The sequence below is a fragment of the Oncorhynchus masou genome, chromosome 30, assembly GCF_036934945.1.
Source record: "Oncorhynchus masou masou isolate Uvic2021 chromosome 30, UVic_Omas_1.1, whole genome shotgun sequence".
NCBI classification, from domain to species: domain Eukaryota; kingdom Metazoa; phylum Chordata; class Actinopteri; order Salmoniformes; family Salmonidae; genus Oncorhynchus; species Oncorhynchus masou.
Window position 1 is genome coordinate 42,544,737 of NC_088241.1, and position 144,179 is coordinate 42,688,915.

Sequence of the window (144,179 nt, forward strand, 5' to 3'; positions counted from 1 at the left end):
ACCCTCTCCCATTCCTCCCCTGGATCATCCAGGTGGTCATTGGCAAACTTCGGACGGGCCTGGACATGTGCTGGCTTGAGAAGGGGGATCCATGACGGCGTAGTGTGTTACTAATGGTTTTCTTTGAGACTGTGGTCCCAGCTCTCTTCAGGTCATTGACCAGGTCCTGCCGTGTAGATCTGGGCTGATCCCTCACCTTCCTCATGATCATTGATGCCCCACGAGGTGAGATCTTGCATGGAGCCCCAAACCGAGGGTGATTGACCGTCATCTTGACCTTCTTCAATTTTCTAGTAATTGCACCAACAGTTGTTGCCTTCTCCCCAAGCTGCTTGCCTATTGTCCTGTTGCCCATCCCAGCCTTGTGCAGGTCTACAATTTTATCCCTGATGTCCTTACACAGTTCTCTGGTCTTGGCCATTGTGGAGAGGTTGGAGTCTGTTTGATTGAGTGTGTGGACAGGTGTCTTTTATACAGGTAATGAGTGGAGAACAGGAGGGCTTCTTAAAGAAAAGGTCTGTGAGAGCCGGAATTATTACTGGTTGGTAGGTGATCAAATACTAATGTCATGCAAAAAAATGCAAATTAATTACTTAAAAATCATACAATGTGATTTTCTGGATTTTTGTTTTAGATTCTGTCTCTCACAGTTGAAGTGTGCCTATGATAAAAAATGACAGACCTCTACATGCTTTGTAAGTAGGAAAACCTGCAAAATCGGCACTGTATCAAATACTTGTTCTCCCCACTGTATCTGTGGCGCCGTGTTTTAGTATTGCGCCTGACGAAAGCCCTGGTGTAAGTGACATTGCCCAATTATGTGTTTGGGTCCTCTTCCGTCAAAACGAGTCATTCAGAGAGGAACTTTTATGTTTACTTTTATGTTTACTGCCCCTTCAGGGAACAACAAGAGGAGAGGATATTCTGAAAGCCCTTGTTACATTTTTTGCTGATGATAATATTGACTGGTCAAATTTGGCATCTGTGCGCACTGACGGCGCCCCAAACATCCGAGGGAAGGAGAAGGGTCTCATAGGCCTGATAAGAAAGAGAGGATATTCCCAAATTTGCTATGTTTCAATGTATCATTCATCAGGAGGGACTTGTGGCTAAACTCAAAGACTGTGACTTACAGAATGTGATGCAGCAAGTTGTGCATATGGGGAACATTAATATTGCGAGGACGCTGAATCACCGGCAATTCTACGAGTTGCTGTAGGAATACCAGACAGAATACGGCAACTTGATATATATATATATTTTTTTACCCATTTTTCTCCCCAATTTCATGGTATCCAATTATTAGTAGCTACTATCTTGTCTCATTGCTACAAGTCCCCTACGGGCTCGGGAGAGACGAAGGTTGAAGGTCATGAGTCCTCTGATACACACCCCAACCAAGCCGCACTGCTTCTTAACACAGCGCGCATCCAACCCAGAAGCCAGCCGCACCAATGTGTCGGAGGAAACACCGTGCACCTGGCAACCTTGGTTAGCATGCACTGCACCCGGCCCGCCACAGGAGTCGCTGGTGCGCGATGAGACAAGGATATCCCTACCGGCCAAACCCTCCCTAACCCGGACGACGCTAGGGCAATTGTGCATCGCCCCATGGACCTCCCGGTCGCGGCCGGTTACGACAGAGCCTGGGCGCAAACCCAGAGTCTCTGGTGGCACAGCTGGAGCTGCAGCACAGCGCCCTTTACCACTGCGTCACCCGGGAGGCGCGACTTGATATTTAACAATGAGGTGAGATGGCAGTCTCGTGGCAAAGTTTTGGAAAGATTTCTCTCTCTCCTCCCTCAACCCATGAATTTGTTGCAAGCAGGGGGCAAGAGGAGCCAGAGATGGATGATCCACAGTGGATATTAAGGCTGTTTTAACAGACATCACCTGCCACCTGAACACAGTGAATCTCCAGCTTAAACGCTGGGGGAAATACTACGTGTGGTCACAGTATTTCAAAATAAAATCCCCACACTGTTCATAACTGATAGAGAGTTTGTTAATTTCCCAAAACTCAGAGCAGTCACCACATCCAACCCAGACATACAGCAACATTTCAGCTATGATGCATTTGCACATGTGTTGGAAGAGTTGAAGTTGGAGTTTGAGTCAAGATTCAAGGATATCAAAATCAAATCAAATTACACATGGTTAGCAGATGTTATTGCGAGTGTAGCGAAATGCTTGTGCTTCTAGTTCCGACAGTGCAGTAATATCTAACAAGTAATCTAACAATTACACACACATCTAAGTCAAGGGATGAAATAAGAATATAGACATCTACATTTATGGATGAGCGATGACCGAGCAGCTTAGGCAAGATGCAGTAGGTAGTATAAAAATACAGTATATACAGTTGAAGTCGGATGTTTACATACACTTAGGTTGGAGTCATTAAAACAGATTTTTCATCCACCCCACAAATTTCTTGTTAACAAACTATAGTTTTGGCAAGTCGGTTAGGACATCTACTCTGTTCATGACACAAGTCTGGTTTATCATTGGGAGCAATTTCCGAATGCCTGAAGGTACCACTTTCATCTGAACAAACAATATGCAAGTATGCAAGTATAAACACCATGGGACCACGCAGCCATCATACCGCTCAGGAAGGAGACGCGTTCTGTCTCCTAGAGATGAACATACTTTGGTGCGAATGGTGCAAATTAATCTCTGAACAGCAGCAAAGGACCTTGTGAAGATGCTGGAGGAAACGGGTACAAAAGTATCTATATCCACAGTAAAACGAGTCCTATATCGACATAACCTGAAATGCCGCTCAGCAAGGAAGAAGGCACTGCTCCAAAACCGCCATAAAAAAGCCAGACTACATTTTGCAACTGCACATGGGGACGAAGATCATACTTTTTGGAGAAATGTCCTCTGGTCTGATGAAAAAAAAATAGAACTGTTTGGCAATAATGACCATCTTTATGTTTGGAGGGAAAAGGGGGAGGATTGTAACCGTGAAGCACAGGGGTGGCAGCATCATGTTGTGGTCGTGCTTTGCTGCTGTAGGGACTGGAGCACTTCACAAAATAGATGGCATCATGAGGGAGGAAAATTATGTGGATATATAGATGCAACATCTCAAGACATCAGTCAGGAAGTGAAAGCTTGTTCGCAAATGGGTCTTCCAAATGAACAATGACCCCAAGCATACTTCCAAAGTTGTGGCAAAATGGATTAAGGACAACAAAGTCAAGGTATTGGAGTGGCCATCACAAAGCCCTGACCTCAATCCTATAGAAAATATGTGGGCAGAACTGAAAAGGCGTGTGTGAGCAAGGAGGCCTACAAACCTGGCTCAGTTACACCAGCTCTGTCAGGAGGAATGGGCCAAAATTCACTTAACTTATTGTGGGAAGCTTGTGGAAGGCTACCGAAAACGTTTGACCCAAGTTAAACAATTTAAAGGCAATGCTACCAAATACTAATTGAGTGTATGTAAACTTCTGACCCATTGGGAATGTGATGAAAGAAATAAAAGCTGACATAAATCCTTCTCTCTACTATTATTCTGACATTTCACATTCTTAAAATAAAGTGGTGATTCTAACTGATCTAAGACTTGGAATTTTTACCAGGATTAAATGTCAGGAATTGTAAAAAAAAAAAAAAAAAAAAAAGAGGAAAGATGTATTTAAATGTATTTGGCTAAGGTGTATGTAAACTTCCGACTTCAACTGTACATATGAGTTGAGTAAGCAAGATATGTAAACATTATTAAAGTGGCATTATTAAAGTGACTAGTGATCAATTTATTAAAGTGGCCAATGATTTCAAGTCTGTTAGTAGGCACCAGCCTCTCTGTGTTAGTGACGGCTGTTTAACAGTCTGATGTCCTTGAGATAGAGACTGAAAAATAGAAGCTCAGTCCCAGCTTTGATGCACATGTACTGACCTCGCCTTCTGGACCCTCTGGAGAGCCCTGCTGTTGTGGGCAGTGCCGTTTCCCTACCAGGCAGTGATACAGGCCAACAGGATGCTCTCAATTGTGCATCTGTAAAAGTTTGTAAGGGTTGTAGGTGACAAGACAAATTTCTTCAGCCTCCTGAGGTTGAAGAGGCGCTGTTGCACTTCCTTCTTCACCACACTGTCTGTGTGGGTGGACCATTTCAGTTTGTCTGTAATGTGTACACCGAGGAACTTAAAACTTTCCACATTCTCCACTGCTGTCCCGTCAATGTGGATAGGTGGATGCTCCCTCTGCTGTTTCCTGAAGTCCACGATCATCTTCTTTGTTTTGTTGAGTGAGAGGTTGTTTTGCTGACACCCCACTCTGAGTGCCCTCACCTTCTCTTTATAGGCTGTGTCGTCATTGTTGGTGATCAAGCCTACTACTGTTGTGTCGTCTGCAAACTTGATGATTGAGTTGGAGGCGTGCATTGCCACGCAGTCATGGGTGAACAGGTAGGCCAGTAGGGGGCTGAGGACGCACCCTTGTGTTGCCCCAGTGTTGAGGATCAGTGAAGTGGAGATGTTGTTTCCTACCTTCACCATTTGGGGGTGGCTCGTCAGGAACTCCAGGAGTCATTTGCCCAGGGCAGGGTTGAGACCCAGAGCCTCAAGCTTAATGATGACCTTGGAGGGTACTATGGTGTTGAATGTTGAGCTGTAGTCAATGAACAGCGTCGGTGTCCGTGACGTTGCTGTCTTTCTTTTGGTAGTCCGTGATTTCCTGCAGACCCTGCCACATACGTCTTGTGTCTGAGCCTTTGAATTGCGACTCCACTTTGTCCCTATTCCGACATTTCGCTTGTTTGATTGACTTGCGGAGGGAATAACTACACTGTTTGAATTCATCCATATTCCCAGTCATCTTTCTATGGTTAAATGCGGTGGTTCGTGCTTTCAGTTTTGCGCGAATGCCGCCATCTATCCACTGTTTCTGGTTAGGGCAGGTTTTAATAGTTACAGTGGGAACAACATCTCCAATGCACTTCCTTATGGAGTACAAGTGAGACCCCAGCTGGCACTCTTAGAAAGGGGGTACTGTCACGCCTGCTCCCCCTCTCTGGTGCTCGAGGGCGCTAGGCTGTCCATCATTATACACACCTGTCACCGTCATTAACGCGCATCAGCGCTTCATTGGACTCACCTGGACTCCTTCACTTCTTTTGATTGCCCCCTCTATATCTGTTTGTTCCTCAGTTTGATCCCCATGTCAGCATTAATGTATGTGACCCCTTTTTCTTGGTATCCAATTGGTAGTAGTTACTGTCTTGTCACGTCGCTGTAACTCCCGTACGGAGAGGCGAAGGTCGAGATCCATGCGTCCTCCAAAACACAACCCAACAAAGCCACACTGCTTCTTGGCACAACGCACATCCAACCCGGAAGCCAGCCGCACCAATGTGTCGGAGGAAACACCATACACCTAGCGACCTGGTCAGAGTGCACTGCGCTCGGCCCGCCACAGGAGTCGGTAGTGCGCGATGAGACAAGGATATCCCTGCTGGCCAAACCCTCCCTAACCCGGACTACGCTGGGCCAATTGTGCGTCGCCCCATGAGCCTCCCGGTCGCGGCCGGCTGCTGCAGAGCCTGGGCTCAAACCCAGAATCTCTGGTGGCACAGCTAGCACTGTGATACAGTGCCTTAGACCACTGAGTCTCTGGTGGCACAGCTAGCACTTGTGATACAGTGCCTTAGACCACTGCGCCACCCGGAAGGCCCCACATTCATGTTTTGTTTACCCTGTCCAGATGCTGTCCGTATGTTGTTTCATGTCCGCTATTTATTAAATGTTCACTCCCAGTACTTGCTCCTCGTTTCCGAGCGTCTGTCCTTCTACCAATAAACCACAAACAATTTACAAACAAAACCATCACCTGCAGAAAGGAGCACAATAGTCAGTCAGTCCTTTAAGGGACAGGTGGTACAGATTCACCCCAGCTACAGGCAACCCCAGCTACAGGCAAACAAACACTGATACACCCCTGGCTGTACATTACCCAGGCTCATGGGTAGGCCTGTGCTGACAGGCAGCACCGTGGGAACCATATTGCTTCTCTGTGTCACCAGTTCATCAGGGACATTTAGGGATCCAAGGTGGCTCATCTATCACCAAAGTTAGATTGCATTTTACCGTCCCATTTCTTCTGCCAAGTACACTTCGCCAAGAGCTGCTCTTGTCTGTTGTCGTTCGGTATCATGTTATTTTGTATTTTATGTGGACCCCAGGAAGTGTAGCTGCTTCAGAGACAGCTAATGGAGATCCTAATAAAATAATAAATACTATTAAACCACAACTTGATACATTTTGGGCCATTTGCATTTTTCCCCAGGTAATACTGTATATCGATGTTCAACAGAGGAAGCGTGGAAAATAAAAAGGTAATACTGTGGGCCTTGGTAGTAAAAGTAGTACACGACATAGGGAATACTTTTCCAGACGCAGACCAAAATGAACCTCAGAAGAACCTGAGGCTCTGGAGTCTGGAGTTTTGTTTAGGGCTTCAGCAGTTGCACTGGCAGATAGAGGAGCAGACCAGGGACCTCAGAGGTGGGAAATACCCCGAAAGATCTTCCAAAAACAGCCTCTCCTCCCGTTTCATAAATCTTTTGATCTTTCAAAGAGAAAGGCAGCTTTGATTCATCTGCCTGTACTGTACCTGCGTTAGTATGTCCCTCGTGTTGCCGACTACGTCTCTTTTCTGAAATTAGATTCAGAAGAACCTCTGCTTTATTCACAGCGGGATTGACTTCAATGCCTCGCTATCTCTTCCCGTGGCAGCAAGTACAGAGAGAGCAAGAAAGGAGAGAGTGAGAGAGAGAGTAAGAGAGGGGAGAAGAGAGAGAAAGAGAGGGGAGAAGAGAGAGAAAGAGAGGGGAGAAGAGAGAGAGAGGGGAGAAGAGAGAGAGAGGAAGAGAGAGAGTAAGAGAGGGGAGAAGAGAGAGAGAGAGAGAGGGGGGAGAAGAGAGAGAGAGGGGGGGAGAGAGAGAGAGGGGAGAAGTGGAAGAGAGAGAGAGAGGGGAGAAGAGAGAGAGAGAGAGAGAAAGAGAGGGGAGAAGAGAGAGAGAGGGGAGAAGTGGAAGAGAGAGAGAGAGGGGAGAAGAGAGAGAGGAAGAGAGAGGAGGAGAGGAAGAGCAAGAGACGGAGGAAGAGGGGGAGAAGAGAGAGGAAGAGAGAGAGAGAGGGAAGAGAGAGAGAGGAAGAGGGGGGAGAAGAGAGAGGAAGAGAGAGAGAGAGGAAGAGAGGGAGAGAGAGAGAGAGAGAGAGGAGAAGAGAGAGAGAGGGGGAGAAGAGAGAGAGAGGGGGGGAGAGAGAGAGAGGGGAGAAGTGGAAGAGAGAGAGAGAGGGGAGAAGAGAGAGAGAGAGAGAGAAAGAGAGGGGAGAAGAGAGAGGAAGAGAGGGGAGGAGAGGAAGAGCAAGAGACGGAGGAAGAGGGGGAGAAGAGAGAGGAAGAGAGAGAGAGAGGGAAGAGAGAGAGAGGAAGAGGGGGGAGAAGAGAGAGGAAAAGAGAGAGAGAGGAAGAGAGGGAGAGAGAGAGAGAGAGAGAGAGAGGAGAAGAGAGAGAGAGGGGAGAGAGAGAGGGGAGAAGAGAGAGAAAGAGAGGGGAGAAGAGAGAGAGGAAGAGAGGGGAGGAGAGGAAGAGAGGGGAGGAGAGGAAGAGGGGGGAGAAGAGAGAGAGAGGAAGAGAGAGAGAGAGAGAGAGAGAGAGAGGAAGAGAGAAAGAGGCCTGGCTGCTGCTAAGGTGCCTTGCTCTACCTTCCCTGCATTTGTCTCAGTATCGTACCTTTCAATACTGCCAATGTCTGGCCTGTCAGAAAGGCCTTCCCTGGATGTTCATCTTATTTCCGTCACACTGGTAGCCTACTATTCCCCTGAGTGCCTGGGTGTTTGATGGGATTTCCTCAATGAAATGTATATTTTATTACGTCATCGTAAAGGGCTTTCATCATGACATAAGTATAATATGTTTCTATATCACACAAAGTTTGGGGGTTACAATATCACTCAATCAATTTGTTGCAGATTGGTTTATTTTATTGTACTGTACATCCATCTCCCAAATGGGAGAATATATCTGTGTTGGAGGTCTGTGCAGAGACCTCAAGGGATGCATCACAAACGGCACCCTATTCCACATATAGTGCACTACTTTTGACCAATGCCCTTTATAGGCCATTTGGGACACAACCAAGGTGCTGGTGATTGGAGATTATGGAGTGGAACCCTAAGGGGACATTTTGCATTTGTCTGCTGAAGGAGGTGAAGGAGGGATGGGGTGAAGGAGGTATGGAGGTCATGGAGGTCATGGAGGTGAAGGAGGGGATGGAGGGCTCCATCTTTTCTCCCCTCGCCTGATCAAATGGCCCTCGTCAGTCTGACAGCTCCTTGATTACTGCTCTTGATTCAAGCCTTTTGGGGAAAATTAGTGAGAGGGAGAGAGAGAGAGGGGGATGAGAGGAAAAAGAGGGATGAGAGCGAGAGGAGCGACAGAGTGGAAGGGTGGAGGGGACATGACACCTCTGTTGAATAATTCATAGCAGACCGCGAGCCGCAGGGAAGCGATGGCCTCTCACAAAACACTCCACTTTTCTGACGTCCCTCCCTTCCTTCATATAGCCCTCTCTTGCTCTCCTTCCTCCTCTCTCTCCGCTGGTGGAGAGGAGCGTGGTGAGGAGGAGGGGGTCAGAGTTCCGCCTGGGCGGTGTTTCTCAGGGGGACCGAAAGGACAGACACTCCTCAGAGAGAGAACAAGACGAGACACTATAACTTACTTAGCCGCCTGACAAAAAAAACTCTCCATCCCTCCTCTTCCCTCATCTCCTCTCAATACATCCATCCCTCTAATCTCCCCCTCCTCCTCTCAGGTGAAATTGATTAGGCAGGTCCTTAGTCACCGGCCCTTCAGCAACTTGTCCGTCTGCCAGCAGCTCACCATTCATCTACAGTCACTGCTGTAATTTGCCACTCACTCACCTCACCTTCCCTGTGATTCATAGTTGCACTGCTGCAGATGCTCAGTCCGGCTGTTTTGACTCTGGGGAGCAGGGGTATGTCATCAACATCATCAACATCATTATCACTGTTGTCATCATCATGATCATCATCCTCATCTTTGTCGTCATCGTCATTCCAGGATATGCTCTTGTTTGGCCTGTCAATGTGCCATATCTGCCCCTGGTTCACCATCCTGGTCACTGACTGTTGCTTTTCTTGAAGACTCTCAGCTTTAAAAAAAATGGCTCCTGTTTTTTTTTCTCATTCATGTGATACAGGTCATTGTTGCTTGACACTGATTGTTGCCCTGAGCAGGCTTTTGTAGAGGCAATAAGCTCCCAAACAGGCAGCAGAAAAGGAAAGCTAACCAGTGCCAATGTTACATATTCATAGCTGGCATTCAAATAGGAGAAGATGGCTGAGAAACCTAACAATACAGCTGGATACATTGACCTTGTCTTTGGAGTTGTTGAATGAGAACTCTGGGGTCGAGTTATTCATTCTGTATCTGATTGTGGAAGAGACTGGAAGTCGTTGGCTGCAGCGTGCTGCTGGTTGGTTCCATGTAGCAGCATACACACACCCGATCTGCTCACACACACACACACACACACACACACACACACACACACACCCGATCTGCTCACACACACACACACACACACGATCTGCTCACACACACGCACACATGATCTGCTCACACACACACACACACGATCTGCTCACACACACACACGCACGATCTGCTCACACACACACGATCTGCTCACACACACACACACACAATCTGCTCACATACACACGCACATGCAGGCACGCACAGCCTCCATCCATCTGTTGCCGCTTGTGAAAGAGAGCGATTGAAAACACATTTCTGTAATTTGGCATGTTCTTTCAAATGGAAATAATCTGCAGTCCTGTTTTTCTTTCCAAAGGGAGGCACCCACCTCTATCGCCGGGCGGCTTTCAAGGTAAGATTAAGAGTTTTCTATTGCTCAGGTTTAGCTATTTTCCTGAGGTAAATTTTTCTCCCCTCTCAACTTGATTTTGAAATGTTCGGGGCACAATGCATTTATAAACCTCCCTTCTGTCTGCTTAAGGCAACATTCATCGCGCAACGCAAGGAGGGTGGGAATTTGCAAAACACTTTTCTGTCAGCCCTCCAGAACAACAGGATTACAATAGGGTAGAACAAGGCCCTAATCAAACAATAAATAATACATTCCTCTACTCCTCCCCTCCCTCCATCCATTTAGTAGTCCTTCCCTCCTCCCCCTCTATAGACATAGAGGACGGTGTGATCCAACCTCTACTGTGTGTGCGTGTGCGTGCGTGCGAGTGAGTGAGTGAGTGAGAGACTGGATTTACATTTAGTTACTAGCCAACCACACCTCAGTGACTCAAGAAAGGACAATGTCATGTCATGAATATTACAGTGAGGACGTGACATCGCATTTGCTGACCCATAGCGTTGACAAATTGCAGAGGTCAAGATTTCCCTGAAGAGAACACACTGATGTAACTGTTTCCAGCAGTCTCTCCTCAATCAACCAATCAAATGTATTTATAAAGCCCTTTTTTTCTTTATCCGCAGATGTCAAAGTGCTATACAGAAACCCAATTTAAATCCTCAGTCTCTACTGAGGACGTGGATGTCTTTTTTTTAAATGCAAGACATTGCATTCCACTATGTGTTCAAGCCTCGTCTGGGACAGGCTGACATTTAGAAGCAAACATGGCCGCTCGTGCTGTTCAACGCAGGACTGTTCAAGTACACACAATGGCAGAACCAAACACACAGCTGGCTGAGAGCGAATATTAATGCCTCATATCATCTAACACAACTCCGTCACACACACACACACACACACACACACACACACACTGAACACATCATCATAAAAACGCACAGCTCAGACTGTAGGTTCTGGCAGAACCGTCCAAACTCACGCTAGAGTTGAGTTCTACCGAGGTCTGACTGGCAAAAGCGAGAGAGAACCCAGACTCCAGCCGGTACTAATCACAGTGGAACCGATGTGAAACTGACAGAATCGTGTTGCTCCTGCTCTGTTCTGTGTTCCCTCTCATAGTTGAGATGCGATGTCCACATCAGAAGATTGTAAATCCTCTCCTGTGTGTGTGGCACTCCGGACACTTGTGGGGGACATTTTGGCAGTTAACCGCTCTACTGTGACCGTGCTATCCTGGCAGGTTAGCTCGTTGTTTGAAGCCCTCCTCCTCTAAAGAGTGGACAGGGGGACTGGCAGTGTCAGGGGGATATCCACTGAACGTGATCATTTGGATAGCCACGCAAGCTTCACCCTCATGAGGGTCCTAGCAAGCTACCAATCATGCTAAGTACACTGCTAGGTATCAACAGCCAATCCAATAGGGTTTGGAAGCTATAGTGTGCTTCGATTGGTAAATCGGGATGCGATACCGCAGGGTGAAGTTTAGCTTTCCCCAACGTAGGTCCCGCCCTGTTCACGTCCCCCCGCCCACTTCGTTACCTTCCATTGAAAATTAATGGGCTACCATTGTTTCATCACCCTATGGGCCCTGGTCAAAAGTAGTGCACTATAGTGGACAGGTTGCCATTTGGGACAAACCCCTCGCTGTTATCCTGGCGGCTAGTCAGCCACGCAAAACGGCCAACACAGCAGAATTCTCCCTCACGTCTCTTCACATCATTTGGCCTGTAGTGCTGTCCGTTGGCTATCTGGGTTTTACAGCAGAAGCACTATTTTCTCATGTTCTCCCTGAGGCTGAAGTGTGCGTGCGAGTGTTCTCCGTGAGACTAAAGATGACAGACGGAGTCTCTTACGTAGTACTGCTCTGTGGTCCCAGCATGCTCGCTGAGAGCATGTCACCCTGGCTGTGAGAGTGTGTGTTTAGCACAGACAGCCCAGTGTGTGAATGTGTGTTTATTTGAGTCTGCAGGGCTCACGCCCATTGCTGTCCTGTGGTGAGCACAGACAGGCCAACACTCCCTCTCATCACTCTCCTCTGCTGAGTGTGGGCGCTGTGTGTGTGTGAGGCAGAGAGGGAAAAGGAGAGCAGAGAGGGCGAAAGAGAGGGAGCGAAGGAGAGGGAGAGAAGAGAGGGAGAGAGAGAGGAATAGAGAGAGGGAGAGAAGAGAGGGATAGAGAGAGGAATAGAGAGGGATAGAGAGAGGGAGAGAGGGAGCGAAGGAGAGGGAGAGAGAGAGAGTGCATGTTATAGCTAGCTGGCGGCATCTGAGTTTCTCTACTATGACACCGCCAACCCACACGGACATAGGAAACAAGTGACACACCAGGTAACGGCATTATACTGTGTAACAGTAACACAGTGGGTGGGAGCATTCTGGCATAGGTTAGCCCCTAGCTCGGTCTCCAGTCCTCGCCCACCGGAGACCTCTTACAGGGCAGTGTAAGAGGTCGTTGTAGTAAGATGACGTTGTAGTGCAGCATGGCACGAGAACAGGTTCTACTATATCCGTTTCTATGCCAGAGAAAACGGAATCCGTCTTTGTTGTAGGCCTATGCACTCGTACCTGTACACACGGGTTGCAAATGGCAGATTTAGGCAGAAGATGCCCCCATCCCTCCTGCTAATTGGGCACATTTGTTGTTGACGGAATGTTGTACATTACAAGGACTATGTATTTTGGAAGATGAGGTGTCGGGGATGATAATAAATACAGCTTTGATGTCATACAAGCCGAACAGCCGTGAGTCCAAATCTGCAAATTCCCATTTCCATATCATAAAACTCATGTCATACACAGTGTCAACGTGTATGATCACTGTGTGTGAGGTACATGGCGTCAGACCCCGGGTCGTTCAGAACAGAATGAGCCGGTTGGTTTACTGTGAAGTAAACGTGCATCACCCGAATGCACTCATGACTCCTTTCTATGTACACCACAAATGCGAAAGGGGCTAACACTAAAATATATTTTACAACTCAGCTAGTCAAGCTTTCAAATGATGCCCACCAAAACCCAGACTGCAATTTATAAGGGTCCGTTTTTGGATTGCGTAACAGTAATTTGTGTGACGGCGGGAATGCAAGGTTGTGTTCCAAACAACACAACTACAAGTGCGTTTGCTGTGGTTCCTCATCGGCACAGCTTAGAGAGCAAAAAAAAAGTATGTTATAGTTGACTCTTCTTTGAGTCTTAAAAGTGGATTGAAATGTGGGAAATGGGCACACTTTGGACAGGTGTGGTGCCGCATGGAAATACTAGTCAGTCCTCTCACTCAAACCCTTGTCATGTTTTTGTCTTATGTTTGAACCTACGGCACATTTCCCACCAGGAATATTCGTATCATGCTACTGAACGTATCCAGAGTATTTTCAGATTTCGTTCTCAACAAATGCAGCAAAAAAAGTACAGTACATGTAAAATGGACATACAATCAACAGTGTCGTGTTTTGGATTCAGTCTTCAATTGAATCGGTCTACTAATGTTCCCATCATCTCCAAACGGTCCCCTTTCAATTGTTACCACATGACGCATATGCTTTTGATACTTCTTCTGTGTAAGAAACATTTCAATTTAGCCTTATCCATAAAGGCCTACTCCCACGAGTGTAAAGGGTGAATACATTCCACATGCCTGTTTAGACCGATGACTAAAAACGCAGGCAACGTTTGAGATTACTTCGACAACTGAAATGATGCTTTGCGTCAATTCAGGTATGCTTTTTTTTACCGAAAACCACTGCTTTTTATAAAGCAATACATTTCCCCTGACTATTCACTGCTCCGTATTTATGGAAATTGACATATTTGTGGAAATGAATTCCCTTGACTACATATTTTAATAGTATTGCCGTCACAGTATTTAAATATATAACACTGAGAGTTCTCTCTTAATTCATGCATGATATATCTGTAATACGTGATTGCATTATAGCCTGAACAAACAATATTAGCAATATCAATTATTATGGGTGTTCTCATCTGTTGAATCGAAAGTATTCGAATGATATTAAGTTTTAAAAAATGACTGAGGACGGAAGAAAATGTTCTCCACATGACAAGAATCTTGTATATTTTGGCCAGAGGTGGACGGTAGAAGCACACCTGAGCCAGCACCAGTCTCTCCCAATGAACCATTCTGACACACACAGGCTTTATAACCTCAGTACCATCTGAACCAAAGAGGATCCGATTATTCTCCACTTTTTTCCACCATGGTTTTCATTTCCTAAAACTGCAAAGAAGAAAAGTCTGGACGAGACCATGGAACATCACATGTTTCTGGTTTACACAGGAAATCAGATGCAGTTGTGGGGAGGGTACAGATTTAGGAAAAATAGGTACTTTAATAATTTTTATGGGTAGTAGGAGTTTACTGCCTTTCTATATATTGATACTCTGGCCAGTGGTGTTGAGGATAAATCATACTGCTATCAGGATGGAGGGAAGAAGAGAGAGGGGATAGAGGCAAAGCCAGACTGCATAAGAACAGGCAAAGTAGGTTGCACAGTTAAGATAATGTTGGTAAAGTTTCATATTATCCTCAAATATTGACAAGAATGGGGACAAAAATAGGTCATCGTGATTTCCAGTATGATCACACTGCTAGCCCCCCCCCCCCTCCTCATCTTCCATTGGCTCATTTCATTTAAGAAACAAGACCAGGCTGTTTTGAAGGTACGTCCTCGTCACCTTCCTTATTAGAGACTAATTAAGCATCAGACAGAGACCATCTGTTTAGCACTCCACTATGTGTGTGTGTGTGTGTGTGTGTGAGCTTTGGGGGGGAAAACAAGGCTTTCGTCACCTGGAGGTGAACTAGGCCAAAACAGCAGTGGCAAATGTTAGCGGCTTGAAGGGGTTTTCCTCAATGCTTTTTACAACCAAATATTGAATCACTCACCTCATGGTGTGTTGACCGCCAATGGAACAGAATAACAGGCATCAGTTTGAACCTCGGGTTTTAAAATAAACAGCAGTGGTCGGTTGGACCTTAGGATCTAAAGTTGGGATAACATTTTGTTTCCTTGGCTCTGGGCTGTGTGAGAGAGAGGAGGGAGAAAGAGACAGGAAGAGCGAGAGGAGGATGAGGAATGATCTGGGCTGAGTCACTCTCTCCATGGTAACATAGCTCTGTGATTTAGTTTCTCCCTGTGCGTCCCAAATTGTGCACCTGACTCCCTCTCCCTTCCTGAAAACACACCAAGAAACCTGTATTGTCAAGTGAATTTACTTAGTTTACACTGGTGAAATGATCAAGTTGTTCCTCCTCCTCTATGACCGACTGGCATATCTTCGAAGAAAAACACATTTGTCCAACTCAGAGATCATTCAACCTCTCCCCAGCCATCCATTAACATTAAGGTCCGTTTGTTGTTGTTAATAAAAAAGAAATACATGTATCGTCCCACACACAGGATAGGTACAGTGGAATGTGTTGAGTTTCAGGGTCAGTCGTAGTGGTATGCCACAGGAGCAAATATGGATTAGGTGCCTTGCTCAAGCGCACTTCAATAGAGTTTTCAATTTGTCGGCACGGGTATTAGAACCAGCAACCTTTAGGTTAATGGTCTAACACGCTAAATGCTGGAAGCAGGGTCTGTAATGATGCCAGGTGGCCGGCAGTGGGAGGGCAAATGCTCTTGACTCAGGTCCAACTACTGAATTTACATCTCTGTGTGGCACAACACACACACACACACACACACAGTGTAGGAAGGAGTTGATTGAGTAAATGATCAGATGGAGATCTTAGTACTGTCTTTCGTTGTGCCTGTGATGTACGTTGACTGACCTGTAGTCACAACGTATACCTGCTAATTAGCCTAAGACCTACAAAACAAAACAAAAGACAAGGGTGTTGTCCCAACAACAGGGCCCCAGGCCAAGAAGTAGTGCACTACTTAGGGAATAGGGTGCCATTTCAAATGCAGCCCGAGCGCACTGTTCTGTTGGCCATGAAGGGAACTACAACAAGCAGGAAGGAGGCTCGTCTACACATCAGTCTCCATCCATTTGGCATAAATCCAGGTCAGGCTTTATGTACTCCTCTAGGATAGAGACTACATCTGGGTGAATAAGGACAGCTCTCCACAAGGACTGACTGAGGACTAAGCTAGTTCCCATAAATCATTTTAGCTTTTCACCTCAAGGGTCTTTGATGTTGTTTTTCTTCAGTTGCACCCCAAATGGCACCCTTTTCCATATATAATGCATTACTTTTTACCAGAGCCCGTGGCACTATATAGGGAATAGGGTGCCATTTGAGACACACTTTTCAGTCCCTGGACAGGAAACTCTGGCTCCAAGAAACATTTTCTTCCCAACCAGAGAGTGAAGGAATGAGAGACACGAAACGCAGGAGGAGAAAAGGAGAAGAGACAGGAGAGAAACACAGCTATTTTGTGATGCGCGGACGAGCTCTGGAATAATCCCAAACATAAATAGAAACTTGAAGAACAAAACCGAAACAGAAGCACAGAAGAATACATGCTAAGCCTTATTACGCTTGTCATTGTTCTGAGTTTGTGGTCTTCTATGGATTCTGGAGAGAGGGATGCCATGAAGAGAGGGAGGAGAGGCAAGGAGTGTAAGAGAGAGAGGGAAGAAAGGGAAGAGGGAGAAGGAGGAGGCACCAGAAGGACAGGAGAGAGGAGGCACCACGCCAAATGCAAATATTGTGAAACAAAAGGTGCTAAACCTCAACGGTGCCACTTCGCACCTTAAGCTTGCTGTTGAATTAACACTTATCGTAAACATGATGTTCCTGTGGAAAGGGCCTAAGCAACGACAGATGGTTGAGAGCATTAGGGAGATACCTTCCAAATCCTGGCTACGTCTCAAATGGCACCCTATTCCCAAAATACTGCACTACTTTTGACCAGAGCTCTATGGGGCCGCGGTCAAAAGCAGTGGACTATAAAGGGAATTGGGTGCCATTTGGAACACAGCCCTTGTATGCCCAGTCTGATAGACATGCTTTGAGATAGAGATATACATACTTTGTAGCTTAGCCTACAGTATATACAATCACTGTACAGAGTATCCAGTGTCAATTCCACACATACAGTTTTCTGTATTAGTCCTCAACTGGCTATGCCATCAATAGCAGCCACCGTGAGAACATGAACGGGCGTGAACACATCATATGGCACTTTCTTTGGTAACACTTTTTTGGATAGTCTGCAGAGCTACAGACTATGAGTAACATTTCAACTATCGACTAACCCTTATTTTAACCATAACCGTAGCAAGCAGTACCTGTCCGGACTATCCAAATAAAGTGTGACCTGTACGTAGGACCTTTTCTTCCTTATCTATTTGACCAGGGAATGTAGAAACATTCCCTTTTCACATACAGTACGGTATGTAGACACTGGTGTGGTGCTGGAGACAAATATAACGTTAAAAAGTGGTGGAATTTCAAAAGAGGATGCAAAGAGTGGAATCATTTGATCAACTTGAGGTAACGATAACGTGCATTGCAGCCAGTTACTCGGTTTTGTTCCATTCTACTGGTCTGATGTATAATTCATTCCAATCCCCTTACCCCGAGACAGACTCTTACCCCGAGACAGACTCTTACCCCGAGACAGACTCTTACCCCCGAGACAGTGTCTTACCCCCGAGACAGACTCTTACCCCGAGACAGACTCTTACCCCGAGACAGACTCTTACCCCGAGACAGACTCTTACCCCGAGACAGACTCTTACCCCCGAGACAGTGTCTTACCCCCGAGACAGACTCTTACCCCCGAGACAGACTCTTACCCCGAGACAGTGTCTTACCCCGAGACAGACTCTTACCCCGAGACAGACTCTTACCCCGAGACAGACTCTTACCCCGAGACAGTGTCTTACCCCGAGACAGACTCTTACCCCGAGACAGACTCTTACCCCGAGACAGACTCTTACCCCCGAGACAGTGTCTTACCCCGAGACAGACTCTTACCCCGAGACAGACTCTTACCCCCGAGACAGACTCTTACCCCCGAGACAGACTCTTACCCCCGAGACAGACTCTTACCCCCGAGACAGACTCTTACCCCGAGACAGACTCTTACCCCGAGACAGTGTCTTGCCCCGAGACAGTGTCTTGCCCCGAGACAGACTCTTGCCCCGAGACAGACTCTTGCCCCGAGACAGACTCTTGCCCCGAGACAGACTCTTGCCCCGAGACAGACTCTTACCCCGAGACAGACTCTTGCCCCGAGACAGACTCTTACCCCGAGACAGACTCTTACCCCCGAGACAGACTCTTACCCCGAGACAGACTCTTACCCCGAGACAGACTCTTACCCCGAGACAGACTCTTACCCCGAGACAGTGTCTTACCCCGAGACAGACTCTTACCCCGAGACAGACTCTTACCCCGAGACAGACTCTTACCCCGAGACAGACTCTTACCCCGAGACAGACTCTTACCCCCGAGACAGTGTCTTACCCCGAGACAGACTCTTACCCCCGAGACAGACTCTTACCCCGAGACAGACTCTTACCCCCGAGACAGTGTCTTACCCCGAGACAGACTCTTACCCCGAGACAGACTCTTACCCCGAGACAGTGTCTTACCCCGAGACAGACTCTTACCCCGAGACAGACTCTTACCCCGTGTCAGACTCTTACCCCGAGACAGTGTCTTACCCCGAGACAGACTCTTACCCCGAGACAGACTCTTACCCCCGAGACAGACTCTTACCCCCGAGACAGTGTCTTACCCCGAGACAGACTCTTACCCCGAGACAGACTCTTACCCCCGAGACAGACTCTTACCCCGAGACAGACTCTTACCCCCGAGACAGACTCTTACCCCGAGACAGACTCTTACCCCGAGACAGACTCTTACCCCGAGACAGTGTCTTGCCCCGAGACAGTGTCTTGCCCCGAGACAGACTCTTGCCCCGAGACAGACTCTTGCCCCGAGACAGACTCTTGCCCCGAGACAGACTCTTGCCCCGAGACAGACTCTTGCCCCGAGACAGACTCTTACCCCGAGACAGACTCTTGCCCCGAGACAGACTCTTACCCCGAGACAGACTCTTACCCCGAGACAGACTCTTACCCCGAGACAGACTCTTACCCCGAGACAGACTCTTACCCCGAGACAGACTCTTACCCCGAGACAGACTCTTACCCCGAGACAGACTCTTACCCCGAGACAGACTCTTACCCCGAGACAGACTCTTACCCCGAGACAGTGTCTTACCCCGAGACAGTGTCTTGCCCCCGAGACAGTGTCTTGCCCCGAGACAGACTCTTGCCCCGAGACAGACTCTTGCCCCGAGACAGACTCTTGCCCCGAGACAGACTCTTACCCCGAGACAGACTCTTACCCCGAGACAGACGAGACAGACTCTTACCCCGAGACAAACTCTTACCCCCGAGACAGACTCTTACCCCGAGACAGACTCTTACCCCGAGACAGACTCTTACCCCGAGACAGACTCTTACCCCCGAGACAGACTCTTACCCCCGAGACAGACTCTTACCCCGAGACAGTGTCTTACCCCGAGACAGTGTCTTACCCCGAGCAGCTTGACATGACGTGAGCCTTGATACCAAGACAGACTCTCTGGCTATGATACAAAAAGTCACTAGTGCATAAGAGATCTGCATTAAGACGGATTGGATGAGCAATGATGCTACCCGCACCGGGGACTACCTACAGCTCTTTTTGTGCCCGTCTCTTTCTGTCTTTCGGCACAGTAGTGTGCATTATGGATGGTACACAGGTAAATAGAGAAGAGATGGAGGGAGGAGAGTTGGGAGGAGGAGAGAGGGGCGAAGAGGAAGAGAGGATAGAGAGAATCTTAGTGAGTGGGTGGTAGAGTGGGAGGTATGGCAAGTCGTGTATCAAAGCCCTTAGAAGGTAGACTGGGACAAGCTCAGTAGACTTCGCAAACAGACTGGAGATTTGGAGCTGCTACAGTTCATCTAACAATGTGTCAGGCTAGTAGACACACACAGTAGCGCAAACATGGTTGTATTCAGAACTGTGTGTGTGTGTTGGTGTTTGCCCGTGCATGCATGTTTGAAGAGACAGCGAACTGTGCCACTGAATACAACAATGCGAACTGAGGAGACATCGGTTTCTTTTTGGGGGCGTTTCAAAGACAGAGACGGAGAACGCATGAACAGAGAGATTTCCTGCCCTCCCAGTGAACACAACAATGTTGGATCCACGATGAGCTGAAATCGAGCCAGCAATACGAACAGGTTGTGGTGCATGTTGCACAAAGTGATCAAATAGTATAAATGCATTGTGTTTAGAAAATAGCAAAAATACAGTAAAGCATATCTGCAGTAAAAGATATCAAACATGTGATGACAGGCATTGAGAGGACGGTCACAGCCACGCGTTCACTGGTTAGGTAGGACACAAGATCTCTTTTAGATAGGAGCAACAGTAGTGATACATGCCCTCAATGTGAAGTGATATTCATCCATAAATACAAAGCACAACCCTTTTCATATACAACTTTTAAGGTAGTAAGAAAATAAACATTCACTTAATATTTCAATAAATCACCTGTTAGCAATAGCTAGCGTGACATTACTGACGGTGCTAGTTAGCTCGTCATTAACACGGCTAGCTAAACCAGCAAAAACTTGGTTAACTTGCCGAAATAGGCAACATAATAGTCATAGTCACATTCGCTATTGACTTTGGGATATGAACCAGTTGTGTTATGCAGTTTTAAACTTTTTTTTTCATGTCCAGAGGAAGGAGACACAAACCTGCTCTCAGAAAATCTCTCTCAGACTGAAGAGCAGGCACACCAACTTTCCAAATAGGGGAGAAGCACTCAAAACCCACAAGCTATTCTTTCAAGGAAAATAATACAAAAATGGTTTGAAGATCTGTCATATTGCCAACCTTACTAAAAATGGAAGCAAATATATTTTTTATGAATTCGACAATGTATAATAAAAGGAAACTTTATTTTTAATCACACCTTTTTCTTAAGTGAATGGCTTTACTCACTACTCTGCCTGCAAACTGCGGTGTTCTTTGATATCGACATTGAGCGCAGTGCGGGTGAGGTTGATGGAAACTCCACATTTTCACTTTGTCACAACTGCACCAAAACTTAATCTAATTGGCCCCCGTTTCTCTTCCAACATACATGCACCTTGGGTCGAGAAATGGTGACATGACAGTTCAGATCTTGACATCCAAAATAGAAACAAGCTTATTACATCATCCATTTTGACAAAACGGTCACTGTATTAACATTCAGCACCACTGACCTCACTAAACACAGCGGTGGTGTTCGAGTAACTGGTAGCTTTAAAAACATGGACCCGTTACAAGTAGAGCATTTCATGTGTGATAGGGAGAAGCAACCTGACCTTTAATATCCATTAAAAGGATACATACAAAAAAACCTACCTCACAGGGTAGTGGGTCTGAATCTGTGTGTCTGTAGAAAGCAGAGCTCTGGGACTGATAATGACAAGGCCATGCACGGCACTGTGAGTTTGAGTGATAAGACAATCATGATATACACGATACACTATATATACAAAAGTATGTGGACACCCCTTCAGATTAGTGGATTCGGCTATTTCAGCCACACCTGTTGCGGACAGGTGTGTAAAATCGAGCACAAAGCAATGCAATCTCCATAGACAAACATTGGCAGTAGAATGGCCTTTCCAACACGTCGGGATGCCACCTTTCCAACAAGTTAGTTCTCTAAATTTCTGCTCTGCTAGAGCTGCCCCGATCAGCTGAAAGTGCTGTTATTGTGAAGTAGAAATGTCTAGGAGTGGGAGGCTACACAAGCTCCCAGAACGGGACCGCTTAAAAATGTCCTCTGTTGCAACTCACACTAGAGTTCCAAACTCCCTCTGGAAGCAACATCAGCACAATAACTGTTGTTCAGGAGCTTCATGAAATGGGTTTCCATGGCCGAGCAGCCTCACACAAGCCTAAAATCACCATGCGCAATGCCAAGCATCGTCTGGAGTAGTGTAAAGCTTACCGCCATTGGACTCTCGAGTAGTGGAAACGCTTTCTCTGGTGTGATGAATCACGCTTCACCATCTGGCAGTCCAATGAGTTTGGCGTTTGCCAGGAGAATCTACCTTCCCCAATGCATAGTGCCAACAACACAGTTTGGTGGAGGAGGAATAATGGTCTGAGGCTGTTTTATATGGTTCGGGCTAGGCCCCTGAGTTCCAGTGAAGGGAAATCTTATCGCAACAGCATACAATGACATTCTAGACAATTCTGTGCTTCCAACTTTGTGGCAACAGTTTGGGGAAGGCCCGTTCCTGTTTCAGCATGACAACATCCCCGTGCACAAATAGAGGTCCATGTAGAAATGGTTTGTCGAGATCAGTGTGGAAGAACTTGACTGGCCTGCACAGAGCCCTGACCCCAACCCCATCAAACACCTTTGGGATGAATTGGAATGCCGACTGCAAGCCAGGCTTAATCGCCCATCATCAGTGTCCGACCTCACTAATGCTCGTGGCTGAATGGAATCAAGAACCCGCAGCAACGTTCCAACATGAATGAAAAGCCTTCCCAGAAGCGTGGAGGCTGTTATACCAGCAAGGAGGGGGGAGACAAACTCCATATTCATGACCATGATTTTGTAATGAGATGTTCGACAAGCTGGTACTTTTGGTCATGTAGTGTATGTAGTCTGGAATAATATTTAATACATAACATCAACTTCACAGTAGGTAATTGAGGGTGTACTCATCAGACCGCACTTTACTCAGTACCATCATTAGTTACATGGGCGAGCAAACTGATCACGACAAAAAGCGCAACATTTTCAGCACCCTGACTCAACAGCAACCCATGGATCCATCTGGGGGGTTTCAGTAACACCCTCTCCATTGTAGAGGTGACAGGAACAGAACTTCAGTCTTTCAGCGCCCTCTGATGGAGGAAATGTGCAACATACCCTTAAATAAAGCATATCAACATATACAGAACAGAAACAGACGCAACATGCACCAATTCCAAATATTTGACTGAGTTACAGTTCATATAAGGAAGTGAGTCAATTGAAATGAAATATTTAGGCCCTAATCTATGGATTTCACGTGACTGGGCAGGGTAGCAGTCATTGGTTTGGTGTGGGAGGGCATAGGCCCACCCACTGGGGAGCCAGGCTCAGCCAATCAAAATGAGTTTTCACCACAAAAGGACGTTATTACGCTATTACAGACAGAAATACTCCAGTTCCATCAGCTGTCAAGGAGGCTGGCCTCAGATGATCCCGCAGTTGAAGAAGCCAGATGTGGAGGTCCTGGGCTGGCGTGGTTACACGTGGTCTGCAGTTGTGAGACCGATTGGATGTACTGCCAAATTCTCTAAAACGTTGTTGGAGGCTGCTTCTAGTAGGGAGCATTAAATTCTCTGGAAACAGCTCTGTTGGACATTCCTGCAGTCAGCATGCCAATTGCACACTCCTTCAAAACTTGAGACATCTGTGGCATTGTGTTGCATGACAAAACTGCAAATTTTAGAGTGGCCTTCTGTCCCCAGCACAAGTTCACCTTTGTAATGATCATGCGGTTTAATCAGCTTCTTGATATGCCACACCTGTCAGGTGGATGGATTATCTTGGCAAAAGGAGAAATGCTCACTAACAGGGATGTAAACACATTTGTGCACAACATTTGAGAGAAATAAGCTTTTTGTGCAAATGGAACATTTGAGATATTTTATTTCAGCTCATGAAACCACCACTTTACAAGTTGCGTTTATATTTTTCTTCAGTATACATATCATACAGGTACTGGATATACACACGCATAAACATACACGTTATTTTATCTGAGAGAACAACGGACTGGACTTACCAGTTTGCTGCTGCATGTCATTTTCAGGGTTTAGGCACTGTATGGAAGCATGTCCCCCCCCCCCCCAAATGCTACCCTATTTTGTGCACTACTTTTGACCAAGGCCCACAGGGTTCTCTACTCAAAAGCAGTGCATTATGAAAGGGAAACAGTTACCATTTTGGGACATCCATTTAGACAAAATGTCCCATTTCAGGTGATAAAGAGGCGAAACAACTTCCTCAGATGTACTTTAAGTGTTTATTTCGCCAATATACTTTATATCACAAAGGGAGTCTTTATAACACAGACTACTGTCTTCCTGTGCATAAAGTGTACATCAAAGCAAGGCACTATACATTGTTGAATTCAAATAGAAAGATCCTTCTGCCTTTCTCTTTTTATTTCTGTCAATTCATGCCTGTTAAATATAACACTTTTCTTCAATCTGAGCACCTGACCGATGCAGGACATCCTCAAAGCAACAACAACAACAACAGATACAACAGAATGCACAAGATACAGGATTTCTTCAATGAAATGGCGACATGTACAGTCTCTGGGCGAAAGGAGCATTACTGTCCTACTACTTAACATATGACAACCTCAACATGAATAACACAACAATTTATTTCATTTCTTAGCTCACCGACTGAATACTCAAAAGGCTTTTTATTCCTATTATATATATGTCAATATAAATATAAATTATTTTTGGAAAGACAAACACACAAAAGAAACCGCTTACAGAAAGAGTCTGTTTGGAGTGTGTCGAGCAGAGTGGCTTTCCTGCTCCCAGAACAACTGACAGACCCTGTAAGGTTGATACTGTAAAGGCATGGTCACACACACACACACACACACACACACACACACACACACACACACACACACACACACACACAGTAGATTTAACAAGCCGGGTGCTGACATTACATAAACATCCACTCAAGACTCCACACACACACACATCTCTGAACTATCTCCATTTATAATACAAATCAACAATGGGAACCAACAATACAAATGAAAGAAAAAGACAAGACTACAAGAGGCTTGCACACCTTCGCTGATCTTTCACTCCCTCCACCCACTGCATCTCTCCTCCTTCCTCCCTCCCTCCCTCCATCGTAGAGAAGGGTACTCAGAAGAGCCTGTTTCCGAGCTCTCTCCAGTCCAGAAGTGAAGGCGTTCTTGGTCAACCTAAAGAGTTCTCAGTGGCGGGTCCTCGTTCCAATTCGGGCCACGATGCACCTCAGCGACCGACCATCACTTGCTGATGATGATGATGATGCTGCTGTCCGGTGGTCAAGCGTTCTGTCCAACGTACTAAAACAATCCTTTGGCTTTCTTCACATTCACCTGCTTCCAGCCTGGCAACAGCTCGTACTCATCCCTTGACATCTCCAGCCCTTTCTGTGAACATTGTGAGCACACAATAAAGACGAAATCTACCAACCACCATAACAACTCCTATGTGAGATCACTTCAATGTGTGAGCTGCAAAAAACAAACAAATCCATCATTCATAGGCCACACCATGATCAGTGATCCAGTTCCTCACTCCAGAAGCTTCCTGTATTGAAAATCCACACAGCTATTACATTGCGAGTGGAAACCGACCAAACCATGCAAGAGTGGTTCAGAGTGAGAGATTGTGTTGATCCACACACACAGTGAGGAGGGAGGTGAGACAGAAAGCAACACACAGGATTATGGGTGATCTAGTCCATCAGTCAAAGTGAGGATGCTGTGTACGTGTCTGGGACCAGCTGTGATCTCAATTCATAGAACTCACCTTCCCATAAGCCCCTACACCCTGGAAGGTGAAGTGAAGAGTTAAACACATGATGATGATGATGATAATAATAATAATAATAGTAATAGTAATAATAATAATAGAGAGAGCGAGAGTACAGAGAGAGAGGAAGGAGGACACATTTACATAAACAGACAAAGTTAAAGACTGAAAAAAAGTTGGACTTTTATGGATTTTAGAGAGGTCCGTTTCAGACTAGTTTCCCTTCACTACCATTGCACAATGCTCCATTGTGGGCCATCGTCACGCACACATTGGAGAGGCTTCATTATTGTCCGCAAACACAGAACCACAGACGAAGTGGACATATAACATGACGGAGCCAAGGCACACCTAGAGAGAGAGCCGTCATAATTCCCCAGGGAGTTAGTGGTAGGTGGTGGGAGTGGCCTCACCTCAAAGTCATCATTGTCTAGGTAGATCTCCAGGCGTAAGGGGTCCACTCCCTCGGGTAGGGGCCGCGCCAGAAGGTCTGCCAGGGGGTAGGTGGTCTTACACAACCGTGCCAACACGTCCTCTACCAGGATGATTTGGTTACACACCTCCGCCTCCTGCGACACACAGCGATATGAATAGAACGTCACGGTCGGTACACACACTTCCCAAAATCAATCCCATTGGGGTTGGCAGTAGCCTCGAGGCAGGCCAGTACCCCGATGGTTGCCAGGTTTGAAACATAGGGCTGACCAGGGGATGTCTGAAATGAGCCATCAACAGGAGGAGTTGGTGTCAATGTAGAATCTAGTTCTAATGGCCATTGAGGTTTATTGAAGGTGGGTGCAATAGGTATGGGATGGGCGACAGCCAGGTGACCTACCCTTTCAGTGATCTCAGCGATGTCCTCCCTGTGTTCCCAGCAGGGGAACATGTTGGTGAAGGTTAGAGGTTCAAGTCCCGCATGGATCAGATAGGACTTGGGAGGCTTCTTCTCATTCTTCTCTGTGTGTGTGTGTGGAGGGGGGGGTAAAAAATGTAATGGTTATTATCAATAAAACAATTCCACATTTCCCCCCTCTAGAGGACATGCCTAGAGCCACTAAGCCATCTGTAATACTATCTTATAAGGGTTTATTTGCTTTCTTTCGGCATCTTGTCCACCTTCCTCCATTGTGTTTTTTTTGAAAATGTGTCCATTAAGCAGTGTAACTAACTACCACCTGACAGCTGTAGTGCCCAATACCTGTGCAGTACTGCAGCACCGTCTCCATGGCACACTTCCTGTCCGCGTCCCAGCGGATACGGGCAGAGCCGGGGCTCTCGCCATCCTGGGGCCACCAGCCCTGCCACAGGTACACCTCGTGGTGGTTGTCTACCAGGAACAGGCCTTCATGAAGAGGAAGTGATGTCAAAACAGGGCTACAGGAAGTGACGCGGTGATGTACACACACGGACAGAGGTCAAACCTATGTGAATTGTAGCAGTACAGTTTCTAGTCATGCATTACCTATGTGTGTGTGTGTGTGTGTGTGTGTGTGTATGGTACCTGGTTGTGAGGCATTGTAGAGGTCCTCCTGTAGGAAGGGCAGTGAGTTGACCGCCTCTGTTACTCTGGCTGGGTAGAAGACCTCCACAGCTACAAACTCTCCAGAAGTGCTGCTCAGCTGGTAGAGACGAGGGGTGAAGTTGAACTTCCCTGGATCTGGGGGTCAAAAGTTCATCCAATCACAATACTTTCCCATTCTAGTAATGCTTTTTCCATGAGAGAATATACAACAGTCAAATTATTACAGTCTACTACCAAACAAGTACATTGCAATTACTCCATTGGAATTCAACATCGAAGACAGATTTATGAGTAAACAGAAAGAAGTCATAGGCTTTCCGGTGCGCGCAATTCCCACTAACCTTGTATCATGCAGTCGTAGGCCTTCCTATCTCTCCTCCCCAGAGCCTCCCAGAATCCCGTAGGCTCCGTCCCCTCGTCACACTCATGGATGGTCACCTTGCTGCTGCTGTGGAGCCCCGCCTCCAATGGGCACCTGCAGACACACAGGCACATGGACCGCTGCTACCATACTGTTCGAAACACTTGACACCATTCTGAACACTGACTCATACAGAACATTGTGAAACTTACTCAAATTGATCAGCAATAATACAATTCTATACACTTCGAAAAATTCCTGATCAATAATAGCTGCCCTTATATTGAGCCCTTTCACATCTCACATTGGCAGGGGATGACCCCTGACCCCGAAAATCAACTGGACAGCAAAATATCTAGGACATAAACATGTCTTCTTATGCCTGCTGCATCTAGTTATGAATGTGTCACTGCTCACTGCTCTTTGATCTTGTTGGCGGTGGTGCTCCCCACGTTGCGGGTGTGGAGCTGAGCCTTGCAGCCATGCCACAAGTACATGGTTGCCTTGGAGACACTGAGCAGTACCATAGAGGTGCGGGAGCGCAGGCTGCTGCAGTGACACGCTACCTCCAGCAGGTGGCCCTCCACAGGGACCTCACCGCGCACACAGTACAACCGCCAGTCATCTGATGGGGCAAGTGGGGTTAGAGGTCAGGTCAGACAGATACCATTTCTCTCTAGGATGAGAGAACAGCAGGAAACAAATGGGACATAAATCATGCATTTGGAGAAAAACATGTTTTCATGGGAACCATTGGCGTTCCACACCCAACATACTCTTTCATACATGTCAACAAACACACACACACAGAGAGAGAGAGAAAGAAGGAAAGAGTTGGATGATGGCAGGAGAAAGGAGGATAGTATTGATGAGAAGGAGGTAAGGATGGTGAGAAAGTGGATGGTAAATTGACCATCTTAATTTGACCCTGCTCATCACAGCAGGATTATAACAGAAAATGTTAATGATGTCCATTCAATATAATCCACATTTTTGCAGGGGTTGACACGTACTTCGTTAAGGCAAATCAAGTCAGCGATTTTAAAAGGGAAAATTAAAAACTTTAGAAGCCTTTTTAAATCAATTGAATACACTCCAATTAGCATTTCCCAGGGTCGCAGGAAAATCCTGCGACAACCGAGGGATTAAATGATAGCAGATCTGTACGTAATAAGTATGGACAGTGCAGCTTACTCTGAGAGTTCTCCTCCTCCTCTTCCCTCTTCCCTGCATGGACCACCATCCCTCCATTAAAGCACTGCAGGAAACATGGAGGCTCTTTCCCCTGCTGCACCTGGACCTGTAGGAGCAGAGGAGAGTGGTTACACGCGCACACACACACACAACACACAACACACAACACACAACACACAACACACAACACACAAACCTGTGCTCCTCTCTCTTCGTCCAGTTCGACAGTCATCAGAGCGGACGTTCCCTTCTCGTTGACGGTAGAATTCCGTCCCTGCCAGAAGAAATAGGAACACTTCTCCTTCCCAGCTCCTGCACTCCTCACCGCGTCCGGATTATGTCTCTTCCCAACTAAGGTCACACAGACACACACACACTGGATTCACAAAACGCCAATGAACAACTTCTCACATCATGAATAAACACCAGGGAGGACCCTATAAAAACAGCTGTGACACTTCTGTCAAACCAATAAATGACGGGGTTTTGAGAAGAAGAAAAAAAAGAGTAAAAAACAAAGCAGGGAGTTTTTGCAGTATTTCCTGTCTGTCTGCCTGTATCGGTGTCCTATGTACGGAAATGTGATACCCCATTGCTGTAGTCAGCTATCCTCTTTTGCAGCCCATACATAGACACTGTGCAGAAGAAAAGTAGCCGTAATGCTGCTAACCCGTAGAACTCATCCCAGCTTCTCATCTCCCCTTCTGTCCTACTAGAAATGACATTAATGGATTGTTTGTTTGAAGTCTGAAAGAACATGGATTCCTACAGCGAGCGAGGCTTTGGAACAGCACAGTCGGTGACTATGAGTTTAGTTAATGGTTAATTATTACCCTAACGTAGGGTGGGGGGGTGGAAGAGAAGCAGGAAGGAAGGGTGACGGGGGCTCTCTTTACATGGTCTTCACATGGAGAAGATGGGTGTTTAAAATCAAGGAGGATATGTCCCTCTGCTAAATAAGGTAAAATCCCTACCTGCACTGCTTTAGGTGTGTCATCAGAGAGGGAATAAGCACGATGGAAAGAGGGACAACAGCAAAAGAGAGCATGCCCTATGGTGTGTGACAGTGTTGCGATGTCGCTCAACGGTGGCCCGAAACTAACCTGCGGTGCTCACCATGTACTTCCATTTCACCACGTAAGTGTCTTCCTCATGGAACTGTCCGATACTCTGCTTGGGCAGCCGGCTGTAGGATAGAAGATCATCTTTATTTCACAGTATTTATTTATTTCACATTTATTTAACCAGGTAGGCAAGTTGAGAACAAGTTCTCATTCCAATTATTGCGACCTGGCCAGGATAAAGCAAAGCAGTTCGACACATACAACGACAGAGTTACACATGGAGTAAAACAAACATACAGTCAATAATACAGTATAAACAAGTCTATATACGATGTGAGCAAATGAGGTGAGATAAGGGAGGTAAAGGCAAAAAAAAGGCCATGGTGGCAAAGTAAATACAATATAGCAAGTAAAACACTGGAATGGTAGATTTGCAATGGAAGAATGTGCAAAGTAGAAATAAAAATAATGGGGTGCAAAGGAGCAAAATAAATTAAATACAGTAGGGAAAGAGGTAGTTGTTTGGGCTAAAATATAGGTGGGCTATGCACAGGTGCAGTAATCTGTGAGCTGCTCTGACAGTTGGTGCTTAAAGCTAGTGAGGGAGATGTGTTTCCAGTTTCAGTGCTTTTTGTAGTTCGTACCAGTCATTGGCAGCAGAGAACTGGAAGGAGAGGCGGCCAAAGAAAGAATTGGTTTTGGGGGTGACCAGAGATATACCTGCTGGAGCGTGTGCTACAGGTGGGAGATGCTATGGTGACCAGCGAGCTGAGATAAGGGGGAAATTTACCTAGCAGGGTCTTGTAGATGACATGGAGCCAGTGGGTTTGGCGACGAGTATGAAGCGAGGGCCAGCCAACGAGAGCGTACAGGTCGCAATGGTGGGTAGTATATGGGGCTTTGGTGACAAAACGGATTGCACTGTGATAGACTGCATCCAATTTGTTGAGTAGGGTATTGGAGGCTATTTTGTAAATGACATCGCCAAAGTCGAGGATTGGTAGGATGGTCAGTTTTACAAGGGTATGTTTGGCAGCATGAGTGAAGGATGCTTTGTTACGAAATAGGAAGCCAATTCTAGATTTAACTTTGGATTGGAGATATTTTGATATGGGTCTGGAAAGAGAGTTTACAGTCTAACCAGACACCTAAGTATTTGTAGTTGTCCACGTATTCTAAATCAGAGCCGTCCAGAGTAGTGATGTTGGACAGGCGGGTAGGAGCGGGTAGCGATCGGTTGAAGAGCATGCATTTAGTTTTACTTGTATTTAAGAGCAATTGGAGGCCACGGAAGGAGAGTTGTATGGCATTGAAGCTTGCCTGGAGGGTTGTTAGCACAGTAATGTTTCTTATCGATGGAGGTTAAGATATCGTTTAGGACCTTGAGCGTGGCTGGGGTGCACCCATGACCAGCTCTGAAACCAGATTGCATAGCAGAGAAGGTATGGTGAGATTCGAAATGGTCGGTAATCTGTTTGTTGACTTGGCTTTCGAAGACCTTAGAAAGGCATGGTAGGACAGATACAGGTCTGTAGCAGTTTGGGTCAAGAGTGTCCCCCCCTTTGAAGAGAGGGATGACCGCAGCTGCTTTCCAATCTTTGGGGATCTCAGACGACACGAAAGAAAGGTTGAACAGGCTAGTAATAGGGGTGGCAACAATTAAAGTAAACAAAGCGACAACAGAATTTCAGCATGCTTATAGGTACCTAGGTGTCTGGCTAGACTGTAAACTCTCCTTCCAGACTCATATCAAACATCTCCAATCGAAAATCAAATCAAGAGTCGGCTTTCTATTCCGCAACAAAGCCTCCTTCACTCACGCCGCCAAACTTACCCTAGTAAAACTGACTATCCTACCGATCCTCGACTTCGGCGATGTCATCTACAAAATTGCTTCCAACACTCTACTCAGCAAACTGGATGCAGTTTATCACAGTGCCATCCGTTTTGTCACTAAAGCACCTTATACCACCCACCACTGCGACTTGTATGCTCTAGTCGGCTGGCCCTCGCTACATATTCGTCGCCAGACCCACTGGCTCCAGGTCATCTACAAGTCCATGCTAGGTAAAGCTCCGCCTTATCTCAGTTCACTGGTCACGATGGCAACACCCATCCGTAGCACGCGCTCCAGCAGGTGTATCTCACTGATCATCCCTAAAGCCAACACCTCATTTGGCCTCCTTTCGTTCCAGTACTCTGCTGCCTGTGACTGGAACGAATTGCAAAAATCCCTGAAGTTGGAGACTTTTATCTCCCTCACCAACTTCAAACATGTGCTATCCGAGCAGCTAACCAATCGCTGCAGCTGTACATAGTCTATTGGTAAATAGCCCACCCATTTTCACCTACCGCATCCCCACACTGTTTTTATTTATTTACTTTTCTGCTCTTTTGCACACCAGTATCTCTACCTGTACATGACCATCTGATCATTTATCACTCCAGTGCTAATCTGCAAAATTGTAATTATTCGCCTACCTGCTCATGCCTTTTGCACACAATGTATATAGACTCGCCTTTTTTGTACGGTGTTATTGACTTGTTAATTGTTTACTCCATGTGTAACTCTGTGTTGTCTGTTCACACTGCTAAGCTTTATCTTGGCCAGGTCGCAGTTTCAAATGAGAACTTGTTCTCAACTAGCCTACCTGGTTAAATAAAGGTGAAATAAAAAAATAAAATAAAAAATAAAAAATAGGGAAGGACACTCAACAAGCACAGCACTTACACAAATGACTGATTGGCTGAGAGAAATTGATGATAAAAAGATTGTGGGGGTCTTGTTAGACTTCAGTGCAGCTTTTGACATTATTGATCATAGTATGCTGCTGGAAAAACATATGTCATGGCTTTACACCCCCTGCTATAATGTGGATAAAGAGCTTCTTGTCTAACAGAACACAGAGGGTGTTCTTTAATGGAAGCCTCTCAAATATAAACCAGCTAAAATCAGGAATTCCCCAGGGCAGCTGTTTAGGCCCTTTGCTTTTCTCAATTTTTACTAACGACATGCCACTGACTGAGTAAAGCCAGAGTGTCTATGTATGCAGATGACTCAACACTATACACATCAGCTACTACAGCGACTGAAATTACTGCAACACTCAACAAAGAGCTGCAGTTTCAGAGTGGGTGGCAAGGAATAAGTTAGTCCTAAATATTTCTAAAACTAAAAATTGTATTTGGAACAAAAACACTCACTAAACTCTAAACCTTAACTAAAACTTGTAATAAATAATGTGGAAATTGAGCAAGTTGAGATGACTAAACTGCTTGTAGTAACCCTAGATCGTAAACCGTCATGGTCAAAACATATTAACGCAGTAGTAGCTAAGATGGGGAGAAATCTGTCTATAATAAAGCGATGCGCTGCCTTCTTAACAACATTATCAACAAGGCAGGTCCTACAGGGCCTAGTTCAGTTGTGTCGTCAGGTGCCACAAAAAATAACTTAGGAAAATTGCAATTGGCTCAGAACGGCTGGCCCTTAGATGTACACAGAGAGCTAATATTAATAATTTGCATGGCTGAAAGTGGAGGAGAGATTGACTTCATCACTACTTGTATTTATGAGAGGTTGAATGCACCGAGCTGTCTGTCTAAACAACTGGCACACAGCTCAGACACCCATGCATAAGACATGCCACAAGAGGTTTCTTCACAGTCTCCAAGTCCAGAACAGACTGTGGGAGGCACACAGTACTACATAGAGGCATGACTACATGGAACTCTATTCCACATCAAGTAACTGACGCAAGCAGTAAAATTAGATCGGGAAAAAAAACAGATAAAAAAAAACACCTTATGGAACAGCGGGGACTGTGAAGCAACAAACATTGGCACAGACACATGCATACAAACACACACTAACATACGCATTAGACAAACACATGGATTTAGTACTGTAAATATGTGGTAGTGGTGGAGTAGGGGCCTAAGGGCACACAGTGTGTTTGGAAATCTGTGAATGTATGGTAATGTCTTTTTAAATTGTATAAATGGCCTTCATTTTGCTGGACCCAGGAAGCTGCTGCTTTGGCATCAGATAATGGGGGTCCAGAATAAATACAAATACACTGAAATGTGTATTTTTCCTGTATCAAAACCCCACCACGACACACATATTATGCATCCCAAATGGCATTGTATTCCCTATACAGTCCCTATAGGTCCTGGTCAAAAGTAGTGCACTATGTAGGGAATAGGGTGCCATTTGTATAGGGTGCTACACACCCACCCACCTGTAATCGAACTCCAGGATGTGCCATACGTCCACGGCAGTGGTGCTGATTTCAAAGTGCCTGCGGTCGTCCCCCGCCACAGGGCCGTAGCCCCGACCCACGTCCACCCCATCCAGCACCGTGCGCACCGGGGTCTGGAGTAACGGCAGCATCAAGGACGCATCGTAGGACCGCGTCGTATTCTGTTCCGAGCTCTGTTGCTCCTGGAAGGGAGGGGAAAGCGACCAAACGGGTTGAGGAAGCCATCGGGACGGTGAGATGCGTTTGGTGGAGGAGAGGGAGTAGAAGGGGAGATGGGGAATGGGGTGTTAGAACAGAGTGAGGTTTTGTTCCATGTTGTCTAATAGTGTATAATTTGGCAAGTCTTATAAGGAATTCTTGAGAAGCTGCAGGATAAACACCGAAGAGGAGAGGAAAAACCAAAACTATTTTAAAAACTATTTGGCGCTGTACCTTGTGTTCGTTGAGGTGTTCGTGGCCGTTTTTGGTTGTGCCTTTCTTCTTGGAGTCTGTCCAGTCCAGGAACTTCTCCTTGAATAGGGTGGTCTCATTGTGTTGTGTCAACCTCCCAAATATAGCCCAGTCCGGACGACCCTGGCCTTTCCTGCACACCGCAGAGGGAGAGAGAGAGAGAGGAGAGGTAGAGAGGTTTGGAGCCTTTTATATTATATTTTACTAAACCTTTATTTTTCAAGGTAGGTCAGTTTAAAATTGTTTGCAATGACCATCTGGCAAGTCTGTTATTAAAGACGCCTACAAGAGGCGCATAGAGGCAGGTTGTTTAGAGTAGAGAGGAGTGATGACATCCTGCCCATGTACGGCTTGTGTTCTGCTGAGCCTGGCCTTCGAGTTGTTTACACATACTGTAGTGGAATACTTAGCTAGGCTCTCCATAGTAGGGAGGTACATGGTGTTATGGAGATGGCCCACCTGCGCTAACCGGAGCGGTTTTAATACGGACGGTTTGAAGTTACCTCGCAACTCAAGTAAAAGCCTAACCCTCACAGGGTCGTGGAATCACACTCTCAACCATACATGTAGAAATGGGTTACATTACAGTAAGTGCAACCTACATATCGGGATTTATTGTCAATACTGTGTATGTGAATCGGCTAGCTCACTGTACGGTTTGGCTTAGTGTGTGTGTGAGAGAGAGAGAGAGCGAGAGAGTGAGACAGAATGTGTGTACCAGTACCTGGGTATGAGTGAGTTGCACTCTCCGGGGTCCAGGGGGTTGATGTCACAGCAGGTGTAGTCGAAGGTTCCGTTCCACAGGTGTTTAGCCAGCTGGAAGGCTACTTTCCTCTGGGCCAGAGTCACCTCCTTACCGTGCCAGACATACACCTCACTGCCAAAGTCCAACACCAACACCTGCAGGCCAGGGGTCACAGAGAGGGGCAGTCAGTACCAGTACAATGATGTACTTTCACTTTCAGCTCGAAATGGGCATTTGAAAGTGAGGAACTCACAGGTCAGAGTAGTGTACCTGTCACTGTTCTAAATCTTGACTGCAGCAGTCTGATCAACCAGGTTTCTTTTTCCATCTCGGTCTTCACTTGATTGGAATCCAATCAGAATGAAAATCTATATCCTCATACCAAACAATGTTAGTAGTAGAAGTAATGTCAAACCTGTTTGGGGCTGAGCAGGGTGCATCGGGGAACCTTCCCCCAGAAATCGTCATCGGGGACCAGTTTGTCATCCACTAGGCGGTAGATGCAGTTGGTTTCTACGATGGCGCTCTCATACAGCTCATCCTCGTCTGGCGTCCCTGCGGCTACAGGAAGGACACAGGAGGTGTTAAAAACTGTTTATGCTTTCAAGGAACAACTGGGAATCATGTGGGTAACATTTCAGTGGAGGGGACCCATAACACATTCAAAATAAAATAAACTTACCATGAATGTATCAAGCAAAAAGAAGGGACCCCAAAACATGACTGATTGAAATATGTTTGCCAAACTAACCGACAGTTTGCCGTATACTGGTAGCTGGTAGGTAAAATGTTAATTCCACAGTTATAACCCATTAACTACTTCATCCTTACACTGGTAGCTGGCCTGTCCGCCCAGAATCTTCCAAAACTCCTTGGCAGCATAGCTGTGTGTGTTGATGCCCTCCTCGATCAGCTCTACATAGTTGGCACGGCAACCCAGATCTCTCTTGGTCTGAACGAACTGGGCTAACTCAGCAGCCTGAGAAGGGAAGACAGAAACAAAGAAAATTGTTCACTCTCGGCCCAAATCAAGTGCAATTCATTGTGCTACATATTTAGTAGCTCAATGATTCTTGAAAGGGACAATCTTTTTTTCTACAAATATTTGTCTTAATATTTACATTTGAAATATATATTTTGACACTAAGCATATGTCGCAGTACAGGGATGAAAATATTTCAGAATATTAATGACGGCGATACTCAAATACATTTTTGCCTCTAAAAATAAAAGATCAATACAAACATTTGTAAAATACGGAAAATTGTTCATTTGAAAATCCCCACTAAAAACAAGCATTCCAATCAGATCTTTCAGCACTGACGGAGTGGTATATGCAGTATGTATAAATTGAGTTATTCCTTAGTTGATTTGACTCTAAAACCTAATTAAAATGAAACACATTTGAACCAAAATGCATATTCTAATCAGGCAGATCGATTTGACAGATCACGGTTGTGACCATGGCGATTCCAATGTCGATTGTTTAAATCTATCAAAAGTAGAGCACTTTCCAGACCATCAGTGGTCTTGTTGGACTACATGTAATGAGGACATAAACAAGGGGTCCTTATGGTATAGCTGACCCTTTGCATTCCTGATTCATTTAGGATTTTAGACTCATCTCAGGACACATCTTTTAGGAATCACAGTTTTGGGAGAAATATTATTTAAAGTCAGAGGGATAATGCAAGAAACTACATAAGATTATTTTTCAGTTAATATCCCATTACTTATTGGTAGAGTTTGAAATTGGAATATTTTTCTCCGGACAAGGGCATTTCCAGACATATAAATTAATCAAATTTTGAAAATTCCCAAAACAAATATTTTCCCTTATAAAATTCCGCTAAATGTAATTTTTAAGCTGAAATAATGCTACAAAATCACTTGCCGTACAAGGATTTGATCTATTAAGAGTGAGGTGAAAAGATGTCATCTTAAATAGCATATCCTGAGATAAACCTCATACGCAAGTGTTGTGAACAAACCCCAATTGGGTTTTAATAGTCTGAATTACCTTTTTTTTTTTTGATAGAGAGAATTTCAGAATCAGGTCAGTTTTCTTTCTGGCCAATCAGAGCTAGAGTCTGTTTGAAACAATAGCTGTAGGTCTGTGTTTGTGTCTCAGTGAGAGGTTTCCTGTTACGGCAGCTGTTCTTCCCTCACACACACCACTTCCTGTGTTGCTACGCCAACGCTACTTCCTCCCAAGGCCGGGTTTACTTCCTGCACGTGACTTGAAGCAGCACACGCCTAATATTTACAGACCTTTAAAACCCACTGACAGGGTTACACGCGTTCATTTGAGCATACCTACACAACGCTAACACTGTGTGGACAGCACTGCTTACAATTACGTGTAACCTATGACAATGTGAGTGTATTTGATGCGTTTGTGATATGTATAGCTGCTGAACACAGCAACAAGATCAACAGACTTACCTTAGCCTTCTCGATGACATTGGCGAACTCTCCAGTCCAGACAAAGCAGTGATGAGGAGTGATGAGCAGAAAGCAATCCCCGCTGTTCAGAGAGGACGCTCTGGGCTCCACTAGTCTGGTCTGGACGTGCCGTCGGCCTGGTTAATATAACAGACGGACACGGATAGATATGGTATATTAGTGGTTGTTTTGATTTTGAATGGAAGAGGCAGTTAAGAATACACTACTTTATACATGAAGACTGTGTCCATAACTGCTTATTGGATTTTGTTTGCCCAGGGTAGAGAGAGGTGACCTGGGTAACATGATTAAGCACCACAGCTGCATGGACGTGGTGTGGAGGCCTAAAGGAACCAAAATAACTAACTACAACAAACACTGTCTGTTTTTAAAACATCCTCTGAAAAGGAAAGGACACCCTGGAAGAGCACCCTTCGTGGCTTTGGGTAAAAATGCCAATTAGGCTATTTTCCTCTGTGGACCTCGGCAGCACTAGGAAATGGGTTACTGTTGGGACAGATACTGTATGCCTGACCCACATGCAATAAGCAGCAAATTGGCACAATACACACAACCGTTTCTTCCTTCCCCAGACTAAAAAAATTGCCCGAACAAAATAATAAGCTAATTTAGACGATTAGCGTGCTGCAGTCAGACAAAGGAAGCACAACCAATTCCCTACACAATGGGCTACTTTTAACCAGGGCCCATAGGGCTCTGATGAAAAGTAGTGCACTATATTGGGAATGTTTTGTTGCTTACTGTTCTGGATGGTTAGCATGCTCGTTACAGGCTACAGTGTGTCTCACCCGCGATTCACGGAAGACGGAGGTCTTTCCTCGTCGGTCTATTCCAGCAGGCTGCTCTCACTCTCGGGTCTAATCTAGGCCACCCGGCATCCCAAAACGGCACCCTACTTCCTACATAGTGCACTAGTCAAAAGTAGTGCACTACATAGGGAATAGGGAGCGATTTGAGACACAGCCCAAGAAATTGGTCTCCTTAATGTGACAGTGCGGTGAGAGAACGCGCTGCCTTCCTTCTTTGTGAAGGTAAACCATCATCGGTATGCTGCAGATAAATGAGTGTACTATTGGAAGCGCTTGTTGTGAAATACTGTCAGAGGAACTGTTATGCACAATGTATTTGGGATTCCAGCTTAGCGCTTAGCCTATTACACTGTTGATATGCATGTCTCTCCTAAGAACTACTAGCAGATGGTGGTGGGTGGTTAAAAGGTGAAAGCAGCATTCATGTCACCATCTAATCATCTCTTTTCAGAGGGGGGGGGGTGTGTGTGCAGCCAACCACATTCTTTCCCTGGGTTTCTTATCATGACTGATCCCAGAGTTGACTTTTAGTGAGGCGAGAGGTCATCTGTCCGTCTCACCTTTGACCTGCATGAGCATGAGTTTCTTGTAGGGCACGGCGCTGTTGTTGGACATCTGCTCGGAGATGTTGACGCTCCGCAGGTTAACGCTGCTAAAATTCTCTTTACTGGCCAGCCCAGCCAGAGCCACCTCAGAGAATCCACTGTTCTTACACACTGGAACAGAGATGGACCCGTCGGTTAGAGGAGTTATACACAGAAGACATACACTGAGTGTACAAAACATTATGAACAGCTCTTTACATGACAAAGACTGGCCAGGTGAAAGCTATGATCCCTTATTGATGTCAACCAGTGTAGACGAAGGGGAGGGGACAGGTTAAAGAAGGATTGAGACAATTGAGACATGAACTGTGTATGTGTGCCATTCAGAGGGTGAATGGGCAAGGCAAAATATTGAAGTTCCTTTGAACGGGTATGGCAGTGGGTACCAGGCGCACCGGTTTGAGTGGATCAAGAACAGCAACGCTGCTGGGTTTTTCCACGCTCAACAGTCTAACCGGTGTATCAAGAATGGTCTACCACCCAAAGGACATCTAGCCAACTGTGGCAAGCATTGGAGTGAACACGGGCCAGCCTGCCCTGACCAATTGAAGCTGTTCTGAGGGAAAAAGTAGTTGCAGCTCAAAATGATGAAGATGTTCCTAATGTTTTGTACACAGTGTTCCTAATGTTTTGGACACACACAGTGCCACCTCTGAGAAACCAGAGTTCTTATTCACTGGAATACAGAGAGACCGAGTAGGAGATATATAGATGCATCATATACACAGTAGACTTATAAAACACACATATTGTACATTACACACAGAGACCGACTGCACACGCACACGCACACACACACTACAGCTGAAGACTTGATAAACACTCAAATGTAATGAGATTAAAGGCAACACAATACTCTCGACCCTGAAATACAAGAGTGTTCCTAACGTTATTAGAACAAACCCCAGAACCTTTCAGGGCCCCCGGTCTCATGGCGTGTTTTCATTATTCTCCTAAGAGATGGGAAGAGGAAGTTGCGAGTAACGAGTCTTTCAGTTTGTAGCTTTAGTGACGCTGTTATCCCCAACACAGCCCGCTGCAGAAGTTACCCTACTCACAATGGTAGAAAAACAACAGTCAACTTGAGGTTCGCTTTGAACAATACCAGGAAACAAGGCTGCGTACCGAGGCAAGGCTGCGTACCAAATGTCTATGGGCCCCGGTCAAAAGTAGTGCACCCCGGAGGGAATAGGGTGCTACTTGGGATGCAGACAATGCGTTTAAAATGCAGGTCCCCTTTTACAGCTTTTACGTCTGCTATCCTAGGATTCATTGTGCTGAACCTATTTATAGAACAGAACTTACAAGGCCTGATTTGAATCAGTTCAAGCAGTGTCGTTTCGGGAGGAGTTAGGAATATAGACATTGAAAGTGGGCTCTGGAGAGCTGGCTGTCGTGGGAGGTAAAGGAGAAGACTTTCCCATAGTGCTGTTGTGATAACGTGCGTGCCAGTCACGCATGTTGTAGAACAGCCTCCCATAGCACTACAAAGTCCACAAGCCACCTCTGCATAGCCTGGATTTAACTTCATTTACAACCGAAACGCCAGGCTTCTTTTTTTCTTCCAGACAGCTGAACCTCTTGCCAACCCTGCCCTCATTCCAAAACCACTAGCATGACCTAGGCTACGGGTTGTTGACTCACTCTTCTCCTCCTTCATCCTCTTGCTCTCCAGCAGGCCGATGTTGAGTCTCTGCTCCGTGTACTCTTGTCTGATGTCGTCTCTGGCCGCCAGCATCTTTAGAGGGTTCCTGGACGACTGGACGTTGCGCACAGGACGCACAGACCGCTTGTGCTGCACCATGGCGGAGGTTAGCCTAGGGAGGGGAAAGGAGAGAGGTCAGAGTTCAACAAGAAGCAGGTCCCGGGTTTTTACAGGGTTGACTAAACCCTGACCTCTGCACTATGTGTGTGTGTGTGTGTGTGCGCGCGCACGGGCATGCTTACTTGGGCATCTGTGTACCACCGAAAATGTCGTCAAAGTCATCGTTGATGTCCACCTTGCTGTTCATGTTCAGGGGCATCTCAGCCACTTGGCGGTAGAACTTATCAAACATCTCATCATCCAAGTTCATGACCTCTTTGACAGTCTTCTCCGTCACCGTGATGGTGGACTCCCGCAGGCCGCCCACTGATGGGGACAACACGGAAGACGGGTTATCTCAGGCCTCAGAAGAGAGACAGTCGGTGTAAATTCGTGCTTCGCCCCCCTCGGCCCGAACTCTTTCATGTTTGCAGATCTGAAGGGTCTGGATAGGTATGAGCAGTGTAGAGGTGGAGCTTCCGCCATATTGCTTCCACCTTACAGACCTGCAATCATTACAGGGTTAGGGTCAAGGGGGAGGGGTGCGTATACTAGACACTGACCTTTACTGTTCAACCTGCCCAGGAAAGACTCCAGCTTATCCAACTTCCTGTCTGACTCCAGGTTCATGTCCGGTTTTGCCTCGATCTCTGCAAAGTAACATAATAGTACAGCAATTACTCCGAATGGCGAGTGACAGACGTCTACACTTAATCACTGTCCCAAATGGCACCCCGAGTCCCTATATAGTGCACAACCTTTGACCAGAGTGTGCATTTAAATGAATTTAGAAGAGATCCATCCATAGAAAAATGTCAATCACATGCACCAGAAATGTGTCAACCTGGAAGTGTGTGTGTTGATTGCAATGAAGTTGAAATTTCACTCTCATGCATAAATGCTTTTCAGTCAGTGAGGACAACCAAACACTATCCCAGGGTTTACATTCCATTAGACATTGGTTGCCAGACAGAATTACAACGATCCGTCACACCAATAATTACTGTCGCTATAGTGATTACACGCGCAGTTTAGAAGACCTACCATGCATACAACAAAGGCAGCACAACAGCAAAATCATTTTGAAAACACCTTCAGGTTCAGATATTTCCTTGATTTCTCATAAAAGGAAAATAAAAGATGACTGATTATAGCCAACTGTCAACATCGGGAAAATTGATTACGTTTTGTAGGTCAGTCCTAAGTTAATTGGTACATACAGTAGTTTTGTAGTGATGGGATAAAGTTAAGTGCTATTGACTTTTCAATAACACGGATGGGATAAAGAAGCCTCCTACAGATTTCGTTCATGGTGTTTACATTGGGACTGCATGTGTCTAATGACACTTAAGGACACAATCCAGTCACAACTGTTTACCCCCCAACGACACAACCCAGTCACAACCGTTTACCCCACACGACAAGGTGACTCAGACCCTCCATGTCATGATTAGGGCCTAGTAAATGAATAAGGTGAGGCCTCACATGACGGAGAAAGAGAGACACAGCAGAGAGGAGAGAGAGGTTCTTGCAGAATTATGATTTTTATCCCCTTCTCACTGTGAACTCGTTCAGTCCTCAAGCGTTTAAACGCTTGGACTGGTCTAATAAACATGCCAAACTATCCATCTTCACCAATCCGATGCTTTTAAATGAATCAGTGCAAGTGAATGAGTGCACACAGCCAAATTGGGCTACTGACCTTCTAGAGGCTTGGAGATGGCAGGAGTGGTGTTCTTGGGTTTGGAGAGGAGAGACATGACAGGGCTGTTGATGAGAGCTGAAGGAGAAGCCAGACCTGAAACAGACACATAATATACATGGGATGTTCCACTACGTGAAACAACAGATGAGACTGAGTAAATAAGGGAGTGACTGACTGGGGACAGGAAACACATCTGTCTGACGGGTACCGCACCTAATGTAGGTCATACTGCTAATTGGATTATAGGGGGTCCATTAACGAACTTCCTGCACAAGTGAAAAAACTAAGACAGTTAAAAATTTAAATGGTCATACAGCATACACCGGATAGGTGCAGTGAAATGTGTTTTACAGCTGCCTGAGTGAAAAAAGGAACGGCAGGATTATATGGAATGTGTGTAACAGAAGTGGGAATTGACACCGTAGACCACTTTCTATCTACTGACTACACAAACCCTAGCTCTGCGGATGCGTGATCGTATGCACGCACGTGTTTTGCCGCGGGGGTGTATCATACAGCATTAGATGACCCCTGACCTTTCTTGACCATGCGTGCGGCCACGGTGAACTGCGTGGAGTCGTTGGCAGCCCCAAGGCCCTTGGACTTCCAGGCCTCCTCTCGGGCCACAATCAGCTGCTTCCTCTCCTGGATAGACATGTCTATACGGCGGCTCTGGGTCTCCTCTCCTCCTCCCATCCTCTGCTAGGAGAACACACACACACACACACACGAGGTTAGGGGGATGTGAAGCACGGGTTGTGTCCCAAATGGCTCCCTATTGTGCACTACTATTGATGGACCCTGGTCTAAAATAGTGCACTATAAAGGGAATAGGGTGCCATTCAGTGAGGTAAAATGTTCAGAACTTTGAAGATGGTACTACACCACAACCCCACAGATATTACTAACTAATAGATCATCTCCATTCCACTAACTGTAGCAAACCACTGAACAACATCAAACAACGGCCTTGGCTCAGAGTGGCCGACCTACTCGCATGCCTCCGCATTCAAATAAATGCCTGGTGTCTACTCTCGCAGATCCACAGACTACCCTTTAGAAAACGGCCTTCACCATCACATGAATGCACCGGTTTGACAGAGAGAAGTGAGAGAATGTAGATGGTGGATGGACGGCATGAATGCACAATACTCATTTACTGTTCATCTACTGTAGGAGAACCCAATCACCACAGAAGCATGGGAGTTGGAAGACGTCACGACCAGCACAACACAAAGCGCCACAGGCATGTCGAGCACACACACATTTTCACCCGTTTAAAAAACTAGTCTACCACACAAATGCTAACATACGCAAAAAGATAATTTACCATAAGTATACACACACACACATCCTCAAACAAGGGTCCCCTAGACACCAATATTCTGTAGCCAACATCCAAGTTCTGTATCTGTCCATACACTAGACCTACTGTATGTGTGACCGTGCACAGCAGTTCTTTGCATATGACCGCAGGTCTACCTGCGAGTGTGTGTGTCACAAATAACACCCTATTCCCTACATAATGCACTACTTTTAACCATGGCCCCTCACCTCTGGTCAAAAGCAGTGCACTACATAGGGAATAAGGTTGCCATTTGGGACGCAGTCTGTGACTGTTGACTATTGGAGTGGGTGAATGTGTCACCTTCCGTCTCCAGGGGTGCCTCTCATCCCTAGCCATAGAGGGACTGGTCACTGTGGACGTGGGGGGGCTGAAGATGCTCGACGTGGGGGGGCTGGTAGCCTTCATGTGACCGGGAAGATGGGTGATGGGAGGAGGAAAGGAAGAACAGAGGAAGGAAAGAAGAGGGGGTGAAATGAGAGGAAAGAGTGGAGGGCAGAGGATGCAGCCTAACATTTTTTAAAAGAGCTAGCCAGAAGACGCGCCAAAAGGTGTAACATTTCATCGCCATCACCATGAAGCGTCAACATCACTACAATGCCTCCAGACGCATGGCTAGCAACTCTAGGAGCAAGAACAACTCGGGAGAGTCCTAGAACTTCAGGGTAACAGATTTAACAGGAGAGTTGGAGCAGAAAACAGGCCGAGGTATTTTCTGGGAGAGTATACAGTGGATATAGCGAACATGCCTTCATAAAGTAGATGAGCTCACCATGGTAAGATACTGTATGCCTCAGACGCATCATGATCTTTGGCATTAGATACTTTGTAATAAGCACGTTATCGCGAACTAACACTATCTGCATAGCGGCTTTAACAGCTTAAAAGAACAACAACAACTGCTCAGACCAGCAGGGAGCTAGGTTGGCTATGCAAGCAGGTACAGTATGAAGGCCATCACACCGGATGCATGGTCTCACCTGGCTGTACTGATCAACACTTAGATCACCGTCAGGGAGATCAGGAGGAGGAGAGAAAGGGGTGGAAAAGACCGGCTCCTATTGAGGAAGGGACAGGGAAGACAGACAGGTTCCCACAGATGGACAGAAAGGACATAATCAACGACAGAGGGGAATAAACAGTAGATGGGGGGAAAAACACTGATACCTGCAACCTTGTGTTTTACAGATGTGTAATTTGACAGTGGTTAGTAAAAATGGGAATCGCCGTCATAGCTTGAAAGTAACACCTTCATCCAACACATTCAATATCACGCAGTTTATACATTTGGGTTTAATGGCTGTATGGACAGGGAATATGGGTTTCAGCATCAAATCACCACTTCTCTCACACACACACACACACACACACGATGAGACAGCCTTGAGACTCGAAGCTACAGCATCAACCACAGTTAATAAGACACCTGATGAGCGGCAGGACTGAATTAGAGCAGGCCACTCACACCACGGTATTAAATTGGGTATAGATGGGTATAAACTGATTGGGTATAAATCCCCAAATTCCCAGGGTTTCAAGGAATCCCAGTTGGAAGAGTCCCGGATTCAGGCGGGAATAAGCAGGAAACCCAGGAATCCTCCAACCGGGATTTCAGAGAAAAGATGAGAACTTTGAGAAGTTACCGGAACGTTGCAAACCTTCACCCGTAAAAGCACCACTACTAGTGTATAACACGCCAGGGTGTGTGTTCGTGGGGAACCCAACACACCGGTCTTACCCAGAGCTGATCAGAAACAGCCAACTCATCGATCATCATCATCCCTTCCTCCTATAGAAACACAGCAGGGAGAAAAGAAAAAAAGGACAAGTGTTCTTTTCGGGTAGACTAGGTTGTCATCCGCATGGCTGACCCAGAACGTCAACCGCTCTCCCTCACCCTCTAAAACCGTCACTGATCTTTGGATTACGGAGAGGTTGAATTTGAAACGCAAACTATATTCCAGCAGGTGTCATTCAAACAAAGTTTGTAGGATCAACACGGACCAATGACATGCCAGATTATAATCTCATAAACAGGGGATGTTTCTCCCTAATCTCTCCAATTCCTACTGTACTGTAGGCTACAGTACATCTCCTTTGATCTCGGAAGGGAGGTGGTCTTGATTGAGCTCACTGGCCAGGCTGAACGGGAGGATAAAACCATTCAAGAAAAAGAAAAAAAAAGAAAGAGCGAAAAACAAAAACATCCATCCTTCCTCCCGATTTCCTTTGAAGCCCTAAACCTGGTCTGTTTTAGTTGATTCACTACTCGTTTCACTTCTATGCTTTGGTCTCAACTTTATACATTTCGTTTCGTCGGTGTTCTTCGTTTAATCTGCAGAGGTAAAAGACCAGGGTGTGTAACCAATTCAGCATCTCAGAGTAAGCGATCTGATCTAGGGTCAGCCCCCCTGTCCATGTAATCTTATTAATTATGATTTAAAAGGGAAAACTGATCCTACATCAACACTTCTACTTTGAGATACTTCATGGATACGGACGCAGGCATTAAAAACCTTTTGGTTTCATAATTATTTTGTATTTTTTTTTTTAAAACATCCTTTAAGGGCGTAATGATTTGACAAGAGCAGTGTGCATTTTTTTCTGGGCTGGTGTCATCGCATGTGGAAAACCCGGGAAATATTTTCATTCGGTTATCGCCAATAAACACTCGTGTTACGACAAAAGCTGAGAAAACATGGATTGGTGAGCCAAAACATGGTTTGTCTGCTTGCATGGACGGAAAGGGGATAGATAAGGTTGTGAATAGTTCTAAAAGAGAGAGGTATGTGGAAAAATCACCAACCCCCACCCTTTAAAAAACACTCGCATAACATAACTACAGTGCGCATGCAGAGATTGAAATAAAGGTTTATTTTAGATGGAAAAAAGACATGCAAAACATAAAGACAAATAGACAGAGTAGGAGAAGTTATATAGAACAAACATTGATTACAGAAAAGGCTAAAGACGAGACCACACATGCAGGTCTGAAAGAAAACAGTAGACAAACGAAAGGTTCGAAATGACAGAATTCGATTCATAGCCTCAGGTTGGGCCAAATAAATGTGCAAAACTAGAAAGCACATGTCTGCCATATCAATCAATACATTTCCTGATATTGCACAGGAAGTTCTCTTGGCTTGATTTAGGAAAACTATGCCAACCTTACATATATAAATTCTGGTCTTCTAAGTACTACAGTCACTTGGAAACAACGGTACAATGTCTTCAAAATACACACGGTGACCTAGCAACTCAGACAACTTAGGTGTTAATACAGTACTACATATACTATTACCTGAGTAATCACCAATGACTATCATATTTGAGTGTAAGTGCAGTTGAAGATATGAAAGGCAATTCTGGTACAACAAATTGCGTCGGGAAGCGTATAAGTGTCATAAGTAGCATGCATTATAAGTGAAAGGACAGACACACACACACTATAGATGACAACATACACAACACCTCTGTTTAGAGACACCCACAGCTGTGACTCAATATCCATTTACAACAAGTTCATACTGAACTCGTCATTCCACTTTATTTATGGTTCAGTGATCCAAATGAAAAGGTGTCTGAAGGCGATGAGAGAAGGAAGCAACACACTCTGGACATAGGATTCATTTATTTAGACAAGTGTTTTTACAATAAGCCCTTTTGGATTCACTTGATTAGAAAAGTAGGCAACAAATTGTAATTTCCCCAAAATGATGGCTGAAAGACAGCCTGTTTGACTTGTTTTTAAAACGCATCAGTGTCAGCCAAAAGGCGAAGCATGTATTTGTGTAAAGTCTATAGTAGAGGTTATAGCTGTCTGACTAGAAGTGTGGATAAAGGACAGCATATACAGTAGTAGTCAGGTTACCTTCTTCTTGAAGCTCTGCTCCACCTCCCATAGCTGAGCGTGGCATTCGGACACGGCCACCTTCACCACGTCTTGCTTCTTATTAATCCTGTTCCTCCAGTCCTCCTCGCCACTCTTCTTCAATAGGGCCAGCCTGAGAGAGAGACAGACACAGCATGTAAATATTGTACATCTCCGAAGTAGGCTTTGGCAATATGTACATTGTTACGTCATGCCAATAAAGCAAATCGAATTGACATACAGACAGAGAGCCACAGGGCCCCACACAGTGCCGGCCACAGGGCCCCACACAGTGCCGGCCACAGGGCCCCACACAGTGCCGGCCACAGGGCCCCACACAGTGCCGGCCACAGGGCCCCACACAGTGCCGGCCACAGGGCTCCACACAGTGCCGGCCACAGGGCCCCACACAGATGGCCACAGTGCCACACACAGACAGAGCCATCAGTTTTGGTTCTACCCGGGGACCATGGTTGTGCAACACACAAAAGACAGGTTACACAGCATGCAGTGGATCCTTTGACCCAGCTGTCCAGTAAAGGTCAACTGGAACTGGAGAAATGACAACAGGCTGTGTGAGAGCTGAACTCTGCCTCATGGAGGGATGGATGGTAGTTGTAGGTCGCCATAGATGCCCCTCTGGTCTCTGCTTAGTCATACATTTACAGTCCAGAACATATCCTTAGCCTAGACCAAGCCAGTCACAAACTAGGTCCATTATTTAGAATGAAGACTCAACAAGGAGCCAATCAGAGAGCGTAGATGCTCCGACACCATGTTTGGGCCCATAAAGCTCTGGTCACAATGTGTGCACTACATGAGGAATAGGGTCCCATTTAGGGCGCAGAGACAGAGTGATGCTGAGGCTAACCAGAGCAGGTCACACTGCAGGCTCACTGTCAGCCTCAGTCTGGACTTTAGCTAAACGCACAGATGACACCAACAGCACAGTCGGGCTCAACCACGCGTACAACTGTCCGTCATGATGAAACAAGAGTTGGGAGTCTGCTGCCAATGTCCGATTTAGTTTCACGTCAAATGTCCGAGCAGGAGAACCCTGAGGATAACGTCGTTGTTATGGCCAACAAAACAGTCAAAACGTACCACTGGCAATGGCTGGCATATGTACCCGAATAGAGGTAGAAATAATATATTCAGTTAAATCAAAATCAACAAACAGGCACATGTAACGTCGGCAGTGTAGCCTGGTGGTTAGAGCATTGGACTAGTAACCGAAAGGTTGCACAGTTCAAATCCCCGAGCTGACAAGGTACAAAATCTGTCGTTCTGCCCCTGAACAGGCAGTTAACCCACTGTTCCTAGGCCGTCATTGAAAATAAGAATTTGTTCTTAACTGACTTGCCTAGTAAAATAAAGGTAAAATAAAAAAAATTAAAAAATGCACATGGAATTGACAGGGACAAGACAGATGTATACTTGACTTAGTTGATTGAATCACAGACAGATCCAGATCACAGGCACAGTGAGTACGTTTACACGCACAGGAACCATTCGATGTAGGCAGATGATGCAAGAGTTATGTAAAACGCTCTTTCCTCTGCTCATCTTTCATCTGCTCATTAAAACACCTGCTTTTCTGAGCGCTCTCTCAAATGAGTAGGACATGCAGACACCTCAATGGGCGTTCCAGCGGATGTATTGGATCCGCGTACGAGTCAGCACCAGCCGAGTGAGCCACCCTCCTTTAGCGCAAACGAAGTGAGTTCGGAAAAACAATGTCGTTTTACACACAAACTTCCATACGTCCCGAACTCCGAATCAAATGCGCTTCCCAGAAATAACATGGTCGCTGTAGTGGAATGTTTATTTTGAATAGACGACTTTACACATTTATCAGAGTGCCATCAGGTAGCAGGATTTCAGATGTGTCCACGGAAACAGGGTTATTAGGGACATCGCTATTCTTGCAATGTAAACCTTTGAGTTAAATTACTATATCAAAATCTGACGAGCCACGACAAATTGCATTATTGTGTGCGTGTAACCGTACTCATAGCCAGTCCCTCAGACTGAAGAACAGCAGCGTTTATCTCCAGCTTCAGACTATGTGGAACCTGGAAGGCAGAGGGCGCTTTCTAGGAGACCCCCCGGGGAAAATGTGTGGACTATAAAAGGGGACGCATTACTAGTAGGAGACCGGCATAGTGGTTCTAAAGCCTGGGGCACCGTGGCGCCCTCTGCGCACAAACACCGCTGTGTGTCCAACCATGAGTGGACGGCCTGTTTTTGGGGGGAAACGGGTCAGAGAATGACGTCTGTAGAAATGGATCGGGGCACAGAGAGACATCTACAGCTGTAGCTGAGAAGAAGTGCCGACCGACCAAACCACTGGGCGCACACACACACACACACACACACACACACACACACACACGAGACCTTGTTGAGGCAAGAGGTTCCACAAACCGCTAAAGAATTTGTGACGTGACGCCAATGATGGATCCTTTATGTACTTCATGGAGGATTCAAGAGGACGCACATTCTCAACTTTGCAGATAGTTCTGAATAGAGGTTGATTTACACACACACACACACACACACACACACACACACACACACACACACTTTGGAAGTCATTGGAAGCACATGTTATTCCACTATGTCATCAATCAATTTAAAAGCCAATCCTAGCCTGGTGGGTTAACAACTGCAACCACTCAACGGCCAGCATGTTGACACGGGCGAACTGACTGAAACAAGCTTTATGTAATCACTTGATTGGATGTATGAAACCACTGGTCTGTAATACTGTTGTATTGGAAACATTACAATTCCCTAAAGTAGATGTAAATTAATATACCCACAGCCGGCATTCCCCAATTCTCCAGAGCATGACAAAACAACAATGGCACGACTACAATCGACAGCTACAGCAGTTCATAAAGAGATTGGCCATCTAGATCCCCTTAGAAAATGCTTTTCTGAATAACAGCGGTCAACGGAAACGCCTCAGTATATTGCTTAGCGATAGACCTAGTTCTAGAGGATGACGGTACATTTCGCGGAGACCAAATCTCGTCGACGGGGTTAAGAGACCTATTACGACAGAGATGACAGTACAGCTCAATTCAAATCCAACTCAATTTCTGCTGCCACTAATAATATCCCTCCATAGAGGTGACTAGCTACCGTGGCTACAGCAGGTTGATTTGCAGCAGCAGAGACAGGAGACAAGCTCAATTTCTCCCTCTAAAAGAGTCTAGAGGAATGGGGTTTGTTAGTTAGAGCATCTCTCTCTCCATCTCTCTCTCGAGCACTTCCTCGTGGAGTGCTCGGCACCAACCAACCTAACGCCCAAAATAGATTCCTTGAACTCGCGTCAAAACAAACCCAACAGTCCCTTGCTTGCTCCCGGCCTCTTTACCTCCTCCTCATTTGCAACCTACATTCCCACAGTGAGAGTCAAGGTGAGGCTCCCACCATCTCTCAAAAACAAAAAGCAGTCTTTCACAGGCCTCAGATCAAAAGCCGATACAAGTCGACAAGCATAAACATACCGACTGAGTCATGAGTGTCAATATCCAACACAAGTCAACAATTTAAAAAAAAATAAAAAATAATGTGGCTGTCGGCTGTCCCCTCTGACCGACTGAAACACAGCATTCACAAAAACGATGTCATGTGCTCTCACATGTGTACACAACGAATGAGCGAAGTTGCCTCGCCAATAAGAATTACCCAAACGAGCTGCACGGAGACGACTACTGCGAGGCTTTGCCTGGTCAACCCAGGGTTGATTTGATGCGAAAGAGAAGAGGAGCTCACCTGTCTTTGATGGACATCTGTCGAGCTGACATGGCTTCGGAGAGCTCCATGTCCTCCTGCTCCGACTGGACCAGGCTGTGTGTGTGTCCCAGACCACTGCTGCGGTCCGTGTGCGAATCCGCTCCTCCCAGCTCCTGAGGCAGATGGGTGTGTGGAGCGAGAGACACGCTCCTTAGTGGCCCTGCTGCTACTGCTGTTCTCAGTGATGACACGCTGGGCTCCGGCAGCTCTGCACACACACACACACACACACACACACATTAGGAGAGCTCCTAACACAATCAATAACCAGCAGGCAGTGCAAAAGCAACATCAAACACACAATCATGTTGACATGAACGCGCGCACACACACACACACACACACACACACACACCAAATCCACACTCACTTATCAAGAAGCTGGAAGCGGCTGATGAAAATGCGGCCACTAAGTGTTAAAAGCCTCAGTCTAGTTTCTCCTCCTCCACTAACAGAGAACCTCTCTCTACAGAAGCCACAACGTAACACAGTTGACTAACCAGTAAGTGTTCCTCTCGCTCTTCAGCTTGTTCTCCCTCTGTGGCCCCCTGGACACTACTAGCCCTCCTCTCCCAGTCTTTCTCTCTTTGCCTCTCTGCATCTAGCAACTGGCCTCTCCCTCCCTACCTCCGTCTGTCTGTCTCGACATATTTCTTCTGACTGGTCCGTGCCCTAGCAGACTGGGGGACACGTCAAACGCTGATGCAGACTGATGAGACAAACAGGGGCGAGCCAGCTAGTGTCTACCCACTGTCAAATAAGGGAAAGCATGAAGGGAAACCACAGCCAGTGTGTGTGAACATAATTTCTAGACAACAGGAAATTTGTTTTTTTTTAACGAGAGATCAAGCCTCTGGTACGTGAAGTGTGGGAGTATTAGCTATGTTGACATGCGAGTAGTGTAGATGGATTTACTATACAACAGGAGCATAGAAGTGGGTGCACCAAGACACAGACAGCTAACATGATCTGTCGAATGACCGGAATGGGAAATTCATTCATTAGACACACACACACACACACAAATGATCACTCATGAGGGAGAGAGGAGAGAATGAATTTGAAGTGGATTTGTAAAAAGTCTGAGTGAAGAGGCAAAGTGAGAGAAAGTGAAAGACACAGAAAAGACATCCTTCCTACGGTCAGGCTTGTTCCCCGAGAGGCTTACCAGTGCTGACGACCTTTGACCCAAGCCTGTCTGGGTCCTGCAGCTCTTGTGATAACGGTCTTAGATAGCCCCTCTGCTCCTGGTGCAGTCTCTGGTCCTGGCTCTCTGATCTCATCAACGAGCGCTGGGGATCCACACCCTCACCTCTCCTGGCTACACGCTGAACCTCCTCCCACTCCGTCCCCCCAGACCAGGCCGGAGGCTGGGGCAGGGGGGCCTGTCTGACAACTCCCTCTGGAGAGGGCAGCTTCCTCTTCCCTCCTCCCAGACCGTGCTCCTCTTCTTGGGGGAGGACTGTGGTCGTGTCAGCCTGGTGGCTCTGGAGATCCAGAGAGGCCTGTTGGTGGGGGCCGGGGACAGACTTACAGACGGCACTGAAGGGTTCTGTGATCTGGGTGGGAGGACTGGTGTGCCGGGGGATGGAGCTCTCGTAGTAACCAGGGTTGGGTGCAGCGAGAGCGGCCTCGGCGGGGCTACCCCCGCAATCCCTGGCCAGGTGGATGTCCCCTGCGTGGTCTGTGGAGACCGTGGCCCCAGGTCTGAGAGCTGATGAGGAGAGCTGGTCGAACCTGGCCCCGGCTTGGATCTGTGTGGAGGGAAAAGAGGGAGCGAGACAGAGGGGGAGGAAAGAAAGCGAGATAAACAGAGAGAGCGAGTGATCAAAGAGAGCAGGGAGAAAGAGAGGGAAAAAAACAAGGTCAGCAGGAGGGGGCGAAAGTTCACTCAGCAGAGGCGCTTGTCCACCCGTTAACAGAGGCAGCAAGGCTACCAGACAGACAATGGATCTCTAGATAATCACGCTGACTAATCACAGAGTGACTCATTGCACTTCCTGCCCGTGTGGTTCAAAAGAACTGCAGTCTGGCTAGCCAATCACAGCCCACATCACAAAGCCATGCCCGACCAGTCATGTTGCCCGCCACCCCACCCCCCCTGACAACCACAAAGCACAATGATTCCAGGGTCATATTCACTGGTAACCAAAAAGAAGCAGACCGAAACAGGGAGTGACCTAAGATATTCTTGTTTTCGTTTTTGGTTGCAAAACATTTTGCTACAGTCTGCACTAATGAACAGAACCCAGATGCAGCCAACATTCTGAAGGGCAGGATGAGTTCAGCCACCCACTCTCGCTCTCTATTCACAGAAACTTGCTCCAAGAATAACGCCGAATCAGTCTTTTCAAGGATGAGGAGATACTGACGCAATCATCCATTCATTTAGCATTGATCAAAAATGTCACTTCTCAACTGACAAAATTATGATAAAAGTCAACAAAAAAATCTGATGTTACTCAAAGCGAACACCTCAAGATGTTCCCTTTTAAGAAGAGTCTCATCTTTGTGGTGACATCATTTCCACATCCTGTATTATGATTATTCAGCGGACAGCATCAAGTTCAAGGACATTCCTCATCTTCTAAGTCAAAGGACAGATTTCACTCATCAATTTTACAACGGACATAAAAACCTGTTTCGTCGGAGGTAAACTGCTCAGATGACAACACTAACATTTAAGAGACAAGTTTTTTTTTGGGGGGGGGGGGGGGGGAGTAGTCAGACCTCGAAGCTCTGTCTGAACAAGCTGTACTCGTACCTTGAAACCATTAACGGAGTGAACAATGATAAAAAAGTCCAATGGCAACCGCTTTTATCGCAATATCAAGTCACTACCGAGTACCGTACTACGATTGTTTCTTTTTTATAAAAATATTTTGATTGAAAACAAACATGGCTTCTTAGCAAGAGATATTTCTCAAGCAAGTATTTTGCTAGGACGTTCGGATTGGGGAGGGGAAACCTGAAAACGAGCTGTTACCGGCAGAGGTTTGGAAGTCTTTTTCGATTGGTCTTAGAACTAATTTGCCGCGCGGCGATGTCACCAGGCAGGCCAAAACTCCATCCCACCAAAACAGGCTGACATTTCAGGTGATCTTTTGAAACAGCATCTTACACATCATCCCCATTTTCACAATTGTACACTATTATTCCAACCGCATAGTGTGGAGATATATTTAAAACCCAGGGGGGGGGGATCTGGTTTGACTGCGCTGAACCTTAAAGAGTTACTGTGCTTCAACCCTATAATGTATGTCGTACTAACCAGTCCAAGAAGTCCATTCTTTAGTCCCGCTCTTTCAGTCACAACAACCTTGTTGTTTCCACAGTGACTGGAGGGAGATGAACCCTGGCTGACAAATACCTGCATTCAGTCCATCCCTCCATTCAGAGAATGAACCAGGGAGTAGCCCTTTGTCCTCCTCTCCTCCACCACAGCGGGTTCTTTCATGCCAAAGAGCAGCTCAGTGAAATATTGGGACTGCGGTGCCATTTGGGACTAAGCCATTACCCGGCCTTCGTCCGCACATCACACAACAATGTCTTCGTCACAGGCCAATGACGAACGAGCAGCAGAAGCCACACGTGCGTTTTGAATCAGGCTTTTTTTCCAAAAGCTTCTAGGGCATGCGATGCCACTGTACTCCACTTTCAGATGAAGCAGCCCCAGATTAAATCAGAAGAGCATCCCACACTCAAAACGTCTCTCTAATGAAGATGACGTTCTAATTTGGGTCAATGCACCAGTTCGGAGTGCGGCGGTTTCAAGAACCACATGAAACGGCCTCATGATAGACTGAACTGGGACGCTTGCTGCTTGCCCAGATAATGCTATTTGCATGTTCTATAATTGTTCAACAAAACGACAAGAAGCACATGGACGATGCAAAAGTGTTGCCAAGAGCCAAGCGTAACACTAGTTGCAGGTAAAACGCAGGGACACTGGTGAGCCAAAATGGCCGCAGTGCCATGGTAGAGCCTTACTTGTGTAATGCCGCACTGGCCCTGAGGGACTTCTACTGGGCCCTCGTCACACAGCTCCTGTTCATCAAAAGTGTCTGTGTCTGAGGGGTCCTGTTCCAGAGATACATAGTCTCACACACTTAGGAAAAAGGTGGGCGAGTGCGAGTGAAACATTTCTTTGAAATGATATTAAACAGGTTGCCACAAAAAAAAACAATGGGTTATGTTGAAAGTGGGATAAGAGGGTTGAATCAACGTTAGAACGAGATAAGGAGGGTTATAGTACATGATTACAGCAATGATCACGTCACAGAGATACAGATAGAACCCCTCCTACCGGCACCATTTACTGTAAATAAATACATCTCTCTTCCTACCTGCTCCATGTCTCCCAGGGTTATGGGCTGGGTCTGGTAGCGGGCGTTGGCCCTGCGCCCCCTGGTATCAGGCCTGGTCCGGGTAACCCTGGTAGCAGGCTGGGCCAGCCTGTTGAACAGCGCCATCTTCTCTGCCAGGCTGAGGGTGGACAGATCTGGCTCTGCATCCCCATGGCCCTGCTGGGTTTTACAATTTAAAAAACAATTCAACCACACATGTCGATACAACACATTTAAAATCATTGAGGATAAAAAATAAAAAATAAAAACACATTTCTATTGTGATCCTATCATTCACCAAAACATACATGGTTCTGGGCCTGGGTCACCTCGGGGGGAGAGGAGGTCTGGAGGAGCATGGTGGTGGTGGTGGTGCGCTGCCCCTCTCTCTGGGCCTCCAGGGCATCCTGGACCCGCCGTGCCTCCCTGGCTTGCTCCTTGGCCGCAGCTCTTCGCTGTGAGGACGCCTGCAGGCTGGGAGGAGGAACACCCACAGAGGGGGGGAGAAAAACATGAAGGCAGGCCGGAACATGCAGGCCAGAGAGCCATGCTACACACAGAGACAGGGTGTACACAGTCCAGTGCATAGCCCGCAGTGTGGACAAATACACTATCATTGTATTGCCCGGTTGACAAAGCTCGATCTCTGTGCTACATCTTTTGAGAGGTTGAAAGAGATCTTGGATACCATGAATTTGACAACAGTGTAAGATCATAATGGGTTAAGAAAAGAGAAAATTGCAACAGATTAAACATGCAGGTTGTTCCCGCAAAATACACAAGGGGGCGCCACACATCCAAAGAACACTCCTGACCTGGTGAGAACAAATTTATAGTAACGATTTCTACAAAACCAAAGGTTAATATAACCAAACACCGACTCTGTTTGGACCAAATGCTAGTCCGCTTCCAAAAACAACATTGAAAAACCAACCATGCATTCAACCAATGTAGCTGCTGTTAAATTGTAGCCTTGTCCCAGATGTGTTTGTGCAGTCTTACCAACTCTGACCATTTGAGTTGGAAAGACAGCACAAAACAGATTTGGGACCAAGCTAGTGAGATTAGTGCCTGGGCCAGGTCAGGTTGACCCCTAACCTCTAAAACACCATGCACACGCGTATGCTGACGTGCGCGTACCTGTACGGTGTCACAGTGCAGCTGACTAGTGTGGGGCTCGGTATGCGTGCTAGGGTCGTATCGACAGACACAGTTTGTGACGAGGGAGCCGGGACACTTTACAGTGACAGTACAGACAGGGACAGACAGAGGGGACAGAGTCACACGGGGACACAGGTGACAACAGGAAGAGAGAGAGAGGACAGAAGGAGAAGAAAAGATCCAGAAAATTCTTTAAAAGGGCAAGGAAAACATACAAATAATGGAATTCCTCTGTGAATGAAGATGGTAGACTTCACAATAAGACAGAGTATAGTGAGTATATTGTATAGTGGATATTTTCTACGGATCAGTGGCGAGCCCTGCGACTTGTTAGCCACTTTCTCCTTCCTCCCAGTATTAACCAACTGACTGGAAACAACAGGCAAATCACATATCATGTTCTCAAATCAAAACACTGACAGTGGCAATCGATCAACAAAATGGCTCCGTCCCAAATGGCACCCTATTCCCGACACCGTGCACTACTTTTGTTTTGACCAGGGCCCATATGGCGCTGATCAAAAGTAGTGCACTGTGTCGGGAAAAGGGTGCCATTTGGGACGCATCAAAGGTGGTATATCAAATAGGAGAGTTGGCCAACAGGCTAGGAATGTGAGAACAATATATTGGAACATACAGCATGTCAGAATTAACATAGCACCTGAATCACATTAACTGTGACTCGGACAGCAAACAGTATCACCTCTCAGAACAGAGGGAGTGACACTTAGGTTTGAGGTTTTGACGGGTAACCCATAGCTATCGAGTTTGTTTCCTAATGTGTTGACGTCAAAGGTTGGGGTCACATTTGACAGGTTCATTGATTGAGGTTTAAAAACAAGGAGCCCACACTCCTCTCCAGCTCTTCCACCACACAGGCAGCTGAGAGAGAGGGGAGAGAGAAATGGAGGAACGGAAGGAATAAAGAGATGGAGGGAGAGGGAGGTGGGACTTACGTGGCAGCAACGACCACCTCCTCAGTGGTGACTGGCTGGGTACGGGAGCGGTCCTGGATGCGTCTCAGTCGCCTATCGATGGCCGCGTTCCGGGACTGGGGTTTGGGGGCACCGCCGTCAGTGCTCCTCTCCAACTCCTGCCGGAGGCCATACATGGAGACCAAAGGAATGTGTCATCGTTTGAGCTTTGCGTTGAAAGTATCAGTTTTAAGGGAACCCAATAGATACAAATCTATTCCAACATAATTCCAATACAGACTAAAAAAAAAAACATGTTCAGTTAAAAACCAGAGCCTCTGGAGATGCCCAAGTACCTAATCAAAAGAGCGGAAGAAATGGTTGTTGCAAGGTTTGTTTTTGTAAATCTTAACGAAGCGTTTGCGTAGAGAGTGAAGGTGGACTGTCTTAAAATATGAGGAAAGAGTTCATCATGATGTAGCCCAAGATGTTAGCATGAGACAGATTGAAAAGAAAGCACGTGATCACTGTTCTTGACAGAGTGACTGCAAAGACGGTCTATGTGCTGACAAGACACTAACCTCTCCATTCTAACAAATGGAAATTAAGGTGTGCAAAGGCAGGTGTCGCCCGCGTCCACTTATATAGCAGTACATTCTTGCAAGCATTACCAAACGTATATTTGATCAAATAGGCCTCGCATAGCAAATTAGCAATTAAATGTTATGTTGACCTAACACAAAACTCTCATTGACCTCCATACAAAAAAATGCACCCTATATAAAACATTCCGCTTTATTTGTGTGTGAACATTTTTGGGGCGGGTCAGCTCTCTCACTTCACCTCTTGTGCCAGTGTGCTCTCTTGCCAACTCCTTGTGGAATTGTCATGCCAACGACAGCGATGGAGTTGGCAAGAGCACAAAGGCTTGGCCCGCTCTGCTTGAGCAAACTATGACTTCAGTTCAAAAATATGCGGTCTCTGTGTTATTACTATGACTTGGACAGCTATGCACTTCTTGACAGTATATTCCACATGCAAGTTGGCCAAAAGGCGACTCTGTATGGAAAAGTAGACCGTTTCAATGCTTATGTAGTTGATTAGTGGCATATTTCTCTCCGTCGGTCTGTGTCAGGCCTAAATCAAGCTCAGTCAGCTGCTCCGCTCGCAGCAATGTGTGGAGTAACTGAGTCACAGAGTAGGAACGCTGTGTGTGTGTTTACAAACTCTTGTCCACGCCTTGCTACCCCGATGCAACATAAACACAGGTGAGAGAAAACACCAAAGCAACATTGTGTTCTTTCGTACCCTGAAGAGAGACCGCTTGGCTGCAACACTTAACTTGGCCCTCTCATCCAACTTCTCTTCATCCGCTAAAGAGCAAGAGAGAGAGAGAGAGAGAGAGAGAGAGAGAGAGAGAGAGAGAGAGAGAGAGAGAAACAGACAGAGAGGGGAGGAACCAAGAGAGAAAGATGATCGCAAAAATCCAAAGTGTCAAATGGAGCCAGATTCTGAGAATCTTGAAAACCAATTCCCATAATAAAACAGCTTGCTTGAATCATGAACAGTGACTTTAAATACCAGTCCAATACCTGCAAATTGAAGTACTACAGGCCAAAGGTTTATAATCATCATCGTCTGTAATGTGTATAAAACAAAGACAAGCTAAACCTGCACTGATGCAAGTGACCGCAGTGTGTTTGGGAGGCAGACCGAGCAGCAGAGACAGACATACAGGTGTGATCTGAGAGGGTTACGTCCCAAATGGCACGCTATTCTCTATGTAGTGCGATACTTTTCACCAGAGCCCTAGTCTAAAAGCACTAAACTATATAGGGAATAGGGTACCATTTCAGACACACTGCAGGACAGTATGACATCACCTTGAAAGCATCCCCTTTGACTGACGCCGCACTACACTGCTGACTGACTGAGGGTGTGTGTGTGTGTGTGTGTGTGTGTGTGTGTGTGTGTGTTTATAGGAACCAGATGGATGAACAGTACTCTGCTCAGTAAAACCGTAGCCATGTTATGCTACTGTGAACACCAATAATGACTCTATAAAACTAGTTCAAATGTTTTTATTTTCGACATTGTAAAAATCAGAAGTGTACTGACGAGCCTTGCGTCATTAAGCGGTTCTCATTAAAGGGAATCTTTCTCAAATGTTTACAGACCTGCGGAACGTAAACATATTAACTTGATACGATGGCACGCACGTTTACTTTTCAAAGCTCAGCTACAGAAGTCCTTGTAATCTTTTCCCAATGAAGTTCAAAAGGAACTTACCTTCAGTGCTGGGTAGATCTGGGCCCAAACAAGACCTTCAGGAGAAAAGGAAAAACCAGCACTGAAGCAGTGAAATTCACCAGGACTCACATATTATTCATCCATTATCAAGTGGTATGAAATCGATGGTAAAGGACTGCTACTGTGAGTTCAGCTACCAGAGAGGCAGTGGAGCGATTGAGAGCAGACAGAAAGCAGCAGCCACAGGGGTAATGTGATGGGGTAGGTGGTGTTCAGAAATTACACCGGGGGAGTCCCAAATGGCCCCCTATTCCCCATGACCATAGGCCTCTCGTCAAAAGTTGTGCACTACATAGGGAATAGGGTGCCATTTGAGACACATGCACAGAAATCAGATTGCAACAGAGAGATTTGTCCTGTCTAAGGCATTAGACAGCATTACAGAAATAAGTCTGCTCGACCTTAAACAGTAAACTAAAGGAGTGATTCATCTGCCCGCATGACATATCCACTGGCAGGATAGACTCAGCATGCAGGCGGCAGACCTTTGGGGTAAAAATGTGTTAACCCACTGTTCCCTGGGCGGCGAAGACATGGGTGTTGATTATTAAGGCAGCCCTCCACACCTCCCTGATTCAGAGGGGTTTGGTTAAAGGCAGAAGACACGTTTAAGTTGTACAACCGACTCGGTATCCCTGCAGCCCGGCTGAAGAGGGCAGAGCCTCCGCACACTCTACTGGCTTCCTGTTGAAACTCACATCCACTACAAGACCATGCATGGTACTTGCCTATGGACCAGCAAGAGGAACGGTCCCTCCTCCCTACCTTCAGGCTACGCTCCAACCCTACACTCCAACCCGAGCCCTCCGTTCTGCCACCGCAGGTCTCTTGGCCCTCCCCACCCCTACAGGAGGGCACTTCCCGCTGAGCCCAAGCTTTTCTCTGTCCTGGCACCCCAATGGTGGAACCAGCTTCCCCCTGAAGCTAGGACAGCAAAGTCCCTTCCCATCTTCCCAAAAAAACATCTGACACTGTACCTATAATGAGCATCTTAAAATAAACCCCCCCCCCCCGCCCGTAAAAAACACACACAATTAAAATGACCACAAGTCTATCCTGAACTAACATCGCACTTCACTTTTTCACCTACTGATATAGAAGTAGATAAAGTTGAGGAAAAGTGGACCTTTTATGACAGATGTGTGGTTGTCCCACCTAGCCATTTTAAAAGGAATGCACTAACTAAGTCACACTGGATAAGAGCGTCTGCTAAATCAGGGTTTCCTCAAACTCTGTTCTGGTGTGCACCTGAGTGCACCTTTTGGTTTTTGCCCCCCCGGATAAGCCTGTGTGCCTACGTACATGATATGTGAACACACAAACACGCGTGATCCACAGTTGATTTAAGAAGAAAAAAAAAAAACTCATGGTCTAGGGTTGCAAAGCTACCTGTAATTTACCAAAGTTACCAGAATGTTTAGTAATTTTGGTGATTAACAGAAAATCTAATCATACTTGAATGAAACATTTTATTCATATATAGTATACATTTTTTTATATCCATGTCCATACGTTTCTATTATATAGACCATATAGTTCAAGAGAAACTAGCCTAATTAATGAAAAAACAACGGCATTATTTTCGCTATTGACTTTTTACAAAACTGCCACCAGTTTGAATACGTGTTGAATAATTGTATATATTTCACATGTGATAAGGCCACACAATTACAAACAACTGCGATAACCTGAGGTAAAGTTTCCAGTAATATACCCTCCCTTTGCAACCCTACTCATGTCAGTCTAAACTAACACTTCCTTATACGACCCTCTCTATAGTATTTTCCTAAGGGGTGAAATAAGGACTACATTTGCCATGCATGAAAACACCCACACAGTACATGCGGCCTGAGAGAGAAGGCATAGGTTTCTGGATGAGCCTCCTTCACAGCAGACTACTAGCCACTCTCTCGTGTCTTCACCCCTGGGAAGCGAGGACTAATTCTGTGTTTGCCATGCGTTTAAAAAAACAAAAAAAACAGTACACACACTGTACCTATCAGACAGCTGTCTCTCAGCCGAGGTGATGGGCTGGGTCCTAAACCTCTCGGAAGTCTTTCTACTCTCTCCGGGGGAGATGTAGAGTCTGGGCCTGCGCCCCCTGTCCCCCCTCCACGGGACATCCGTACTGTCCCGCTGCCCTCGCCAGGGGACCCCCGTACCCCCCGGGTACACCAACTCTACCTCTTCCTCCCTTCGGGGCGCAACGCAGACAGGGAGAAGGGGCGATGAAGAAAGGAGAGGTAAATAGCACGGTGAGGGAATGAAAGAAAGAACAGGGAAAGATATGCAGTCATTTAACAGAGGCGAGCTTCCATACAAAATCCCCAACCCTGGATTTTCTACATTGGAGGAGCAGAGGGAAGCCATTGGCATGCAAAGACTTGCTTGATTGCCGACTACGTCGTGTTACACACAACCCATACTGTCCATCAGCTAGTCCAGGCACTCAGCCCAAGAGAAAGCAGCAGTCAACCCTCCGCCGCGAAACGCTCTACTGCTAGCGTTAGTGATCGGATGAGTGTTTCTACTATGCGTTAGTAAAAGAAACCCTGTTCAGAGTAATCACACAGATTATTTCAGTCAGGAGGAGGTTGGTGTTAGCTAGGCAGGGCAGGGTAGGGCAGCGAGCGAGCTCCTGATAGAAGCCAGCAGCAGCTCCTAGCAGAATTGATTGTAGAACAGCACTGTACTACAGAACAGAACCACCTACAGCATTGTTTTCCTGACGACTGGGGCAGTAGCAGTCGTAGCACCCTCCAGGTAGGAGTGGCGAAGCTTGGCCACAGAGACACGAGCATCCCTGGTCTCTGGAGGGCTCTGGTCTCCGTTACTGATCCTATCCTCACTGGCCCATTGTTGAAGGACTGCTGCCTCTCTGACCCACCCTGGCCCTGGTTCTTGGGTCTTGGGGATGGAGCCTCTAGGGGCCCCAGTGTCCAACGTGGGGCGCCTGGAGGAAACGGGAATGTCTGTGGTCATGGCTCCTCCCCTGGTCTGGTTGTAAATGGCGTCGTCATTCCGCGGTTGTTGGCGCTCCTCTGAGGCTCTGACCTCTGCGGCCAGCAGGCGGGAGACGTGTTCCCCTGTAGGTCTGATTGGTTCAGGGTCTGTGTCCGGTCCCTCCAGTCTCATCCTGGTTCTCCCTCCTCCCATGCACCCTCCTCTGGGCCCCTCCGGCTCAGCCTTCCTCCTGTGTCCTACTCCCTGGCCTTCTCGGGCCCTGCTGTAGCCAGCCTGCTCCTCCTCTCTCCTGGGGCCGCTCCCTCGCGGGTCCTCTGTGCTCTTCTCCCTGCGTCTGATCTCCGACGGCAGCACAGCTTTCCTGCTCTTCAGTAGTCCCTCCGTCCTCACTTCCTGTCTGCCCTCCCTATGGGCGCCCCTCCTCTCCTCATCCACCTCTCCCTCCATCTCCTCTTCCTCCTCCGGCTGAGGCTGTTGGGGCTGCTGTGCCTTGGGACCGGGGCCGGTGTCCATGGACAGATAGCTGGGGTCATCACTCAGCCCAGAACGGGTGAGCTGAGGCTGGGGGTGAGAGTAGGCTGGCTGTGGGCCTGGAGGGTTGGTGGTGGTGTAGGCTGGAGCCTGGTGGTGGGCTGTGGGGCAGGTGGTGGCCCGGGGCTGGGGGTGTCTCCTGCACAGGGGGGCCTCAACGACACGGTGGCCCAGTTCTGGACTCTGTCGGATTCCCTCCTCCTTGACGTGCCTCTCCCTAACTCTGATTCTTCAGGGAGAGACCGAGAGGGTTAAAAACTTGCCGCAGTTTGTACTGAAACTCAGACTGCAGCGAGAAAAGAGAAATAATGGTGAAAGCCCAACACATCCCTTTCCTTCCCTCAGCCATAAATCATTCCCTTTCCCCTCTACTCCTCTCCATTCTCTACCCCTCCCCCTCCTTATGCGTCTCCATTTATTTATGTCAAAATGTCATCAGTATCACAGATATCCCCAGAGAAAAATAGTCATATGAATGTACTGTAATACCATCTGACCAGTTAGATACTAATGCAAAATGCATGAAGAACTAAAATAAACAGGGAATCAATTGGCCGCAGTGCACAGTCAGACCACATGCTGAATGGTGGTGGGGGTTGGTTGGTAACATGCTTGGCTAGCTAGCAGCCATTGTCAGGTGGTGGCTAATACAACGCTAACCGTAGCACTTGTAAGACTTGTATGTGATGGTTGTGGGGTTCTGGGACTAGTCTCTCCCTCTCCTCTGCCTTCTCTCGTCACCCGTCTCTACTACTCAAGGTCAGGGAGGACTCTTCCACAACAGTCTTCCACAGCTGAGTAGGCCAGTGCCTGGATTCACAGAACACTACAAATCAATTTTTTTTTTTTTTCTTCAAATCAAATCTTCATTTCTTATTAACTGCCATTTTGCCCTTGCCTATAGACTTAAGAAGTTAAGTTAAGCAAAGTTGCTATTGCTTGTATTAGATTGTGTTTTGTGAATCTGGTGGGCAACCGGGCCGAGCACTGGCAGTGGAAGGTCAGCTCACCATGACTGCTTTTCTTCTCGTCTTTGAACGACATTCCTTTGTGACTAAATCCAGAAGTCCTAGCTAGAGGTTCAGCTGTTCTTCATTCTGTTAGGCTCACAATTCGAGGCTGATATCGGATGGACTGCAGAGAATCACTCTCACTTGTGGCTTTTTTTTGTTTTTTTGAAAGCCGTCTAATTCACAACCCATTTGTGATTTGTGGCTGATAATAGGTTTTATCTGGTCAGAAATGGATCGTATATCCGACCATAATAACACAGTCCTGTCAATTCCATGAATAAGGATTGACATACACTATCTATCTATTTTGGACTGCTCTGTCGTACCCACGAGAGTACTACTGATCTGAGCCCAGTTTCGGGTTGCAAAACGTGCCGGTTTCCCAGGAATCCTGGTTGGAAGATTACTTGAGTTTACAAGGGAATAAGCAAGAAATCAGAGAAAACCAAAAGTTATCAGCAACTTTGCAACCCTTGCCAAGATCTAAGGAGATTTAGAGTAAATGTTTTGGGGTGAAATTGGAGCCAACTCGGCAATAATAATAATTGCAGCTCTAATTTCAAGTTCCTCTGACTGTGTGTAGGCCTGAGGGATATAGACTGTGCAAGATCTATTTGCTGAGTCAATGCTGGGAAAGGATTGGGGGATGAGCCGTGACTAAAGGGTTCTCTCTCACAGTCTGACTCCCAGCCTCATCCTCCCTTCTCCCTGAGACAGTCTGGCCTAGTCAGTAGAGAAACAAGAGGGAGAGTCCCGCGATAGAGAACTTACTGTAAGTAACGCGACAACTCTATAAGGCAGTGAGATAGAAACGGCTTTAGAGGCCACTGGACAACACGGACGGGGACGGGGAGGAGGAGGGGGGAGGGGGGGGGGGTAATTTGGTCAGTGAAATGAAAACACAGCAAAACACCCATTAATGTTGATGAGGAATGAGGTCTGATGTGAAGGTGGCATAACGGGCTCGGTTAAAAGATGGGAATGTGGAGGGAAAGGAGGGTCAAAACACCCTGTACCTGGAGGGCCAGTTGATAAGGGATTGGGTGTTGCCTTCCGAATCGGTCTGGAGGAACCAATTGCTGGTTAGTTTCACCTCCGGGCTGCACCAATGGGATGGGAGACGCAGTGAGTCAGCGACACTGGGGGTGGCTGCATCCAAAATGGCGCCCTATTCTTTATGTAGTGCACTACTTTTGACCGGAGTCCTATGGAGCTCTGGTCAAAAGTAGTGCACTATTATAGGGAATAGGGTGTAATTTCAAACACACCTTGGGTGAGTGAGTGGCTAGGCCGCCCCAAGCATTTCACTTGTAGCACAAACGCAACTGACTTCACATTTAGCATGACCAAGAAACATCCATCCATCTGCCTTGTACTTCAGTGGATATCCCATTCTACTGGGAGCTTGGTTATCATTCTGGTATTTGGAGAGATGTCAAACTATGAAACAATAAATCCTATCCGGGAATGTTCATCGAAATGAACAATGAAGAGACATCAAATGGGGCTTGTGAAAATGATAGGACACACAGACATGATGCACACAGCAGCATGTATCGCAATGCACAGTACCACACGTCTATGGACAATTTGACCGACAGTAGAGAGTTTGTGCACCGATATGTAGGCTACGTATGCCTTTTTTCAAGTGATGTAGTTCTGTCCTTGAAACGTTCTTGTCTATTAAATGTTCTGTATCATGTCATGTTTCATGTGGACCCCAGGAAGAGTAGCTGCTGCTTCAGCAACAGCTAATGGGCATCCTAATAAAATACCTAATAGTAGGCATTCCACTGATGTATTGTGTACAATGTGCAGCAGTAGTCCTGTGGGTGAAAACAGCTCGTTGATGAGAGGTCGAAGGACAACGGCAAGATTTGTGCAAGCAAACAGGAGGGCCAGAAACAGGAAAATAACAGCACATTGCAACAGTGGTGTGCCGTACGCCATCTCGGAACGCACAACTCGTCGATCCTGGTCACAGATGGGCTGCAGATGACCACACCGGGTTCCACTCCTATCAGCTAAAAACAAGAAGTAGCGTCTCCAGTGGGCATGTGATCACCAACACTGGACAACAGAGGAGTGGAAAACTGTTGCTTGGTCTGACTAACCCCGGTTCTTGCGTCATGCTGATGGCAGAGCCCGGATTTGGGGTAAGCAGAATGAGCCCATGGACCCAACCTGCCTGGTGTCAGCGGTACAGGCTGGTGGTGTACTAGTGTGGGGAATGTTCTCCTGGCACACGTTTAGGTCCCTTGAGACCAATTGAGCAACGATTGAACAACACAAAACTGGTCACTGAGTGCATGTCCTTCATCTGTCCTACCAGATTTCCAGAGCCAGGCCCTCACCCAGCAGAGGGCAACAGCATGTGACTCAGATGTTTTTTTTAAGAGACCGAGCGAGAGCACAAGTGCTTGAACGAGAGAGAGAGAGAGCGCGAGAGAGCTGCTCCGCGTCTTAAACTCTAAACTCTTTCTCCAGGTGGGCGGCGTGGCCTTGCTGGCTTTCATCTGTGTCTCTGTATGTGCTCATAGTTCTGACCGAGGAGTCACATCGCACCCCAGTAACCCAACACCCATCCTGATGGCTAACGCAACACAGCCGCTGCCAAATTTTGAAACCGGAGAGAGAGAGGGCGGAGAGAGAGATAGAGATGCCTTGTGGGATGTGGAATGGGAGCATGTGTCTCTAATCGTTTCCCCTCAGTGAGTCAACATTTAGCACCAGCAGGCTACAGCTAGCTGGCTGTTCAAATTAGCTTGAGGGACTGAGGAGAGAAAAACGCCATGTCTCCAGACTAGACACAACACTGCATTGGACCATGACTCCCAAATAAAGAATATCTAAACTAACATCTAATATTGTGTCATTGTTGGAATTGCATTGTATCAGCAGTCTCATAAGCTGGGGTTTTGTTGACTTCATGACTTCGGCTCAAGTGGGTTGTACAACTGTTCAGCGAAGCAACAAATCGCTGCTCCTTTAGTTTTATCACCTACATCCGACAAGTCGCTTTTCAACCACCTGAATATTCTGCCACAGAAAGAAAATACGTACAGTGCCTTCCGAAAGTATTTTTACTCCTTGAATTATTACACATTTTGTTGTGTTACAGCCTGAATTAAAAAAAGATTAAATATATTCTCACCCATCTACATAAAATATCCCATAATGACAATGTGAACACTTTAGAAATTTTTGCAAATGTATTGAAAAATAACTTAAGTATTCACACCCCCGAGTCAATACTTTGTAGAAGCACCTTTGACAGCGAGTACAGTTGTAAGTCTCAAAGCTTTCCACACCTGGATTATGCAACATTAATTAGCCTATTATTATTTTCAAAATTCTTCAAGCTCTCTCAAATTGGTTGTTGATCATGCTAGACAACCATTTTCAGGGCTTCCCATATATTTTCAAGTAGGGTTTTGACTTAAATAACTCGGCACTGAGGAACATTCACTGTTTTCTTGTTGAGCAACTTCAAGGTAGATTTGGCCTTGTGCTTTAGGTTATTGTCCTGCTGAAAGGTGAATTAATCTCCCAGTGTCTGTTGGAAAGCAGACAACCTGGTTTTCCTCCAGGATTTGCCTGTGCCTAACTCCCTTCCGTTTCTTTTTTTTATCCTGAAAACCTTCAGTCCTTAAAGATCACAAGCATAACCATTACATGATGCAGCCACCACTATTCTTAAAAAATTGGCGTTGTACTCAGTAATGTGTTGTATTGGATTTGCCCTAAACATAACAATTTGTATTCAGTACAAAAAGTGAATTGCTTTGCCACATATTTTGCAGTATTACTTTAGTGCCTTGCAGCAAATAGGATGCATATTTTACTTCCTTCTTTTCACTATCAATTAGGTTAGTATTGTGGAGCAACTACAATGTTGTTGATCCATCCTCAGTTTTTCTCCCCCCCATCACAGCTATTTAATTGTGTAACTGTTTTAAAGTCACCATTGGCTTTAGTAGTTTCCTTCCTCTCTGGCAACTGAGTTACGAAGGACGCCTGTATTGTGGTAGTGACTGGGTGTATTGATACACTATCCAAAGTGTGATTAACATGTTGAGCACATTTTTACTCCTGAACTTATTTAGGCTTGCCATAACAATAATAATAAACTAAAAAGACATTTCAGCTTTTCATTTCTTTGTAAAAAAAATAAGTCGAAAAACCTAATTCCACTGGCATTGTGTGTAGGTCAATGACAAAAATCTGTAATTCATTTCAAATTCAAGCTGTAACAACAAAAAGGTGGAAAAAGTCAAGGGCTATGAATACTTTCTGAAGGCACTGTACATGCAGCAACATCAAACACGATGCAGCAACAACAAAAACTGGACCTGGGAGGACTTCAGCTGTGTGTAAACCCTGTTGGATTGACTGAGCCTGCTGCTGCATGCACAGATTGCTCTTCCTCTATGCTATAAATTATTGTGTGCATCCCAAATGGTACCCTGTGCCGTATTTACTGCACTACTTTTGACCTGGTCAAAAGAAGTACACTATATAGGGAGTAGGGTGCCATTTGGACGCAGATAATGTTCCTGCCAAGAGGACGACCTTGTGAGAGTTCTGTTAAAGGGATCAAGGAGACTGAGTGTGTGTGAGAGAGGGAGAGACCGAGGATCCCTCTCCTTCTCTCCATCCGTTTTATTTACAGTAAGGGGAAAGATACTGTACAGAGAGAGAACCTTAACAATAGGAAGAGAAAGAGGACTAGACAGTGTAGTAGGTCGGTCCACTCACCCCTGTCTGCCGAGGATGTTGTGGGCCTGCTGCTCTATGAACAGGTCCCCAGGGGACACCCCCTGTTTGGGGGAGGGCAGCGAAGACTTCCGGGTCGTCTTGGGCGAGCTGGGGGGTACCCCTGTGATGGTGTAGTCGTTAGCGACGGGCACCTTGGCCGAGGTGGGCGACGATGACGTCACTTCCATGTAGCTGGCGGAAGAGGGAAGCTCGAGGGCACTGATGTTCCTCTCCTGCTGCCCCGCCCTGCGCTGGTTCTCCAGGTTCATCACCCTCTCCCTCTCCGTGAACGAGTCCACCCTGGGTCGCCCCTGGCCAGGCTCGCCGGAGCCTTGTGGCTGGGTGGCCACTCTCCCCACCCTGGAGCTGCCTGAGGTGTAGGAGGGCTCATCCCCCAGAGATTCCGCCCTAGGGCGTGGCTTGACATTTGTGTAGCCCTGCTGCATCACCGAAGAGGTGTCAGACTCCTTGAGACCACGGGCGGAGCCAGATCGGGAGGAGAAGTGATCGGTGGTGGAGTCTGGTTCCTGGTCCAGAGACATACCGTAGCGCTCGGCTAACTGCCGACGCCGTTCCGCCTTGTAGCGAGCAATCCGATCTGCCTTGGAGTCCAGGTCGGTACCTGCGGAGTCAGAGCTGTAAATGGGTTCAGTTGGGACGGTCTGGCCCTCAGGCCGGCTCCGGGCTCTGGACTGCCTCTCTGGAGCAGGGACCTGCTGATGGGTCATCATCTCTGGACTCTCCAGGTCGTCCCTACTGTAACACTGCACTGTGACAAGGGATAGACAGAGACAAAATCTTTAGACCAAATCTACACAAGTAATACAGTGTACAAAATATGATAATACAATAGCTAGCAGCATTACTTCAACGCTTTCATATCTTGACAAATTTAGGATGTTCTGAGGGCAAAAGGCGGCACAACAATATTTGTAAGGCGTTCCTAATGTTTTGTACACTCAGTGTATATAATGCATGAAGTCAATGCATGTCTTTCAAATGACCAAGCTCATATCCAAAAGCGTGGGTCGGGTTTCGATAATTATATACTATATGGAGCTCTAGCAATGCTCATGTTCTGTCATTCTGTGGGTCGTGCAAGTAGCTGAACACTAGGTACAATGTGTGCGGTTTAGTGATCCTCACCGACACAGGGGTCACAGGTGTCCGAGGCACGTGTGTAACGGGGTGTGTCTTCCTCTAGCAGCCGATTGGTCACTAGGCCGGGGCAGCTGGGTAATATGGCAGGCTGCGCCTCACTTTCTATACCCTCCAACCGCCGGGCAATCCTCTCTTTCCTAAACACACAGAGTCAGACACATTGACTGACATGACAGAATACCAGTTTGAGTGGCCACATGCGGAGGACACACACACACACGTTGTTATTCATCACAGTCACCACTACAATAACTGCTTGCTTCATTACATGGTTGAAGGAGCTGAATGTCGTAGTCGTACCTGTTCATTTCCCAGCTAGTGCTTGGGCTGATGCTTTCAAAACGCTTCCTCAATTCTGAAACTGGACGGATTAATACAAAGTTAGGTACAAGAGGAAAAATGTGAGCGTTAACAATCAAGTTGATCAATTCCCAATTCAGTAGTCATGATAGGAGAAAGGCATCCCAGCAGGTGAGGTGGGACAGTTTGAGCTCATTATCCAACAGAGTTGAATGTAGAGTTTACACAGATGTGGGACCAGGCTACTTTCACATCTAGAGCAAGAAGAGATCTGTTTATTTTGTGGGTCTTGTTTTCGAACTATAATGAGGTGACGATTCCTCCAGCCACACTGTTCTCTACAACACAGGAACAAATCGCTGAGAGAGAGAGACATTCACAAGGAACTGACAAAAATCTACACCCCGCCTCAACAATAATAGATATGAAGTCCAAACTACAACTGACTAATTGACCGAGCATAGGAAGTGGTTATACATGCATGCAGTTGAAGTCGGAAGTTTACATACACTTACGTTGGAGTCATTAAAACTGATTCTTCAACCACTCCACAAACGTCTTGTTAACAAACTTTAGTTTTGGCAAGTCGATTAGGATATCTACCTTGTGCATGACAAGTAATGTTTCCAACAATTGTTTACAGATTATTTCATTTTTATAATTCACTGTATCACAATTCCAGTGGGTCAGAAGTTGACATACACCAAGTTGACTGTGCCTTTAAACAGCTTGGAAAATTCCAGAAAATTGTGTTATGGCTTTAGAAGCTTCTGATAGGCTAATTGACAATTTGAGTCAATTGGAGGTATACCTGTGGATGTATACCTCCAATTGATGTATTCAGTGCCTCTTTGCTTGACATCATGGGAAAATCAAAAGAAATCAGCCAAGACCTCAGAAAACAAGTTGTAGCCCTCCAGAAGTCTGGTTCATCCTTGGGAGCAATTTCCAAACGGGTGAAGGTACCACGTTTATATGTACAAACAATAGCACCCAAGTATAAACACCATAGGTCCACGCAGCCGTCATACCGCTCAGGAAGGAGACGCATTCCGTCTCCTAGAGATTAACGTACTTTGGTGCAAAAAGTGCAAATCAATCCCAGAACAGCAAAGGACCTTGTGAAGATGCTGGAGGAAACAGGTACAAAAGTGTCTATATCCACAGTAAAGTGAGTCCTATATCGACATAACCTGAAAGGCTGCTCAGCAAGGAAGAAGCCACTGCTCCAAAACTGCCATAAAAAAGCCAGACTACATTTTGCAACTGCACATGGGGACAAAGATGGTACTTTTTGGAGAAATATCCTCTGATCTGATGAAACAAAAATAGAACTGTTTGGCCATAATGAATATTGTCATGGTTGGAGGAAATAGGGGGAGGCTTGCAAGCCGAAGAACACCATCCCAACCGTGAAGCACGGGGGTGGCAGCATCATGTTGTGGGGGTGCTTTGCTGCAGGAGGGACTGGTGTACTTCACAAAATAGATGGCATCATGAGAAAGGAAAATTATGTGGATATATTGAAGCAACATCTCAAGACATCAGTCAGGAAGTTAAAGCTTAGTCGCAAATGGGTCTTCCAAATGGACAATGACATACTTCAAGTTGTGGCAAAAAGGTTTAAGGACAACAAAGTCAAGGTATTGGTGTGGTCATCAAATCCTGACCTCAATCATATAGAAATTTTGTGGGCAGAACTGAAAAAATGTGTGCGAGCGAGGAGGCCTACACTGGACTCAGTTACACCAGTTCTGTCAGGAGGAATGTTACCAAAATTCACCCAACTTATTGTCGGAAGGAAATGGAGGAAAGCCGTATTGCATGTTCAAGAATGTGCTGGTTCTCATACCACAGCTGCCATTTCAATGGAATTTGAGAACATGTTTGAAACATGAATAGTCCTCGCTCCATTCGAACAACTGACTGGAAAATTAAGCCCAACTGTGTCTGCAGCAGACGTGATACCCTCAGTCATGGCATTGAAACGCCTGCTCAACAAAACTGCCAACACATACTGTGGAGTTAAAACTTGCAAAAGTACTCTACAAGAGGCTGTGAACAAGCGAATCGGTGGCATTCTCTCTGAGCCTCTTTACTGTGTCGCCACCATGCTCAACGCTAGGTACAAGGACCACCTCTTCAATGCAGACAAGAAACAGGGTTTTACGTGAAATGCTACAGACACAGCAGGACAAGATGGAAACAGACAGTGCGCACCGAGGAAGAGAGGCCATGGACAGACAGAGCTGAAACATCACTGCTTGACATGCATGATGAAATCCTGGTAGAGAATGAAACCACTGAACTAATTAGCAACAAAACAGTACAGCAATTAGGTGAAAGAAATAGATTTTGATTATGTTTTACTGGTAATGGGGACATACATAAACGCCAACAAATCAACTTTTTGGTCCGTGTGTGTTTCAACTATTTAACTACACTGGAATGCTTAAAAAGCTGCTAAAATTTTAAATAACGGTTATCGGTATCAGTTTTTCTGGAAGAAAAATATTGGATATTGGTGTCGGTCAAAAATGTGAACGGTGCATCACTACTTTTACCAGAGGGTTACTGCTCCTGTCAAGAGTCTTCAAACTCCAGTTCCCCCATTTGAACCAAACACAAACACCACCCCCCAGGACTACACACACTATCCCCTCCTAGCCCACACACACGCTGTTCCCGTAAAACCCCACAATATTATCTCTAACTGAACCTTATCAAGGCAACAAGTGCCATCAAACAAACCTTCCAACCAACACAGTCGCACAATAGAAAGCACTTCCCTCAGCCCCATAACCCTGGGAAAGTCTCTGTCAGAGAATGCATCCCAATGGCTCCGGATCAAAAGTACTGCACTATGAAAAGGGAAATGGGTGCCATTTTGGATGCAGACTTTGTCAGATAGTCATGTGTTTCATGCAGCACAGCACGCTGAAACCACCGAGTCACCTTTGGGGAGGTTTGCCAAGAGCTTGACATCTATATCCTTGGTGTTCTTGGCTGGGTCGTCCTTCCCTTCGAACGAAAACTCTTTCTGGAAGCTGCAGAGGGGGCAGAAATAAAAACTGAATAGCTCAGTCAGAACAGGTTATGTTTCAGTAAGGAGAAATTAGCAATCTGATTATACTCTGGTGGCATCCCAAGAGACTGAAAAACAACTTCTATCTCAAGGCCATCAGACTGTTAAAACAGCCGTCACTAACACAGAGGCTGCAACCTACATACAGACTTGAAATCATTGGCCACTTTAATAAATTGATCACTAGTCACTTTAATAATATTTACATATCTTGCATTACTCATGTGTATATACTGTATTTTATACCATCTATTGCATCTTGCCTATGCCGCTCTGTCATTGCTCATCCATATATTTATATGTACACTACCGTTCAAAAGTTCGGGGTCACTTAGAAATGTCCTTGTTTTTGAAAGAAAAGCACATTTTGTCTATTAAAATTATATCAAATTGATCAGAAACACAGTGTAGACATTGTTAATGTTGTAAATGACTTGTAGCTGGAAACAGATTTTTTTTTTTACAGAATATCTACATAGGCATACAGAAGCCCATCATCAGCAACCATCACTCCTGTGTTCCAATGGCACATTGTGTTAGCTAAACCAAGTTTAGCATTTTAAAAGGCTAATTGATCATCAGAAAACATTTTGCAATTACATTAGCACAGCTGAGAACTTGTGCTAATTAAAGAAGCAATAAAACTAGACTAGTCTAGTTGAGACTAGTTGAGTATCTGGAGCATCAGCATTTGTGGGTTCGATTGCAGGCTCAAAATGGCCAGAAACAAAGAATTTTCTTCTGAAACTCGTCAGCCTATGCTTGTTCTGAGACAAAGGCTATTCCATGCAAGAAATTGCCAAGAAACTGAAGACCTCGTACAACGCTGTGTACTACTCCCTTTACAAGTACATTAGAGTGTCTAGTTTGAGAAACAGATGCCTCAAATGTCCTCAACTGGCAGCTTCATTAAATAGTACACACAAAACACCAGTCTCAACGTCAACAGTGAAGAGGCGACTCCGGGATGCTGGCCTTCTAGGTAGAGTTGCACAGAAAAAGACATCTCAGACTGGCCAATAAAAAGAAAAGATTAAGATGGGCAAAAAGAACACACACTGGACAGAGGAACATCCCGGGGTCGCCTCTTCACTGTTGACGTCGAGACTGGTGTTTGCTGGTACTATTTAATGAAGCTGCCAGTTGAGGACTTGTGAGGCATCTGTTTCTCAAACTAGACACTAATGTACTTGTCCTCCTGCTCAGTTGTGCACCGGGGCCTCCCACTTCTGTTTCCAGCTACAATAGTCCTTTACAACATTAACAATGTCTATACTGTATTTCTGATCAATTTGATGTTATTTTAAAAATGGACTAAATAAAATGTGCTTTTCTTTAAAAATCAAGGACATTTCAAGTGACCCCAAACATTTGAACTGGAGTGTAATTATTCTTAGTTGTGGAATTATTAGATATTGCTGCATGGTCAGAACTTGAAGCACAAGCATTTCGCTACACCTGCGATAACATCTGCTAACCATGTGTATGCGACCAATAAAATTTGATTTGAAATGGCACCCTATTCCCTATATATTGCACGACCCAAAAGTGTTGATATTACCGGTGCACTATATAGGGAATAGTGTGTCATTTTGGATGCACCCTGAAAAGGAATGGACTAAAAGGGGAACCATTCACTGGGTTAGAAAAAGGCGATCTGGATTCTCAGTGGGGCTGGGAATTGCCAGGAACCTCACAGTACTTCGGTGCAGATATGATAGGTATAGTGATTCTAAAATGTATTACGCTTCGATACTGCGATTTCATTTTGATTTGATGTTCCAAACATAATTGCTCAATATAGTTAGGTTTTCATCCAATTGGCGACAGATTCATGCAAATATTCAAGTCTACATAGGAAAAAAAGATGCGCATTTTCCCAGAGGTGTGCTGCTACCAAACTGGCTATTTTAGCTGTTAAAATGCTGTGCATGGCGTAGTGCACATTAGAGCACTTTGACACTTTGTTTTTTTAAATTTGGTACATGAAAACTGAAGTTTGTGTTGCCATTGCATTTTCAACTCTATGGAGGGTTGTCACAAAAACTGTTGCGATAAATAGCCAACAGTTTGCTGATAACGTGGCTAGGGTAGGTTATATGACGAGATATGGAACAAGCTAGCTTTATTATTATTAGTGTGTTTTTTTACAATTGGCAGCCAAGCACCAATCATGTCACCAGCATCATTCAAATGATGGCCTAGCCTCGATATTTATTATTTATTTGCACGAAGTTCATCACCATGTACATAACCACCATAAAAGTTAAGAAGTTCATCACTTATTCAATCTGCCTATAAACTACGCATGTTCCTCCAATTCGTGGAAGTAGGCTACAACGTCATCGTCTAAATCGAAGTTCACTGTGACATGGTTTTCTATCCATATTTGTGCATTAAATAGTTTCCACCGCAATTGTCGCACAATCTATTTCACAGAGCAAAAAAAGGCAACATTGTTTAGTGCATTTTATTTCTTCAATATTAGGACGTTTTACTGGCAGAAATATGCTTTCCATAAGGACTGTCGTGACTTTAATGCATCAGGTCATTCATCCGCATTAAATGGCTGGATGGAAACCTGATTAATATGTCTGCTGCAGAGAGACGAGATCATTAGAAAATGAGTTCTAATCATTAAATGGAAATAAATATACTGAAAACATGTTGCCTCACCATTTAAAAAGACTGAGAACGATCTATAGGTCTAGGATGAAAAATACCGGAGGTTTGACACAGTTACAGGTTTGTAGCGGGAACAGGCGACTAACGCTAGCTAGCAAAAAAAGTCAATCTATATAATAAGATTTCCAATATGCAACAAGCGATTCTCCCCCCCCAGAGGTTATAAGGGGATTCAAATGGAAAAATGTTTATCATCTTTGGAAGTGAGATTATTTAGATTCTTAAACATGTTTCAAAACAGCGACCAGTGAATCCTGGTCCAAGTTGCTCATACTATCAACTAAAATGAGAAATTCTTTATCAAAACTTTGTGCATTCATTTTCATTATTATACTGAACAAAAATACACGCAACATGTTGGTCCCATGTTTCATGAGCTGAAATAAAATATCACAAATGTTCCATATGCACCAAAATCTTATTTCGCTCATATTTTGTGCACAAATTTGTTTACATCCCTGTTAGTGAGCATTTCTCCTTTGCCAAGATAATTCATCCACCTGACAGGTGTGGCATAAGAAGCTGATTAAACAGGTGCATCTTGTGCTGGGGACAATAATTGCCCCTCTAAAATGTGCAGTTTTGTCACACAACGCCACAGATATCAAGTTGAGGGAGTGCGCAATTTGGCATGCTGACTACAGAAATGTTCACTAGAGCTGTTGCCAGATAATGTAATGTTAATTTCTCTACCATAAGTTGCCTCCAACGTCATTTTAGACAATTTGACAGTACGTCCAAACGGTCTAACAACGTGTAATCATGCCAGCCCAGGACCTCCACATCCGGCTTGTTCACCTGTGGGATCGTCAGAACAGCCACACGGACAGTTGATGCACAAGCGAAAAATTTCAAAACAGTCAAACCATCTCAGGGAAGCTCATCTGTGGGCTCATCATCGTCACCAGGGTCTTGACCTGAATGCAGTGGGAAAATGTCACCTTCGATGGCCACTGGCAAGCAGGAGAAGTATGGGGTCGTGCGGGCGAGTGGTTTGCTGATGTCAACATTGTGAACAGATTGCCACATGGTGGGGTTATGGTATGGGCAGGCATAAGCTACAGACAACAAACAGTTGCATTTTATCATCTATGGCAATATAATGCACACAGATACTGTTACGAGATGCCGAGGGCCCATTGTCGTGCAATTTGCCTGCCGCCATCACCTAATGTTTCAGCATGATAATGCTACAGCTGGAATTGTCCCAGTTTTTTCCATGGCCTGTGTGATCCCCAGATGGCGTGTTCCAGTTTCCGCCAATATCCAGCAACTTAGCACAGCCATTGAAGAGGAGTGGGACAACATTCCACAGGCCACATTCAATAGCCTGGTCAACTCTACGCGAAGGAGAGGTACCATGCTGCATGAGGCAAATGTTGGTCACACCAGATGCCGACTGGTTATCTGATCCACACGCTGTCTTTTTTTGTGTTAAAGGTATCTGTAACCAACAGATGCGTAGCTGTATTCCCAGTCAGGTGAAATCCGTAGAGTCGGGCCTAATTAACTTAATTCAATTGACCAATTTTCTTATATGTAACTCAGTAAAATATGTATATTTGTGTTCAGTGTAGAATAATCACATCAAGGTCGTAGAATCTGTTGGTCTATTCACAGACTCAAATCTACAATATGTCACACTAAGAGCTGTTAGCAAAGCATTACAGTGGGAAAAGAACATTCTTGAAAAATATCCTGAGGGCTGTTTGTAATGGAGTGGGTTGGACATCTGCACCACAAACCAGTTCTGGTATGAAATATACCACTAGAGTATGAGGGAAGGGGCCGCTGGGATCTAGCTTATTACAGGGCTAAGGACACACCCATTCTTAAGTAATTAATAATTTGAGTAAATTATGACAAATACCTTATTTGGGGGTAGCCTACAATTGATCATTCCTTAACTATGATTTCAAATGGACAACTAAATCACCCTCTTATACATAGAATGAGTAGACTTTCAGAACAGTAAACGTACTGTACTCTTACTGTAAACTTATAGAACTGTAAACACACTAATCATACTGTAAACATATAGAACTATAAACATATAATGTACTCATACTGTAAACGTATAGAACTGGATGGATGCTGGGACGCATGTATGCAGAGCTGTGGAGTCATGAATGTTGGAGGGTGGAGTACTTGACACCAAGCCAAAAACGTTGACAACGCAATCACACTAATGCTGCAGTGGCGTTCACACTAGAGTGACCTTATCCTTCACTTTCTCACTTTGTTTGGACACTGTCCCAACAGGCCTGCTGCTGCAGTGTAACACACACACACACACACACACACGAGAGAGAGAAGAGACTAATAGAAGTGCAATGGTACCATACACAGAACAGATACAGTTCACAAATACTGATGTCATCTGTGAACAAAAAAAACAATTTACCCGAGAGCCGTCTTCTGTAGAAGTCTTGCGTTTCCAAGTTTGATGGGGCTCTCACTCCCAAGTCCTACAGAAGGAGAGAAAACACAATTTAGACTACTAGACCATGCCAAGAGTTCTTCATCAGTTGCGTGAGAGAAGAGTTGACCGGCAATTTTGAATGACCAAACTAATTGCAGAGTTTTTAAATGAACAAAAACACAGTGGAAGGCAGAGTGTCTGAGAGGCTCTTAAAAAGGTCATCCAACAACATCTCTGAGGACGACTCGGCATGAAGCACATTAATCAAAGTAGACTTTCCGCACCACTGGGGATATAAATTAATAGTGAATCAATTGGAAAACAAAAGCCTTTATTGAATCATGTTGAACAATAAAATATGTGCAGCCTTAAGGTCGTAACAGCGAGAACAATGTAACGGAATGTGTCTAAAATGACCCTCTATAGTGCACTACTTGGTACCATTTGGAGGGAAGAATGGTGTTTATTTGAAGAAACCAGGTGACAGTTTACAGGCACCACTGTAAATTGCACTATGGCTCCATCTAAAGTGGCTTGTAGCTATGGAGGTCACAGCTCAAGGCAATAGCGGATTGATTGCATTTCATTGAGATGGATGGACGCTTTAAAGTCTGATCACACGTCAAGGTTGTCTGTGTGCATGTAGTGTGTGTGTCTGCGCAAGTGTGTGGCAGTGCCAGTGAGGCCTACCAATTCTACCCAGTAGAAGCCGCTCTCAGAGAGGCAGAATACAGAGGAGCTATATAAGCAACTCTAAAAAATTAAAAACATGGTGACTAACCCTCACTCACAGGTGACCGATGAGCCTTTTCTAACTTGTCATCACAACACATTATGCTCCGCTACCAGCGACGCGAAGACCGTTGTCAAACTCTGCCCTACTAAAAACACACAACCCTCAAGAGTTCCTATGATGACAGCAGCAGCCTTGAATATGTCCAACACAATCTTGGGTATAGAAAAACAAAAAAAAGTGGAAACTGTTTAATGTCAATGTTGCGGTAGCATGGCCATCAAGACCGGTCTTGAATTTTCTTTGACATAAAACAGTGACCGTTAATGCCCATCTCCAGTCTATTAGCAGGCTGATTATAAAACAGTGACCGTTAATGCCCATCTCCAGTCTATTAGCAGGCTGATCATAAAACAGTGACCGTTAATGCCCATCTCCAGTCTATTAGCAGGCTGATTATAAAACAGTGACCGTTAATGCCCATCTCCAGTCTATTAGCATGCTGATTATAAAACAGTGACCGTTAATACCCATCTCCAGTCTATTAGCAGGCTGATCATAAAACAGTGACCGTTAATGCCCATCTCCAGTCTATTAGCAGGCTGATTATAAAACAGTGACCGTTAATGCCCATCTCCAGTCTATTAGCAGGCTGATCATAAAACAGTGACCGTTAATGCCCATCTCCAGTCTATTAGCAGGCTGATTATAAAACAGTGACCGTTAATGCACATCTCCAGTCTATTAGCAGGCTGATCATAAAACAGTGACCGTTAATGCCCATCTCCAGTCTATTAGCAGGCTGATCATAAAACAGTGACCGTTAATGCCCATCTCCAGTCTATTAGCAGGCTGATTATAAAACAGTGACCGTTAATGCCCATCTCCAGTCTATTAGCAGGCTGATTATAAAACAGTGACCGTTAATGCCCATCTCCAGTCTATTAGCAGGCTGATTATAAAACAGTGACCGTTAATGCCCATCTCCAGTCTATTAGCAGGCTGATTATAAAACAGTGACCGTTAATGCCCATCTCCAGTCTATTAGCAGGCTGATTATAAAACAGTGACCGTTAATGCCCATCTCCAGTCTATTAGCAGGCTGATTATAAAACAGTGACCGTTAATGCCCATCTCCAGTCTATTAGCAGGCTGATTATATAACAGGTAGCTATTGTGAAGTAAACGGCACACCATCCTCAGGAAAAAAAAACAACCCTTATTACAGCAAAGTAAAAGCCTAATACAAAAGTGGGTGCTGGATGTTACCGTGCCCTTCTAAAGAATGCTCAATGCTTTGTAGAGTTCTCGACCTCAGTGTGGTTGGTTATAGGGCAGTGGGGTCCTGTTCACTTGGTTCAACGCTGTGGAAAGTCGCCGATAGAAAACGCCACGAATAGACCTGACATGGTTCATTAACATGTCAGAGAGACATGTTTGTTTTACTTAACATATCTCGATCTGAGCGTTCCCACAACACTGTGCCCTGGGTCATATTCACTGGGTGAATCTGGAGGTGAAAGAAGCGCACGTGTTTAGACGAGGTGCTGGCTAGCGGAGTAGAACACACGAAAAAAAAAGGAGAGCCTCGCACTCATGTTGTGCAGACTAAATAATTGAATAATAACCAACGTTTCGACAGACAAGCGGTCTTCATCGGGGTTTATCAACGTTATTAGGTTATTCAATTATTGCATCTGCACTCCTAGAGTGTGCGGCTCTCCTTTTCTTTTTCACATTCACTGGGTACCAAATGGAAGAACACTGACATACACTACCTGAACAATAAGAAATACTTGTTTTGTTTCCGTTGCACAAGGTTTTGCTTTATTGTGCCCTAATGAATATGACCCTACTGACCGCGGACTAGGGCTGGACTGACTGACTCACTCACTCTGTGGGACAGAGAGAGAACACATGTGTTTCCACTTTGCCTGCCTGCCCCCACCCCTAACCCCCCGAAACCACCCGCCATTCCAGATCTGTTAGTCCATATTAAGGATATTTGGATGATGTTTAAAATCCCCCCGCTTTGGGAAAACATCATTTGAGAAGGGAGGAGAAAGAAGAGTCCCTACGCCTAGATGTGTTTTGGTACGAGACTAGTATTATTTCAGCTGGGGAGTATCCGGTAAACACATACTAGCTCACCCTCCTTATATCGTAGCCGACAGGTCATTTTACCAGCTGATAAAGTGACAGGGATAGAGTGATATCAGAGAAGGAAAACAACAATGTATGTAGGTACATCTCCACTAATCGTGTCTCTCAATGTAGACAAGAGAATTAAAATGGACTAATATAGATATTTGTCCTTACTGCCTACCACAGTTAGCCTGGTTTTCTGGTGTTCGTGCTGAACAGCCAACTCCTGCGGTCATTGACAAAGCTTGATAACGACCATAGGAATGGGCAAGATGGCACAAACAGATCGGGGATTAGCCTTTATAACCCGGTATCCCTGTAGTGCAAAACAACACGTAGCTGTTGAGGGCAGAGTGCTAAAGGTGCTGGATGAGTCAACACGTTGAGCCCTACAGGGGGGTGGGAATGGAGAACCATCAGATCAGAAGCAGTAGAACCCTTACTGAAAGAAAGGAGGGAGGGAGCTTCCTGCGTTACACGTTCACACGCAGGCATAAAACCACGACAACGATCACAGATGTCCCAAACCCTTTGGCGTTAAAAGAAGGCGAAAAACATTCTTCACACCGTCACACATGTAGACTGAGCTATTAAAAAGCATGTGTCAAACACAAGGCCCGCGGGCTGAATCCATGACACATTTCTATCCGTCCCGCACAACGATTTGGGTTCGTCAAGTCATTCTTGGCCCGCTTCCATACCGCCGACGATACACTGCACTACAAGTCACAGTAAGCACGGCCAACATTGCCACACACACTCCTCCTCCCAGACCCATCCAGTGCGCTGTATCATGTCATCACTAACGGCATCTTCTACCCGGACCGAACGTTTAAAACGTGTTGTAAGCGAAACGTCCATGCAAAGTTTGGGTTCCAATGGGTCATTGCTGTAACCTACAGAAAATGTCATCTTGGTTGTCAATAAGGTAGAAGATAAAGGATTCATGCGTGGGTATAAATTACTACTAAAAGACAATAGAACACACAAGCGAGTATAAATAAGTCAACAGCGGAGTCATCTACTTTATGAAGTTACAGCCTGATGCGTATGTGTCGGGGAATTCAACATCATTTGCACTGCTTTCGTTACCAGGTAAATTGACAGAGCACTTATAGCAACACACTAGGGAATAGTCACAGGGGACAGGGGATGAATGAGCCAATAGGAAGCTGGGGATGATTAGGTGGCCATGACGGGTATGAGAACCAGATTAGGAATGTAGTCAGGACGCCGGGGTTAACACCCCTACTCTTACGATAAGTGCCATGGGATCTTTAGTGACCATAGAGAGAGTCAGGAAACCCGTTTAACATCCCATTTGAAAGACAGCACCCTACAACAGGGCAATGTCCCGAATCACTGACCTTAGGCATTGGGATACATTATTTTTAATAGAGGAAAGAGTGCCTCCTACTGGCCCGACAACACAGCTTCCAGCAGCATCTGGTCTCCCATCCAGAGCTGGTTAGCTTCAGAGGCAAGTCAGCAGCGGGATGCAGGGTGGTATGCTACTTTCATGTGTCCCATTTACAGCGCACAGCAGAGGGATAGTGTTCAGGCACATGCCACACAGTCCTAGCTAGGCTACTAAAATGTTGCAGTCTGGCTTCAGTTTCTTAAGCTTGACAATGACTAACAAAAAACAAAACCCACAAAAATAATTTAAAATAAAACAAATATAGGCCTATTACAGCAACATTAGAGCAGTAGCCTGGGCTGACTACTCAACTAGGCCTCAGACATTTTGAGTGCACCATACAACAATGCTGCAGTCAACCACACTGGTGATCCATGCAATGCAAAGAAAAAAGGTTACAATGTAGCTATTTTTTTGTTATTTACAGTTATGAAAACACCTTTTGATTAGGGTGTACAAATTATTTATCTTGTTTTAAGATGTTAAAATGCTATATAGAGCATCCTATGTACATAAGTGGACATTATAAAAAGGCCATCTTTTTTTTCCCTCTAATAAAAACCGCCAGTTTGGGACGGTTGTATATAAGTGTTTTGTAAAAACAAACATAGGGAATGTATGGCCCACAAATATGTGGTATTTTTTCCAATATAGCCAGCGTGCCGATTGAGTTTGATACCCCTGTCGTAAAGTGAAACATTTGGATCAAGTGATGTCATTCATCAATGAAGGGGTCTAATCCTGGATGTTCTAGCAGTGGTTGATTTCATGATAAACACACTGCATGTCGCTATGAGGGCGAAATGACCGTTTACTGTTCTGAGCAAGTTCTTTCTCCTTGTCATTTACAGACTTAATTCTACAGGTTCTATACACAAAGTACTAATACTTGGAGAAGGCAATACAACCACATGGGGCTGATCAATTAAGTGTGTGCAGAAATGACCATTCAAGAGCATATGTCCCTGTTTAGAGGGGATTACCCTGAGCAGAGCAGCCCCGAACTAGAGAGAGCCCAAAAAGAAATGTCACGAAAACGACAACAGGATCACTTACATCACAACTCTTACTACCCCCATCTTCTACCACACACACACACACACTGACCTCCCCCAGCATCAGAGATAAAGGGAAGGGTTTAGTTTAGATTTATAAATACTAGGAGGGGTAGCTAAATCAGGTGAGACAGAGCCAATCAAAGCCTTAAACCCCTTAGCCTACGGTAGTTCCTAATACTGTATGCCAATTATAGACAACCAATCAAGACAATGAATGGCTAACCAAGCCTAGTCTCATTTCATTAGCAAGACCATTGCACTTGTATTATTAGTTTTTAAATTGAACCTTTATTTGCCATGGTGGACTCGTTAGCAGTGCGCTAGTAGTCAAATGCTGAACAAATGACTGATGGCTAAGTATTGGTCTGGACACTGCTGTGTGTCAAATGTATGCTAATAACACACATCAACCCCCCAACCCACCAGACCACAGTTGTGTCCCAAATGCACTACTTTTGACCATAGGCCAAAAGTGCACTATGCAGGGAATGGGTTGCCATTTGGGATACGGGATCGCCTACTGGGTTGTAATGGCTGGGAACCAATGGTGTTGGGGCACCAGGAACACCTGTTGTGAATTCTCAGCCAGTTAACCAAGCGGAACCACCACTCAACACCCAGTTCCACTCTCTGGACGCATTACTGAGAGTGGGAATTGTGTACAATTGTGAGAATGAGAAACATAGGCCACACACACGCACTCAGAGTTCTTGTCACACAGTCTGACGAACACACTCAGGCATGTGCAACTAACTACACACAGGAAAACATAATATCTCAGACATAACTGTCCAAATAAACTGGAGACAGAAAGTAGAGCCCAGAAATAACTCTCCCTCCTCCTGCAGTCAGAGAGAGTCCCTTATCGACTGTTACGTCCTTGGAGGCTACAGCTGCAGACAGCGCAAGGACAACTGGAAACAGGGACAGTTAAGAGACCATTTTGCCTCACTTTCCTCAGGCTCCAGCCCCAGACCCATCCTCAGTCCCAGACCCAAAGCCCCCCCTCCTCAGTCCCAGACCCAAAGCCCCCCCTCCTCAGCACCAGCTCCATCTTACCTTGTCTGCAGAACTTGACATGGCTCAGGTAGTTTGAGATCCACGGGTTTGCGTTCCGATACATTCTTGCAAGACCAGGTAGGTACAGAGGACCGATAGAAGAAGAGAGGGATAGAGAAAGAGAGCTGGAAAGAGAGAAGTGCTGAAGTCCGACCCACAGGCAGGCAACTGACTGCAAGGTGATGCAGAGAAACAAAAAAACGCAGTCAGTCGGTGCCCCGGGACGAGCTGCCCTCAGCACAGAGAGAGAGAGGCAGAAGGAGAAGGGAGTGAGTCAGGTAGTGTTAGAGAAAGAAGGGCAGGGAGAGAAAGAGTAGAGTGGGGGAGCTGATCCCCGATCAGCAGTAGTAGTGCGTGGTAGGGGCTGCAGTGCAGCGTTGGTTCTCTGTTGCAGTCAGAGTGGAGCAGTCTCTTGACAGCTCCCCTCTAGTCTCCTTCAGCAGTAACGCTAATAGCAAACTGGCTAACAGCTAATACTAAACAGACATCCTCCAGTACAGCCTAACTCAAGCTGCTCAGTGCCTGCTAATCTGATTACAGGCAAGAAATTAGCTAGGCCCCATGGCTCACAGATTGGACCCGAGAGGCTGGGTGTCCCTCTATCTCCTGCAGACAGACTCAGAAAGGTATATACTGTAGAGTGGAAGTACTGAGAATGTGCTGCTGTGTTCTCTTGGCCCAGTGACAAGGCAGCAGTGGGACGCTACAGAGCAAGGGGAGGGTGAGAGAGAGAGATGAGAAGACAAAATTACAGTCTCAGCTAGATGATAAATTCCACTCATCTCTCAGTGGTGACAAAACGAAGGAGGAGAGAGAGAGAGAGAGAAAAGGGAAGGGAGACAGAGGGATGGAGAGGCTAAGGGAGAGACGGAAGGTGAGAGGCAGAGAGAATGTGAAATAGACGATTATGGAGCTCCAGTCATGGGATTGTCCATCTGACTAACCGTATCATTATGGTAAAAACTATGGCCGTCCATCCCTTGAGAATACAAAAGAGCAGTAGTGTGTGATCACAGAAAATGAATGAGATAGTGTAGTCAGAGGGATAGAGAAGATTCAAGTTCAGACCTGCAGATTTACACTAAGGGTACACACACAGGGAGAGACAGAGAATTACTTTGATTCCTCAGCCAATAACTAATGTCACCAACCCAACACTGTAGTAGCAGTGTCCAAACACATCCTACTTGAACCCAGGTGTGACGTCAGATCAGTTTATTAGAGGTGGCAGGTTTGGACTCTTCTCTCTCCCTCCGTGATGAGCTCATCTCGTCTGGGCACACCAACACACTTACAGCTAAGTAACACGGCAGGTGAGACAGCTATACATTTGTCTGTAGTCTACTATACACTAATAAACACCAAACCCACCTACCTTAGAGACCCAACCTGGGAATTTATTTTTAGATAATGATCAGTTTTATTCCAATATGTAGATTGAAATACAAAGCATTGAAACCAATTAGTTGTGGAAATACTTAGAGAAACATGTCTCCTACACCCAATACAACAACAAGCATTTTCTTGAACGGGTGAAACATTTTAGCTCTCTACTGTCCCTAGTGGCAGCAGGACACCCTGCAAGCTCAGCCACAGGACAACTGTAACCACCGCAGACCCATACTCACTCTTAACATTCATCCCCATATAGATAGAGGAGGAGGACTGGACTCTGTCACTGGAGGAATGCAGTGTTGAGTCTGGAGAGAAGCCTGGGAAGAAGCCGACATTGTGCTCTGCTCTGATGTTCATGCCTCTCCTGCTGGGTCCAGACCTGGGTTCTAATGTTATGGTTTACTTTCCAAAACTTTTAGCATTTGATTGAGACTGTCTGGAGTGCCAGATGGGATTGCACTTTAGGTACTATACCATTGGTCCCATTCCATCAGGTATTTGCAATCAAGCGCAGCGGAATAAATTCAAATAAAAAAAAACAACACTTTTTGAACACAGGTGTGGTTGGGGTCACCACAGAGGGGCTTGGTGGGGCTAACAGCCTAACAGAACACCAAAGCCTTTTGGTCCCCCTTGACCACAGAAATCTATCACCATCTGATGCATACCAGACCTGCAGTACTATTACATCAGTCATTAAACTATGACGACCCTACGGTGCCAGAGGATCGGCAGGCAAACCAACGCAGGCTCTGCTGTAACACCTGTACTGTAACTGTAGCTCGGGGGTATTCAACCGGGGGTCTGTGGAGGGAGTGCAAGGGATCCACGGAAATATAAAAAGTGGAAATATACCAGTCAAACGTTGACACGCCTACTCATTCAAGAATAATAGTGAAGACAAAACTATGAAATAACACATATGGAATCATGTAGAGACCCCCCCCCCCCAAAAGTGCTAAACAAATCTAAATATATCTGAGATTCTTCAAAGTAGCCACCCTTTGCCTTGATAGCTTTGTACACGCTTGGCATTCTCTCAACCAGCTTCACCTGGAATGCTTTTCCAACAGTCTTGGAGGAGTTCCCACATATGTTGAACACTTGTTGGTTGCTTTTCCTTCTCTCGGCAGTCCAACTCATCCCAGTCCAACTCAATTGGGTTGAGGTCGGGTGATTGTGGAGGCCAGGTCATCTGATGCAGCACTCCATCACTCTCCTTCTTGGTCAAATAGCCTTTACACAGCCTGGAGGTGTGTTTTGGGTCATGGTCCTTTTGAAAAACAAATGATAGTGGGACTAAACCCAAACCAGATGGGATGGCGTATCACTGCAGAATGCTGTGGTAGCCATGGTGGTTATGTGTGCCTTGAATTTAAATCAATCACAGACAGCATCACCAGCAAAGCACCCCCACACCTCCATCCTTCACGGTGGGAACACAACATGAAAAGATCGTCCGTGCACCTACTCAGCGTCTCACAAAGACAATTCGGTTGGAACCAAAAATCTATCTATTTTTTTAAACGTTATGAATATCGCTAGCAACAGAACAAACATGTTGAATTACATACAAATATTTTTTCTACTGTCAGTAATGTCAACTTTATTCCTCAACTCCTAATATTGAGCCAATGGTCGCGGTCCCCTGCTCAGACGTGGCACACAACCATTGGTTGATGCATGCAACGTCATCGACTGTGCCTTTCAGGAACCAGATTGCTATAACGTATGCTGCTAGCTGATACATAAAATACCTATCCATGCGTTGTAAAATCTGGCGTGTGTCAGCAATGCCTGGGCAGAGGAATGCGGCCATAGGCTTTAAAAAAAGGCAGCCGCGTGTGACGCTGGTAAGCTTGGACTGAATGAATTTACCAACCTTTATTTAGTTATTAGCATCAAGGTGTTCCAAGTTAAATTTTTATCTAATAGAAGAGGAAGTCTAAACTTTAACGTAGCCTAAGGGTGACAGGTACCCTAGTGGCTAGAGTGTTGGGCCACTAACCAAAAGGTCGCTAGTTCGAATAAGGGTAAAAATCTGTCAATGTCCCCTTGAGCAAGGCACTTAAACCTAATTTGCTCGAGGGAGACGCTATACTACTATGGCATTTCACTGCCCCTATCCAGTGTTTTCAACAATAAAACATCTTTATATTTCAATATTATAATGTGTGGAGGGCAAAATATTAATAATCTACAAAAATATATTGATTTTAAAATGATTACTTCTCCTTGCCATTCACCTGACGACAAGATGTGATGGGGGGTCTCTGGGTCGCCGGTTTGCCTGGGAGTGGGTCCCTGGGCTAGAAGGTTGAAGGCCCCTGCTGTACTAGCTCTATGATTACAAATGTAGTTTGGAATCAGAGGCAGTCAACTAGCCCATTCCCAGATCTGTGTGCTGTTTAGTCACAACATGACAACAAATGAGCATAGGAATTGGCAAGACTGTACAAAACAGACCAAGCTAACACTTATCAGTATTTATGCAAACACGCAGAAGTATCTGGTAACCAGTCCTGTTGTCCAATGGAGAGGCACTAACTTGTAATTACACGCCTGGCTGCTGATATGAGGACAGTCAAACATTGTCGCTCCGTACTAGACAGGATTACACTCAAAAAGGTGACCCAATCTGGCAACTGCATCCCAAAACAAATCTTCAAGGTAAACAACCAGAGATGAATGTTATAACCTTTTCAGACATATGGAATGTGGTGCCTTGAAAGCGTCTCGGCTATGGCATGTTTGTTTGCCTGAAGCGTACACAAAGGCTTTTTAAATGCCAAAACGAAACCATCTCTGGATATAGTTTCAAAGTGCCACTGAATGGGCATTTTGTCTAAAGGAATGCCGCTTTTGAAGCGGGACCATCGTCGCTAAGCAACCAGAACTGTCAATCAAATAATCTCAAATGACCTGTGCATAACCACTCTTTAATAAAAAATTGTTGTTGTCAGGGAAACAATAAACATTCTATGCCAAAGCAGAATTCTACTGTCTGAAAAATGTAGACGCGTATGATGCTGCACATATTTTGTTGTTGTTGTCTGAAAGGTCATGTAATTTTGATCTTTGTTAGTACAGTTACTGATAAGGAGACGAGAAGGAGGAAGACTTTGTTTAGTATTACAAACACCAGCAATTTGACAAATTTTGAATTTGATCAGTACCCAAAAGCCAGCTCTGAGGCAATCCAAGCAAATCACTTTTTTTTGATGTTGAACAAAAACAGACCAATGATGAGACCTCTCATCGTAACAGCAGCATGTCCACACCTCCCCACCAATTATACACAACACAGATGCCTGGGTGTCAGATTAATTCAACATAAGAATTGAATTACTGTATACAAACACTTAGACATCCAGTGACAGCAATGGCACTTTAAATGACCCCAGCGTCTCTCCTCAAGCCCGTTGATAGTGTGTGTATGCGTGCGTGACGTGGAGAAGGAAAGCAGGAAACGTTAGCAGGTTTGTCTCATAATCTGGGCCCAGAACTCAACCTCTCATCCCAGGCCTCCCCCTCAGAAATAAAGCCCAGATTTACAGTTTCTCCCACAGGAAATGCTGTATATCCCTCTCTTCTGGCAAATTAACGATGGAGGGGTCCAGCACGTTTGGCCATGTTGTCTCTACAGACACATAGCAGTGCTCAGCCCAGAGTCCATCACTCAAACAGAACCAGAAACTAATACAGAAGGTAGGCATAACATGAAGAGGTAAATAGTGTTCCCCTTCAATTTAGCTGCCACTGCAAAAAATTTCATTTTTTTTCTGCCAAGACTGCTTTTAAAGGGATAGCGCAACATAATTATCCCACTTTCCGTTTTCACGGATTCCATTTTATAGTTCCCTGCATGCAATTTGAAGGAAGTTGCTAACTAGCGTTAGCGCAATTGCTAACTAGGATTACCATGCTAGCGGTTCTTGTAGACTTTGCCTACCTTCAAGTTCATTCCAACTGCACACAGAGAAATAAAAATAGTAACCGTGAGTTGATCGGACTCTGGGTAAGAAAAAGGGCTCGATTGCCAAAAGTTGTGCACTTCACACAGGGGATAGGGTGCCATTAGGGAGAGTCCACATGGGGAAGTATTTGGGAGTGCTACATTTCCTCAGACACTTGTAGAAGGATCAATGGTCTAAATTTACTGTTCCAGTTCGCTGTCATAACAGTCATTGGTCCTTGGACAGTCAGAGAACTGCACAAGGTCAGACACATTCACTTCAAAACATGCACGCACTCTGACACACTGGAAGATAGGTTGGCCTTGTTTGTAGCCAGCTCACTCAGTTCAATCTACCCTAATAAGGTGAGGTGTTAGCTGAGTGGCTGGGCAGCAGAGGTCACTGACTGGGTATTTACCGTCACAGTTCACTGGCTGGTACCCAGGCCTGGTCTGGACTTACCCAGACCATCTCTATTGGGACCAAGGCCAGTAATACCCAAGAACAATGTGTATTAGTCCAAAAGACCAGACCATGGCAATGTCCAAGGCAGTACACACAAACTTCCAACTTTCCAAACAGATCCTGGCCTCAGCTTACTGTACACAAGCCTTTTCTCAGATACAACTGCCACAAATAGAAGGACCAAGATAACTCCGTCCAACTCCATCCATAAACTCCATCCGTGAACACTAGCTAGCTATGCCCTGTTGCCCCACCCCTTGACAGACTTACCCAAGATAACCCAGATAAAAGCTTCCCTAAGAAGTGGCTCTCGATGGCTCAAGGTTGAATGCTCTTTAGAGATCCGTAACAATGTGGGCCGACTACCCCCAGTGTTGGTCAACAGCATGCAGCTCGAGAGTTGAAACCCGTCATGAGATTGGAATTTACTGTAGACCTTGAGGAATAGTTCCACAGAAGAGAGAAAAATGTGGAACGCAACCACCTGCACACTTCACCAAACCCATTTTTAAATTATTATTTTTACGCCTTTTTTCCTCACCAGTTTCGATCTCGTCTCGTCGCTGAAATTCCCCAACAGGCTCGGAAGGTGAAGGTTGAGTCATGCGTCCTTCAAAATGACCCGCCAAACCACGCTCTTAACACCCGCCCGCTTAGCCCGGAAGCCAACCACACCAACAAACCTGGGTCTGTACTGACGCCTCTAGCATTGCGCCGCAGTGCCTTAGACCACTGCGCCACTCGGGAGGCCCCGACCGATCCCATTTGCCAAAGCATTCCTGGTGTTCTTCCCATTCCATTCCCACCCGGCAATCTTCCCAGGAACTGTCATCCCATTTTTGTTTAGTGTATGGGAAAAGCTGGGACTAGGACAGATGGCGATTTTGGAACCCTTTATTTAGTATCTTTCATTTTTCAGCCACTGGTCAGCCAGAATCAAGGCCATAACAGTCAAAAGGTCAGCCAGCAGGTAGGGGGGTTGTGCCATTGGAAGACAAATGAACTGAAACACCAGAAGATTCTGCTGGCCAAGACCGAGAAGCTGTACCTATTCCCAGAGAAATGACTGTGGAAACTCAATACACAAAAGGTTTTAGGGTAGATGCCAGAATAGTACAGTAATATACCAGAAAGTCGGCATATTTCATATCCCCATGAACCTTTGGCCGGTTACTTTGACACTATTTGCTCAGCTCTCTTCAGATGGCGTTAAATAACCATTAAAAAAACAAGGGAAGGGCCATACTAATTCAATGGGATGTAGGGCACAATAAGTTAGACCAATTTCAATGGAGAGCTCAAATGAAGCGTAGACATGTTACAAATTCCAGTCCTCCTGTCCCTGTCTGTTCCTAGACCTTTCTCCCCTCGTTTGTTTCTCAAATGAATTCCCCCTTTAAAAGCCCTGTGCAGCTGGTGAAACTTTGATTTACAAAATAAATAAAAATAGAATCACACAGTACATTCCAAAATGATTCTAAACAGTGCAGCCAGAACCCAAATCAACACATATCTGGTAAGGGTCTGTTCCATTTATAAGCAGCAGAGCTGACAGTCCTGATGTTAATGTTAGAACTGGAATAAGTGCTACCAGACAGGAGGCTAAACCCCAGGGGATCCTGGATACAGAGATAGATCACGCACACTGGAAGGCACTTCCTCGGAGCTCTGCTCTCTCCCTCCACACCTGTAGGAAAATGTATCCTAGCTTGCCGAGACTGTCCAATCTCCCTCTCTGTGTGTGGTGACTATCGGAGTCAGTTGTCTGTGCTATGGCTTACATTCCATTTAAATCCGTCTATGACAATTGTGCGCGCGCATGTGTGCCACAGCTGTTTATAGATCCCTCTATACATCATCGCTGCTGTCTACAAGAATACAGTATGACCGCTTACCTCAGCTATTCTACACAGCGCAATGTTGACACTTCTGCTATTCTACGCAACCGTACAGTGCAAATGTCACCAATATGTTTCAAATCATAACATACTCACATTGATATCTTAGATTACAACCAGCTCAGTGTAACAAGCACATTTGAAACGTGTTCTACCCTCTCGTGACATGTAAGTCACAAGCAAAGGACTTTGCTGATAACTGAGGAAAATTGTGCTTACTATGCCCGTGACGCGTTTGTCCCACCTAGCGGTCTTAAGATGAATGCACTAAATCGCTCTGAATAAGAGTGTCTTCTGAATTAATTAATGTAAATGTAGGTCAGAAAGTGTATAAATAAGGTACTGGTAATTAGGTTTCATGCTATGGGAGGCTATAAGTACAAAATTGATTAGAATAAATTATATACATACATATATACAAATATATACAGTTGAAGTTGGAAGTTTACATTTAAACTCACAATTCCTGATATTTAATCCTGGTTAAAAAAATCCCTGTTTTAGGTCAGTTAAGATCACCACTTTATTTTAAGATTGTTATATGTCAGAATAATAGTAGAGATAATGATTTATTTGTATCATCACATTCCCAGTGGGTCAGAAGTTTACATACGCTCAATTAGTATTAGGTAGCATTGCCTTTAAATTGTTGAACTTGGGTCAAACGTTTCAGGTAGCCTTCCACAAGCTTCCCACAATAATCTGGGTGAATTTTGGCCCATTCCTCCTGACAGAGCTGGTGTAACAGAGAATTACTTATTTCAGCTTTTATTTCTTTCATCACATCCCCAGTGGGTCAGAAGTTTACATACTATTTGAGTGTATTTGGTAGCATTGCCTCATGAAGCTGGTTGAGAGAATGCCAAGGGTGTGCAAAGCTGTCATCAAGGCAAAGGGTGGCTACTTTGAAGAATCTCAAATTTGTTCAACACTTTTTGGTTACTACATGATTCCATAGGTGTTATTTCATAGTTTATGTCTTCACTATTATTCTACAATGTAGAAAATTGTAAAAATAAAAAATAAAAACCCTTGAATGAGTAGGTGTCTAAACTTTTGACTGGTACTGTATGTCTGTCTGTATGTATGTATGCACGCGCACTGAACAACAGAAAATAATGCAACATGCAACAATTTCCAAGATTTTACAGAGTTACAGTTCATATACGCAGTGGTGGAAAAAGTACTCAACTGTCATACTTGAATAAGAGTAAACATAACGTAATAGAAAATGACTCAAGTAAAAGTCACCCAGTAAAATACTACTTGGCTAAAGGTCTAAAAATATTTGTTTGTAAATATACTTAAGAATCAAAAGTATAAACCACTTCAAATTCCTTATATTAAGCAAACCAGACGGCACAATTTTCTTTTCCTTTTTTATTTATTGGCGGATAGGCATAGGCAGGGGCGGCAGGGTAGCCTAGTGGTTAGAGCGTTGGACTAGTAACCGGAAGATTGCAAGTTCAAACCCCCGTACAAATCTGTCGTTCTACCCCTGAACAGGCAGTTAACCCACTGTTCTGAGGCCATCATTGAAAATAAGAATTTGTTCTTAACTTACTTGCCTAGTTAAATAAAAGGTAATATATATAAAAAAACACTCATACACTCAGATCAGAGGCTGTAGGGATGACCAGGATGTTCTCTTGATAAGTGTGTGAATTGGACCATTTTCCTGTCAAAATGTAACAAGTACTTTTGGGTGTCAGGGAAAATGTATGGTGTAAAAAAGTCAGAAATGTGAAAATCAGTCATGCCTACTTAAACTGCATACTGTGTACTAATCGTACTACATACTACTTAGAACATATTGTATAGTAAAATCAAATGCAGTAAGCAACAAATAATATACCATGCTCATCCACATTGAGAACGCGTCACCTATTGCACAATTGCATGGATTCCTGCTACTCGTTCATTTTGGTACAGCGCGTCACCATATCAGCTGTTGTCTTCCTCAATAGTGTGCAGCGAATTGTACTAGATGAAAAGCCAAAATGAGTATAACATCCTGGCATACTCAAGATGCCTATCATTTAGTATCTAGTCATTTATTAGGCTCCCCATTTGCTGTTGCCAAGGCAGCAGCTACTCTTCCTGGGGTCCAAAACATTAAGTCATACAAATTCATTTATTTATCTGATTTTATTGCTAGCTTGAGTTACCGGAGGTGGGAGAGCATTCTATGTAGTCAAGGCACTATATAGTACTGTGTGTTTCCTAGCCTCGGTCCTGGACTTGGGGACTGTGAAGAGACCCCTGGTAGCATGTCTTGAGTGGTAATGTATGGGTGTCTGAGATGTGTGCTAGTCGTTTGAACAGACAGTTTGGTACTTTGAATATACGGCAATACCACTTAAAGACCAGTAGTGATGCAGTCAGTCAATCTCTCTACTTTGAACCAGGAGAGGTTGACATGCATGTTTTTGATGTAACCCCGCTGTACTTTTAAGGGCCATATGTGCTGCTCTGTTCTGGGCCACTATAAATTTGCCTATGTCCTTATTTGTAGCACTTGACCATATAACAGGGCAGTAATCTAGGTGTGAAAACTAGGGCCTGTGGGACTGGTTTGGTGGATTATGATGTCAAGAAAGCAGAGCTTTATTAGACAGACAGACCTCTCCCCATTTTCGCTACCGTTTAAATCAATATGTTGTTTCGACTATGTCGGTTTACAATCGAGGGTTACACCGAGCAGTTTAATCTCAATTTGCTCGATCGACACACAATTCATTACTAGATTTAGATGAGGTTTAGCAAATGTTTTGTCCCAAAACAATTGATTTTGTTTGATATATTTAAGATTAACCTATTACTAACCACCCAGTCTAAAGAACGCAAGTATTCTGACATGGCCAATGTCTTGCATGGTCAAGCCAGACAGATATGTTAAGACTCTCCTCTGGCTTTGGTCTGAGGCTTCCTCCTGCATGGCTGGCTCTGACCCACCTCTGTGTCATGGACCATCAGGCTGTTGGGATGTTGGACATGTCACTCAATAAGCTGACCCTTAACCTCAGGACGGCCATTAGAGAGCCTACACTACAGAGTCAGGTAGGCCAGGATACAATTCAATAGGGAGACAGACCCACGCTTGAACCTGAGTGAAACAGGGGAGGGCCAAGAAGAACAGATGTCCTATTGCAAAACACTTAGCTAGTGTGTGACACACTCAACACAACCCTGATCTGAACACGTGGCCTCCCCAGTCCCCAACCCATCTTAAATGACAAGACAGACCAAAACAAATGTTGTCGGTTGCAACGGTTGGACACTCTGAACTTCATTTTAGGTTTGTTTTCTAACAGTTACACGCCTAGCAGGTGATCTATTGCACATAGCAGTAGTTCTTGTTAGTCTCACATGTCCTTAAGACCAGGCGATTTGTTGTCAGTACTCTTGAACATTCTGTTCTGCTGCCAGTCTTCTCTATGGACACCCATCACTGGAGAGACCAAACAAGGCCGTCAAAACAAACCTCTTATTAATAACAGACCTATTGGGAGTGTGTGATGACAAAGATATCGCCAAGCTAAATGAAGAGAAGGTCAACAACATGAGACATGTCAAGTCGGAGTACTCTCCTGTCCACAACAGTGCGTCTACTTCCTCACTTGGCTGAGAGATGCATGGTGATAGGATTCGTTTCTGTTCCTGGCAGGGCCGAGGTAAACAAGCTCTATAATCCAGTTTACATCTATCCTCAGATTGCATGGGCACCTTTATTAAAATTGGAGAGAGATGTGACGGTCATCATGCCGGCACTCATTGCAGTGGGAGACGATTTGCAATCTTAATTGCACTAGTATAACACACAAAACATCTAGTTCTTTCTCCATCTCAGAAGGATCCATTTAAATGGACTTCTCCCAGGGTCATCACATGAAGTGATCGGAGTGCGAAGTAACAGTCTCTGCCAAGACAACAGCTACAGTATATAAGTGCTTCCAGTAAACGCCTGGAAAGATTGGATGGTCACGGAGGGTGAATTCCTGGGGCTCGGACTCTATTACAAACAGCTGATGGCAGATGCCATGGCAACAAAGTAAAAGTGGCGAAAGGCTTATTGGGGGGGGGGTCTGAACAGGGATGGGGACGGCATCAGGACTCTTTCTCACACCCAAGTCTGAAGCCACCCGGAAATTAGATCACAGTTAGCCGATTAGATAACGCTTAAACTGGGTATTTATGGAAAGGTGCTAAATAGACACTTAAGTACACAGGATACGACACACACTTAAGAGGTGTCTTGTCCAGGCCACAGGTGATATCCATCGGAGAGATGTTAAGTAAATAATGAAGCGCCCTCACCAGTGTTAAATCGGCCTCAAGATCACATTTCAACTCTGGATTTGTATACGCAAAGCCATCTTAATGTGGTACTGATCTAGGATGAGATCTATAAAATCTACATTACACAAATCAATGAATAGTCTTTTGCCACGGAAGTGCTAGTTGGCTGTACTTGCGCTAAAACTCTTGTATTTTTCATCCAATAGCTTGTTCTCAATCTTTTTAAAATAGTGAGCCAACATGTTTTCAGCAATTATTTCCACGACCGATGAGAACTAAATTTTCTCATGCGCCGTCTCTCAGCAGCAGACAAAGCATAGTGAGTAATATGTTTGGAACATCAAATCACAAAGTTACAGTATCGCAATACATACAGAATTGATACTAAGTATTGTGATGACTTTGTAGCATGAGGTCCCTGGCAATTCCCAACCCTACATTTGTTTATGTTGCCATAGTCCTATGAGCAAGCATGCGCGCGTTCCTCGTCAGGGCAGTTGTGCTCTATTTCTGTCCTGTGTATTCGGATCCTGACCGAGAGAGCAGAACAGGTGCAGGACAATGTGCAGCTGTACTGTCAGGTCATGACAGAGCTGTGTCCCAGTCCTTTACTGTCTCACACACACAGACAAACCAACTACCCAAATAGAAATTTGACCTATTCTAACGCTTTTCTCACTTCACCACATTCATCTGTGGTATAATCCATCTGAAGCAGTATACGAGCGTGGAAAGATCCACATCTCACGAGAAAGTGGATCGGACATGTCATAGGGCTGTCACCTTTTCAGAGCATTAAGAATCTTCATAAGGATTTTATAAAAACACTATACTGGTCAACAAAAGGTGGACAAAAAGTTCAGCATCAAACTGACTATGGACATTTTCTGATTTAAGCTGAAAATCTGTGCATGTCATCTACTTCTAACGTGTCTGGGAGGAAGAGTCCTGTACTGGGTTAGGATAGGTCAGTTGCTGTGCAGCTCCAAGACAAACAGGCAGGTACCAGAATGAAATTGGGAATGGGTTCCAACAAGGGCTGTTCCAATCAACCAGAGTGAGGACACGGACTGTTCCAGAATACCATTGGGTTCAGCAACACCCCATTTCACTGCAAGCTCGCCCTTCCTCATGGTCCATCAAACCAGTTCACTTCCAATAGATAGGGGTCATCCAGCCTGCGATCATATCAAATCAGACCACCTCTTCATTGAACACGTCATAATATAAAATAGCCCAGCTAGCATTCCATTCAAACCGTATAAAGACTTTTAGAAGCTAGTCAGTATTTCAATGTGGTTACTAAAAAGGGTATCTTCTCCTCACAAACCTTCCCCCAACATTTCCCCAACTCAACTCCTTACTTCAGCTTTCCTCTCAGATTAGACGTGACAGTGTAGTGCCTGGGCTGGGGTAGGTCTTCTGGGGTAGGTTTTCCTGGGCTGGGGTAGGTCTGTTGGCAGTAGTTCCTAGGTTAGGGTAGGTCTTCTGGGGGCAAGTCCATGGGGGTAGGTCTCTAGTGTGCTGGATCTTTGGGGGCCGGAGAGTTCCACAGTGGGTCTTGGGAGAAGATCAAAGCTAAGCACAGGAGGGCTAATAGGACACGACTGACATGATGCACGAGTTGCCAGCACCGTTAGAACGACGGTCACACCCCCCCCCCCCTCTCACTCCCCCTCTTGCTCCCCCTCCCCCATGTGTGGCAGTTATATCTGCAGCAGGCATGATTCAGGGAGCTGACAAATTTAGAACGGTGCTTTCCCACTCAGGCTAGATCAATCAAAACACAGAAGAGAGGATAGGACGGGGTGGGGTGGGGGGGGGGGGGGCATCTCCAACATGGTTTTAGAGAATATGGCAGTACTTCCAACCGCAGACCATGTGTAACCGCGCCAGCCCAGGACCTCCACATCCGGCTTCTTCGTCTGCGGGATCGTCTGAGTCCAGCAACCTGACAAGGGTCTTGACCTGACTGCAGTTTCGCATCGTAACAAACTTCAGTGGGCAAATTGCTTACCTTCGATGGCCACTGGCACACTGGATGAATACCAGTTTGAGTTGTACAGAGCAGATGGCAGACAGCATGTATGGCGTAGTGTGGGCGAGCGGTTTGCCGATGTCAACGTTGTGAACAGAGTACCCTTTTGTGGCGGTGGGGTTATGGTATGGGCTGGAATAAGCTACGGACAACTAACACAATTGAGATGGCAATTTGAATGCACAGAGTTACCATAACAGGATCATGAGGACCATTGTCGTGTCATTCATCCGCCGCCATCACCTCATGTTTCAGCATGATAATGCACAGCCCCATGTCGCAAGGATACTCACCAGACATGTCACCTATTGAGCATGTTTCAGATGCTCTGGATCGACTTGTACTTAAGTGTGTTCCAGTTCCCGCAACATCTCACAGCCATTGAAGAGGAGTGGGACAACATTCCACAGGGCACAACCAACAGCCTGATCAACTCTATGCGAAGGAGATGTGTTGCGCTGCATGGAGGTGGTCACACCACATACTGACTGGTTTTCTGATCCACGCCCCTACCTTTTAAAACATTATTTTTAACGTACAGTGTCTGTGACCAACAGATGCATATCTGTATTCAGAGTCAATTAATGTAATTTTTGCAGATTAAGTGTTTGAGGTAGTAATGTATCCATATTCATCGTTCAGCTGATGAATATATAGCACAACTTCGTTGATCCTTACATCCCTTGAGGCGATCTTGATTCTCATCCCAGGTGTATGTCTACTCAGACCATCAACCAGTCACACTCTACAGATAGAAGCCACTTGAAACAACACATGTACCAAAAGTACCAGTGTCACACCACAGCATATACACCACACTAAATTCAAAGTTAATTTGATACAGGACGTGTAGAAATATTCAGTCTGAATATGACCTCTTGACTTGAGGTGGCAGTCTGTCTTAGTATCCCGGCATTTCTATTTATCCCTGGATGTTTTACCTGGCTGGGGTAATACATTTACATTGTAGTCATTTAGCAGACGCTCTGGAATTACATTGGGGAGCGCATCCATTTTTTGGGGGCAAATCGAACTCAGAACCGTGGTGTTGCAAGCGCCACGCTCAATCTAGGATCAGTTTCCCCTTTTCGATCGGAGACGCTTGATACATACGGCCCTGGCCTTAGTCCTAACATGGCTGTGGGGGTCTGGAGAGGAGAGGTCCGAATTCCACCTCAGCGGAGGGTGGTAGCATCCGCAGCCCAAAACCAGCAGGAGGTAACTAGAGACGCTGGCAGCCATTTATGGCCTCTTGGCTGGTGCTTTGATAGCACTCAATCTCCCAGAAATAGAAATTGACTTCACTCACTCTGTCTCTCTAAACTCCCAGGGATCAAGTCAGCTGTCACAGGGCAAAAATCCCCTCGGACACCTAACTACCTCAACACACGCAAACACTTTGCGCCAAGTTTTCTAGAAAGTAACTAACTGTAGCTAGGTAATATTCTCTCAGTGTTGCTGGTTCCGTCATTAAATACTTGGTAATGTTGAAGGGTAAGGCAGCCATATTTTCTGAGTCCCTTTGACATACATGTATTAATGACGATTGGAAACTGACAGGGACATTCTCCAGAAGGTGTAGGGGTGACAAAATCATGGCAGTCAAGGTCTGACATGGACCACTGGGCTATTCTAAGATTCTCATCATATCAACAACCCATAGGAACATACAGTATGTGTAACATATAGGAAGTGATGGGAAAAGGAGGCTGCACTGTAGTATCGGGTTGATGAAGGGACGTTAAATCTGTCCTCTGTGTCGATGGCAGGGTGAAGGAATGTTCTGGATGTAGGCCGGTAGATGAACGCTTCTGTCCTGTCAACAGGGCAGCCAACGGGCCATCCTCCATGCTTTAAGCATGATATTCACATGACAGTACAGAGAGAGCAGCTAAACACCTCGTCACTCATACTAACAGAGAGAGGGGGGGGGGTTATCATCCCAAAGCCATCATGTCTATATTTACTATTAGAATCAAGTGGATAAAGGTGATGCAATAAAGAAAAGATGAGCAGCTGACGGTAACGAAAACTCAAATGAGGATGGCTGTTCGGTCTTGTGTGGACTCTGGGACAATACACCCATTGAAGTGTAGTGAATGAAGGACCGGTTAACCGCTATGGGTCCAAATCCCAGAAAAGACAGTCTTAAAAATCAGCAAGCAACACAGAATAGTCACCAGGACAGAGCTGAACTGATTCCCATCAACTGCCACATACAGAGCTGTTTTCTCAACAAACAGTACCCTCTAGTGTTAATCACCAGGTACTGACACAGAATTCCCCTACGGGAGTTGAGAAACTCACTTCACAACCTCTCATATTTACTTAGCCTACTGCTCACTCAACAATAACATTAATAAGCTGTATTTCAAAACTGATTTAATTTGTTTACCCCGTGTTACAAAAGTAAACCGTGAAGCTGATATACGTTTTGTCAGTTGGTTGGGACATGGGGTACTGGGCATGAGGCCAGAGCTTCGAGGTTGTTCAGCGGAGAGGCGCTTTGTGCTTTCTCTCAGTGGATTAGCAACCGTTAACTTTGAAGACAGAGGAAAGGAGAAGAGAAGACCTGGTGACTCACCTGCTAATTAGCTGAGGGGAAACATTACCACTATCAGCCAACCAAAACTATGACAACATGGTGGAGAGAGGAGCAAATGTGATTTCAATTTAGCTTTGTTGTGTGGCAAGGCAGAATGCTTATTACAAACATACCGAGTCGACCACATGGAAACAGTCAGCACAACAGACAGAAACTGAAGACAAAGCAACTAGCTAGCTAACTATGTTTCTGTTTTTCCATAAACACCAGCAGACACACCACAATGCCGGAGACGATGGAGGAAAAGTGGAAATATTTGCACTTATAAAAACACTGCATCACTCCCCATGCAAAACCCACCAGTGTGCACTCTCCCACGCTTGTGTGACATAACTCTATAGCATTAACACAAAAGCCCTCAATTAAAATATCCCTCTTTGCAGGACTTGCATCTTATTCACACCCTTCTGGTTGTTCCATTGTCCCTGGCCTCTTGGACCACAGGACCAAGCAAGCTGGATCCTCACCTCTCTCTCCCCTAACTCTCATCAGCCCCACCAAGCGCAAAAAAACACTTTCACTACTGTGTACTTTAAAATGTTCTACTCAATAATACAGGTTTCACAACATACATGAGTGGTAAATCAGTACTGAAAATGATTTCCTTATTTGAACTGTAACTCAGTAAAAGTTTATATTTTTGTTCAGTGTACATATTACATTGGCTTTATATTTCCCTCAATTTTAGGTCCCACCGACTGTCCCAACATGACATGTAAGTGAATTCTGACAGTATAAAACACCCTTACTTGACTCTAAAATGTTGTATTCTATACCCATTTGAAGAGAAACAAGTTATTCCTGTGTTTGATAAGATTAGAGTATTTACATTTTAGTGGACCCCACATGGGTCCCGGAACCCAAGTTTGGGAAGCACTGTACTACTAACCACTCACCCCGCTTGCCTCAACGCTTCCACCTCCCCGCTTGCCTCAACGCTTCCACCTCCCCGCTTGCCTCAACGCTTCCTCTCCCTGCATTTCCTTTGCAGCCTGACCCACCATTGTCTCACTACTTTTACATTTTCAGATTTACAACTGCGACCTAGCCAAGATAAAGCAAAGCAGTGCAACAAAAACAGAGTTACACATGGGATGAACAAACGTGCAGTCAATAACACAACAGAACAATTTGTATTCAGTGTATGCAAATGAATTAAGGAGGTAAGACAATAAATAGGTGTTGGCGTCAGGGATGACCAGTGAAATACACCTGCTGGAGTGCATGCTATGGGTGGGAGTTGCTATGGTGACCAGTGAGCTGTGTAAAGACCTAGTAAAGACTTAGATGACCTGGGGCCAGTGGGTTTGGCGACGAATATGTAGTGAGGACCAGCCAACAAGAGCATACAGGTTGCAGTGGTGGGAAGTATATGGGGCTTTTGTGACAAAACGGATGGCACTGTGATAGACTACATCCAATTTACTGAGTAGAGCGTTAGAGGCTATTTTGTAAATGACATTGCCAAAGTCAAGGATCGGTAGGATGGTAAGTTTTACGAGGGTATGTTTGGCAGCATGAGGGAAGGAGGCTATGTTGCAAAATAGAAAGTAAATTCTAGATTCAAATTTAGATTTGAGATGCTGGAAGTGCGTCTGGAAGGAGAGTTTATAGTCTAGTCAGACACCTAGGTATTTATAGTTGTCCACATATTCTAAGTCAGAACCGTCCAGAGTAGTGATGCTTGTCGGACGGTCGGGTGCGGGCAGCGATCGGTTGAAGAGCATGCATTTAGTTTTACTAGCATTTAAGAGCAATTGGAGGCCACGGAAGGAGTGTTGTATGGAGTTTAAGCTCATTTGGAGGTTGGTTAACAGTGTCCAAAGGGCCAGATGTATACATAATGGTGTCATCTGCATAGAGGTGGATCAAAGAATCACCCATAGCAAGAGCGACATCATTGAAATAGAGAAATGAGTCGGCCCGAGAATTGAACCCTGTGGCACCCCCATAGAGACTGCCAGAGGTCTGGACAACAGGCCCTCCGATTTGACACACTGAACTGTCAGAGAAGTGGTTCGGGAACCAGGCGAGGCAGTCATTAGAGAAATCAAGGCTGTTGAGTCTGCCGATAAGAATTTGGTGATTGACAGAGTCGAAAGCCATGGCCAGGTCGATGAAGACGGCTGCACAGTACTGTCTTTTATCAGTGATGATATCGTTTAGTACCTTGAGCGTGGCTGAGGTGCACCCGTGACGAGCTCGGAAACCAGATTGCAGATTTTTTCACTTGGCTTTTGAAGACTTTAGAAAGGCAGGGCAGGATGGATATAGGTCTGTAACAGTTTGGGTCAAGAGTGTCTCCCCCTTTTAATAGGGGGATGACCGCGGCCGCTTTCCAATCTTTAGGAATCTCAGACGATACGAAAGATTTAACAGACTGGTAATAGGGGTTGCAACAATAGCGGCGGATAATTTTAGGAAGAGAGGGTCCAGGTTGTCTAGCCCAGCTGATTTGTAGGGGTCCAGATTTTGCAGCGCTTTCAGAACATCAGATGTCTGGATTTGGGCGAAGGAGAAACATGGGTGGGGACTTGGGCCAGTTGCTGCAGGGGGTGCAGAGCTGTTGGCCAGGTAGCCAGGTGGGAAGCATGGCCAGCCGTAGAGAAATGCTTATTGAAATTCTCGATTATCATGGATTTCTCAGTGGTGAGTGTGGTTCCTAGTCTCAGTGCAGTGGGCAGCTGGGAGGAGGTACTCTTATTCTCCATAGACTTTAGTGTCCCAAAACATTTTGGAATGAGTGCTGCAGGATCAAAGCATTCTGTATGAAAAAGTTAGCCTTCGCTTTCCTAACTGACTGTGTGTATTGGTTCCTGGCTTCCCTGAAAAGTTGCATATCGCGGGGACTATTCGAAGCTTGGGCAGTACGCCACAGAGTGTTTTTGTGCTGGTCAAGGGCAGTCAAGTCTGAAGTGAACCAAGGGCTATATCTGTTCTTAGTTCTACTTCATTTGAAAGGGGCATGCTTATTTAAGATGGTGAGGAAAGCACTTTTAAAGAATAACCAGGCATCCTCCACTGACAGGATGAGATCAATAACCTTCCAGGATACCCGGGCCAGGTCGATTATAAAGGCCTGCTTGCAGAAGTGTTTCAGCAAGCACTTTACAGTGATGAGGGGAGGTCGTTTGACCGCAGACCCATAATGGACGCAGGCAATGTGGCAGTGATCGCAGAGATCCTGGTTGAAAACCTGCCCTCTAAATAGGTGTCTTTAGAGGGCAGGTTGGTCACGATGATGAGGGTGCCCATGTTTATGGATTTGGGGTTGTACCTGGTAGGTTCCTTGAGAATTTGTGTGAGATTCAGGGCATCTAGCTTACATTGTAGGACGGCCGGGGGGGGGGGGGGGGTTAAGCATATCCCAATTTAGGTCACCTAGCAGTGCAAACTCTGACGATAGATGGGGGGCAATCAATTCACATACAGCGGGGCAAAAAAAGTATTTAGTCAGCCACCAATTGTGCAAGTTATCCCACTTAAAAAGATGAGGCCTGTAATTTTCATCATAGGTGCACTTCAACTATGACAGGCAAAATGAGAAAAGAAAATCCAGAAAATCACATTGTAGGATTTTTAATGAATTTATTTGCAAATTATGGTGGAAAATAAGTATTTGGTCAATAACAAAAGTTTCTCAATACTTTGTGAAATACCCTTTGTTGGCAATGACAGAGGTCAAATGTTCTCTTTAAGTCTTCAAGGTTTTCACACACTGTTGCTGGTATTTTGGCCCATTCCTCCATGCAGATCTCCTCTAGAGCAGTGATGTTTTGGGGCTGTTGCTGGGCAACACGGACTTTCAACTCCCTACAAAGATTTTCTATGGGGTTGAGATCTGGAGAATGGCTAGGCCACTCCAGGACCTTTCAATGCTTCTTACAAAGCCACTTCGTTGACCGGGCGGTGTGTTTGGGAACATTGTCATGCTGAAAGATCCAGCCATGTTTCATCTTCAATGTCCTTGCTGATGGAAGGAGGTTTTCACTCAACATCTCACGATACATGGCCCCATTCATTCTTTCCTTTACACGGATCAGTCGTCCAGGTCCCTTTGCAGAAAAACAGCCCCAAAGCATGATGTTTCCACCCCCATGCTTCACAGTAGGTATGTGTTCTTTGGATGCAACTCTGCATTCTTTGTCCTCCAAACACAACGAGTTTAGTTTTTACCAAAAAGTTCTATTTTGGTTTCATCTGACCATATGACATTCTCCCAATCTTCTTCTGGATCATCCAAATGCTCTCTAGCAAACTTCCGACGGGCCTGAACATGTACTGGCTTAAGCAGGGGGACACGTCTGGCACTGCAGGATTTGAGTCCCTGGCGGCGTAGTGTGTTACTGATGGTAGGCTTTGTTACTTTGGTCCCAGCTCTCTGCAGGTCATTCACTAGGTCTCCCCGTGTGGTTCTGGGATTTTTGCTCACCGTTCTTGTGATCATTTTGACCCCACGGGGTGACATCTTGCGCGGAGCCCCAGATCGAGGGAGATTATCAGTGTCTTGTATGTCTTCCATTTCCTAATAATTGCTCCCACAGTTGATTTCTTCAAACCAAGCTGCTTACCTATTGCAGATTCAGTCTTCCCAGCCTGGTGCAGGTCTACAATTTTGTTTCTGGTGTCCTTTGACAGCTCTTTGTGTCTTGGACATAGTGGAGTTTGGAGTGTGACTGAGGTTGTGGACAGGTGTATTTTATACTGATAACAAGTTCAAACAGGTGCCATTAATACAGGTAACGAGTGGAGGACAGAGGAGCCTATTAAAGAGGAAGTTACAGGTCTGTGAGAGCCAGAAATCTTGCTTGTTTGTAGGTGATCAAATACTTATTAATTAAAAATCCTACAATGTGATTTTCTTTCTAATTTTGTCTGTCATAGTTGAAGTGTACCTATGGTGAAAATTACAGGCCTCTCTCATCTTTTTAAGTGGGAGAACTTGCACAATTGGTGGCTGACTAAATACTTTTTTGCCCCACTGTATGTGAATTGATTGTCTCTCTATAAAAGGAAAGATATTTTATGAGAACTTACTGTTGCCAGTCTTTATTATAGCTAGCTCAATTTCAGTCAACTGCTCATGCTGAGGTCAGGCCCCCTTTCAACGTTAGCTTCTAGCTTCATCCTTCTGGCTAGCTACCTGGCTAATAGCCAGAGCCCTTGAGCTACCTCGCTAGCTATCTGACTGAAATATCAGCGACTATTTACCAGTTGTACACTCATTCTCCAAGACTCAGTGGGGGGATTGTTTGAGGGATGTTTGTTGACACAGCAGGAGTTGAGGGATGTTAAAATAATTTCCACTGTCAGCGGTCTCTCTCTGCTACTTGCCACTGTAGGTCTGGGCTGAGCCGGTAGTTCGATTCACTTCTCGGTACTTGAATTCCATAGTGCCAAATTCAAGTACTTTAAGCACCTTGTGCAAACCCTGCACAACGCAGATGAACATGGCATCATGCCAAATATCAATTCAACTTTAGGGATTGTTGGAGAAACAGTAACTTTAGCCAGCAAGGCTAGATAAGTTAACTAATTTATTGTGTTCATCTCATGTTCAGTGTATCTGTAGCTTCAGTTTTTAATTTCATTTTCATTCAGTACGATTTAAGTGGCAATTACACAGACGCCAGCTTGTCTCAGGTTATTTGCAACTCCTTTCAAATTTCAAAAAGAGCCCTCTCCACACCATGATTAGTCCACATATCTACATTTTTTTCTAACTTTTGGGCGAGTCACGCTACATTTTTAAATGTTTCTCTAAAGCTTTGTTGTGCAATTAAAATGTAAAATATGCTTCATTTAAAACAGTTAGCAATAATCTAAATTAATTCAGAGCTTGTGAAATTAACCATAAGACCCACTAATAAATTGTTTTACCAGCTTTTTTTGTATTACCTCACTGATCTGGGTTTCAGGTTTGTCTATCAAAATTATAAGTTTGTTACAAATTTAACCAGAACCATGCACATTCACTAATAATGCAGCAGGGATTATAGAAAATGAACACCGGTCGCACAAACAATCTCTCAAGCACAAGCCCACGTGCTAGTGAGTAGCCAGCTTATATTTATATTTCAAGTTTATCCAACTTGGATCCAGGTATAATTTCATAAGCTCTGAATTCAGTTAACGAGGCAAAGCAATTGAATTGTTATGCACACCACCTTCTGTCCGTCTCCAACTGTTTGACCAGCATGCTAGCCTGTCCACTTTGTTCAGAGGATGAAATCAAGTGGCCTACATTATTTCTCAGAATGGGAACAAGTTGCCATTTCCTTATATAAATAGATGTATGCTTATTGCAAATGTATAAAAAAAATAATAAAACAGCTAGTATAACAATCTTTGAATACCGCTAGCTATACGTAGTACCGTAATGCGCACGTGACAAACAATGAATGTCCATTGCTACATCAATTTTAGTAGTGTCTGCACGAGGAGTTGAAACATAAACAGGGTATGGTTTGAAAGGTTAACTTCTCTATTAAATTACAATAATGTACCCATGTGTTTCGGTGTCCATATGACCAACTCTGTTGGACCAAACCTCAAATGCAAATAGCAAGAGGAAGAAGTGACCTCATCTGGTTTTGTGAGTGGTTGGTGCTTGGGCGAAAGATGTGAAGCGAGAAGGTTTCACTCTCGACAAAATCAGTCCAAAAATAAGCCCAAAGTGTTTCTATGCACTTATTTTGAACATAAGCTTGTCGATTTCCTTCCCGCCTTTGGGACAACGATTCCCATTATTAGGGTGGAGACATAGAATGACGAGATGCTCATACAGATCTCTGGTGTAAATGGAAAGGTGCACAGCACAGAAGTAGCGAACAAGACATTTACATTTTAGTTATTTGGCAGGCGCTCTTACAGGAGCAATTAGAGTTAAGTGCCTTGCTCAAGGGTACATCCGCAGATTTTTCACCTTGTCAGTTTGGGGATTTGACAGAGCAACCTTCCGGTTACTGGCCCAACGCTCTTAACAGCTAGGCTACCTGCATGAGAACAAGTGGCCATAAACGCTCATGAAAAAGGAAAAAAAAAATTAAAAAATTTTGATTTTGCGATACAGGCAATTAGGAATATCACACAAAAACAAATTAATTCTATAAATCCAAAAACAGACACTGACGAGAAGGCTTCAAAGATTCTGGTGCTTACAAAGGTGGACAGAGAAAGGGAGAGAGTTTTCGGGAGCCATGCGTGTCAGAGCCCCTTATCTGAACAAGTTTCAATGCGCTCTTTCCCCTCTCTCGTCGCTCTAATTTCCCTAGCCAACTCTCACCCCCCCCTCATCACTGTACCCCTTTATCACCCACCACCCCTACCCCTTTCTGACCTAGTTACACAAACCAGATCCCCTTCCCATCCCACCCGGAGTCACCACAGCAAATAAATGAGGATTTACACTGCATTACCAAACAGATATGTCAGTGGAGGATATGACAAAACACAGAAAGAGGAAGGAGGCCCAAAGAGACTTCTGTGCCTGGCAATCCGGAGCCACTGAAGCCTACCTTTCATGATGCCCTCCCTCTTCTGAGTGAGCCCGTGTCTGCACTGTAGATCTAGTTCCTCTGACAAACAGCCTCCACAGCCATATGGGACCAGAGTGGGGTGAGAGAGGCAGGCAGGGTTGGAGTGGAACCAGTCACATGACTACCAGACTGGGGGAGACCGTAACTGCCGGTTCTTAGTTCCTGGTTGCATCCCAAGTGGCACCCTATTCCCTATATAGCGCACTACTTACAGTGCACTACTCTTGACCAGGGCCCATAAAGGAAATAGGGTACCGTTTGGGACAACCCGTGGCAGCCAGGGCTCCCCACCAGTAACCACAGCCACCATGACCCACAAAGCCACGGGGCGGAGACTGGGTTTGGCGGTGACAGGAAAAGGTTGGCCTATGGTCACCCGTTTGGACAACAGCCAGTCGGAGTCCCTTATAGCACCATATTCCCTATATAGTGCACTACTTTTGACCCGGGCCAATAAGGGTGATATACTATATAGGGAATAGAGTGCCATTTGGGACACTGACCAAGTCCGCATGTCCCTGGCCCAATAAGACCCTGGCCTAAGAAGAATCAACAAATCAACAAAGGGACTCCGACTGATACCAGGAGCATGCATGAGTCAGTTGACAAATCAAAAGGAGTCATTGGCTAGAATGATCTCGGTGAAAGGAGGGAGGAGGAATATGGGTCAACTGTAAGAGAAGAGCCAAGCAGAGGGACAGTAAAAAGAGGAAAACAATGTTCCCACATGGAATGATGCCAACACCTAACTGACATACAAATAGTCACTCACTGTCCTGCAGTAGATGGGTAGATGTGAACAAAGCTTTCTTTCAGGTTAAAGGTCAGAGGTTAAGTGGGGTCTGTGTTGAAAAAAAAATCCACATTGCAATAATTTGCCTGAATTGATGAGATAAATAGAATGATAAGTTTATAACAATATGCAGCAGTTTATTATCCTTTAACCAACTAGTTTGATGGTTGTAGTCAACAATTGTCCAATTAACAACCAGCGCTCTCTCATAGACAAAAGTTGAGGTCACTTAGAAATGTCCTTGTTTTTAAAAGAAAAGCAATTTTTTGTCCATTAAAATAACATCAAATTGATCAGAAACACAGTGTAGACATTGTTAACTTAACTACTATTGTAGCTGGAAACAGCAGATTTTTATATATCTACATGGGCTTACAGAGGCCTATTATCAGCAACCATCACTCCTGCGTTCCAATGGCACATTGTGTTAGCTAATCCAAGTTTAGGATTTTAAAAAGGCTAATTGATCATTAGAAAACATTTTTTGCAATTATGTTAGCACAGCTGAAAACTGTTCTGATTAAAGAAGCAATAGAACTGGCCTCCTTTAGACTAGTTGAGTATCTGGAGCATCAGCATTTGTGGGTTTGATTACAGGCTCAAAATGGCCAGAAACAAAGACCTTTCTCACAAGTCCTCAACTGGCAGCTTCATTAAATAGTTCCCGCAAAACACCAGTCTCAACGATAACAGTGAAAAGGCAACTCCTGGATGCTGGCCTTCTAGGTAGAGTTGCAAAGACAAAGCCATATCTCAGACTGGCAAATAAAAAGAAAAGAACAAGATGGGCAAAATAACAAACACGTACAGTTGAAGTCAGAAGTTTACATACAACTTAGCCAAATACATTTAAACTCTGTTTTTCACAATTCCTGACAATTAATCCTAGTAAAAATTCCCTGTCTTAGGTCAGTTAAGACCGCCACTTTATTTTAAGAACATGAAAAGTCAGAATAATAGTAGAGAGAATGCTTTATTTCAGCTTTTATTTCTTTCATCACATTCACAGTGGGTCAAAAGTTTACATGCACTCAATTAGTATTTGCCGTAAAATTGTTTAACTTGGGTCAAATGTTTCAGGTAGCCTTCCACAAGCTTCACAAAATAAATTGGGTGAATTTTGGCCCATTCCTACTGACAGAGCTGATGTAACTGAGTCAGGCTTGTAGGCCTTCTTGCTCGCACACGCTTTTTCAGTTCTGCCCACAGATTTTCTATAGGATTGAGGTCAGGGCTTTGTGATGGCCACTCCAATACCTTGACTGTTGTCCTTAAGCCATTTTGCCACAACTTTGGAAGTATGCTTGGGGTCATTGTCCATTTGGAAGACCCATTTGCGACCAAGCTTTAACTTCCTGACTGATGTCTTGAGATGTTTCAATATATCCACCTAATTTTCCCCCCTCATGATGCCATCTATTTTGTGAAGTGCACCGGTCCCTGCTCCAGCAAAGCACCCCCACAACATGATGCTGCCACCCCCGTGGGATGGTGTTCTTTGGCTTGCAAGCCTTCCTCGCTTTCCGCCAAACATAAAAATGGTCATTATGGCCAAACAGTTCTACTTTTCTTTCATCAGACCAGAGGACATTTCTCCAAAAAGTGACAATCATTGTCCCCATGTGCAGTTGCAAACCGTAGTCTGGCTTATTTTTAATGGCGGTTTTGGAGCAGTGGCTTCTTCCTTGCTGAGCGGCCTTTCAGGGTATGTCGATATAGGACTCAATTTACTGTGGATATAGATACTTTTGTATCTGTTTCCTCCAGCATCTTCACAAGGTCCTTTGCTCTTGTTCTGGGATTGATTTGCACTTTTTGCACCAAAGTACATTCATATCTAGGCGACAGAACACATCTCCTTCCTGAGCGGTATGATGGCTGCGTGGTCCCATGGTGTTTATACTTGCGTGCTATTGTTTGTACAGATGAATGTGGTACCTTCAGGTGTTTGGAAATTGCTCCCAAGGAAGAACCAGACTGGTGGAGGTCTACAATTTTTTTGTCTGAGGTCGAGGCTGATTTCTTTTGATTTTCTCATGATGTCAAGCAAAGAGGCACTGAGTTTGAAGGTAGCCCTTGAAATACATCCACAGGTACACCTCCAATTTACTCAAATTATGTCAATTAGCCTATCAGAAGCTTCTAAAGCCATAACGTAATTTTCTGGAATTTTCCAAGCTGTTTTAAGGCACAGTTAACTTAGTTTATGTAAACTTCTGACCCACTGGAATTGTGATACAGTGAATTATAAAAGTGAAATAATCTGTCTGTAAACAATTGTTGGAAAAACTACTTGTGTCATACACAAAGTAGATGGCCTAACCAACTTGCCAAAACTATAGTTTATTAACAAGAAATCTGTGGAGTGGTTGAAAGACGAGTTAATGACTCCAACCTAAGTGTATGTAAACTCCCGCCTTCAACTGTACAGTCAAAAAGTTGACACCTACTCATTCCAGGATTATTTATTTTTTACATTGTAGAATAGTGAAGACATCAACACTATAAAATATCACATATGGAATCATGTAGTAACCAACAAAAAATCCAAATATATTTTATATTTGAGTCCATTATTCCTCATCCACTAAAGTTTACAGTTGGCACTATGCAGTCAGGCAGGTAGCGTTCTCCTGGCATCCGTCAAAACCAGATATATCCGTCAGACTGCCAGATGGTAAAGCGTGATTCATCTCTCCAGAGAACGCGTTTCCACTGCTTCAGAGTTCAATGGTGATGAGCTTTACACCACTCGAGCCGACGTTTAGCATTATGCACGGTGATCTTAGGCTTGTATGCAGCTGCTCTGCCACGGTAACCTAATTTGTGAAGCTCCAGACCAACAGTTTGTGTGCTGACATTGCTTCCAGAGGTAGTTTGGAACTCAATAGTGAGTGTTGCAATAGACAGAATTTATTTGCTCTACGCTGTTCAGAACATGACAGTTGTAATGGTGAGAGGTTGTCTTGGGGGTAATGGTATTTGTGCCTCTAACTTTCTCACTCATTGTTCACGATTCATTCAGGACTATCCATAATCATTAAGGATGGAGTAAGAAGTCTACTTAAGTCACATTAGAAATACCAGCCCTCTTGCTGTCTCACAAGCAGTGTTTGTCTCAAATGACATCCTTTTTCCCTTTATAGTGCACTACTTTTGACCAGAACACACTAAATAGGAAATAGGGTACTATTTGGGACACAGGCTCTATCTGTAAAAAAAAATAAAAAAATTCAACAGCCCTCTCGTGCAGTAAGTAACAGTGTGGATAAACAAACACGAAAACTGCATAAGCATCTGACACTGCACAGGACTTCGTCCTAATCTTCAGGCAACAGTTTGTCAAGGACAAAGTCTAAGTAGCAGACCAAAACATACAAACATTACTATGTATGGTTCTGTAAAATGGATTAAAAGTTCAAGAGTTTGGATTTGTTGTGTTAATGAAGCTTGGATAGGACTATGTCCTACAGCAACACATCACTCCCATGTGAGCAGGAGGCATGTATCAAAACACTCACTCACGCACACATATAAACACACATCTGGTATCCCGATTACTTTGTGTGCGAATGCTTTTCTTTGAAAGGCAAACTGTTAGCTCAACGGTGGCAGGGAACCAAGGATAATGATGAGCAGGGCCAGGTGGGGGTGTGTGCATGTGTGTCTTAGCATGAGTCACTGCAGTATGCAGCTACTCAATCAAACAGGTATTCGGTGTGTCAGGTCAGTCAGACCTTAGTCACTATAAAATCAGCTATGAAAATACTGACTGAACAAAGAGCAAATTACAAGTGACCAAATCTGATATGTGTGTGTGTGTGTGTGTTGTTCAGACAGCAGTCATTTGGCTATGCTAGTTGTCATAGTAACGACAGGTGTGTGTGCAGTGGTGTCGGATGATTGGTGGTGGCGCTCGTGCTTCCCATCACACAGAAGTTGTGTAGCAAGCTAAGGTGACAATGCCTGCCACGGACGTTTCCCAGTTGCTTTGAATGTTCAAAAGTCATAGGGTAAGAACACTTTAAAGCCTAAAAGGATCAAATGATCCAACTTACAAAGCAAGTCCTTTTCGGCTAGCCGCAGCAGTCAACTAGCTGGCTGTTCAGCTTTCTAGCACATTCACCAATTTGTTTGTAAACAAGTGAGTTGCTACCACATGCTCTTGTCTAACTGTCAGACTAGCTAGCAAGCAATAAGATATGCAAAATAGTCTAAAAGCCGATTAAGGCCAAATAAAACCGATTTGACAGTTCAGACAAAATCACATGGCCAGGAATCAGATTTGTATCCACCTTTCAACCACCTACGGTCTATAAATTATTTTCATCCATCCTCAACAGTAGGGAAATAACATTCATGTTTTTCGTAAACCCTGAGCCTGTAAGGGATCATATCCTCCCAGTCTGTACAATAGTCAGAAATAGATTACACAAAGACAAGCCTACTTTTGCATGTTTCATTGATTTGCAGAAAGCTTTTGGTTTTGGAAAGTGGAAGCTTTTAGCCTGTAGTTTGTTAAAGACTGGCGTTGATGGGAAATGTAATCACGCAATCCAGTCTCTTTACAAAGTACCAATCGCTTGTGTGCGTGTTAATGTTTCCGACACCCTCGTGTGTAAAACAAGACGCCTTATCACCGACTGTGTTTGAAATTAAACCGTTAAATACTGGAGTAAGATATGAAACACTAAGTATCCTTTTGATGGCAGAAATTGAACAAGACCTGCAGAAAATCTTAGTGTGCAGTCAATTGGTGCAAAAGATGGTGGCTCATGATCAACCAGACAACAAAAAACACATTTTAGAAAACCAGGTACTAGGAAACTCACATGTGCCGTGTTCTGGACTATCCAGTAGGAGTGTGGGGTGCTAAGAGGTGTCTCAAAAACAAACATGTCCATAACAGAGCAGTACATTACTTTTTAGGTGTTCACAAGGTAGCATCTACACTTGCAATAACTGGAACATGGGCTGGGAACCCTGTGATGGAAGGAGTTAATGGTGAGACTTCAGAATAGACTGTTGGGTATGCCAATTGCCAGGATAGCCAGTAAAGTTTTACAATGGTATCTATCCATAGGAGTCTGGGCAACTGAAATGACTGACCTTTTTCAACAGTGTGACTGACCATCTGTACAGAAAAATCATTAATGGAGACATGGATATTTAAAAAACTGATGCTATATAAAAAATATATTTTTTTAAATGGTTGGAGTTTAATCACAAATTCATGTTTTAGAGATGTATCTGTACAACCTTCCTAAAAGCAAGAGATCCCAATGTGCACATTAAGATCAGGGATATTGCCCCTGCATATTGAAACAGGTCAGTACTGTGGCGAAATGTAATTACTATGACCTTGAAGAAATACAGAATGAATGAAACTCATTTCATCCTCTATTGCCCTTTCTACCACGATATATGCTTGCTCTTATTCCAGAAAGCCCACCAGATATACCTTTGCATTATGTGACTGAGCCATGAGGAGAAACCGAAAAATGTTTTTGTCCATTGTGTATTTCCGTTTGCAGAATATTTAGATGAAGCCTGGAATAAAATAAAAAGGGCTACCTATAATTATACAAATATTTAGCTTCTATGTGGCCAATGGCACGTGTGTATATAGATTAACGTGGGGGATAGGCCTACACACAATTTTATTTTTGCCAGACTGGGTTCAAAGGTCTTCTGTTTTTATTGTTTGTACTTCCACCCCTTTTTCGTGGTATCCAACTGGTAGTTACAGTCTTGTCCCGTCGCTGCAACTCCCCTACGGACTCGAGAGAAGCGAAGGTCGAGAGTCACGCATCCTCTGAAACACAACCCTGACAAATCGCACTACTTCTTGACACACTGCCAGCTTAACCCGGATGCCAGTCGGCGGAAACACCGTCCAGCTGGCGACCGAAGTCACAAGGAGTCGCTAGAGCGCAAAGGGACAAAGAAATCCCAGCCGGCCAAACCCTCCCCTAACCCGTACGACGCGGAGCCAAATTGTACGCCGCATCATGGGTCTCCCGGTTACGGCTGCTGCCTCTTCCGTATTTATTCATCTTTGTGTGTTTTTTTTACTGCTCTAAGGATAGAATTGTTTGGATATCATTATCTTGATTTTTTTTTTAATATTAAATTACTCTTTATGCGATGCGCACTGCAGAGAACACCGAAATAATGTATAGCTGTAAAGAAAATGGTTAAACCTATAATTTTGATATCATGATGGCCTGTCCTTGCATCCATAGCTTTAAGAATTTGAGAGTGGTTACATTTCTTCAGGCCCATCCCTCAGCTTTTTACCAAAACAGAGGCGTCGTCCGCTTTGTCATCGTTCAATTAGCTTTAAGTCAAATTGCAATTTAGTCAAGCATTGATGTCAATAGGAGACTAAGTGAAAATTAAACTTAAGATTTGCCTTGGACTCTCAGAGCACTGGGCATGAAGGAGGACTAGATCCATTCCCCATGCCACACTGATGGCTAAAAACACAAACATGTTTTAGTGGGGAAGCACCGCATGCAAGCTAACCTATGTAGGGAACACTTCAAAACATTTCCAGGGGCCACAAATCACTAATACCACAAAATGACATGGCCCCAATCTGCTCCTCATTTAGCTGAGATGGATCGGAGGAGAAGTGTTTATTTATCTATCCAGGATGTAAGCAGGCTTGAATAGTCCTGATGATGGAACGGGTGGTTTGGGGAACTTGATGTTATGATTTGGGCAGGCAGACTTGCGGCTAGCTGAGCAGCGGGTGCCTGTGAGAATCTTGTCAGCAGATCTCTCTCAAAGCTGTGTGGGTCTGCCCGCTGTCTCTCTCCTCTCATTTGTCAGCTTGATCCAATGGTTTTGGCAGTGTTGAGAGTGTAGGACAGCAAAAGTGTTCCAATAATGTTGTCATAGTCAGGAAATCTAACAATATCTTTGAAATTGGCTAACTGTAAAATATGAATAGGCTACAAAACTCCACTGAAACTTGGGATTGCGACTTGAGTGCATAGAGACAAAGGGAATCCATGTGCACAACTTTAAATTGTGAAGACAGTGCCTTCAGAGAGTATTCATACCCCTTGACATATTCCACATGGTTTTATTACAGTCTGAATTCAAAATGGATTAAATAGATTTCTCAACTATCTACACACAATACCGGTCAAAAGTTTAACACACTCATAAGTTTTTTTATATTTACTATATTGTAGAATAATAACGAAGACATCAAACCTATGAAATAACGCATGGAATCATGTAATGATAATGGCGCCAGAGGACATGGCTGCCGTCTTACGATCTCCTAACCAATTGTGCTATTGTGTGCGTTTCCGCTTAATTTGTAACATATTTTGTACACAAATGTTTCTGCCACCGTGTCTTATGACCGAAAAGAGCTTCTAGCTATCAGGACAGCGACTACTCACTGCGTACTGGAGAAAAACCTTTTCTTTAACGAGTCGGACGGGAAGGATTGACTTCAGACGCCCAACAAGGCCCTCATCCCCATCATACGCAGGAAAGAGAGAGATATCGGGGTCAGAGATCTGGGTGCATTGTAAGGATCCGATGACGAGTGGGTGATGCGCCTTGACAGTCGGTCGTATTAGTCAACGTAAAATCATTGGATAATGAAATTAGACGAGCTACGAGCATGTGCATCCTACCAACGGGACAGTAACTAATATCTTATGTTGTTTCACCGAGTCGTGGCTGAACGACGACATGAATAACATAGCTGGTGGGTATTACATTTTTTCCGGCAGGATAGAACAGCGGCCTCTGGTAAGGGGTGGCGGTCTATGTATATTTGTAAACCGCTGATGCACGTTATCTACTGGAAGTCTCAAGGTTTTGCTCGCCTGAGTTAGAGTATCACATGATGCACAATTGAGAGCTTCCTGTCTGGCTGTATCACTGCCTGGTACGGCAACTGAGAGACTGAAAAACAGCTTCTATCTCCATCAGACTGCTAAACAGGCCATCAGACTGCTAAACAGCAATCACTAATTCAGAGAGGCTGCTGCCTACATTGAGACCCAATCACTGACAACTTTAATAAATGGATCACTAGTCACTTTATACAATGCTACTAAATAATGCCACTTCAATAATAATTTACATATCTTACATTACTCATATCACATGTATATACTGTATTTTATACCATCTATTGCACCCTGCCTATACCGCTCGATCATCGATATATTTACATGTACATATTCTTATTCCATCCCTTTAGATGTGTGTGTATTAGGTAGTTGTGGAATTGTTAGATATTACTGCACTGTCGGAACAAGAAGTACAAGCATTTCGCTACACTAGCATTAACATCTGCTAACCATGTGTATGTGACCAATGCAATTAATTTGATAAGCTGTAGACCACACTATTTACCAAGAGTTTTCTATATTCTTCTTAGCTGTTTATCTACCACCACAAACCGATGCTGCCACTAAGACCGCACTCAATGAGCTTTATACGGGCGTAAGCAAACAGGAAAATGCTTACCCAGGTGGCGCTCCTAGTGACCGGGGACTTTAATGCAGGCGAACTTAAATCAGTTTTACATAATTCGTACCAGTAAGTTAAATGTGCAACCAGAGGGAAGAAAATAAAAAAAATAACTAGACCATCTTTACTCCACACACGGAGACGCGTACAAAGCTCTCCCTCCATTTGGAAAATCTGACCATAATTCTATTCTCCTATTTCCTGCTTACAAGCAAAAACTAAAGCAGGAAGCACCAGTGACTCGGTCAATAAGAAAGTGGTCAGATGAAGCAGATGCTAAACTGCAGGACTGTTTTGCACAAACTGGAATATGTTCTGGGAATCTTCCGATGGCATTGAGGAAAACACCACATCAGTCAATGACTTCATCAATAAATGCATCGATGACGTTGTCCCCACAGTGACCGTACGTACATACCCCAACCAGAAGCCATTGATTACAGGCAACATCCACACTCCGCTAAAAAGGTAGAGCTGCAGCTTTCAAGGAGCGAGTAAATTTCCCTTTGCCCTCCAACGAACCATCAAACAGGCAAAGCATCAACATAGTGTAGTATGATTCAATCTTAAACCTATCTCCGTTGGATGTGGCAGGGCTTGCAAACTACAAAAAGGAAGCACAGCGGCGAGCTGCACAGTGACACAAGCCTACCAGATGAGCTAAACTACTTATATGCTCACGTCAAGGCAAGTAACACTGAAACATGTATGAGAGCATAAGCTGTTCCGGACAACTGTGCAAATGCTCTCCGTAACCGCTGTGAGACCTTTAAGCAGGGCCTCTGGGCCAGATGGCTTGCCAGGATGTGTACTCAGAGCATGGGCTGACCAAGTGGCATGTGTCTTCACTGACATGTTCAACCTGTCCCTGTAATACCAACATGTTTCAAGCAGACCACCCTAGTCCCTGAGCACAAGAACACTAAGGTAACCTGCCTAAATGATTACCGACCCGTAGCACTCACATCTGTAGCCATGAAGTGCTTTGAAAGGCTAGTCATGGCTCACAACACCATTATCCCAGACCCACTCCAATTTGCATACCGCCCCAACAGATCCACAGATGATGCAATCTGTATTGCACTCCACACTGGCCTTTCCCACCTGGTCAGAAGGAACACCTATGTGGGAAGGCCATTCATTGACTACAGCTCAGTGTTCAACACCATAGTGCCCTCAAATCTCATCACTAAGTTAAGGACCCTGGGACTAAACACCCCCCTCTGCAACTGGATCCTGGACTTCCTGACGGGCCGCCCCCAGGTGGTATGGGTAGGTAACAACATCATCCAAACTGGTCCTCAACAGGAGGGCCAGAGGATGCGTACTCAGTCCCCTCCTGTACACCCTGTTCACTCATGACTGCACGGCTAGGCACAACTCCAACAACATCAAGTTTGCCGATGGCAACAGTGGTAGGCATGATCACCGACAAGACCATCTACAGGGAGGAGGTCAGAGACCTGGCCGTGTGGTGCCAGGACAACAACCTCTCCCTCAATGTGATCAAGACAAAGGCGATGATTGTGGACTACAGGAAAAAGGAGGACCGAGCGCGCCCCCATTCTCATCAACAGGGATGTAGTGGAGCAGGTTGAGAGCTTCATGTTCCTTGGTGTCCACATCACCAGCAAACTATCATGGTTCAAACACACTAAGACAGTCGTGAAGAGGGCACGACGAATCCTATTCCCGTTCAGGAGTCCCCAGTACATCAGTTGGGCCAAGCTTCCTGCCATACAAGACCTCTATACCAGGCAGTGTCAGAGGAAGGCCCTAAAAATTGTCAAAGACTCCAGCCATCCTTGTCAGACTGTTCTCTCTGCTACCGCACGGCAAGCGGTACCGGAGCACAAAGTCTGGGTCCAAAAGGCTTCTTAACAGCTTCTACCCCCAAGTCTCCTGAACAGCTAATCAAAGGGCGACCCAGACCCCTCTTTTACACTGCTGCTACTCTGTTTATTATCTATGCATAGTCACTTTAACTACCTACATATTACCTCGACTAACCAGTGCCCCCGCACCGGTACCACCCCCTGTATATAGCCTCGCTACTGTTAAATTACTGCTGCCGTTTAATTACTTGTTACTTTAATTTTCTATTTTTTACTTAAGAAGTTAAGAAAAAATAAGTGTTGAAGCATTGTTGGTTAAGGGCTTGCAAGTAAGCATTTCTGTCATGTTTGTTATAAGGATCGGACCAAGGCGCAGCGTGGTATGCGTACATTCTTATTTATTAAAAGAATGAAACACTGAACAAACTAACAAAATAACCAAACAAAACGTGACGCTATACAAACGAGTGCTGACAGGCAACAACACATAGACAAGATCCCACAAACACCAAGGGGCAAAGGCTACCTAAATATGATCCCCAATCAGAGACCACAATAAACAGCTGCCTCTGATTGGGAACCATATCAGGCCACCATAGACATACAAAAAAATAGACAATACTAAACTAGCTTACCCACCCTAGTCACAACCTGACCTAACCAAAATATCAAGAAAATAGATGTCTCAGGTCAGGGCGTGACAATTTCACTGTAAGGTCTTCACCTGTTGTATTCTGCTCATGTGACAAACATTTGATTTGATTGTGACCAAGTGTTAATCAAATATATTTTATATTTGAGATTCTTTAAAAGTAGCCTCCCTTTGCCTTGGTGACAGCTTTGCACACTCTTGGCATTCTCTCAACCAGCTTCATGGAGGTAGTCACCTGGAATGCATTTCAATAAATGAGTGTGCCTGGTTAGAAGTTAATCTGTGAATTTCTTTCCTTCTTAATGCGTTTGAGCCAATCAGTTGTGTTGTGACAAGGTAGGGGTGGTATACAGAAGATAGGGGGAAACCATTCTATGGACCAAATAGACCTAACATTTTGCCTGTGCTTAGCTCGATTACAAGCATACCCATAACATGATGCAGCCACCACTATGCTTGAAAATATGAGGACTGGTACTCAGTAATGTATTGGATTTGCCCCAAACTTAACACTTTGTATTCAGGACAAAAAGGTAATTGTTTTCCCACATTTTTCAGTGTTGGAAAAACCAATAGTCATACTTGAGTAAAAGCAGATACTTTAATAGAAAGTTTCTCAAGTAAAAGTAACCCAGTAAAATACTTACGTAAAATACTGCATAAAAGTCTAAATGTAAATGCTAAAATATACCTAAGCAGCAAAAGTAAAAAGTATAAATCATGTTGGAGTGTGGATAGCCAGGGGCACACTCCAACACTCAAGACATAATTCACAAAAGATGCGTGTTTACAGAGTCCACCAGATCAAAAGGCAGAAGGGATGACCATGTGTTGTCTTGATAAGTGCGTGAATTGGACCATTTTCCTGTCCTGCTAAGCATTCAAAATGCAAGTAAAATAAATGTATGAAGTAAAAAGTGCATTATTTTATTTAGGAATGTAGTGAAGTAAAAAAAGTTATCAAAAATATAAAAAGGTAAAAATACCCCAAAAAACTGTGTTAATGTATTTTTACTTATGTACATTACACTGCATTTTTTGCAGTATTACTTCAGTGCCGAAGTGTAGGCAAAATCCTTGAGGAAAACCTGGTTTAGTCTACTTTCCACCAGACACTGGGAGATAAATTCACCTTTCAGCAGGACAACCTAAAACAAGGTCAAATCCACACTGGAGTTGGTTACCAAGAAGACCTTGAACGTTCCAGACTGGCCAAGTTATAGTTTTGACTTGAAAATCTATGGCAAGACCTGAAAATAGTTGTCTAGTAATGATTAACAACCAATTGACAGAGCTTGAAGAATTTTGAAGATACCAAAAATACAAATGGGTAAATGTTGCACAACCCAGGTATGGAAAGCTCTTAGAGACTCGGTTATCGGTGCCTACGGTGACTAACACTCAGGGGGGGTTGACTACTTATTTAATCAAGGTAGTGTTTTATTTTTCGTACAAATGTCAGAGTATTTTGTGTAGATCGTTGACAAAAATACATTTTTATTCCACTTTGTAAAAACAAAATGTGGAAAAAGTCAAGGAGTGTGAATACTTTGAAGGCACTGTAAATCAACCCCACTATTTGAAAGTGATGCTGTCAGCAGTGGATAAATATGGCTGAACCATTCAGCCATTGACAGAGAGAGAGAGACACAGAGTTGAGTCCATTAATGTCTTCTCTCAGATCCTGTACACTCCTCTCTGTAGTCTCTCACTGACCCGACACAATTAGGACAGTCACAGACAACCAAGTAGCTGTGTACAAAGTACAAACTAGTGTGTGTTCAGGACTGCAATAGAATAGTGTGGACTGGGCAATAGCGCTAGGCCCCAGTCAACATATTTTTTTTTTTTTTAAGTCGAACTCTATACATGAACCCTCAAGAAATGTATTGGGTAAAACCCCAATGTTTCAGCATCACTGTGCCTTCAGGGTTAAATAGAATCAGTCAGATGGCTGAGATATTGCACCATACCAATCAATTTGGTCAGTTAAGTCTCCTGGGTATTTGTGTTGTCACTGAAGAAATAAGGGGCCAATATTTCAACCTTGGGGGTCTCACTGAGGACCGGGGGGGGGGCGGGTTTGCCAAGATCCCTTCAGTCCAGGAGAGGTAGAGAGAAAAAGAGCGAGAGAGAGTAAGGAAGAGAGAGCGAGGATGGAGAGGACTGCCAATTACCACCAGTAAAAACAAGCATGCAGCCATTTCCAGTTCCCTTCATGTTGTTAAAACTAACAGACATTCACTCAGCAGAGGGAGCGAGACAGAGTGAAATATGGATGGAAGTCTTTGGCAGCCCACCTCATGGCCTGTGTCCCAAATGACACCCCATGTACTGCAATACTTTTGACCAGAGCCTTGATGGACCTTGATCTAAAGTAGTTAACTGAATAGGGGTCATTTGGGATGCAGCCTGTGTCTTTGTCATGTCGTCCTGCCTCGCTCTACCTTCCTTCGAGGAGACGAGCGGCCCTTCAGAACACAAACAGTACACCGTCCACACAGTGCTGCCGGCTACTACTACACAGTTAATGGTGTGAGAGAGAGACCGAGAGAAAGAGGGAGCACAAGAACAAGAACTGACAATCTAGGGAAGGAAGGTGATGAACGGAAGAAGGGAAATAGTGAAACAGTCAAGGCGAAGAGGAATGCATGCATAGTTTCCTGCTAAAGCAATGATCCCCTGTTCCTAGGAGAGAACGTACAAAACAGGAACATAGATGGAGAGAAAACAGGGAATTCCCTAAACCCCCCCCCCTCCTTGTTCCAAATCCGATTATGATGTGTCCGGAATGGCATCTTATTCCCTATATAGTGCACTAATTTTGTCCAGAGCCAATGGGGCTCTGGTCAAAAGTAATGCACTACATAGGGAATAGGTTGCCATTTTGGACACAGACTACATCCAACTCACTCTTCTTCCACTTGTATTAGTCATTAAGACAGACAGACCAGTCCAGAATGAAACAACCTTTAATAACACAAACTAGACAGATTTATATCCCCATCAATCACAAATCTCTAAGCCAACTCATTCCTCCGAGGTCTCAGAGGGTGTGGGTATGCAAGAGTCATTTGAGGCATCGGTTCTGTCCAAGCCTTAAGCTACAGTCCAGTGGATAGGTTTAGGTTGCATCCCAAGTTCTCTAGCTGTTGCAAGTCAGATCATCTAGTCATACAAAGGATGCGTCACATCTGACTATAGGTTAGGGGTTCAAACTGAGTCCAGATCCATCAAGTAAAGATTCAACAGAATATCCCCACCACATTCCCCATACATAGAATATGATATCCCATTCCCCACTGCATCCTATACATAAACATACAACACGACCAGATCCAGTTAAATCTGCAGGGGAAAAAAGGTTAAATTAAGAAGGAGGTTAGTGAGTTTGGCTTTGTGTTTGTGGGGCGCATGTAGGTTTGGTCATGGACCAAAAAGAGCGCCGTCAGACTTGGGAGGACACAGTAATTGAAAAATCATGTGGAGGTTCTGGGCTGGGCTCTAGGCGGAGGCTGACACACACAAGCACGGCTCGTACAACCCTTCTAAACAGAGTCCCCCACCTCCACCCACCCCTGATATACAGCAGCGGTGGTTGCCATGGCGCAGGGGTAATGTTTAGAACCCTGATCCACATGGCTGAAGTCTGTTGTTGATCCACTGACCGCAATACCACGAAGACATGCCATGATGTCATTGACGAATGTAGTGACTGACAGACATGAAACCGCAAAACTGGGCAACGGAGCTGCACAGAGAGGCTTTCTAGAGTTCAACCCAGCCGTGACCATAACATGATTTAACCAATTCCTACTGTGTAGGGTGTTCACTCACTGCTGTGCAATGTAGAGAAAGAGGGCAATTCAAGAGGAAGATACAAAATGAAAATGTCAAAACGTTATTTAATTGAAACTAGTTTGTTTAGCTCTAGCTACCTCTAGATTCATACAGTGTAGTAACGTTATGAGTTGGGATTATGGTTCATTGTTTAGCTAGCTATGTCTAAACAAAAAGACTCCACTATGCAAGTAGCCATTTCACTGTACCGTTTACACCTTCTGTATCCTGTGCATGTGACAAACTGATTTTATTTGATATACTGTGCGTTTACCAGAGACTAATGTGAAGGGAAAAAAATACCTGCATCAAAGTCAAATTAGGATATAACTTTAGGCCAATGAGACAGTGTCCCAAGTTCTAAAATTCTCCAGTAGAAACCCGTTTTTATTTCACTCACACATCAGTAAGCTATTTTCTGTAATTATACTGCACAAGAATATAAACACAACCATTTCAAAAATGTTACTGAGTTACAGTTAATAAGGAAATTAGTCAATTTAAATAAATGAATTAGGCCCAAATCTTAATCACATGATTAGGAATACAGATATGCATCTGATGGCCTCAGGATCTCGTCACGGTATCTGTGCATTTAAATTTCTATTGATAAAATGCAGTAGTGTTCGTTGTCCGTAGCTTATGCCTGCTCATACCATAACCCCACAGCCACCATGGGGCACTCTGTTCACAACATTGACATGAGCAAGCCACTCCCCCAAACAACGCCATACACGTGGTCTGCGGTTGTGAGGGCGGTTGGATGCACTGCTAAATTCTCTAAAAAATAACACTGAGGCAGCTTACGATAGAAAAATTAACATTCAATTAACTGGCAACAGCTCTGGTGGACATTCCTGCAGTCAGCATGCCAATTGCATGCTCCCTCAACTTGATACATCAGTGGCATTGTATTGTGTGACAAAACTGCACATTCGAGTGGCCTTTCACTGTCCCCATCACAAGGTGCATCTGTGTAATGATAATGCTGTTTAATCAGCTTCTTGATATGCCACACCTGTCAGGTGGATGGATTATCTTGGCAAAGGAGAACTGCTCACTACCAGGGATTTAAACAAATGTGTGCACAACATGAGATAAATAAGCTTTTTGTGCATATGGAACATTTCTGGGATATTTTATTTCAGCTCAAGAAACATGGAACCTACACTTTTTAGATGTTGCGTTTATATGTGTGTTTATTGTAGATTGCCATAAAACTTGTAAATAATGATCTTGTGAGTTTATGTTCCTGTAATAATGAATACAAATTAACTAAAGTTGAGACCTTGTTAGCTATATGATATGGTCATTATTTGAACTGGCAAGCCATCTACTGTAACAAGCTAGAAACGAAACATTGTTTAGAAAGTTGCTTTTAGTTACCTGGTTTGCTAGATTGACATACACATTAATTTTAAAACGGATGGGTTTGTTGGTGTTAAAAATAAACCAGTTATGCTATTTTGTACCACCAGGCTGCTGATGTCATGCTATACTTTTTCATAACGACATGTTTGATGTCAGACAACAACAGAATGTTCATGTCACTGCGACAACTGTATACAGACATGATAGATGTCGGGGATGTCATTGATTGTGAGGATCAACCATGTTGCTGGTTGCTGCTCTACCGATTACTGTCGTCAGTCAATTGCCAGCAACCTAGATAGCTTGCTCAGTACATTAGTCTATTGTATTTGTTGTTCCTAATGCCAGCTTCGGTCAGTGTATCACAGGTAATACAAGGAAGACTACAGTATAGTATGCTTGGCTAGCGATACAGACTATGCGTCCAGAATCATTGCTACTCAATACTTATTAAGACATGTGCAAGAAGATGGTGTTTCTATCATATTTCGGTCTTTATGCGGCCGATAATTTGTCAATCCAGCAAACTATCGATAGTAGCCATCACTGCGTGTTGCGCAGCCCACGAGACGGTGCATACTGGTCTGGATTTGTGTACTTGTCTAGATACACCTTGATGCTTTCTGCTCTGAGCAACCAGAATATTTGCAAACTCAATTGTGCAATGAGTCACCCTATTTTCATACCTTTTTAAAATGTATCATTCAGTCAGTTTTATTTAATCTTATCTGCAGCAGTAGGTTAGGCTGATTATTAGCCATGGTTATATCATGAGTCATGCATTGGACATGCGTAGTATTATTCTAGTCATAGGCTATTGTCATGGTCACTTCATCCTAGTCATGTTTTTGCTCTTATTATTCATCTTCAGCTTGCATTTTGTCATCCTCATATCTTAAATTATAGTTTGTGTGTTTCACGCTGCAATTTCTTTTTACGTGTGGTGAATACCTGCACATTCAGGTGTTAGCTGATATCTTTGCTTCATTATCTGCACACAGTTTTGCATTATGGATTGGCTGATATTGCTTTTATGGGAGCACGTGCCTGTTTAGACTATTCGTCGCCTTGCCGAGGCTCGTGCTATTCATGCATTTATGTCCTGTGTCATCTGCACATAGTCGTTATGGCATGGTGGCATTATTGCTATTGCCAAGAGCACAGTGAGGTCGTGATGACATGGGGAACACCAGCAACCTCTTGCTCAGCATATACTGGAGCATCACCCTACGATAAATTCTACCCAGGTGCAAACAAGATGTTTCACAGTTCTTACCCACATACATTAGGCTTTAACACGAACATATATTTTACTTTATGACGATGTGCTGCTTTAGTGTCGGTGTGTCTTGGTGTTTTGAGTTTTTATTGTGATGTATTGGCTGGTGCAATCAATTCCCTCCATGGGATTTATACTACCATCTTATTTACAATGCATTATTGGGTTACTCGTCATCCATAGCAGTCTATGCAATATTTCCCTTTAAAGGATGAAACGTGCATTCTTACAGTATATTAATTGGTTCATTCATGCCGTAGTGATCATGAAACGTCAGATAAGGCATATTTTAGGAGTATATTATACTACGATAGTAGTTAGCAAGTAGTGCATGATCATGCTTGACCTCAGTAAACAATAGACCTGATCAGACAGTTCAGAGCTTCAGCTCTTTTCTGTCCATAAAAACAAAACAAATGGATTGGTGGAAGAGGCGAGGCAGGGCAGGCCAGGAGCAAGGAAGGAGGGTGTGGTCAAGGCAAGGCATCCCCGAGGCTAAATGCCCTAAGGTTTTTATCAGAACAGGCATAGATTAGTTTCACCTTTTTCTTTTCCCGACATGAGTTTGTGGTGATTAAAGATAGAAAAAAAGAATAAAAAAACTTAATTAAAATTATATGCAAGGCATTTTATACACTGATGCAGCGCACTCACATTTAACAATAGTCAAAAATACACAAAATTATGAACATCACATTTACACATTTTGGTTAAATGGTCAAAAGAAAAATATACAGATATCGTATTTCTGCATAAAAACACGTATTAAAAACGGGTTTAAAAAGTCAAACAAATTAATTAAAGCAAACCAGTAAACTAAAATATCAACTGTGGTATCTCAAGAAATATGCATCCATTCAATGTGTAATAATTTAAACCTTATTTTAACTAGGCAAGTCAGTTAAGAACAAGTTCTTACTTTCCATGACGACCTAGGAGCACTGGGTTCACTGCCTTGTTCAAGGGCAGAACGACAGATTTTTACACCTTGTCGGCTTGGGGATTCAATCTTGTGACCTTTCGGTTACTAGTCCAACGCTCTAACCACTAGGCTACCTGCCCCTGGCTTGAGAAGATATGAAAAATCTGACCAATAAAATAAACAAAATTGCTTATAAATATTCTGACTACACCGTTTCAATAGAGGTTTGCTATTCCAAAAGTAGAGTAAGGCAACATTTCAGAGAGATAGACTAGAAACTTTGGTAAACAACAACAATTAGACCATCACAAGGTTAGAGTTTGCCCTCTAGGATATTTATTTTCCTTCCATCTCGGTATGTGGTGGCTGGACCCGTGTAGGCTACCATCAGAGAACAGGAGTAGCAAGTCTGAAACATACAATCTGGACTATTAATAATACGACTCAGCACCTTTTATAGTTCAGCATATTTGTAGAAACAGAATGGTATTAAAAAGTCATTTCTAAATCACAACATAAGAAAAATGCTCTACCCTATTAAAGGAAAAAAATGTAACGAAGACAGATTTTTTTTTTGTCATTGTCAACACTAGGACACTGCTAGCATGAAGAAATCGGCTGTGTTTGTCTTTACCTAGCATGCTGTGTAGGCTTGCTAAAACACCCAAATGGACACCAGCTGTTGGCGATCAAGCATTCATTACCTACATTTGAACATTCTGTTAGAGAACTTATTGCAGATGCTTATTCTAGTAATCTATGGGGTCTATTTCTCGTTGTTAAGGAGTCTTTTGGTTCTAGACCTGGCACTCCAGTACCGCTTGCCATGCGATTGCAGAGAGAACAGTCTATGACTTGACTCAGGTCATCAATCTTCATGGTTTACCAGCATATAGCTCCAGCTCAGGTAGACTAGATTTTAGGCCTATGTTTTAGATTATCATGCCACTCCCACCAGCACACTGGCATGCTGCAGATGTTCAGCTATTGCTGAGCTGTATTAGCAGTGACATTAGGCTTTGGATAGCACAAGTGGTTAAATGTAGCTACTGTTTTAGTTGCTCTTGTTCGTATACTCTTATGCTATGTGATGGTACATGTCATAGCTGGGCAGTGGTGAGCTAGAGCAGTCATTGTCTGCTCATTTATCTGTAGGATGGCTCTTAATAACCATGTTGCATTTGCCTTCCTGAAATTTGTAATAGAAAAGGGCATCCTTCCTTATGGTCCAATAGCAGGGATTCAGTTCATATCGGCTGTCAAGATCTTCGGAGTGTAGTCCGCTCAGGAATCCATCTGTTCGCTTGAGTTCAGTTAAAGTGATGTCAGGTTTACATTAACCTTAGTTAGAGGTTGTCTGTTTGACTTCTTCAGGTCTTAAATGCACTAAAATGTTCCATCCTTTAATCTTGCATTATAGCCATTCTATTGTATTATGGACACTTGCATGTTAACAGTATTTATGCACTCAGTAATGAACAATTAGCAATGGAACATCAGTCGTCATAACAATAACTAACACTGCCTTGTCCTCTCATGCTGAGCACGGGCGACACCTGGCTAAACTCTGTTCAACACTGATGCTGGCAACCAATGACAAGATCCTGGAACTCCTCACTGTTCTGGTTCCTTCGTCAGCGCTGCGTGCCAGCTCTGAGCTATGGGCCGCCCACTCCGGCATCGGCACTTATTTTCAAAAATCTGTCATGGCTTGACCTTCAAGATTATGGGCCATAATCCTCTACTGCCTACGATGTTACACTTGATTGGGATTCTGAGTGTGGAGTCTACATTAGCTCAGCAGTCTTGCTAATATGATCATAATTGTCAGCACCATGATCCAGTAACTGTGTGGTTTCTGTTCTGTATCGCATCTGATACAGTATAGAACACTGTTAGCTGCAGGTGGTTGGCTGGCAGTGCATCTATTGTGCAGGTGGTTGACTGGGCTCATAGATAGAAAATTCATGTACCAAGAGGACAACTCATCTTGCTCAGCAAGGCCACCTGGTGGTGCATCTATATTGCAGGAAATGGTGGTGTCGTGCCCTCTTCACAACTGTCTTGGTGTGCTTGGACCATGTTAGTTTGTTGGTGATGTGGACACCAAGGAACTTGAAGCTCTCAACCTGCTCCACTGCAGCCCTGGCGATGAGAATGGGGGCGTGTTCAGCCCTTTGTTTCCTGTAGTCCACGATCAGCTCCTTTGTCTTGTTCACATTGAGGGAGAAGTTGTTTTCCTGGCACCACACTGCCGGGTCACTGACCTTCTCCCTATAGGCTGTCTTGTCATTGGCGGTGATCAGGCCTACCACTGTAGTGTCATCAGCAAACTTAATGGTGTTGGTGTCGTGTTTGGCCACGGCGTCGTGTTTGGTCCCCTCCTGAACAGGAGTAAAGGAGGGGACTAAGCACACACCCCTGAGGGGCCCCCAGTGTAGAGGATCAGCGTGGCAGATGGTTGCTGCCTACCTTTACCACCTGGGGCAGCCCGTCAGAAAGTCCAGGATCCAGTTGCAGAGGCAGGTGATTAGTCCCAGGGTCCTTAGCTTAGTAAAGAGATTTGTGGGCACTATCCATAAATCGTGCTCACTATCCATGTCATGCTCACTGCCTGTAGTTATCATCTTCACATGATGCGTCGCTCGAGCAGTGAGCTACCCTGAAGGAGCAGAACCCTAATGCCAAAAATGGATTTTCTAATGAAAATGGTTCACCGTACGTGTTCTGAAATTAAGCGTAGCCAGTTCAGAAGGGAAACCCGAGTGTGGCGGCATCAGTTGATTGCGTCAGCTGATATCGCGCCAATTACATGCCGTCTATTTAAGTTGACCAGTTTCATACATGCTTCCTCAATGCCGAATGTCACTCACCAGCATGTGCTGGTGTCTTGCTGCCGAAACTAGCTGTTATTTGCCATATTTACCGTTTCCCACCACCACCACAGCCTACACCTGTCTGGGTTCTGTTTCTTTCTCCAGGGGATTTGATATAGCATATTGTGCTCACTGCCTGTAGTTAGATTATCATCTTCATATGCACATCGCTCTGGCAGTGAGCTACCCTGAAGGAGCACAGCCCTAACGCCAAAAGGTACATTATCTTGAATAAATGGATAAACGTACACGTGGTGTTCCCTTTCTGAATAATATTTTTGTCGATGTATCATTGTTTTGCTTCGCAGGTGTGTGTGCGCGCGCGAGTACTAGTGTTCTCCTTGCCATCCGTGGACAGTTGTAGCCCATAGATTTGTTTATAGAGGGATGTTTCTATCAGTACCAGTCAACAGTTTGGACACCTACTCATTCAAGGGTTTTTTCGTTATATTATTTTTATACATTGTAGAATAATAGTGAAGACATCAAAACTATTAAATAACACATGGAATCATGTGGTAACCCCCAAAAAGTTCAGTCAAAATATATTTTAGATTTTTGAAAGTAGCCAGCCTCGACAGCTTTGCACACTCCTGGCATTCTCTCAACCAGCTTCGCCTGGAATGCTTTTCAACAGAGTTCCCACAAATGATGAGCACTTGTTGGCTGCTTTTCCTTCATTCTATGGTCCAACTCATCCGTGACTCATTTCAGGAGAGCCATTTGAATGTTAATTATTATTTATTTTTTTAAATAAGAAAATGCCTTCTGGAACATGTGAACTTTCATGTGCCTTAAACTTGTATGCCATCTGTTAATTACGAGCCTAGTTGGTTAAGCTACAGAAAGACAGCAACCTTCCCACTAGCCATGATTGTCTGAGATAAGTGGGCTGGACATGCCGAGAGGGGAGTTCGGATTGGTCTGCCATATAGAAGGCTTCTGTCTATTTGAGTTGGCTGTTCTGTGTTGGTAATTCTGTCGAACGCAGCTTTAAAAAGAATATTGTGTAGCGGAGCTGCATAAATATTGATCTCCACTTTCTGGAGGTTTGAGTATTGAAATCAGTGGAATTAGAGTATGATAGCTAAAGAGATGGAGAAAACACCTGTCTCGGGGTGACACGTCCATCATACATCATGATGTATACGGGTAACAGTCGAGCTTGCCACATTCAGATATTACACGTTTTTAATTTGAAAGAAAGTGGCTTAATTTCAAGCTAAAGTGTACTGTTAGCTAAGCTAGCTGGCTCCCTAGCTAACGTTACATATTATTCGTATCCCAGAGCTGTTTGCTTGGCTAGTTAGAGCATAATGTTAGCTAGCAAACATTGAACCTGGTTGGTTAGCTCCCAGCAGATTCATGCAGGGTAGTAACTACACGATTAGGCACCATGTTCATGGTTGTTTAACTAGCTAACATTGGCTGGCTGGCTCGCTAGCAAACGTTATGTGTATGATCCTACACATTGCTTACCTAGCTAGCTACAAGTCTTAGCAAAAGACCACTATGCAAGTAACCATTTCGGGTGCGTTCATAAATTCAGTCAGTATGCCAGAGCGCAGAATAACTCATGAATTTACTAACACACATTGAATACGGCCGGTGTCAGTAAATGTCAGCAAAAAAAAACAAATTAAATTGTTGCCAAAAATTTACATTTAAAAGCCAGAGCGTCAGGTGTGTGTTCTGAACACTCCAAGAGCGAAACGAGATGGGTGGGGCTAAAGCTTAAGAGGGTGTGAACAATACTGAATAGGTGTAGACAACGAGCTCTTCACTAGGTACCAAAACATTTATAGGCCATTTTCTTAAAAAGTGAGTTTACAAGTTTATCAACTTCCAAGGCAGAATTGCTTTCCCATTGTTCATCAAAAATGCAGTGTATGATATACCATTTTGTAGCTGAGTCTACGTTTATCAAATGTAAAAAAAAACACCATTTAAAATGTTGCTACATAAGACAGATTTGAGACTGTCGGTCACATCTCCATTGGGTTGAGGTTGGGTGACTGTCGAGGTCAGGTCATCTGACAAAGCACTCCATCACTCTCCTTGGTCAAATAGCCCTTACACAGCCTGGAGGGGTGTTTGGTCATTGTCCTGTTGAAAAACAGATTATAGTCCCACTAAGCGCTAATCAGATGGGATGGCGTGTTGCTGCAGAATGCTGTGGTAGCCATACTGGTTAAGTGTGCCTTGAATTTTTAAATAAATCAGTGTCACAAGCAAAGCACCCCCAGACCACCTCCTCCATGCTTCACGGTGAGAACCACACATGCGGAGATCATCCGTTCACCTACTCTGCGTCACAAAAACATGGCAGTTGGTACCAAAAATCTCAAATTTGGACTCATCAGACCAAAGGACAGATTTCCACCGGTCTAATGTCCATTGCTCATGCTTCTTGACCCAAGCAAGTCTTCTTATTGGGGTCATTTTAGTAGTGGTTTCTTTGCAGCAATTCGACCATGAAGGCCTAATTCACGCAGTCTCCGATGAACAGTTGATGTTGAGATGTGTCTTACTTGACCTCAACCATTTATTTGGGCTGCAATTTCTGAGGCTGGAATGAATCCTCTGCAGCAACTCTGGGTCTTCCTTTCCCGTGGCGAACCTCATGAGAGCCCGTATCAAAGCGCTTGATGGTTTTTGCGACTGCACTTGAAGAAATATTCAAAGTTCTTAATTCTCCAAATTGACCGACCTTCATGTCTTAAAGTAATGATGGACTGTCATTTCCCTTAGCTTATTTGAGCTGTTCCTGCCATAATATTCTTACCAAATAGGACCATCTTCTGAATACCACCCCAACCTTGGCTCAAGCTCATTAAGGAAAGAAATTCCACAAATTAACTTAAGGCACACCTGTAAATTGAAATGCATTCCAGGTGACTACCTCATGAAGCTGGTTGAGAGAATTCCAAGAGTGTGCCAAGCTGTTATCAAGGCAAAGGGTGGCTATTTGAAGAATCTCAAATTTGAAATATATTTGATTTGTTGAACACTTTTTTGATTACTTCATGATTCCATGTGTTATTTCATAGTTGATGTCTTCACTATTATTCTACAATGTAGAAAATAGTAAAAAAAAAAAAAAGAAACCCCTTGCATGAGTAGGTTTATCCAAACGGTTGACTGGTACTGTGTATGTGTGTGTGTGTGTGTGTGTGTGTGTGTATATATATATAAAAATCACACACCCTTTCAAATTAGCGGAGTCGGCCATTTCAACCACACTCGTTGCTGACTGGCATATAAAAGAGCCATCCAATCTCCATAAAACAAACATTGTCAGTAGAATGCCCTTACTGAAGAGCTCAGTGACTTAACGTGGCATGGTCATAGGATGCCACCTTTCCAACAAGTCAGTTCGTGAAATGTCTGCCCTGGTATAGCTGCCTGGTCAACTGTAAGTGTAAACATCTAGGAGCAACAACAGCTCACCCGCAAAGTGGTAGGCCACACAAGCTCACAGAACGGGACCACCGAGTGCTGAAACGCGTAGCATGTAATAATCGTCTGTCCTCATTTGCAACACGCACACCCAGAGTTCCAAACTGCCTCTGGAAGCAACTTCAGCACAAGAACTGTTCGTCTGGAGCTTCATGAAATGGGTTTCCATGGCCGTGCAGCCGCACACAAGCCTAAGATCACCATGTGCAATGCCAAGCTTCGGCTGGAGTGCTGTAAAGCTCGCCGCCATTGGACCCTGGAGCAGTGGAAATGCCTTCTCTGGAGTGGTGAATCACGCGTCACCATCTGGCATTCCGATGGAATATTCTGGGTTTGGCAGATGCCAGGAGAACGCTACGTGCCCCAATGCATATTGCCAACTGTAAAGTTCTGTGGAAGAGGAATAATGGTCTGAGGCTGTTTTTCCATGGTTCGGACTTCTAACTTTGTGGCAACAGTTTGGGGAAGGCCCTTTCCCGTTTCAACATGACAATACCTCCGTGCACAAAGCGAGGTCCATACAGAAATGGGTTTTTCGAGATCGGTGTGGAAGAACTTTACTGGACTACACAGAGCCTTCAACCCCATCGAACACATTTGGGATGAATTGGAATGCCCACTGCGAGCCAGGCCGATTCACTTCACGAATGTTGTTGTGGCTAAATGGAAGCAAGTCCCCACAATAATGTTCCAACATCTAGTGGAAAGCCTTCCCAGAAGAGTGGAGGCTGTTGTGGCAGCAAAACGGGGGAACAACTACATATTAATACCCATGATTTTGGAATGAGATGTTAGATGAGCAGGTGTCAACATACTTTTGGTAATGTAGTGCATCTTTACTTAAGTATGACAATTGGATACTTCTTCCACCACTACCTTTTTGCCTCCATGGATCAAAACATTTTCTGCCTGTTCCCAAAATCATTTGGAGTATAGGCCATTTGGCACAGGCACAGTTAGGCCCAAAATGAGTAGGCACCAAATGGACAGAGAGAAACAGTTGGGTCAGTCTTTTTATAGAGCCTGTCAAACAAGAGATGTCTCTGAAGGAAAGACGGATATCATGTTGTGGCCTTTTATTTCTAAAATAAAAATAAAAACCTCAATCTAGGGCTATAGATATAAATTGCACAATAATTACACATTTATGTATAAGGAAAGCTATTGTTTTCCTTTTATTCACCCCATCTGACACCCACACAATATTTTAGAACCCTAAACTCCACCCGCCCCACAGATATAACCACAGGGTCTGTGGGTTATGATTCAACCCGCGCTTCACTAGTGTACCCGATTTTCCCAGGACAGTCAAACCCATTTCTGTGGTCGTAACTTTTCAGGCTAGAAAAAAAATAGGTACATTTATGAACAAGACACATCAATTAATGTAGGCCAAATCAATGGCAATCGCTGAATGTCATTATGCACACTGATGTTTTTGTAAAAGTCCATTTCTTCAAATGATGCGAGTATACATGCAGCTTGGATGCTGGAATTACACTGAATAAAAATATAAAACAAACATTTTCAAAGATTTGACTGAGGCACATAAGGAAATCAGCCAATTGTAATAAATTATTTTGGACCTAATCTATAGATTTACTGGGAATACAGATATGCATGTTGGTCACAGATACCTTTAAAAAATAAAATAAAAATGGGGTGTAGATCAGAAAACCAGTCAGTATCTGGTGTGACACCTCATTCAGCATGACATCTTCACATAGAGTTGATTAGGCTGTTGATTGTGGCCTATGGAATGTTATTCCACTCTCAAAATGGCTGTGTGAAGTTACTGGATATTGGTGCAAACTGGAACACGCTGTCATGCGTGTTGTTCTAGAGCATTCCAAACACGCTCAAATGGGCGACATGTCTAGTGAGTATGCAGGCCATGGAAGAACTGGGACATTTTCACCTTCTGGGAATTGTGTACAGTTCCTTGCAACATGGGGCCATGAATTATCATGCTGAAACATGGCGGCGGATGAATGGCATGACAATTGGCCTCAGGATCTCGTCAAGATATCTCTGTGCCTTCAAATTGTCATAGATAAAATGCAATTGTGTTGGTTGTCCGTAGCGAATACCATAACCCCACCATAGGGCACTCTGTTCACAACGTTGACATCAGCAAACCGCTAACCCACACAACACCATACACCTGGTACAGTTGAAACCACAATTCATCTGTTAAGAGCACAGTTCTCCAGCGTGCCAGTGGCCATCTAAGGAGAGCATTTTCCATCTAAGGAGAGCATTTGCCCTCTGAAGTCGGTCCCGACACCGAACTGCAGTAAGGTCAAGGCCCTAGTGAGAACAACACGCACGCAGATTAGCTTCGAGACATTTGACAGCTTGTGAAGAAATTCTTTGTGCATATGGAAAATGTCTGGGATCTTTTATTTCAGCTCATGAAACCAACACTTTACATGTTGCGTTTATATTTTTGTTCAGTGTATGTTGGAGTAGAGGAACATGCACAGTTAGCCTACTTTCTGAAGTGATTTGTTTGACATCCTGGGGAAAATATCAGGACTGGTTGTGTTCATGCCACATTAAAAAGTAATACATTTTTACAGTTTAAATTACACCTTTGTTCGGCCCATAAATGTCATGGTGTAATTCGCACTCTGCTTAAATGGCTAACTACTGCCCCCCACCCATCCACAGGTCTCTACCCACTCAGGCAACTTATGCTCCTAAAACGATTATTGATTAGATGTATTACTCCATTACACTGATGTCCATTGATTTCCATTAGTGCTTAAACCCACCTCAACCACTCCAGTACCCCTGCACATTGAATAAGGTACTGGTAGGGCAGGGCGATATACCGTATTTTACTATATACACACACACCGGTATTTATGCACGGACCGGTTTGGTTTTTACTTTAACTATTTTAATGTTTGGTTTGTTAAAATGTGATACGCCGTGTGTAACGTCCATTTTTATTGTTTACTCAGTTACTGGAGTCAACCCTCCGCTCTCGCCGTGCCGCTTTCCAGACCTAGTCCCACCTCCTGTCACTCAAGGAGCGCATTGGTTGCTGATTGACCACCAGACTTTCGTTCAGTCTGCATAGTCAATGCAGCACACGCAACAATGTTGATGACAACGATGTTTCTACTTTGATCTTAACATAAATCCACAAGCGTTCTACAATTACAATATTAGTTTGTGTTTCTTACATCTGCAAACAGCGAGTTTGTATTTTCTTAGCAAGTTAAGCTAAATCGTGTTAGCCACTAATGCTAATCGGTACTAAAAGTAGTGAGTTAGCGCAAACGTAGCTAGCTAATAAATCCTGATACCAGTACTGGTGGGGGTTTAAAATCAGCATGTTGTTTGTGCAACAGTATCTTCTAAATCAAGCAGAAATATGTTGGCTATATGAATAAAGCTTTAATGTAGCCAAAGACTATAGGCTCCCTTAGGAAACACTGAACATCACTTTGGTTCCTACTGTCACAATAACTCGTCCATGGCATTTTCATTAGTTGTCATGTCATTCAAAGTGCCCACTATCATTTATATTCTAACTATGGAATTATAATAAACATTCTATTTCCAAAAGTATTTTTGTCCATATTGTGGCAGTGTAGAATTGATCTCAAATGAGTGCAGGAGATATAGAAATGTATGAAAATGCAGGAAATGTTAGGTTGAAGTTGAACAGTGTAAAGCAATCCGAATAGAGAAAGACCCATTGAAATCACTTAGAATATATATGTATGTGATGCCACCCTAGGGCCACACACTGCTCAAAACAAATTCAGAAGTTTATTAATCAAAAACATAAAATACTGTCATCAATGTGAAAAATACCATGATGATATTTTGGCCATATCGCCCAGCCCTAGGTACTGGCACAGACCTGTATTCTCGTGTTTTTTTTTTAAAACTCACATCGTTTTAACAATATATTTTTTTATATTATTATCTATATTAACAGTATCACTGCATCGTTGGGAAAGAGCTCTCAATGTAAGAATTTCAATGTATTGTTTCACACCATTTGCATCCTGTAACCCCTGGTGAATAAACTTTGAAAACTTTAAACACTGAAGCCTGCAGGCTATAGGCCTCAAGTCACTAACAATTTTTTGATGTTTAAATTCTGATGTAAGCACTTAATCAGATTTATGGAAACAGAGGCAGACACTACCACCCATTTATGCAGTGGGCATTAGGCATTACAACCCAAACATCTGAGAAGTGCCTGCCAGCCTGAGCCAAAGAACTGTTTAATTGCCTTTGTCCATCGCATTAGTGAACACTTAGTCCACTCTATCTTAGTGCAAACTCCAGATTGTTTGGGTTTGTGAGGGAAATACGGCTTGCAAATCAATGGCATTTTATCCAATGATGTGAATACTGCACAAATGGATTGGCCTGGAATTAGGGCACTCAGGAATTTCCTGGATTTAAGAAAGTCTCCAATGCGATATACATTTAAATTTTTTCTTTGAATAATAATTTAAAATTAAACGTTGCACTTGGCACTCTACTGCACATCCCAGTCAATGCCGCTGTTTGTTCAGTAGTTTCAGCAGATCAGGAAATCCCTCAGTTATCGCTCTAACATGTAATCTACTCTACTCCATGCAGTCCCTCAACATACAGTAATCTCACTGTAAACCAAGTGAGTTCATGGGGTTGGTTTTATGTGGTAGCTTCTGTACATGCTTGTAAATCGGTTGGGGGCGATTTAGTTTCCATGCATTATACTTGTTTAATCAAGAAACCAACTGCAGGATTGATTTCAGCATCAACTTCAGACCTGCTTTAGCATTGATCATAAATTAAGTATTTGGGATATTGTTGGACTTTTGGAGAACACAGAGGTGCGATTGTTTGAGGGATTGCATTACATCTGTATCAATCAACAGTGTTTGAGACACATTTTACTCATGTCTCTATGGCAACAAAGCCAACCCAAAACATTATGCTCCAGTCCATCGCATCACACCATCAGAACCTAATAGTGAGGGGGCCCAGAGGGGCCACAGCACAAAGAGCGAATGAAATGGCACCCTATTCCATGTAGTGCACTACTTTTGACCAAGGTACCATTTGGGATGCACACAGGCATCATCCAGCTCTGTATCTGGTGCATTACACACAGGTGGAACCCCGCTTTACCTCAAACATTGACTCTTTCTTCACAACAGGGAGACGGAGCAGAGCAAAACGGCAACCTCAGCAGTGCTGAGGGGGGGACAGAGTAGGAGGGTGAGGCCCCCAACCCTGTGAACCCTCTCCCCAGCCCCCAAAACAATGTAACACCCAACAGACCTTATGTAACCACAGCAGGAGAGCATTTCCCACTCTGAAATATAGAGTTAGGAACTCTGGAAACACAGTGGGTAGGCAAACAGAGGCCACATCCCAAATTGTACCAGATGCGCTATAAAGTGCACTACTTTCGACCAGAGATTTATGGGCCCTATTAAAAAGTAGTGACTACATATAGGAATAGGGTGTCATTGGGAACGCAACCACAGGCGGAGGCCGAGCACCTATCAGACGCTGTTGGCTTGTACTGGGGGGGGGGGGGTTACAGATAATCATAGCCAGCTGTGAAAGGATAAGATCAGTCCAGGAAGCCAATTATGGGATGGATAGACTGCGATGGTCCAAGTACTAGGAGGGGCGGTTGCCAAAGTGATACGATGGTCATACAACACAATATCTGAGTCCCAAATGGCGCCTAACAATTGTTTCCATTTGGGACAGGCCCTACAGCTGTCCTATTGCTACCATCATATCAGACAATTAGCGTGTTATCCAACAGTGCTCACTATTCATTCATACCATGGCCAGTCCAGTCATCGATTTCATCTAACACCCTACTGCTAATTTTCTGTTGTTCTTCAAATCAACAGGCAACGCTACAGATGTCAAGTCAAGGACAACACCAGTGGTTGATTTTAGTGGTGAAAAATGGTGCCAATCAACTTGTATATACTGTATGAGGAGTAGAGAGGAAGACAACAGTTTGAGCAGTTTGGATTTGAATGTGAAGAAAATCTCTTTGGTAAGAACATGTGACTCATCTCCAACAGACTCATCAACGACTCCTGATAACTATTATCCTGTTAACTTTATTAGTCTTTGAGAGACATTTTTCTTCATGTTTTTGCACTTTCAAATTTGAGCAATTATTTCTTCCATAAGGTTAAATAAATTCTGACAAAACAAGGTTAATTTTGTAATAGTCCAATTATTTAAAAAAAATTCTAAATCATAATTAGACAAATTCTACTGTACGAAAAACACACAATGCCAGTTTCATAATCTTCTGCAGACATCAGAACATGGAAATTCAGCGAGACAGATTAAGTTCGTATCCAATATGGCGTAGCAGTCAGACATCTTTTGTCCTCGTCTGGTCATACACACACATATTATTAAATAAATAAAAAATAATAATCTTAACCTCAACATAATCTCCTGCAATCCACCTCACCCAATGTGGTATGGATCTGCTATTTTCTTTACTTTTGAACTGGAACCACTGCTAGCGGTCATCAGCTACCTTTAGCCCGGACAACTCTCGCCAGTCTGCACAGCGTGAAACAAACCAGAGCAAATCGGACGTATTTTCATCCATATCTCCGGATTCCTACAGCAAGCTCTGAACCTTTTCACATGGATCATCGCAGCTAGCTAGCTGCTATCCGAGTGGCCACTCCTGGCTAACGTCTCTGTCCCGAAGCAAGAACCAATTAGCCTAGAGCAAGCCTCTTCAGCTAGCCGAAGAGGTCCATCAGCCACTCCTTGGGCTTCAATGCCTATTTTTCCAATTGGCCTGGACCCCTTTTAATGCAGACACGGAACCCCGCCGACCCAACACGACTGGACTACTGACATAAAACCCCCTCGGACTAATTCTTTGGGCACTATACCCGTTTTGCCAATTGGCCTGGAACCTTTTCCCACATGAAGCCCTGCTGATCCATGACAACTGGTCTGCCGACGTAACAGCACAAGGGGGCTACAACAAACATCTTCCTTCGAGACGTCCCTCTAAGGCCTTTCTGCTAGCCACGGCTCGCTAGCTGTCTGAATCGCCGTGTCTCCGGCCCGCCGAGCTACACACTGGACCCCTATGATCACTCGGCTACGCACACCTCTCCGTAATGTCAATATGCCTTGTCCATTGCTGTTTTGGTTAGTAATTATTGCCGTATTTCACTGTAGAGCCTCTAGCCCTGCTCAATATTCCTTAGTTAACCCTTTAATTCCACCTCCCACGGTTTGAATGATGTTTCTAGAGACCATATCTCTCTCATCGTCACTCAATGCATAGGTTTACCTCCACTGTATTCACATCCTGCAATACCTTTGTCTGTATATTATGCATACTCAAGTCTATTCTACCGTGCCCAGAAACCTGCTCCTTTTACTCTCTGTTCCGAACATACTAGACGATCAGTTCTTATAGCCTTTAGCCGTATCCATATCCTACTCTGTTCCTCTGGTGATGTAGAGGTTAATCCAGGCCCTGCAGTGCCTAGCTCCACTCCAATTCCCCAGGTGCTCTCATTTGTTGACTTCTGCAACCGGAAAAGCCTTGGTCTCATAAATGTTAAAATTAGAAGCCTCCTCCCTAAGTTTTTTTTATTCACTGCTTTAGCACACTCTGCCAACCCGGATGTCCTAGCCGTGTCTGAATCCTGGTTTAGGAAGACCACCAAAAACCCTGAAATTTCCATCCCTAACTATAACATTTTCCGCCAAGATAGAACTGCCAAAGGGGGCAGAGTTGCAAACTACTGCAGAGAAAGCCTGCAGAGTTCTGTCTTGATATCCAGGTCTGTGCACAAACAATGAGCTTCTACTTTTAAAAATCCACCTTTCCAGAAACAAGTCTCTCACCATTGCCGCTTGCTATAGACCACCTTCTGCCCCCAGCTGTGTCCTGGACACCATATGTGAATTGATTGCCCCCCATCGATCTTCAGAACTCGTACTGTTAGGTGACCTAAACTGGGACATGCTTAACACCCCGGCCATCCTACAATCTAATCTTGATGCCCTCAATCTCACACAAATCAATCAATGAACCTACCAGGTACAAACCCAAATCCGTAAACACGAGCACCCTCATAGACATCATCCTAACCAACCTGCCCTCCAAATACTGGAGGGCAGGTTGGTTATACTCATTATCTTCGTCCGTAATGGGTCTGCGGTCAAAAGACCACACCTCATCTCTGTCAAATGCTCCCCAAAACATTTCAGCAACCTGGCCCGGTTATTCTGGAAGGATATTGACCTCATTCCGTCAGTAGAGGATGCCCGTAGCACGTGCTCCAGCAGGTATATTTCACTGGTCACCCCCAAAGCCAATTCTTACTTTGGCCACCTTTCCTTCCAGTTCTCTGCTGCCAATGACTGGAATGAACTGCAAAAAAAAAATTAAAAATAAAATAAAAAAAAATAATCACTGAAGCTGGAGACTCATATCTCCCTCACTAGCTTTAAGTACCAGCTGTCAGAGCAGCTCACAGATCACTGCACATAGCCCATCTGTAGATAGCCCTTCCAACTACCCCATCCCCATACTGTGTTTATTTATCTAGCTCCTTTGCACCCCAGTATCTCTACTTGCACATTCATCTTCTGCACAGCTACCATTCCAGTGTTTAATTGCTATATTGTAATTACTTTGCCACCATGGCCTATTTATTACCTTAGCTCCCTTATTTGCACACACTGTATATAGACTTTTTCTACTGCATGTTTGTTTATTCCATGTGTAACTGTTGTTGTATGTATCGAACTGCTTTGCTTTATCTTGGTCAGGTCACAGTTGTAAATGATAA

At 44.6% G+C, this 144,179-nt stretch overlaps 1 protein-coding gene and 1 long non-coding RNA gene across 2 annotated transcripts; both read right to left on the reverse strand.

Annotated features, from left to right (window-relative positions):
- Positions 1-23,602: 23,602 nt before the first annotated feature.
- On the reverse strand, positions 23,603-73,993 carry LOC135522628 (supervillin-like). The gene is made up of 41 exons (XM_064949073.1): positions 73,962-73,993; positions 71,007-71,067; positions 70,692-70,843; positions 69,546-70,314; positions 62,993-64,003; positions 62,276-62,473; positions 60,259-60,293; positions 59,278-59,342; positions 58,012-58,148; positions 57,035-57,130; positions 56,203-56,368; positions 55,895-56,074; positions 52,717-53,302; positions 51,528-51,756; positions 47,742-47,874; positions 45,609-45,659; positions 44,851-44,928; positions 44,174-44,272; positions 43,062-43,227; positions 42,523-42,618; positions 41,384-41,470; positions 40,964-41,147; positions 40,661-40,833; positions 38,972-39,127; positions 37,582-37,718; positions 35,968-36,115; positions 35,552-35,697; positions 35,116-35,291; positions 34,374-34,524; positions 33,921-34,123; positions 29,716-29,798; positions 28,809-28,963; positions 28,613-28,718; positions 27,836-28,043; positions 27,399-27,532; positions 27,037-27,192; positions 26,734-26,877; positions 26,371-26,492; positions 25,949-26,104; positions 25,533-25,553; positions 23,603-25,150 (listed from the first exon to the last, which is right to left on the reverse strand). The coding sequence occupies exons 2-41, from the start codon at positions 71,012-71,014 to the stop codon at positions 25,064-25,066; spliced, it is 7,188 nt and encodes a 2,395-aa protein (XP_064805145.1). The 5' UTR covers positions 71,015-71,067; positions 73,962-73,993; the 3' UTR covers positions 23,603-25,063.
- Positions 73,994-74,030: 37 nt separating this feature from the next.
- Positions 74,031-99,241, reverse strand: LOC135522629 (uncharacterized). Its single transcript, XR_010452709.1, has 3 exons — positions 98,991-99,241; positions 79,181-79,244; positions 74,031-74,053 (listed from the first exon to the last, which is right to left on the reverse strand). It is a non-coding gene; the product is annotated as an uncharacterized LOC135522629 (long non-coding RNA).
- Positions 99,242-144,179: the final 44,938 nt, after the last annotated feature.

What these genes read in the sequence shown, in the direction of transcription:
- LOC135522628 (XM_064949073.1), bottom strand. An exon ending in CCCTGCTCAGCCCCAAACAG is followed by an intron (nt 35,292 to 35,551) that starts GTTTGACATTAC and finishes CCTGGCCTGCAG; the next exon opens with GTGTTGGTGTTGGACTTTGG. An exon ending in GTACATGGTGAGCACCGCAG is followed by an intron (nt 28,964 to 29,715) that starts GTTAGTTTCGGG and finishes GTGTGACCTTAG; the next exon opens with TTGGGAAGAGACATAATCCG.